At 64.0% G+C, this 134,388-nt stretch overlaps 7 protein-coding genes across 9 annotated transcripts; 4 read left to right on the top strand and 3 right to left on the bottom strand.

Moving 5' to 3' along the window:
• Positions 1–23,373: 23,373 nt before the first annotated feature.
• ZNF469 (zinc finger protein 469) lies at positions 23,374–33,908 on the top strand. Its single transcript, XM_004584236.2, has 2 exons — positions 23,374–23,439; positions 24,164–33,908. Exon 2 carries the CDS (start codon positions 24,329–24,331, stop codon positions 33,902–33,904), a length of 9,576 nt encoding a protein of 3,191 aa, XP_004584293.2. The 5' UTR covers positions 23,374–23,439; positions 24,164–24,328; the 3' UTR covers positions 33,905–33,908.
• A 4,786-nt stretch (positions 33,909–38,694) lies between these two features.
• On the top strand, positions 38,695–72,865 carry ZFPM1 (zinc finger protein, FOG family member 1). 2 transcript variants are annotated; one of them, XM_058674615.1, is made up of 10 exons: positions 38,695–38,957; positions 52,132–52,260; positions 53,959–54,081; positions 64,301–64,434; positions 68,631–68,733; positions 69,499–69,705; positions 70,426–70,656; positions 70,821–70,916; positions 70,994–71,122; positions 71,290–72,865. In XM_058674615.1, the coding sequence occupies exons 1-10, from the start codon at positions 38,918–38,920 to the stop codon at positions 72,816–72,818; spliced, it is 2,721 nt and encodes a 906-aa protein (XP_058530598.1). In that variant the 5' UTR covers positions 38,695–38,917; the 3' UTR covers positions 72,819–72,865. The 2 variants fall into 2 exon arrangements, with proteins under 2 accessions (XP_058530598.1, XP_058530599.1); XM_058674616.1 differs by lacking the exon at positions 52,132–52,260.
• Positions 72,866–78,229: 5,364 nt separating this feature from the next.
• On the top strand, positions 78,230–113,383 carry ZC3H18 (zinc finger CCCH-type containing 18). Of its 2 annotated transcripts, XM_058674182.1 has the most exons (19): positions 78,230–78,418; positions 83,008–83,558; positions 88,503–88,587; positions 89,091–89,159; positions 97,167–97,315; positions 97,493–97,585; positions 97,954–98,111; positions 100,413–100,530; positions 101,250–101,482; positions 108,247–108,438; positions 109,013–109,138; positions 110,132–110,236; positions 110,485–110,625; positions 110,884–110,943; positions 111,520–111,680; positions 111,773–111,969; positions 112,180–112,273; positions 112,479–112,575; positions 112,656–113,383. In XM_058674182.1, exons 2-19 carry the CDS (start codon positions 83,022–83,024, stop codon positions 112,849–112,851), a joined length of 2,811 nt encoding a protein of 936 aa, XP_058530165.1. In that variant the 5' UTR covers positions 78,230–78,418; positions 83,008–83,021; the 3' UTR covers positions 112,852–113,383. The 2 variants fall into 2 exon arrangements, with proteins under 2 accessions (XP_058530165.1, XP_058530166.1); XM_058674183.1 differs by lacking the exon at positions 89,091–89,159 and having other exon boundaries at positions 78,232–78,418.
• Positions 113,384–115,499: 2,116 nt separating this feature from the next.
• On the top strand, positions 115,500–116,483 carry IL17C (interleukin 17C). The gene is made up of 3 exons (XM_012926576.2): positions 115,500–115,650; positions 115,811–116,118; positions 116,204–116,483. The coding sequence occupies exons 1-3, from the start codon at positions 115,648–115,650 to the stop codon at positions 116,442–116,444; spliced, it is 552 nt and encodes a 183-aa protein (XP_012782030.2). The 5' UTR covers positions 115,500–115,647; the 3' UTR covers positions 116,445–116,483.
• Positions 116,484–117,514: 1,031 nt separating this feature from the next.
• LOC105941756 (cytochrome b-245 light chain) lies at positions 117,515–120,639 on the bottom strand. The gene is made up of 6 exons (XM_012926578.2): positions 120,548–120,639; positions 118,500–118,569; positions 118,344–118,418; positions 118,188–118,271; positions 118,012–118,093; positions 117,515–117,774 (listed from the first exon to the last, which is right to left on the bottom strand). Exons 1-6 carry the CDS (start codon positions 120,603–120,605, stop codon positions 117,565–117,567), a joined length of 579 nt encoding a protein of 192 aa, XP_012782032.2. The 5' UTR covers positions 120,606–120,639; the 3' UTR covers positions 117,515–117,564.
• Positions 120,640–121,145: 506 nt separating this feature from the next.
• MVD (mevalonate diphosphate decarboxylase) lies at positions 121,146–124,042 on the bottom strand. Its single transcript, XM_004584238.3, has 10 exons — positions 123,925–124,042; positions 123,517–123,587; positions 123,308–123,422; positions 123,028–123,174; positions 122,314–122,513; positions 122,110–122,184; positions 121,810–122,028; positions 121,611–121,726; positions 121,413–121,521; positions 121,146–121,283 (listed from the first exon to the last, which is right to left on the bottom strand). The coding sequence occupies exons 1-10, from the start codon at positions 123,992–123,994 to the stop codon at positions 121,197–121,199; spliced, it is 1,209 nt and encodes a 402-aa protein (XP_004584295.3). The 5' UTR covers positions 123,995–124,042; the 3' UTR covers positions 121,146–121,196.
• Positions 124,043–129,567: 5,525 nt separating this feature from the next.
• On the bottom strand, positions 129,568–132,760 carry SNAI3 (snail family transcriptional repressor 3). The gene is made up of 3 exons (XM_004584239.2): positions 132,603–132,760; positions 130,523–131,089; positions 129,568–129,827 (listed from the first exon to the last, which is right to left on the bottom strand). The coding sequence occupies exons 1-3, from the start codon at positions 132,676–132,678 to the stop codon at positions 129,646–129,648; spliced, it is 825 nt and encodes a 274-aa protein (XP_004584296.2). The 5' UTR covers positions 132,679–132,760; the 3' UTR covers positions 129,568–129,645.
• Positions 132,761–134,388: the final 1,628 nt, after the last annotated feature.

The following is a 134,388-nucleotide window of genomic DNA, read 5'->3' as shown; positions in this document are numbered from 1 at the left end:
CTTGCCCACCACACCAGGGGTTGGCGGAAGTCCCCAGTGCCCAGAGATGAAAGCATCTACCAGCCAGCTGAATTCCGGATGAGTATCCTGCCTCCGAATCACTAGAGGAAGTTCAATATTATTTTAGGATTGGACTCTGCATAATAGCCGGCGCGGGCAGAGAACAGCCCAGCAGTTATCTCAGACACAAACAAGTGGCTCCTGCATCTGACCTGAGCCTCTCCGCTGCCCAGGAGGGCGCTTGGCATGCGCAACCAAGCCTTGGGGTTGGGATCTGGAGCCAGGCACGGCCTCGACAGGACCGAGGCAGAGGCAAGAGGCCCCACGTGGGGGACTCCCCTGGGGCCCACGCATAGCCAATCCCACTCCAAGGAGAGACACAGCTCCCCTCCGCAGGTCTGGGAGGCTCTGACCTCGCCCGAGGGTCAGCACTGGGTCCTGAGCTAGGAGGAATGTGGCCCAGAAACAGGGCGGCTCTGAGCTCTGTAATCTGTCCCCTTCTGCTCTGGGGAAGTCAGGGAAGGCACTGCCACCTCCAGGGAGCTGGCTCCCCCCAGGAGTGAACCCCTCCCCACTGGCGCAGGACACTCAGCACAGACCTCTGGCCCTGGGCGTCTATGCCCCCCAGGGCCCATCTCTCCCGGTTCGTAGGACGGGAGCAGTCGTTTGGTGTTGGGAGGTCCCCTGTGGCCTCTGCCTGTGTCTCCATGGTAGAAATGGCCAAGTCAAAGCAGGACTCAGAGAGGCTCCGATCAGCCATGGCCCATGGCAGTGTGGCTTCAGGTAGTCTCTGCACCTCTCTGAGCTGGACCACTCACCTCCAGGCAGCCTCTCCTGGCAGTCCCCAAGCCACGCATGTTCTCAGGGCACTGTTCAGTGAGCAGTGTGGTCCTCAAGTGGATATGTGTGTACAGGAGGGGCAGGGAGCGGTCAGCCCCAGAGGTCCTGGCTGGCCCTGGGCCCAGGTGCAGGACACGATGGGTGCTGTCAGCATAGCCTGCTCCAGCCTGTGCTGGCTGCGCCACACTTGCCCCTGCAGTGTCGGCTGCTCCAGGCAGCAGGATTTCAACCATGTGGGCTTCAGCCGGTGCTTTTAACCACTTGGTGCTGGAAGTGGTGCCAACTACCAAGAGTGTGGAAATGAGCAAAACCCAGGATTGTCCCTGGAGGGGCACCGATCACACGTCATGCATCCCCACAAGGACATCCTCCATGGGGTCTCAGATGCAGCTCCATGGCACCGTTCTTCTCTGGTGGGCGTTTCCTTCCAACTCCGATGGCTCGAGCAGCATTGTGGCATGTTCCACCATGCTGAATGTCACCCCCATCAGCCATCAGAGGTGACAGACCTCCTGAGTGGAATGAGATGTCCTGCCTGTCGGAGGGGCTACTTGGGCAAGGCGAGAAAGCCAGGGACGGGGTGTCCACACACGCTCTCTGGTCAACCCGTGGACGGGATGTCGCATGCATGTTCCAGTCAGACTGTGGCCAGGGTGTCCACACAAACTCTCAAGTCAGCCCGTGGACAGGCTGTCCACACGCACGTTCGGGACAGCCTATGGACAGAGGGATGTCTGCAGATTCAACATTCCTAGTCCAAGCTCTTTCTCACTGTATGAACTGGAGTGCAAATGCCCTGCGCCACACACAGTGTCTGCCTGTTCCTGGTAATGTCAGCTCTGCGTCACACACGGTGTCTGCCTGTTTCTGGTGATGTCAGCCCTGCGTCACACACGGTGTCTGCCTGTTCCTGATGTCAGCAGTTTCTGTGTCTAACATGTCCTACCCTGTGATTCCATCCCCGCCAGCCTCACCATTGCTGTCTTTCTGTCCTGATGGCTATGGCCATCCACTGGCCAGTTACTCTCCATCACACTGGTCACCCTCATGGCATCGTCACAGCTACCACTCACTGTGGCAGCTTCTGTGTATTCCTCCGAGCGGGACCCAGCACTACAAGAAGCAGTGCAGGCTGCCAAGGTTCACATCTGGCAGGCACCCGCCTCCAGAGGCACCAGCACCCTTGCTCCCCGGTGTGTGGGGAGAGCGTGCGCATGGTGGTATTGTGGATGTGTGAGGAGGCAGGCACAGGTGGGATATAGAGAAGCAGCTCTGGATGGAAAGGGTGGTTGGTCAGCAGGGGAGGCAGTGGGGCTTGCAGGGGCTGCTCAGTGCCAGTTGCCCCCATCTATGCTCCACGTGGTGGTGCTCCCTGCCTGGCCTCAGCTTCTTCCACCATCCGAGGGGCGCTGTGGCAGCCACATGTGGCTGGGCACAAAGGGCTTCTTGGGCAGATTTTTTTTTTAAAGATTTATTTTTATTACAAAGTCAGATATACAGAAAGGAGGAGAGACAGAGAGGAAGATCTTCCATCCGATGATTCACTCCCCAAGTGAGCTGCAACGGGCCGGTGCGCGCCGATCCGATGCCGGGAACCTGGAACCTCTTCTGGGTCTCCCACACAGGTGCAGGGTCCCAAAGCATTGGGCCGTCCTCGACTGCTTTCCCAGGCCACAAGCAGGGAGCTGGATGGGAAGTGGAGCTGCCAGGATTAGAACCGGCGCCCATATGGAATCCTGGCGCGTTCAAGGCGAGGACTTTAGCCGCTAGGCCACGCCGCCAGGCCCTTGGGCAGATTTTGAAGGAGAAAATGGGGCTCAGATCAGAGAGAACGTTCCAGTCTGAGAAGGGGACACGGGACAGCTGGGCAAGGGAGCGGGGGCAGCCAGGCCCCCACGGGCACAGAGCATACTGTGTGGATGTCTGAGGCATGAAACACGTGGACACGGGGGCCTTCATCCCCGTGACACACACCCAGGCGTGGACACCATCATGCACACATGCCGCTGCCCAGGCGCCTACAGAAGGCACCAGGGAGCCAGTGACCGTGGGTCTCACAGGAGCCAGCACTGGCTGCAGTGGCTCCGTCAGCAGAGGGAGGGACTTTCTGGGTGGGAGAAGTGTCTGATGAGGGCAGCCTGCTGCAAGTCAGTGTGACCTATGTCAGGTGGGAGGAGATGGATGAACTCGGAGACAGTAACTGTGGCTTGGACTTAGCGGGGTAAGGCTGTGGGCTACTAGCCGGGCGAGCCCTTATCCGCCGGTGCTGGGAGCCCTGGGGGGACAGGCTGATGGAGTGGCATTTCAGAGCCATGGCTCTAGGCATCTCTCTGCCTGGTGGGATGCTGCGTGATCACTGGTCCTGTGTGATCACTGGCCCTGGGCCACGCCTGCAGCAGCTGCACAGCTGGCACTTCCCAGTAGCCCTGCGGTGCGGACATCAGCAGCCATGTGCAACCCGGGCCAGACTCAGGGCCCTGGGTGTGATGGTTCATGCACACTTGGACGTCTCATTGTCTCTGAGTGCACATGGGCAATGCTCAGAGCAACAGTCTGCATTGCTGGGCCCTGCGAGGCTTCATGACGTGCCACACCCGGTCCCCACAGGGCCCCATGATGTAGCATGCCCGGGCCCCAGGGCTGTGGACACAGCCAGGCAGACCCCTGGGGGGAGGTGGACGGTAACTTCTGCTGGACCATGTCTGCAATTCCTGGGACTTGGGGAAGTACAAGGAGGCACTGAGGGGGCACCTGTGTGTGGGGGTGAGGGGGTACAGGGAGGCACTGAGGGGGCACCTGTGTGTGTGGGGGTGAGGGGGTACGAGGAGGCACTGAGGGGCGACCTGTGTGTGGGGGTGAGGGGTACGAGGAGGCACTGAGGGGGCACCTGTGTGTGGGGGTGAGGGGGTACGAGGAGGCACTGAGGGGGGACTGTGTGGGGGTGAGGGGTACGAGGAGGCACTGAGGGGGGACCTGTGTGTGGGGGTGAGGGGGTACGAGGAGGCACTGAGGGGGCACCTGTGTGTGGGGTGAGGGGGTACGAGGAGGCACTGAGGGGGCACCCGTGTGTGTGGGGGTGAGGGGGTACGAGGAGGCACTGAGGGGGGACCTGTGTGTGGGGGTGAGGGGGTACAAGGAGGCACTGAGGGGGGACCTGTGTGTGTGGGGGTGAGGGGGTACAGGGAGGCACTGAGGGGCGACCTGTGTGTGGGGGTGAGGGGTACGAGGAGGCACTGAGGGGGCACCTGTGTGTGGGGGTGAGGGGGTACGAGGAGGCACTGAGGGGGGACTGTGTGGGGGTGAGGGGTACGAGGAGGCACTGAGGGGGCACCTGTGTGTGTGGGGGTGAGGGGGTACAAGGAGGCACTGAGGGGGGACCTGTGTGTGGGGGTGAGGGGTACGAGGAGGCACTGAGGGGGCACCTGTGTGTGGGGGTGAGGGGGTACGAGGAGGCACTGAGGGGGGACTGTGTGGGGGTGAGGGGTACGAGGAGGCACTGAGGGGGCACCTGTGTGTGGGGGTGAGGGGGTACAAGGAGGCACTGAGGGGGGACCTGTGTGTGGGGGTGAGGGGGTACGAGGAGGCACTGAGGGGGCACCTGTGTGTGGGGGTGAGGGGGTACGAGGAGGCACTGAGGGGGCACCTGTGTGTGGGGGTGAGGGGGTACGAGGAGGCACTGAGGGGGCACCTGTGTGTGGGGGTGAGGGGGTACGAGGAGGCACTGAGGGGGCACCTGTGTGTGGGGGTGAGGGGGTACAAGGAGGCACTGAGGGGGCACCTGTGTGTGTGGGGGTGAGGGGTACGAGGAGGCACTGAGGGGGGACCTGTGTGTGGGGGTGAGGGGGTACAAGGAGGCACTGAGGGGGCACCTGTGTGTGTGGGTGAGGGGGTACGAGGAGGCACTGAGGGGGCACCTGTGTGTGGGGGTGAGGGGGTACGAGGAAGCACTGAGGGGGGACCTGGGGGATGCATGGGCTCTCACTCCGTGCTCAGAGCACCCTGCCAAATTGTCCTGAGTCACTTTAGGAATGCAGGTGGGTAAGCTGAGGCACAGATTCCCAGGCCCTCTGCCCAGCGCCTGTCCCCGGACACGCACTGGCCATTTAGTACCAGGGGCAGGTGGTCAGTGTGGCCAGGTGCCAGATTAGTCCTTCGGACTGTGTTGGCATCTCTCTTCATCCATGTGCTCAGCAAACGAGAGCCCTCTGGGCTCCCTGCCCCGGCTCACGACCTCACAAAGCCGAGCCCAGCAGCCGGCTGAGCTGAGGGAGGACCCGTCGGCAGCCAGCTTCTGTGGGCGCGAGATCAGAGGGCAGAGAGATCCAGACTGCAGCGGCAGGTGGCAGGGCGGAAACTGGACCTCTCTCTGGTGTCACCGAGCGGGGCAGGAGGAGCTGGCTGCCACGGGGCTGGCCAGGGACACCGCTTGGACAGAGAGTGTTCCCAGGGAGCCCAAGCCACATTTTTTCGAGAAGAATGTTGGACGCCTCTGAGGCCAGGTATGCAAAAAGAAACCTGTGGACACGGAGGCATTCACGGCAGGCGGCGGGGCGTCTCCTTGGGCCCAGGTGCCGGGGAGAAGGGCTCTGCTGTTCGCACTGTGGCCTGGCTACAAGGGCCGCTTGTCCAAGCCCGCCACCATCACCCGCAGCGGCACAAAAACACACATCAATGTGCCCTTCACTCCAGCCAGGCCATCCTCGCCGGTGCCGGACAGATGCAAATTTGCAGTTGTGCCTTGGAGACGTAATTACAGGAAAAAAACACAAGGACAGTGGCGGTTTGCATCAAGGATGTCTGACCCCTCTCACGCAGCTGGGCCCGGTGCAGGGGGATGTCCAGGAGGGGCAGGCGGGGCCCAGCGCTCAAGGCCATGGTCTCTCTCCTCCCTGCCCCATGCCTGCCCTGGGCACTGCCCGGGACGCCTCCGCCCAGGCCCTCGCCCTGCAGCCTCCTGTGAAAGGGCCCATTCATGCGCCAGGCGCCTGGCTTGGGTTACGCTGCCTCTGTTTTCCTGTCCCGGAGGATTCCCACCGTGCACGGTGCAGGCCTGTGTGCGTGAGACGGTCGGGAGGGTTCCAGCTGAGGGCGCCTGCGGGTATGGTGGCTGCTCAGGGGTCCCCGCATGGTGGGGAGAAGGTGAAGGCAGCCCAGCCACACTTAGGCGTACGGCAGGGCTGGGGCTGGCACCAGCACACCAGGGACACGTCCCAGAGGCATAGGGCCTAGGCAATAAGGGGATGAAGAGTTCATTCAGTCACCCCAAAGCCCAGAAGGGCCCCCTGTTCCTCTGTGGAGTGGGAGGGGTCTCTGCTGGGGTCCTGGTGCAGCCGAGGGCTGACCATACTTGGAGACACAGCTGGGGCCTGGCCAGCACCTGCCAACCCCCCACACACCAGGAAGTCCTCAGGCCTTGGACCTTCAATGTCCCTACTACACATTCAGCTGCCCAGACGCCCAGGGTCCCTAGGTGCCACCAGGGATGGCAGACCAGGGCACCATGGCCTTCTGGGTAGTGAGTGCCACACCACCTCCAAACTCCAAGGGGCAGCCCAGCTCCACCTGGCACAGAGGGAAACTCAAAGTCGGTCACTTTCTAGACAGCTCCCAGCCATGGGCCCTGCAGCCGCTCTCCCCTGGCCCTGCCCTGGCTCCAGGAAGCAGGCAGCAGTGGAGGGTGCACGAGCAGTGGCCAGCACACGCTCTCCCTGGACTCTGTGTCCTCAGAGTGGGCACTGTGCAGCTCCAAGGGCTAAGCTGAGACATCCCTGTCCAAGGCCTCTGCCAGAGGGTGGCCCCACATCCAGGGAGGGGCGGGAGAGGCTGGGCCCTGGCTGGGCAGGAGGCTATGGGAAGTGGGGTTGTCAGTCAGAGCTGGGGCATTGTCCCCCACAAGGCTTAGTGCCCAGGCATCCTCCAGCCCCATCCCCACCTCAGGCCAAGGGCCACCTCTGGGGTGCACCCCTCACAGCTGTGCTCACGCAGACAGCTGGCCCTAGAGAGGTGGCCCGGTCTCCACCGGTCAGCCCTGGCAGCCAAGATAGCTAAGAAGTGAGGCCATGTCCTGGAGGTGGGGTGCTCAGGCCCCCATGTGGGCTGCAGTGAGGAGTCTGCTCTGTGGGCTGCAAGGGGCCGCTCTCTCCTGGACATGGAGATTGAGGGCCTTGTCAGGACAGAGAGAAGTCCTTGTCACTGGTCAGCTGAGAGGACCACAGTCATGATGGGCTGCTGGGAGGAGGAGCTCCCCTTGTGTGCTGCCACACAAGGTTGAGTCGCCCCAGGCTGGGGAGGTGTGCACACACACGTGTGTATTCCATGTGCGTGCACGCATGTGTGTATTCCCTGTGTGTGCACACACATGTGTGTTTTCCCTGTGTGCTGCCACACAAGGTTGAGTAGCCCCAGGCTGGGGAGGTGTGCACACACATGTGTGTGTATTCCCTGTGTGTGCAGACACGTGTGTATTCCCTGTGTGTGCGCACACGTGTGTGTATTCCCTGTGTGCTGCCACACAAGGTTGAGTCGCCCCAGGCTAGGGAGGTGTGCACACACACGTGTGTATTCCATGTGTGTGCACACACGTGTGTATTCCCTTGCGTGCACACACGTGTGTGTATTCCCTGTGTGCTGCCACACAAGGTTGAGTCGCCACAGGCTGGGGAGGTGTGCACACACATGTGTGTATTCCCTGTGCGTGCACACATATGTGTATTCCCTTGCATACACACGTGTGTGTTCCCTGTGCGTGCACACGTGTGTGTATTCCCCATACATGCACACACGTGTGTATTCCATGTGCGTACACACATGTGTGTTTCCCTGTGTGTACACACATGTGTATTCCATGTGCATGCACACACATGTGTGCTCACATGATTTACACTTGTTCATGAGCACATTCCCACATGCCCACACACAGTGGGCAGACCCCACACACACACACACACAGTGGGAAGACCCCCACACACAGTGGGCAGACCCCCCACACACACACACACACATGTGCTTGCATAGTGCAGTCACCGGCACCCAGGGCAGTTTCCATGTGTGTACGCATGCCCTCACATCCGCAGTCTTTGAGATGGAGGCTTTTTCTCCAGGGCAGGGGGTGGAAATGGGAACACGGGGCCCCACGCCTGAAAGCACAGGAAATCCAGATCCATGCCATGGGGCTTGCTGGCCGCTGCCAGCTTTGTGGCGAGGGAGCTCCCAGGCCCCTCTGACCCCTAAGGAGGCCATGGAAACGTGATGCGGGAGCTGGGGGCCTTGGGTGCTGGCTGGGGAGGGCGGGGGCGCGTCAGCCCGGGGGGACCCCAGTCGGCTGGCAGCAGCGCCTCTGCCGGCCTTTGCCCTGGCAGTAACTGCACACGGGGCTCCAGGAAGGAATGCCCAGGGGGCTGGGCCGGCCCTTTCACTGGTTTCTGTACCTCGCTTTACATGAGAAAGGTGCTGGAAAGGGGTGTGAAACCTGAACTTGTGAAGTTACAGTTCTGGAAAGACTGGCCCTGAAAGGACGCCCTGCACTTCTCAGGGCCGCTTCCTTCCCTGTGCGGGAGGAGACACCCAGACTGAGCCCCGGGACCCCACCTCCCCCGAGGCTGCACACTGGGCCTGGGCCAGCAGCCGGGGCACACCCGCCTGCGTGTCTGCAGGCAGAATCGTCGCCTTTCCCAAATAGGTGATCTTTCCAGGGGCCCGCAGGGTGAGGGCACCGATTTAGGGGCCCTAGCATCCATTGGGCCCTCCACTCCCGGCTGGGTCCCCACGCAGAGGGGATGCCGAGCAGCCCCCTGTCTTTCGCGGCCGGAGCACATCGGGGGCTGCGAAGCTGGAGCCGGTCGGCTGGGGCGAGAACCCTGGCAGCCGTTTGAGAAGCTGCGCTAAGCCGGCGCTTCCGTCTCCGCCGTGGCGTGGGGCAGCAGCGGCACGCGTGGCGGGGCGGAGGGTGGCGCTGGCCAGGGAGTGGGAGGGGAGCACCTTTCCCACTAGGGGCCCTGCGCGCGGCGATCCTGCCACGGAACACCTAGGAAAAGCGACGCTAAAAACAGCCGGGGGTGGGGAGCGGGGGAGGCGGGGACGGAGGGGGGCGGCGAAGTTTGTAACCGAAGCCGGCTCGGGCCTCCTGGGGCAGCCCCCGCGGGCTGCCGGCCGGCATCCGCCCGGCCTTCCCAGCGCCCAGCCCCGTGGCCGCGCGGCGCTGGCCGGGCGAGGGCTAGGCGTGCGCGGACCTGGCCAGGGCGGAGGCGCCCTCCTCTCCTCCCACCCCGCCCGGAGCGCAGCGCGCGGCTGGGGCTCGGTGCCCGCCGGGCGGGCGGCCCGGGCGGCCTGCGGTCGGGGATGAGGGCTGCGCCTCCGCGCCGCAGAGCGCTGGGGCTGCGCGGGCCGGGCGCCGCCGGCCCCGTGGACGTCCCGGGGGCTCGCGCGTGGCTGCCAACGCGGCGGAGTGGCCGGCGGAGGAGGAGGTGAGTGATGCGCGCGCGCACCACAGCCTGCGACAGGGCGAGCTGCACGGGCGGCGCCCGCCGGGATCCCGGGCTTGGGCGGGGGATCGGGGTGTCACCTGGCTGTGCGCGCCCCGCAGCCCCCCAGACTGTGGGCGCCCCTGCGTCCGGCCGGCCGGGAGCGGCACTGCCACGAGCTCCACCGGGCAGTTCCAAAGTGCCACCCAAGTGCGGGGCTGGGAGTGGAGGCCGGGGAATGCGGCTCCTGTGTCCTCGGTTCCCCAAGCCGGAGCTTCTGGACCTCAGCTCACTGGGCAGCTGCCGTGGCAGCATCTGGGGAGGTGGGGGAAGGGGGCTTTCTGCGCGGAGCTCAGGGACTGCGCACTGCCAGGCTAGTGCGAGGAGGCCACGCCACGCTCCCACCGATCCTCCCTGCTCCAACCAGCTCCTGACAGCAGGGGAATCTGGGTGGAGGGACCCGCGGGGCCGGCACCCCTCCTGGCAGCAGCCGGAAAGGGAAGCCAGTGGCACTACTGGGGACTTTGTCCCTGCCAGGGACGGCGAGAGGCTGGCCGAGGCTGAGGGCCTGGGCTGCCTGGGGTCTGGCGTTGGGCGGTGCTGGGGACCATGTAGAGACTGCCACGTGTTACTGTGTTTAATCCTCGCTCCCCAAAAGAGGCGGTTCCCCCTGGGCCTGATGGAGAGCTGGGGGTGCTGGTGGTGGCTGCTGCCGCCAGCAGGCGGTGGAGTCACAGGCACCCCCTCCGTGTCCTGCCCAGATGGCCCGTGGTCCCCTCCTGGGGCTGGCTGGCCCAAACTTGGCTGGTGTCCCCCCACCAACACTTTCCTGAAAATAAGTGTGATAAGCCTGCCAGCTGCTTGTGCCTGCTGCTTGGGGGCCATGCTGGGGCCAGAGGAGCTGCCTGGAGGGTGGCTGGGGCGGGGGACACGTATCCTGGTGCCCATGCCCAGCGGGCCTGGAAGGCCCAGACCAAGATATGGGACTTGCCCCAGACTGGGAGGAGGAGGAGGCCAGTAGGGGGGTGCAGGCTGACTTGAGAGGCCCCCTGCAGGGTCTCCACCCAGGAAGTGGAGACCTGGGGAACCCCACTTTGGGCTGCCCGCTCCTGTCTGGTGTGGGACCAATCCATCCCAGTGCCTCAGGGTCAAAGGGGACTTAGAGGTCATGAACTGCAGCCATGTCATCTTCTGCAGGCCCTATGCTGCTTAAATACCTCCCACAACGGGGGACTCACCCCATCACAGCTCATGAGAAAGCTGCCTGCCAGGCCTGCTGCCCATGTGCCTGGTCAGTGCTGGGCCGGTCAGCCAGGCACTGAGCTCCTGATGTAGCTGTGCTGCCTTAGAGGATCTGCCAGAGAGAGGAGGGTCCCCTCTGTGCCTCGGCACTGTCCTCCTGGGGAACCCCTTCCTTGTATCTGAGTGCCAGGGAGGCTTGGATGCAGAGCCCAGCCCTGCTTCCTTGTGGTGCCACAGCCAGCGGCGCCCATAGCTTCTGCAAGCCTGTGCCTGGAACAGGAGCTACCGCTTGGACAGGACCCCACACCTCTCTGGGGCTGTTTTCTCATTGGAAAAGTGGGGGCCCCAGGGATTCATGGGTCTGCTGATAACGCAGTGCCCATGGCACAGCCGGGCATGTGCGGGTGCAGTGGGGAGGGTTAGGTGCAGGTGCTTCAGACCCTGCAGGGGCAGAGGAGGGGTGGGAGGTACCAGCTGACAATAGAGGTGAAATAGGAACGGGGGTAGTGCCATGCACGGAGGTTGCCACTCTGCCCTCAAGGATGGCTGGTCTGCCTTGGCTCCAGTTCCCTCTGGAGGGGCCAGGCAGGGGAGGGAATGAGGCACCTTGGCAGCTGCTCACAGCACTGCCTGTGCAATCCCACCCACCTCCTGCCGGGACATCCACCAGAAGGACCCTGGTCCTCCCCAACAGGGCCACCTTCGTCACTGGGCTCCCACCTCCGCTCAGACCGCAGGCCCTTCCTGGAACCACAGCCCAGTCTCTGAGCTAGGCACAGCTGGACCTCAGTGCCCACCATGAGCAGCTACCCAGCCGCTGCTCCACGCTGCAACCGACTGCTGAGTGAGCCACACCTGTATGCTGGCAGAGCCAGTCCCTACCCTGGGGCGAGTGGGGAGGGCGCCTATGCTCCTGTGGTGGCCTCCACGGGCCTCTCCCCTCCCAGTCTCCCTGTCCAATTAACCACGGTGGCTGTGGCCGGTGTGACGGTCACTGTCCCCAGGGACTGCTGCCCCCAGTCTTGCACCTCAGTCCCACCGAGATGTTAGCTAGGTACCTGCCTGCCTTTCCCATGTGTGGAAGAACAGGTTGGCGCCATGGGTCAGGTTACCCTCTGCCCCGGGACACTGCCAGGTTACCACAGACCCAGGTAGCACTGTCCCAGGCCCTTGAGGCGGCCAGAGCCCAGCGGCAGCCCCCTGTGCATCTGTGTGAGCTGGATGTGGGCCGTCGGCCTTGTTCCTGGCGCTTCACAGGCAGCCTGTCACATGAGCGTGCCGGGAACTGCCCCCTTGTCCCAGAGCCGAACCTTCTGTCATTAACGACTTGGGATTCCCTCCTTCCCTATCAGGTGCTGCTGCCCATCCAGGCTGCCAGGGTCAACATCATTCCCACAGCCCGGGGAGAGGTGGCCCTGGGCAGCAGGGGGGCTGGGAGACCAAGTTCCCGCCTCCAGATGCTGCTCAAAGCTGCAGTCCCACCTCCTTGCCCATGGCCAGCGGCTGAGTCTCCTGCCACTCGGAATGGAGAAGGCCTATGCGCTTGATTCCCAGACTCAAAAACCAGGCCGCAGTGGCAGGCATCTGGGGGCGCACGCCCTGGCGGGGCCAGCCATGGGCTTTCTTGCCCACACGTTCTCTGACTCGCAGCAGTCAGCAAAGAGACACTGCTGTGGCTCTGGGGTGCAGGGCTCAACACACACCCCACTAAAGGGGGCCCTTCAGTTGAGGCCTGCCTGGTACAGCCTGTGCTTGGAGCCAGAGGGGACCGACACATTGCCACCTGCGGTGCTGTGACTGTGGGACTGAGTGCCACCATGAGGGACTGACTGCCCAGCAGGAGATGAGTAAGCTTGACCTGTGGCCAGTGCTCCCTCCCCTGCAGTCCCAGAAGGAGGCCATTCCAGCGCCACCATCCCAGCTCTACTGCACCATGTATCCGTGTATCCAGGCCCGGGCCTGCTCCCCAGCCAGGTCTCAGCCGGGAGCCAGACAAATCCACATTCATAACAGCGAGGCTTCTCCCGGTTGGGCACGGCTGTGGTGGAATGTGACTGTCAGCCACTCCGGGAAGGACCAAGGTGGCCGTGTGTAAACAGAGCCTGCCCCTGCATCCACTGGATGTAGCCACCACTTGGCACTGCCCTGGAAAGCTGCAACGTGGGCTCCGCTCCTGCAGCAGGGCCAGGGCAGGGCAGGGTCTGGGCAAGGTGGGGGCGGGGCCTGGGCAAGGCAGGGGCGGGGTCTGGGCAAGGCAGGGCGGGGCCAATGCAAGGCGGGGGTGGGACCAGGGCAGCCCCACCCTCCCAAGACTGGGTTTCCACCATTCAGACTGCCCCCGTGTGGGGATCTGAGATAGGTGGGCTCCCTTCCTGGAGCCATGACCAACGGTCCAGCATGCCAGGCACCCTCCACCAAGAGCTGGGCTCCTGCCAGGAACCCCGACCGAGCTATGCAGGAGGCCCATCCACACGGACAGCATTGGACACACTGATCTGTCTCTCAGCCTGTCCAGTGCGGCCTGACTCCCTGGGCACTGCTGGGCATAGGCTCCGCATTGACCCTGATCCTGGGTGGCCCTTGGGGCTTTACTCGGGTCCCATCCTGTCCTCTGTACACAGGGCCCCAGGCTTGCAGCTGCCGCCCCGAGCAGCCTGATCCGTGGCCCACAGGCTGAGGCCGGGCAGGCACGGCCCAGAGCAGGGCGCAGCGCTGCTGCCATGTGCTGGCGTCTGCGGTTGGATTTGTTATTCCAATGACCGTAGTCACCATTGAGCTCACTCTGCTGTGCCCATGGTGCCACACACATGCAGATCCAGCACCCTGCACACAGAAGGTGCTGGAAGACTGGGGCCTGAAGGAGGCTGAGGCAGCAGTGGGGTCACACGCGGAGCCCGAGAAGGATGGCCGTGGGACTTTCAGCCACTGGGCTGTGATGTGTCGCTGTGGAGCAGTGCGATGCAGCGTGAAGTCCCACAGCAGAGGACATGGTGTGATACGTAGCATAGTAGGAAACCGTATCTCAGAAAACGACAGATTGAAATGGAACACTACGGTGTGTGCACAGGTGCCTTACATGTTCTGGAAGCCATGCTGCCAGCAGGCCCAAAGGCAGGTGAGACACTGTGTGACGGGGCATGTCCAGAACAGCTTCAAGGCGAACAGGACAGCAAGTCAGTGAACAAGCCTAGATTCTCTCTGACACGCTGCCTGGGATGGCACAGGGGTCGTGCAAGCTCCCGGCAGCCGTGCTGGTCTCCGTGGCCCTGCCCTCCGTGTCGGTGGCTCAGCCCCTTGCCTGCGCACCTTCTGTGTGTGAATGTCCTGTACAACCCCCCACACAGCCCAGCCCCCACGCTTGAGCCTCGATTTCTCAGTCTCCTCCCTTCTCGGAGGTCTGGGTCCTAAGGGCAGGGCCTGGGGCCCTGGCTCAGCCTCACTGGGACCAGGCTTGTGGGAGGTGACCTGCACCTCCCTGTAGTCCTTGTCCTCATCGCAAGCCCAAAACTCTCACTGCCTCAGCTTCCTGGGTGGCACCTGTACGGTGACAACATCCGTGCTGTAGCCACACGCAGCTCACACTCCAGCCCCATCCAGCTCTCCTGGGAGACCCCTGGTCCTCCCATTGAGCCAGCTCTGACCTTGCGCATGCTCTAAGCAGGCTTGCCCTCACGGCAGTGCCCGGGCCCTCCCAGGCTTCCCCGTTTCCCCTCCCTCTGAGCATTTGCCATTCACACGCCCAGCCCTGGAGCACTGCCACCAAGCAGAGCCCCTGGGCCTCAGGGCATGGACGTGGGGACAGATTCAAGCATGGGAGGCTGGGCCAGCCTCTGCCGTCTCGTAAACCTCTGACCACAGGGCCTGGCAGGAAGGTGACCTTGCGGGTACCGCTTGCCAGTCTATAAATACACCAAGGGCCTCTCAGCGGAAGGGCAGCAACCATGCCTAGCAGCACGGTCACCGGCGGAAGGAGAGACAGGCCCCCTGCGGGTCAGCCCGGGCCCTTGCATCTGACCATTATCCAAGCACCCTCACGGCCTGCCCAGCATCAGGCAGCCACATTTAGCTCTGGGCAAGGCTCCCGTGCCATGCAGCCGGCTCTTCTTGGCTGTTGGCTCTGTGTTTATGCCAGATTGGTGCCTGGGGAATAATTAGAATCCCCAGAGGGGCTTGGTGGTGGTGACAACAGGTGCCTTCGGCTTCAGAGCTGTCTCAGGGAGAGCCAGGTGGGGCAGGCTGTGAGCAGTGCTAGGAGCGGCTTGGAGTTGGGCTGGCGGGGCAGCTGTGGCCTGGGACAGATTTCTCCATCTGTGCCCTGGCACCATGAGTCCCACCTGCAGGGTCAGTCTCAAAAAGTGCTTTGCAAGCTGCAGGCCGGGCTGTGTCTGGCAGCTGCCGTGGTCCCAACAGGAAGTGGACGCCTGTTCACACAGCTTCGGCATGTGCGTCCCCCACCAGGAGCTGCACAGGGCTCACGTCACACCCACACCCCCCTGCAGAACCGTGGCTGCCTACATGTGGTTCCACGTTCTCTTGTGGCCACATGGGACAGAGAAGCTGAGCAGTGCTGTATGTAGGTGAGAGGTGCAGGCTGCAATGCCTCCTGCTGCTCCCTGCCAAGACTCCCTCGTGGGCTCTCCTTGCCATCGCCCCACCTGGGCACCTTGGCCCGGCCCTATCTGTCTTTCTACCCGGTACTTCTTCTTACAAGGGTCCATGACTGGGCTCCAGGCTCCTGGGACACAGCCGGGAACCTCACTCTGGGCATCCCCACCCCTGCTACTTGTCAGCGCCAGGGATGGGGGAGGCACTGTGTGGGCAGCACAGAGTTGGGCACCATGCTGCTGGCCTCAGAGTGGGTCCTGGGTGTGTTCACAGCACCTGCATGTGTCCCTGGGAAGCTCGTTGCCCAAGGCCTGCAAAGCAGCTGGAGGGGAGGTTAGCTCCATCATGCAGATGAGAAGGGGCCTGCTGATAAACAGATGCTGACACCCCCATTCAGGCGTTTCAGGACCGCCCTGGCTGCCCGCAGGCCAGGCAGGAGCTCAGCCTAGGGCCCCTTGGAAGCCCTGCTGCCACTGTTTCAGGACCAAACACCTGGGACCGCACCCTGGCCAGGGGTTATAGCGACTCAGTGGCTCATCAGGCTGAGAAGCGCAGCATCAGCTACACACATGGGGCCCCAGGCAGGCCTTGCCCTCGCTCTGCTGCCATTGACCTGGGTGTGCACCCACCCTAAGCCCTTTCAGGGTGCCCGCCAGGCTAGTGCTGCCAGGAATCAGGCCTAAAGAGAAGCCACACTTCCCTGCCTGCCTTTGAGGTCCCGGGGGACCTCTGTCCACTAGTCCCATCTCCCGCTGGACGACCTAGAGCAGTGCATTTGACCAGAGAGGATGCCGGGCAGGGCATCAGCCAGTCCAGCTGCCCAGGCTCTGTCGGTGGGAAGAGAAGGCGTAACAGCCAACCCAGCAGGGCATCGGAGTAGGAGGTGTGCGGAGCCAGGGGCTGAAACCTCCTCAGGCCCCAGATACGGGAAGGAAGCGGGCAGGGAGCGGACGGAGACATTTGGAATCAGGCTGGCCAGACCAGGAGCACACCTTGGGCAGGCAGGTCATGCCCCCGAGGTTCCCCAGCTCTGTCACCTAGCTCTGTCCCCTGTCCCACCCAGCTGCGTGTCCACACAGGGTTCTGTTCTATGCTCTGGCCTGTGCTGTCGTGGTACAGGCAGGTGGCTAGTGTGGACTCCCCAGAGCCTGTGTCCTGTCAGTAGCAGCATGGAAACTCAGGTGTCTCGGGGCAGGGGTCCACTGGGCCTTGAGCCGCCTAAGGCTGCAGTGGTCAGCCCCCCTACAACAGGAACCGGTGCCTCCCACCCTCAGACCGGCTACTCTAGGCCACGTGGCGGGAGTCTCTGCCTGCGGGGGTCATCTTGAATGACAAGTGCCCGGTCATCCTACTCCATTGCACTCACAGGCGTCCCCAGTGTGCGTGACGGTTCCTCTGGGATCACTTAGGCTAGAAAACCAGCACGTTCCATGGCAATTCTTGGCCTAAGGCTGTCCCTCCATTACCTATCCTCGGCCCCAGGCATGGATGAGGCCTGTGCCACCCAGGGACACCCACTGGATCTACTCTCCCACCTCACGCTCTTCCAGGACCCAAAAGGAGACCAGTGGGACCTGGTGGCAGGGGCTGTCATGTACGGTGACATCACAGGCCTTGCTAACTACGCCCAAAGCAGCAAGAGGCAGGCAGCCCCAGTCCTGGCCACCCGGCCACAGGCTAGCCCTGGCAAAGCCCAGACCCAAGGTGGCACCGCCAGGAAGGGCTTAGCAGGCACAGGAAGTTGCCCTCTTCTGAGGCCCGGATGAGGGACTGCCGTGTGTCCCTGTGTCTACCGCCTGCCCATCCTGTGACCCAGGGACACCTCTGTGACAGTCCCATGCAAGGCCACTGCCCATGGGCATGCATGGGCAACTGTGCTCACAGGGTTCCTGAGGCGGGGGCAGCACAGACCCCTGGAGACATGACAGGCCAGGCTGGGGGTCACAGGCACGCTGAACCTGGTCCAGCCGGATAGGGTAGGGTCAGCCACCTCCAGGAGAGGGGGCCAGAAGGAGGAGGAAACTTGGGGCAGCCAATGTCCCCTGAGGACCCAAGCCCTGCTGACCACCCCCTGCCTCACCTGTGTCTCCACCGGGCAACTCTGGGCCGTTGGCATCTGGGTCTCGGGGTACCACCGTTTGGAAAGTCTGGAGAGGGTGATGGTGTGGCCACTTGGGTGGAGGCAGAGCTGCCCAGCCTCTGGGAAGTGCAGCCGAAGCCTGGGGTCTCCAGGCCCTAAGAAGAGGCCAGCCCAGACCCAATCGTGCCTGCTTGGCCCTGCCCCTACTCCGGTCCAAGCCGCCCACACTCCCTCTTGGCTGAGCTGCGGAAAAGCCCCTGACGCTGAGTAACTGGATGACTTCAGCGCCTGCGCCCCACCCCCAAGCGCCCCCATGTCCGAGCGCCTTGGCGGCCAGGGAGCACTAACGTGGCCACGCGCTGCTCCACACCCAGGGCTTTGAGGCAGAGAAATGAAAACCAGCTGAGATGTAGCCTGGAGGTTGTGGGAGCCAGGAACACGTTCACAGAGTTGGAGGGACCAGTCCGGAGCCCTAACCTCGAAGGCCCTAACCTCGAAGGCCCTGAAGTCATGCCCACACAGGCCCGGCCAAGCCCTCTGTGTCCCTGTGCAGATGAAAGGCCTACAGCCATGGTGGACAGGCTCCTGTGTGACTGGGATGACTCCACCCAGTGGGTCTATGGGGCCACGAGCCCCTCATAAAGATGGGGAAAGGGAAGGTTGGTGCCAGCTGTGCCCCCACTGTGGAGACCAGGGAGCCGCTCGCCTGCCCAGCATCAGTGCTCTCCCTTAGGTCAGGCAGGCACCCAGCTGCCCCTGCCACCCGTGCCCTTGGTGGCCAGGCCACTGGGGACTCTGGTTTCTGTTCTTGTCTGAACCATCAGGGGCAGCATCGTTTTGGTACCCTGCAGAGGGACTGGGAACTTCAAAACCCAAGGTGCTGGGCAGGAGACAGAGGGGCGTGGCCACTGGCATGAGATGTGGCCCTGGAGGAGTTGCAATGGGCTCTGCCGTGAGCATGCTCAGCAAGCACTAGCAAAGCACTTCCAGAACCTTCCAGAACCTTCTCCACGTTCCACCAGTCTTCCAGACCCACTTGGTCACTCTTGCTCATGCTTGCCTCTCAAGCCTCCCCTGCCCTCCCCACCTGGACCCATCTCACTCTGACCTCCTGCTGGATCTGAGTCCAGCCCCACATGCCTCCCCCAGGAACCTTCCCCCACCCCAGCCCCACATGCTGCCACACATCTGCACGGCTCCTCTCTGTCCCAGCCCTGGTATGGTCTCATGGTGCGCGACCCCCTCTCTGGGCCTCACCAGGCCCCTTGCCAAGGTAGAATTTTCCTGCTGCAGTAGGGTTTCCAGAACTCTCTAGAACTTTCCTGGGTGCAACAACCCTCTCTACTCCACAGAGGAGCCATGAGGTTTCAGATGACAGCTGACATTGTCCCGGCTGGAGCGCCTGGGTTGTCGGTCTTTGGCATAGGGTTCCAGCCACACTTGGTGTTTGCTGGCTGAGTGAATGGGAGAATGGCCTCCACAAGGCAGGCACAGAGCAGAGTGGTACCGCCAGGGAAACGCCAGCCACAGCTGCCCTAGGCGTGCTGCCTCTTGCTTTGCTCAAGTTCATTGCCAGAACTTCAAACCCTCCACGAGATGGTCATGGGAAAATGGGAGGACAGGCCAGGTCAGGAGGCTGGGCCCTCGCCCAGCATCCAGGCCAGGCCACACCCCTCAAATGACAGCCCGTGGTGGGCGGTGGGCTCAGCCACATGCAGAAATGGTCGATTACAAGCCTGCGCAGAGAGCCTGAGAAAGGGCCGTGGCCGCGGGTGGAGACCCGGCCGCCCCCTCTCTCTGTCTTGGGCGTTGTCTCCTTGTGGGAGGAGGGTGCACTTAGCTGAGTGGGTCCTGGCTGGCCTCAGAAGGAGGCCCACAGTGACCACCCGCCATGTGCACCTGCAGCCAGATGGAGGCAGGGCACGGGAGGCTTTGCAGATGTGGGTCCTTCCTGTCCCCCGTTGCCCCGGATGTGGGCTGTAGGTTCAGTGTCCCTCCCTGTGAGATGGGGTGATGAAGGTATGTCACAGTGCCAGCTGCAGTGTTGTCAGGAGGGTAGGGAGCCAGAGGGACATGTACCTGTTTCCTACAGCAGCCCAGGGGGCAGCCCCGGGCCCAGGGCAGTTCCTGGGGACGACAGGGAAAGTGTGGGGCTGGCTGGACAAGCCTGTGGCCGTAAGAAGAGGGGTATAGCCAAGGGGGTCAGAGCGAAGGGCCTCAGGCTGGCCCTGCAGCGTGTGAACAGCCAGGCTCTGTGGCCTTGGGTGAACACATGGCACGGGGTGACAGCCTCATTCCAGCCATCAATGGGCACGGCAGGTGCCTGCCACCTGAATGAGCTTTGGAGAAGTCACCTCCCTCCTCTGAGCTCGGTCCCCACTACCCCCACCTGAGTAATGTGGGAGCAACAGAGCAAGATCCTTTCTGGGGTCTCCAGAGGGGTAGCATTGCCCACCCCAGCCTGAACCCCCACTTCAGGAGACAGACTCTCTGCCTCGCCCTCCCCCAGACTCCACTCCCTGCCGGTTCACAGTGAGGCGTGCAGAGCCCTGACCAGAGAACAGTGCTGGGGACACCCCCCAGAGCAGTGACTCCCTCTGCAGGTGTCCACAGCTGCCCCAAGCCCAGCCCCCATGCCCACGTGGCGGCCTGCATGCCCTCCAAGGGCATCGTCTCATTTGTACACTGAGCTGGACGCTTCCTTCGGCTGGCAGCAGTAAGCACCTCCACGTGTCTGTGGGAGCCAGTCAGGGCCTCAGGAGGGTCCTGGGAGCTGGCAGCAGGTGCACCGCCCCTGGGATGACTCAGCAGGACTGTGGGAGCTGGCAGCCCCGCCTCCGCTAATCTCCAAAGAAGAATTAGGCTGGCTTCTAATTGACAAAGGAGCTGATGGGATTCTGAACCCCAGGATAGTAGGGGAGTAATTAGCGCGGCTACCAGACCTCCCAGGAAGCTCATTAAGCTTGTCACTCAGGAAGCAGCTCTTCCAGCCGCTGCTGAACACGCAGCAAGGCCCATTCTCAGGTGAGGTCTAGCCCCAGTGAGATGAGCGGCCTGTGAGTCCACCGGAGGTGAGCAGCTCTGGGGTTTCAGCACAGGGAAAATCAGGAGGTCGCAGCCCGCTGGCCGCCCCACCCCAGCCGGGTCACCTCTGGTGCGGCTGTTCTAGGGCCGGCTGGGTAGAGAGCAGACGGGCTCCCGCGCATCCATTGGGTTGAGACAAGAGCTGCTTCAGCAAGTGCCCTCAACACCCCCACACGGGTGGTTCTGGGGGCGGTCATGCTTGACTGCCTGACCCCAGGGGCCATCACCTCAGAACCCTTTGGAGCCAGGTCTGCAGCTGTGCTGGGCCAGGGCTAGCTGAGTGAGTCCCAGCGTGTCTCACCCCCAAGAGGCACCCTCTCGGCCTTGTGGGTCTAGCCGTAGGTCTGGCCTTGGGTCCTCAGCATGCTCACAGTGCCCCCCAATCTCAGTGTGTGACCTTGATGGACCAACCCCTCTCCAAGCCACCATTCCTGTTCGTGCAGTCCAAAGGTGCTCCAGGGACCCTCATTCTGGAATATTCCAAGGCAGAACTGCCCGGCAGGCTGAAGTAAGGAAAACGGTTTCCTGGTAGGCTTGTAGAAACAGGAGCCCTGCCGCTGTGGGCACCAGGACCACTCAGCTGCCACGTGAACCACCTAGCTGTCCCCCATGGGAGGTCTGGGGGTTCCCCGTGCCACTGTGAAACTGCTGGTGTCTGACGGCATCTGGCATATGCTGTGCTCCCAAGGGTACACAGCCACCCTCCGCTCAGCAGCTCCGGACAGTGCAGGTGCCGCTGTGGGGAGATGGGGAGCCTCTGCACCCAGTAGCAGTGAGGCTGATCCACCGGGCCCCCACTGTCTTCCACAGTACGTCAGGGTGGGTACGTGTTTGTTCCCTGTCCAGCACGGCACCTCAGCTGGTGTGCTAGAAGGTTCCATCCTGGCCTGAGGCTGTGAAGTGGCTGGGCAGGCTAGAGAAGGTAGCGTGGGTGCCAGCAGGGAAGACTGTAGGGGACGTTCCAGGAGGCGCCTGCATCGGGAGCGAGCTGTACCCTTGGGCATCAGTCTTCACGCACAGTGCAGCCGGCAAGCAGGTGGCCGGGGCGTGTGCCATACCCTTGCCAGCCGCCAACCGAGCCGGCAGACAGTGGTCATGCCTTTAGCAGGAACCCCGTCCCACCCCCCTGCTGCCACCTTAGCTGGTCTCTGCTCTGTACCCTATGAGGGTGGGACAGACACCTGTTTCAACCCAGCCCCCACCTTTCCCAAAAGTAATTAAGATAAATGTGGCTGATAATTTGTGCCTTCCGGGCTGTATCTCAGATATAATTCTACCTGTAGAGGTTTATCTGAGTGCTTGGTGACAGATAGTTTTTGAGCAGAGTGGCAACATTTGAAGCTCCAGGAAAGGGAAACGTACCTGGGCTGCATTCACCAAGCAGCTGGCAAGGCTGCAGCCCCAGGGCTCCGGCCGGCACATCCTTGGCAAGCATGCAGACTGGGGGCCTGGGTGGCGGCGGACAGCGCCCAGGGGACAGTGCCCAGGGCAGCGGCACCAGCAGAGAGGAGAGCCAGCAGCGCAGGCCTGAGTCAGTACCTGAGCAGACAGAGCTGGGCCCCAGGGCAGTACAGGTGCCCTCCCAGACAGCAGGGTGTCAGAGTGCAATGCTAGTCCAGGCTCTGCCCTCCAAGCTCATGGAGCGACCGTGGTCAACTGGGAGCCTCTTGGAACCTTGGCAGCACCTATTTCCTGGTTCCTGTTTGGGGCACAAGGCAAGGCAGGGCCCGTGTACCCCAAGCACTGTGGCTCCTTCCTCCCCCATGCTGGACCTGAGGGACCCACCACAAGGCTTAGGTGGAAGCCACATGGCCAGGAGGACCCTCCAGTCCCCCTGCTGGGCGGCCGCCAGGGGCCTACACCCCGAGTTCCCCTGCCCAGGACCCTGTCTGCCCCTCCAGCATGGTAAAAAGTGGACATCATGTCCCCGTGGTGGCAGGGCCACTCGGGCTGCATGCTCTGGGCAGCCACTAGGACACATTATCAACAACTGGGGCCAAATCAACACCCATACCTCCTAGAGGTCCTGACCAAGGAGAAGGCCCCCAGAAAGAGGCTGAGGGCTCCCTGGGTGCTGGTTGGCCTGAAATGGCCTCGGTGTGCTGGCCACAGTCTCCGGACCACACCCGTGTGGTCAAACTGTGATGGCCACCACACAGAGCCCAGCTTAGGCCCTGTGGCCAGGTGGCAGCAGAGCCAGGAGGGGAGCCCTTGTAGTCTTGGGAGAGGGTGGGAAGCTGGACACGGGGCAAGGGAGGTATCCAGGCGGAGGATGCTGAGGCAGGGGCTCCGAGGTAGACAGTGCAGGCCATGAGAGGGGCCAGGAAGAGGGCAGCAAGGGGGGTGCTCGCACCCCTGCCCCTCTGCTGGGTCTGTTGCCCGCTGTCTTAAATTACCTGAGCAGCGAGCCATGTTTGTGGCAGAAAAGGAGCCTCTGGGGGAGCTTGCTGGAGTGGGATCTGCGGGATTGGATCGCCCTACTTCAAAGGCACCCCTCTCCCTCGCTGAAACCCGCACCTCCTGGGGTCTTGGCCTAGAGCGAGCTGGAGGAGGGCCCAAGAACCAAGCCAACGCTGCCCCTGGCGAGCACCTTGGGGTGCTGCAGGCAAGCATGGGGCTGAGGAGAGCTGGGACCCACAGACCAGGCAGCCAGGCTGAGCGGGGCCTCCCTCCCCCACTCCCGCAGTGCTCACTCCCATCTGCAGCCAGCTGTGGGCGGAGCCTGGCCTGGGGTGAGAGAGAGGGCGTGACAGAGAGTGAAGGGTGAGGGACTGGGTAGTGGGTGGGCAGGGTCCTGGTGACCAGGAGTGAGGTGCCCTTTGGCACCTGAAGCAGGGAACAGCCGGCTCCCTGGAGCCCTGGCAGCTGTACGCAGAGGTGCCCCCTGAGCAGTGCTGTACCCCGCTGCTCCCTGGGAGGAATAGGGTGGGAGTGGCTGGGGTGGCCAGGCTACCTGCTGGCCTGTGCTACCATCCGCTCAGGGGCATGGGCTGCTTGCTGTCCTGAGCGGCGGCTCTGGCCCCGGCTATGCCAGCTCTGACCTGCTCCTTGTACTTCCTCTGCAGCCTCGAGGCCCTCCCTGCTTTGGAAGCCGTGCCCTGACCAGGCCCAGGGGCCCCTACTCCCCAGGTATGTAACAGGGAAGCTGGCACAGGGCTGGTGACCACTCCCTTGGCCCCAGGTGCCCCTGCACAGCTGTTTCCCGACCAACCTCCTCTAGGAGTCCTTTCTGGGGCCCCTGCTGGGCTGGGGGCCGAGCCCAAGCCCCACACAACTACCCCCTCAGTCTTTTGGCTGGGGGCTCCCAGCCCTGGCTGCCACCTCCCCATTGGAGAGGCCCTGGCTGCCGCCACTCCCAGGCCCACAGCCAGGCCCCTCCTGGGGAGGCCCACCGGCCACATGTCAGGGCCATGATGCCAGCGTGGGGACTATGCTCACTGCCGTGGAAAATGTTTCCCACAGTCCTAGCTCTGAGGCAGGGGGGCTCAGATGGAGGGAGGGCACCCCCTGGCACCACCCTGACTCTGCCAGGGAGGAGCAAGGACTGCATCCATGTGGAGCCCCTGGGCTGCCCCTGCCTGCAGACGAACAGGAGATGCTGGCAGCTGGGGCCAGAGTGAAGGCAAAGGTGGCATGGTTGGGAAGGAGCCAGGTACCCCTTCCTGTGTGTCTGAGGCCATCCTGTGTGATCCATGGTGAGACTGGCATGAGGCCACCCCCCTCCTGACAGGGGCTCCCGTGAGGGCCGCCCCAGCTGCCTCTGTCCCAGCCCTGCAGCCTGTTGGGGAGGCTCCTTGCCAGGGGGTGCCCCAATGCCTGCAGCCCCTCATTCATGGCTGTCCTTGCCTTGCAGGTCCCCGTCCAGACCCTGAAGACAGGCTCTCCTGGGCTCCCCCAAGGGTGACGATGGCCACCCAGCCCACACACCAAGGCGTCCCTCAGACCACTGCACCCTCCTAGCGCCCAGGTCAGAGGGGCCATGCCTGGGGAGCAACCCTGCAAAGCGCCACCCCCAGCCATGACCAGAGACCTGCTGTCCTGCCACGCTGCTGGCTGCCTGGGACGCCCCTTCAGGCTCCCCCGCGAGGACCCTGCCACGGCCAGCAGGACCCAAGCTGGGGAGCTAGAGCCCAAGGGGCTGCCCCAGAGACCCCAGACCCTGGGTAGCCCCCTCGGGAAAGGGGATAGCCCTCAGGTCCCACCAAAGAGGAGCCACTGCCAGGCTCACATGCAGCCAGTGGGTAAGGTAGACCGCAGCCCCCCACAGCCCTACAGCTTGGACGAGAGCCAGGAGGGCCCCCAGCCTGAGGCCCCCCAGGGCCCAGGACCCGGGGCACCACTCAGACCCAACCCTGAAGTCCTGACCTTCTCACGGTGCTGCCAGGAGAGCACCCTGGCCTTTACCTCGCCCAACGCCCCCCCAGGGCCCCCAGGCCTGCAGGCACCCCAGAGCCGCAGCACCAGCCCCGGCCAGCCGGCCTCCTACCCCAACTTCCAGGTCAGCCAGGCCAACCCCTGGCCTCCTGTTGCTGACAGCAACTTCCCAGGTGCTAATTTTGGGGTCCCCCCTTCAGAGCGGGAGACCTTTCTGGAAAGCAGCAAGCCTGGCAGCCCCGGGCCAGTCCCCTTCCCCTACCCCACAGACACTGCTAGGCGCGAGTACAGCAACGGGGCACCTGTGTTCCCCTTCCAGCCACAGGGACTGTGGCCGCAGGAGGCCGTGGGCTCTAGCCCAGCCTACACTCTGCCTTGCTACCCACCCAGCAACCTGCGGGCTGTACTCTCCCCACCTGGTGCTGCTCACGGGACCCAAGGCCCCTTCCCTGAGGGCTTGCACAAGAGCCTGACCAAGGTGCTTCCCGAAAGACCCTCCTCAGCTCACAATACTCTGGGGAGCCCCAGGAGACCCCCGGAGCCCCGGCCCCAGGGCCACCTTCTAGGGCAGGCATACAGGGCCGGCAGCGTGGGCACCAGCCCAGGGCCTCTGCATGGTGAGCTGGCTGTCTCAGGACCCCCACCTGCCACACTACCCCAGCTGTGGGACTCCCCCACAGGCCCTTACCCCACACCCACCCTGGCTCCCCCTGCCACAGCCAGGAGCACCCTCTTCAAAGGTCAGCCAGGCTCAGGCCAGGGGCTCTGCCTTCCCCAGAGCCCCTCCATGCCCTGGTCCCAGCCACTCCCGACCCCCAGCACCAGCCCCCACCAGCTGGAGGTGCTAAGCCGGCTGCCATTCCCTGGGGTGGGGCCCAAGTGGCAAGGGGGCAGCCAGGACACTCCAGGCACTGTGGGCCAGACGCCAGGGCCTGGGGAGAAGCTGGTGGGCGGCTCCCCAGGGCTGTTCACCTACAGCAGGCCCAAGGACCCGGGGGCCCAGCCCCTGTTCTTTGGGGGGACTCAGCCCCAGGTTTCTCCCTGCGGGACTCCCAGCCTGCCCCCACCCAGGGTGGTGGGAGCGTCTCCCGCTGAGTCCCCCCTGCCCTCACCGGCCACCCAGACAGCTGGCAGCAGTACTTGCTCCTCCCTGTCACCACCGTCCAGCAGCCCAGCCAACCCCAGCTCAGAGGAGGGCCAGCTTCCCGCGCCCCTGGGGCCCTTGGCTTTCTTCCACCCCCACCCCCAGGAAACCAGCAGCCCCTTCCTGCCGCCGGAGCCCTCCCACCCCCTGACCACCCAGTACCAAGCGGAGCCAGCCAAGGCCTTCTCCTTCGCCATGGACGGGCTGGGGGCTGAGGGCCCGTTCCCCCAGGGGCCGCCTCCCTACGCTGCCCACCACTTCCCATTGAGCAGTGCCAGCCTGGACCAGCTGGATGTGCTGCTCACCTGCAAACAGTGTGACCGCAACTACAGCAGCCTGGCCACCTTCCTGGCCCACCGGCCATTCTGCAGCCTCCCCCCGGCCAGGGCCAAGGACAGCCCCCAGCCGGCCCCAGGACTCCACGCACCCACAGGTGCCCCCAAAGCACCCACTGACATGCACACGGGCTCCTCACCCCATGCCAAGGCCATTCCCTTCTTGCTACCCGGGGGGACGCAGGCCAGTGGCCGGGAGGACCCCCTCCAGGCCAGCTTCCTACCCAGTCCGGCCGCCACCCCCTTCCCCCTTCCTGGCCCGGAGCTGGACCTGCAGGACGAGGACAAGCTGGACAGCCTCATCACTGAGGCGCTCAACGGCATGGGGTACCAGTCGGACACCCCTGACATTGACAGCACCTTCATCGATGTTTTTGCCGACGAGGAGCCTTCAGGCCCCAGAGGGGTGGGCGCCGGGCACGCCCCGAAGTCCCAGGTGGGGGTGACAACAGAACACAGAGCCCAGCCCCCACTCACGGCCACGGATGCCCCTTGTCCCAGGGACAGGGGCCACCCACCCCCAAACAGGCCCAAAACCCGCTCCCTGGGCCTGGAGCCCACAGAGGTCTTGGCCTCTGGCCTGGTCAGGCCGCACAGAAGAGGAAAGCAGCTTCGGCTGTTCCGGAAAGACACGGGCACAGCTGGCGGGGCCACAGGGGACGCCCGCCAACGGCCGAGGAGGAGGCGGAAGATCCACAGGGCTGTACGGTCCCCAGCTCACCCCCACGACCTCAGGGCTCAGGCCCCCAAGAGCCACGCAACTCCAGAGACCAGGAGCTCCGGACGCCTCCGCCTGCCCCCCGGGAGGGACTCGAAGCGCAAGGCCCATGGCAGCGGCTGGAGCAAGGGGCTCATGCGCAAGGTGACACAGCAGAGGAGCGGGCGACAGCGGCAGCCCAGCTGCGCAGCCCAGCAGTCGGACAAAGAACAGCCGCTGAATGGCTCCGGCCTCAGGGGCCGGCCCCTCTCCCGGCGAGGCCCCAGGAGGAAGGGTGGAGACCTGGCGAAGGGTGCCAGCGAGGGTGGGGAGCCGCAGAAACCCAAGGCTGTGCAGCGGGAAGAGGGTCCCAGGACTCACAGCCCCCCACAAAGCCCAGAGGATCAAGACGCCCACTGCTGCACCCCGCAAGTTCCCACCGACCCCAGGACCACCACCCCTGACGAGCCCCTGGAGGCCGAGAGGCCTGAAATTGTCCAGGGGCCGCCTCCTGACACCACAGATTTCGGAGAGAGGCTTCCTCACCCTGCAGCCCCGGAGATGAAGAGCAGCCCCAGACCCCCAGACCCAGAGCAGCCAGTGACCCAGGGCAGTCCTCGGCCACCGGCCCCTGCCTCCCAGGACACAGGCAACACCCCTGCTCAGGGGCTCCCTACGGCCACGCCCAGCAACTCCAACCCTGGCTGTGACCATGCACATCAGACCACAGGCTCCGTGGGGACTCCGGGTGACCACCCAAGGCCCCCAACCGACAGCAGCCTCCTCAGTGAGCTGTGGCCAGCACCCCAGGACCGGGCCAGCTGCTTCCCGGAAGAGTCGTGTTCCGCCCCCCTGACAAACACTGGAGCCTGCGAGCCAGAACTGGCCCAGGAGCCGCCTTGCGCAGGTGCCGCGGACCTAAGCAGCCCCAAGTCACCGCTGACCTTGGAGTCCACTTCACTCTTTCCAGAGTTGGCCCTGGATGGATTCGACTCCCTGCCAATCTACAGCAGCCTTTGTGCCCACAGGGACCCACAGCCAGAAGAGCCCCCAATGGGCCCGCTGCGCCACCACCCACTCCTGCTGCTGTGTGATACCCTGCCCAACCAGCTTCCTGACCTCGTGGCGGGAAAGGCCCCCAGCCCGCCTCCAGGGCCCAGCAGGGACAGTGAGCCCAGTGCAGGCAGCCTGTCAGAAGACGAGCTAGAAATCAGGCGTCTCGTGTCTGAGCTGGAGAGCCAGCTGCAGCATGGCCAGGGCCCACACACGGACCCCAGCCAGCCGGGGGCAGCCCTGGGCCCCAGGCAACCCTCCCCAGGGGCCCCCTGCCAGGCCAGGTCATCCCAAGAGGGCACACCCTTGGCTGCTGACAGCCCGGGCCCTGGGGAAGGGGCTCTCGGGAGCCCCCCAGTGTGGCCCTGTGCGGCCCAAGCGATGCTTGCACCCGACACCCGCACAGACCTGGCTTCTGAGGCTCCAGTCAGTCCGCCAGGAGCCAGCTGTAATTCACAGCGAAGAACCAGGGTCTGCCTGCAGGAGCCCCTGCCCGATGCCAGCCCCGGCCATGAACTCTTACTGTCCCCAGACACCAGGCCACAAAAGAACAATGACAGCATGCGGCTTCCTCCCAGGACAGAATGCACCCTGGGGCCCAGAGAGGCCGATGTCGGCCCCGGCCTGCAAGGGCTTCACAGTCCCGCTGCCCACCTGGCCTCTGAGGGCAGTCTGGATGCCCTCTCGCCTCCTGGTCCCAGCCACACTGGTGCCACCCCAGGACGCTCAGCAGGCAAAATCCAAAGGCCCCAGGACACACGGCTCCTGCACCTGAGGACAGAGGAACCTGGCCTTGAGGGCGACCAGTCCCTGACCACTGCCCCCCAGGGCAAAGAAACTGGGTCTGTCCCCGAGCCCAGCCCTGCCTGTGAGCCCAGCACCAGCCCTGGTGGGTCGCCCTGGGACCCAGCCTCCAGCACTTTCCAGGGGGCCAGCACAACTGGGAGCAAAGACTGCATCTGGAAATCGCAGAGGCTGTCCCCTGCTGACCAGCACAGCCCACCATGTGGGAACGGCTCCGAGCAAGGAGGGGCCAGTGTGGCAGGTGAGAGTGTGGCCCGGAGCCCCACCCAGGAATCCCTGGATGCAGTGCAGGTGGCGATGGCCCCTGTAGCAGCCGGGCACTGGCCAGGGCCAAAGGCTGATGGACACCCTAGCCAGCATCCCTCAGGTCCCTGGGAGACCCCAGAGAGGCCAGATTGCCCCATCAACAGCAGTGTTGACCCTGTAACAGCACTGGCTGGGCCTGCTGGGGCCATTGGCAGGGGGAGCAGGGCAGTAGCCCAGCTGCGGGACGAGCTGTGGGCCACCCCAAACCCCACTTCCCCTGGTGGAGATTCCTTGGTGCCAGTCTCGTCAGCAGCTCACACTCAGAACCAGCCTCAAGACAGAAGTCCAGGCCAGGCAGCCAGCCTGGGGCCCTGCATCCAGCTTCTGGGGACCCGGAAGAGCCCAGCCTGGGCCGCCTGCAGCCTTGAGTGCCTGGACCAGGAGCGCTCGGTGCCCACAGGCGAGCTGGCCAACCCCCAGCGCCTGCCAGCCTTCTGTGCCCAGGCACCTCTGGCAGGGGACAGCTGCGTCCAAGCCCCCACGCCCACCGAAGCTTCCCCACCTCTGGCAGCTAGCCCATGTGGCCCCCTCTTAGAGCACAGTGGTCCCCTGCATTTCCCCAGGGACCCGAGCCCTGCCTATGGCAGGGACAGTCCACAAGGCAGCACACTAAGCATGCCTGAGGACTCCAGGCAAGCCCCGCCAGGAGGCTCTCCTCCACCAGGGGGCACCGCCTCCCCCAGAGTGCCCCTCAAGGCCGCCCGCCTGCCCAGCACACCCACCAGCCACGAGGCAGAGGCAGACAGTGGAGTCCTGCCGCACCCCCAACCCAAGGGAACACCCATGGGTCCCTGCCCAGGCCTCCAAAGTGATGCCCCCTGCCACGGCCACAGCGAGGCCCGGAGTGTGGTGGCAGAGCCCACCTATCCCACCTACCGGGAAGGGGAAGCCAGAGCTGGCAGCGAGGGGCCATGCTTGCCCGTGGCTGTGGGCCTGGGCAACTCTTCCAGCAGCCCCACTGGTGACTGTACACCCAAGTCTCCCCAACGCCAGGGAAAGCTCCCCCACCAGAAAACCCGGAGGGGCAGGCAGAGGCCCCACAGTTTTAAGAGAGAAGCCAAGGCCCTGGATGAGAGCCCATGGAGTGACCAGACCCTGGAGACAGAGGCGGGGGCCGTGACCTGCTCAGCCTGCCAGGCCACCTTCCGCTCAGGGCCAGCTCTGAGCCGGCACAGAGCCAGGAAGCACAGACTACCCTCGACAGCTACATCCCAGCTGGAGCCAGCAGCCCAGGAGGGCCGGCACCCCGGGAGGAAAAGCCGCAAGGTGCCCATGAAGGTGGACCCAAGCCACACGGCGGGGCAGCCCGGCGCCCAGCACTCCCCAGTTCCTGGGATGTCGATGGTGGTGGCCAGGCATGGGTCAGGGGGCCTTGAGACAGCAGGCCTTCCCCCGAACCAGCAACCGCAGTCCCCAGGCCTGACAGAGCAAGGAGCAGACGCAACAACTTTGACTTCAAAGCCCACAGGACCGAACAAACCAGGCAGGGACAAGTGTTCCCCCAAACAGGTGGAGAAAAGGAAAAAGGGGGGCCAGGGCCAAGGCCGAGAGTCCAGGGACCCACCTGCCAGCCGCCAGGGCGCCTGGAAGAGAAGTGCCAGGAAGCCGATCCAGAGACGGCCCCGGGGCCGGAGCGCTCCTCCCGTCTTGGCCGTGGGCACAGCTTCAGACAGGTGCGACTGGAGCCAGTCTGCTGCAAGTGCCAGGGACACGGCCTCTGCAGGCCACTGTCCTTCCCCAGAGGGACAGCAGGAGACCAGTGTGGGGCCTGGGGTGACAGAGGACATGGCAGGGACAGGTCCAGGGGTTCCGCACACAGAGGGAATACACACAGTGAGATCGCCAGGTGGTGGGCGGAGCCGGGCCAGGAGGACCCAGCAGACCTCCCCTGAGCCCCAGGGAGCCTCTGCCAAGGGGCTCAGGGCACTGGGCATGGGCCCCCAGCCCGCAGCAGAAAGCCCCGGCTGCCTCCAGGACAGTCCAGAAGCCCAGGAGAAGCAACAGGGGTCCGGGGGTGACCCCCACCTGGGACCCGGGAAGCCTGGCAGCCTGTGGGACGACGAGGACTCCTTTGCCCAGCTCTTCCCCATGGGCGGCCGCCGTGCTTGGAAGAAGACCCGCCGGGTCTATGGCAAGCGCCTGGAGAAGGCCAGTCAGCAGCTGCAGCCAAGCAGCGTGGTGGAGCCAGAAGGCGTCATGCCGCCATGCGTCCGTCTGCCCACAGACCTCACTGACTCTGATTCCGGCTCCCTCTGCCTCGCCCAAGAGGACTTGTGGGATGACGAAGCCCCGGGGCTGGCTGGCTCCTTCCTGCTGGACAGTGTCGGTACAGAGTCCTGGAACCCTGGCCTCGGCCTGTGGGCTGCAGAGCCCGATGCGGACGCCCACAGCATGGAAAACAATGCATTTGAAGCCATCCCGGAGCTGCACATGGTTCCTGTGGCCTGGCGCAGCTCCGTGCTGCAGGTCCCCACTGAGGAGTTATCCTCCCAGCCCGGGGCCGCAAGCCCAGGGCCCCCCAGCCTCGAGAGGGAGTGCTGGGACCCCGAGCCTCCTGGCAATGCCAGCCTGCCGCCACCACCACTGCAGGCCCTGGACTTCCTGATGCTGAGCAACCCGCTCCAGTCGCAAGACCCGTGTGCCCCAGTGCCCTGTGAGGACACTGCGGGTCCCCAGGGCAGGAGTCCGGTGGAGCCCAAGGCCGCAGCAAATTCCGCAGAGCCGCTGCCCAGCCCAAGGACCATGGCAGAAGAGACTCTGGGGACAGGCGGGGAGCGGCCTGCCAAGGGCACGCATGCCTCCTACAAGTGCAAGGTCTGCTTCCAGCGCTTCCACGGCCTGCGTGCGCTGGATCTGCACCGCTTGGCCCACAGCCCCGCGCCGCCCCCAACCTGCTACATGTGCGTGGAGCGCAGGTTTGGCTCGCGGCAGCTACTGCGTGAGCATCTTCAGGAGAAGCACGGGCAGGGCAGGGCAGGGCCGTGGGTCTGCGGCATGTGCCTGAAGGAGGTGGCCGGCGTCTGGATGTACAACGAGCATCTGCGTGAGCATGCCATGCGCTTCGCGCGCCAGGGTCGGGCGAGGGGGGCCCTGGGGGACCGCGCTGTCACGCGCCTCCTCCACAGCCTGGCGGGCCGCCGCAGGGCCAGACCCCAGGGGAGTGAGCGCGCCGCAGAACCGCCTGCGGTGCCAGAGGACGCTGGCAGGGAAGAGACGCCAGGCGAGAGGCCGTGGTCCCAGGCGCGCGCAGATGCCTCGAACGCACACGGCGTCCCGGCGGCCTTCAGGAATCCCGCCCCGGCCGGGAAGGCCCCTAGGACGGGCACAGAGCGGCTTCCGCAGGCCGCGCCCTGCAGGGACCCCTCCCGCGACTGCCACCACTGCGGGAAGCGGTTCCCCAAGCCTTTCAAGCTGCAGCGTCACCTGGCGGTGCACAGCCCGCAGCGCGTCTACCTGTGCCCGCGGTGCCCACATGTCTACCCCGAGCCGCGCCAGCTGCGCGCCCACCTGGGCGAGGCGCACGGCCAGCCCGCGGCCAGCGAGCCGCAGCACACGCCGCTGTACACCTGCGAGCTGTGCGCCGACGTCCTGCAGGTCATCAAGCGGTGCTTCGTCTGCAGCTCCTGCAACTACACCTTTGCCAAGAAGGAGCAGTTGGAACGCCACGTGGACAAGCATCTGAGACTGGGCCAACAGCCCATCGCCCTGCGCCGCGTGAGGCGGCCTGGGCTCCCCGAGGGCGCACCGGCCCGCAAACGGCGCAAGGTGCCGCGGCCCGAGGGCGCGGACAGACCCCCTTCCCTGGGCGGCCCTACCCCAAGTGAGGGGGTCCTCCCAGTCCAGGGAAGGCCCAAGCCCCCAGTAGTGCCAGTGGAGCCCCTACCTGCTCTACCCGGACCCTCACCTGGTGGCCCTGAACCAGACCACCGAGGTTCAGAGCGGTCTGAGGGCGTGGCCTCCCCCGTTGGTCAGGAGGAGTCTGTGCCCCTGCCGGACACAGAGGAGAACAGGGCTCCTCGTGTGTTCTCAGGGAAACGCAGGGCCGTGGGCACTCGTGGCCAGTGTGCTCCTGGGCACTCTCCAGCACGCCCCTCTCCGCCCCAAAAGGAGCAGCAGACAGCCATGGACCTCCCAGGGCCGGAGGCCGGCATGGAGCCCCCGCACAGGAGCAGGGCCACCAAGCCTGGGGGCTGTCGCAGTTTACCAAAGGATGGGCCAGTGACGCCCACCCCCAGCAAGGTGCCCAGGTTCCCAGGACATCCAAGCAAGGCTGTGGGGCTCCCGGCACCCCAAGAACTGGCCCAGGGCACAGAGGGCAGAGAGAAGTTCCCCTCCCCCAAAGACAAGCTCGGCCCCAGCTCCCGGGGCAGTGCAGGCCCTCGCCCAGGCCTCAAGGCGGGGGGTGGGAGCCAGCCCCAGCCTTCCAGTGGGCAACTTCAGAGTGAGACAGCCAGCACCCCAGGCAAGCCTAACAGTCCAGGCCAGATCCCTGCGCTGGACACCTTCTCCTCTACCTCCGCCGGAGCCGAGGGGCCCCGAGGGGACAAGGGAGAGAAGAAGCGGAAGAGCCAGGCGCCAGAGCTGAGCTGGGGCACCACAGGCCCTGAGAAACCGCCGCGGGCGCCTCGCAAGCAGGCGGCCCCCAGCCGCTTGCTTCCCCTCAAGCCCAGCCCTGGCGGCCAGAGCGGCCACTTGCACAGCAGGGGGAGACTGGGCAAGGTCGGGCCCCCGCTCAGGAGGGCCAGGGCCGTCCTCAGGGCTGCACCCACCGAGCCCCGGCAGCCTCGGACGGCTGCCTCCCAGAGTGACCTCCTCAGCCAGCTCTTTGGCCAGAGAACAACAAACTTTAAGATCCCCTTGAAGAGGGACCCCGGCGAGTGAGGTGCGCGCCTCTTGGGGGAGCGGGCCAGACTGAGATGTCCTCCACTGGGCCGGGGCAGGCTGGGGACCCCGGAGAGCCGGTCCTGCCCCAGCCCCGTGGGCGCTGTGCCACGTGGGGATCAGACATCTCGCAGTGCGGCTGTTCCTGCACAATGGAGAACTCATCTCTCAGAAGGGTCATTTCTGAGCCAGATGTCCCCCTCCAGCCCCAACCACGCTACCTGCATGGGCAGCACCCCTTGGTCCTGGCAGTCCAGGGCCCCCTCCGGACCCTGTGAGGGTGCCCCTGGGCCAGCCCTGCCCCCTCCGGCCTCCAAGGCCATCCTCTGAATCTGGTGCTACTTCCGAGTCTTAATGTGAATACAGGCTTCTGGGAAGGGGGGGTTGGTTGCTGTTGTTTTTGACCTGGGGGCTGATTGGGAAAAGGGCAGTGGGGTCCAGGAGGGAGGCCCCAGGAAGCACTGCCATGGCCAGACTCAGTCTGGCTGCCCTAGGGGGCAGGGCTGTGGGGGTGCTGCCCCATGGCAGCCGGGTGCCCACAGGCTACGGGGTCTCCAGTCTAATGGAGCAGGGACAAAGTCCCATGTGATCTGAGTTGTCCTGCCTCGGGATTCTCAAGTGCCATGTTCAAGTCCGAGTCTGTCTTTTCGAGGTTTTGGGAAGAGACTGGCCCCCACCCCGTCTCCCTGGAAGGCTCGTGTGTCTGAGGTGGGCTCTGGGTCGTACTGTAAAACTCAGCCAACTCCTCTTCTCAAATACACACCCACTATTTTCTCAGAAGACACTACCTGTGTGCCCTCTGTCCACCCTCCCCCGAGCCCCGGGGCCTGGTTCTCGGGGTGTCACCTGTAGAACTGCCGTGTGCCACACACCGGAGCCAGGGTGCTGTGCATGTCCCAGCTACACATGATGGTGGCTCAACTGGGGTCCCATCTCCAACAGGCACCCCTGTTTACAGGCAGGAAACCCAGACCTGAGCAGAGAGGCCCTTGCACACTGCACCTTGCCCCGGTGACCCCTGTGGCTCGGTCGCCCAGTAGGGATGGTCGCCTCCAAACGCCCCAGGCCTCCACGGGGGAGGGGGACCCCAGGGAGCAGAGCTGGGAGGGATGAACTGTCAGGAAGCAGCTCGGCGGTGTGGGTGCAGGGGACCAGGCGAGCCTCCCTGGGGCCCAGAGTGTGCCGCTGCAGGCCAAGGGAGGGCTGCCCGGCCTGCGCATGGAGAGTGGGGGTGTGAGCAGGCACACTGTGTTGGTTCCTTCCTGGTAACAAAGCTCGCGGGGCCTCACCCCTTGGTGTGGATCTCCTCCCTCAGGCCTCTGTGCCCACCCTACACGTGCCTGTCCATGCTGTCCCCTCACCTTCCCCCAGGTGTCTGCCATGTCCAGGGTAGGCTCTGGTAGGTTTCCAGGTGCACACCTATGCACCCAGTATGTCTGCGCGACCCGCGGCGAGGATGGCCCCTGCCTGACCACTAGATGGCAGCATTCGCCCAGCCAGGGCACACCCTGTCCGCAAGGATGTGGGGTGGCAGTGGCCACTACACTCCCCGGTGTGCAGCCCCCTACATTCACCCGTGCACAGCTGCCCACGCTGACCATTGCGCAGTCCCCGGGGCCATCCACACACCAACGCGGGCACACACATGCACTTACATCAAGGCCTCAGCCACACTGGGTGTCACCCACATACAACACACATGCTCAGCCCGGGATGTGTGTGATAAGCCAGGTCTTGGGTACCTGGGGTATGACGGCTCCCCATGCAGGCTTCCTTGAGGGATGTAGGGAGAGTCGGACAGGGCCGGGACGTCTGGGTCACCGTGGGCAGTCATGAGGTGTTCGCCAATGGTCCCTTAATGCAGCTATGGGCACGGAGGCCTGAGGATGACCTGTGCTGCGAGTGGTGGGGGTGACTGTGGTCCCAGGGTAGCCGTCGCCTTGCCCACCAGCCGGGCTCCCAAGGCCAAGCCCCTTTTCTGCAGTACAGCGTCTGTGGTGCCCCTCTGCATGTCAGCTCAGCACCCGGACACCATCCATTCCAGGCCTGCCTCGCCAGGCCAGCTTTGGTTTCCCTGGATGCCACACGGGTTCCAGGGGAGGGGACTTCCGTGAGATCCACTGAGGCCTATGGCCTGTGATGTGGACAAGGGCCCCTCGGCCATAGCCTCTAGGCTTGCTGTAACCTCCCAGTCATCTCCAGCCATCTGACAACACCCCACCCCCGCACCCCATGGTTTAGAGGGCCTAGAGCCCTCACCCCACAGCCCTGGCAGGCGTAGCATTGGTGCAGTGTGGGGCGCCCCCTCAGAGCTGGGCTGCTGCCAGTTTGGGCAGCTTCTGTGGCAGAGCTGCACCCAGCACCCCCTCCCATGATGGCCAAGGGACCAAACTTAAAGCTGAGAGGCAACTGTCTGGCCACGTGCCATTTCCGCCTTGACCACACTCGTGGCCTCCGAGAGGGCAGGTGGCTTCAGGAGGGGGAGTAAGACAGACTGCAGGACCAAGCCTGAGCCCAGTGCTTTGCAGGGCCAGGCCATCTGGCAGCGGATGGACACAAACTGAGCACGGGGGAGCCTCCGGCATTTCCCAGCCCCCTCGCTGCCCCCGTCTGTGAGCTCCCTTGCAGGGGCACTGGGCCCGCCTGCGTGGCTTCCACCCCGAGTTAATTCTTGTTGACATCCCTGCCGCCCGGTGACCTGCTGGTGGGGTCACACGCTGCTCATTATCCCCTCAGAAACAGGAAGTTAATTAAGCCCTTGGTGGAGCCCTCACTGACAAGTGTCAGCAAAGGCCCCGGCTCCCGGCTCTGCTGCCTAGCGGCCCCAGGGCTGCAGTGACTGGCAGCTGCGGGCAGGCTCTGGGGGCGACCAGCGGAGTCCTTCCAGGCCGGACAGCGGGAGGGCAGCGTGCTCCCCATGGCCCAGCTCAGCACTTAGCCATGCAGCAGGACAGAGCTGGACAGGCCACCAGCAGCTTGAGACACCCCTACTGGCTTCAGTCTGCAGCAGAGGACTGTCTGGGCAGGGGACGCAATCAGGGTGACAAGTGACCAAGATGGGATTCGGAGTGGACTGATAGGCATGCTGGGGTGGGGGGAGTGCCTGCAGAGGCCAGGGTGGCCTCACCAGGTCTGTAGGCCTTGTGCCCACAGCGCAGTCCTGCGGCTCTGCACTAGCTGTCTTCTTTTCCTGGAAGAACACTGTCTTTGTGAGAGTGAGCGAGTGAGCGAGCGAGAGTGTCTGGTTCATTCCCCAGGTGGCTGTAACAGCTAGAAGCCTGAGCTCCATCTGGGTCCCCCCATGGGTGCAGGGACCCAACTGCCTGGCCATCACTCCCAGGTCCATTACCAGAGAGCTGGATGGGCAGTGGAGGAACTGGGACTCGAACCTGTGCCCATACGGAATGCGGGTCCCCATCCTGCTATTCTTGGTGCATGGACTGTCTGCCCACCAAGTATGCAGCCGGTCCTGGGCAACAGGCCGCTGGGTGACCCAGGCGTCATGGTGCCCTCGGCCCCTCCTGTGGCTCAGACAGACATCAGTCAGCAATGACAGTTCCAGATGGCGTGGCCAGCAGGTGCACAGGGTGAGCGATGGCCAGCTGCAGGGGTCAGGGCCTTCCTCTGCTTCCCACAAGCCTGGTGGGGACAGACATGCTCGAGGGACAGATACTGAAGGAATCGGTGGCACGCAGTGGACAGCAGGGCAGCTGCAGTGTCGGACGCGGGGTTGGTGGCAGCTCTGGGACCCCAGGAACAAGGGCACCCCTCTGCTGGGGGAGGAAAGACCCAGGCCTTCGTGGTCACCGGACAGATGGACACGTCTCCGCTGCCTGGCCAGAGCCTGCTCCGCACCCCGCAGCCTCCTGGCAGGTGTCGGGGAGCTGCGGGGCCGTGGCTCCCTAGGCCCCGGGACGGAGGGGCGGAGCTGCGGGACCCACTAGGGCGCCCGGTGCCAGCCAGGCCTGAGGAAAGGCTGAGACTGGAGGCCTGAGGAGCTCGGCGTGGGCGGGGCCACGAGAGGGGCGGGGCGGAGGAGCTCAGCATGGGCGGGGCCTGCGGAGAAGCTCGGCGTGGGCGGGGCCACAGGAGGGGAGGGGCGGAGGGGGAGGTCGGCGTGGGCGGGGCCACAGGAGGGGAGGGGCGGAGTAGGGAGCTCGGCGTGGGCGGGGCCGGGGAGGCCTGGGGCCTTGTGGAGGCTCAGAGTGGGCGGGGCAGCGGAAGGGGCGGGGCGCCGTGGGGGAGGGCGCTTGATGGGCAGGGCCCAAGAACGGGTAGCGGTGGGGGAGGAGCCGGATAAGGAAGGCGGAACCGGAAGGGGTGGTGCCAGAGCGTGAGGGCCGATCCACCGGGGGCGGGGCCAGGGCGCTGAGGGTCGGACGGGATCCCGGAGGCCAGCTCGTAGCCTCGGCGGGAATGGCGCGTGGAGGGTGGAGCCAGAGAGGGGAGACGCCCCGCCAGGTCAAGGGCCGGGCCAGAGTTGGAAGAGGTAAAGTCTGGTGGGGGCGGGGTCTAGCTGGGAGACCTCCGCCGGGCGGGGCGCGAGGACCGGCTGGGGGCGGGGCCTGGCTGAGAGCCGGGGGCGGGGCCGGGAAACCGGGGGCGGGGCTGGCTGGGAGAGTCTCGGCCGGGCTGGGGCGGGGCCTGTGCCGGGGGCGGGGCCTTGCCGGGGCGGGGCTGGCTGGGAGAGCCTCGGCCGGACTGGGGCGGGGCCTTGCCGGGGGCGGGGCCTTGCCGGGGCGGGCCCGGGCTGGGGGCGGGGCCAGAGCCGGCGGCCACAGACGCGCGGGCGCTCCTGCCTGGTCCGCTGTCGCCGTGGCCGCGGCCGCCGGCTCTGCCGCTGGGCGCCAGCAGGCTCCGTGGAGAAGAGCCGAGGACCGGCCGGCCTGCCGACAGCCTCGCCCGCGGAGGGCGCAGCCCGGGGCCGGGGGCATGAGCCGCCCCGCGGCCGCCCCGCCGCCGCCGCCCGCTCGGGGCTAGAGGCGGCCTCGGGAGGCGCGCGGCGCCGGAGACATGTCCAGGAGGAAACAGAGCAACCCCCGGCAGATCAAGCGTGAGTCCGCGGCTCGGCCCCGGGGGCGGGGGCGGCGCGGGGCCGGCCCGCACCGCGACGGTGCGCGATAGCGCGGCCCGGATCCGGCTCCGATAAACTTTAAAATATTCCGCTCTGCGCGGCTCGGCCCGATAAGATCGCTCCGTCGGGACGGGCAGAAATTGTGATCGTATCTGGCGCGCTCGGCTCTCCCAGCCTTTGTGTCCGCAGGGGGGCCCGGGGGCCTCGGCGAGGTCCTCCCGCCCAGGGTCCCCCCCGAGTCCGCCAGAGTTTGCCGCGGGCCCCGCGGAGGCCACCCCGTGCCAGGGCGCCCTGCCCTCGGGGGCGCTGCCCCGCGCCAGGACAACTTCGCGCCTCCTGGGCGGGGACCTGGGCGCGGGGCTCCCTCCTGCACCTGGGCACTACCCCGGAGCCCGCGCCCACTGCGCCGGGGGTGGCCGCGCAGGGCTGAGGCCGGCGCCCGGGTTCCCTTGGGCGCTCCTCGGTAGGACCTGCGCTCCCAAAGTCGCCGCGAGTCCCGAAGCACCCCGAGTCCGGAGGGCCGGGCTTCTCTGATTTCTGTCCCCTCCTCCCCTGGGCGCCTCTGTCCGGGTCTGTTCTCGTGCGTCTGGGCCGATGAGAAATGCAGATAAGGCGGGCAGGGAGATCGCAGGTTGGGAACGGATCGCCAGAGCCGATAAAGCCGTGGGGCGGGGCCGGTCGCCGAGCTGCTGGCGCTGGGGACGGGGAGGGGAGGGGACCAGGACCCTCCCTGCGCGCGGCCCGGGGCGCCTCCTCCCCGGCAGATCCCGACGCGTTAAGATGCCAGCGCTGATTGTCACCCGGCGCCGCCGCCGCTCTCTACCCTGGCTGCTGCGCCCTGCGGGGCCTCACCTGCGACCCGCCGCCCCCCGCACCCCCGTCCAGGCCGGGCGCAGCTGCCCGCGCCTCCTGCGCCTTTTGTTCTGCGCGCAGATAGATGTGCCGTGCTGATAAGGCGCCAGCGATGGAGGTGGTGATAGGCGCTTCCATTTATTAACTTCAAACGTGGGAGCAGGGTGAGGCAAGGCGGGAGCGCGGCCTTGGCCGGCCAGATGGCTGGCACGACAGGCTGCCGGCCCAGCAGGGTGCAGCCCGGACCCCAGCGCCCCCAGCCCGCTGGCCCTTCCTCCCTCCCAGTCGATGTGAGCTCAGATAAGCACAGGCCAGTCCGCCTGCCCGATGGCGATCGCCAAGAGTGATAAGCTGCCTTATCTGTGTCCAGCAGGCCCAGCAGGGTTGGAGGCAACAAGGTGAGGGGATGGGGGTGCTTGGCCCTGGCCAGGCGAGGCGGGAAATAGCATAGGGAGGAAGCTCCCCCCACCCCAACACTCTGAGTTGCCAAGAAGTTGGCCCTCCCCCTGCCTGGGGTGGTACAGTCTGTCAAAATGAAAGAAAACTGACTTTGGCTGGCCAGGAAGGGGGGAGGGCAGGACACCGCTGATCCTGGTGGATGTCTGCCCCCGGTCACCTGGGGCAGGACAGGGCGTCCTTCCCACCGGGTCCTGGGTCCTGGGCCAGCATCAGTTGTGACCTACTTGGAGTTTTCTTGAAGGAAAACAACCAGCGCCCAAGGTGGCTTGCCTGGGCAGCTGCCATGGGTATGCTGGGCTCTGCAGGCAGGGCCCGGCTGGGGGTCTCTGTGCACCCCTTCGCTCGCTCACAGGGGAGGGAGGCTCAGGCAGGGAGCCTCGGGCACGAAACACTGCCCAGAGAACTGCAGACCACACTGGGGAGGTGAGGGCTGGAGAGTGAGGGGGGACTTAGTTTGCCTATCTGTGAAATGGGTTTGCAAGTCTGCCAGGGCTGTATGGAGCTCAGGGCCTCCTGGACGGGGCTTCCGGGGGGCACCCAGGGACTTGCCGGCCCCTCCCGTCCTGCCATAGCAGCCGCTGCCTCCGAGAGGAAGGTGTTTTTCACACATTCTCAGAGTTTGATTAAACAAATTATTGGTAGCCACAGGATGACTAATTCAGCTGAGCATCAAAGGTAGCCACCGGCTCCCAGCAGCCCACCACCCACCCAGCGGGCCCAGGGCAGGCATCCCTGCTCTGTTCCCAGACCCTGGGCAGCACCTGGCTGTGGCCATTACTGCCCACCCCAGCCTCAGGCCCACCAGCACCCCCTCCTGGGGGGTCACTGCCGTGCCCAGGGAAGTGGAGCTGCTCTCCCAAGAAGGGACGCAGCGTCTATGGAGTGGAGGCTTCTGGCCTCAGCGCTCAGGTCTCCACATCTGTGAAATGGGCCTTTGCGTATGTAGACCCCCTGGGGTCTCTCCACAGCCCCATTCTCCTTGCTGACTGCCTCCCTTCCCAACCCCAGGGCCATCCCTTGGCTGGCCAGCCCCTCCCTGGGGCACCAGGCCCTCGGGGAGTTAAATGGGTCAGTTGGGGAAGAAAGGAGGAGGCAATGCAATGCCATTAATTGTGCCCCTTATCTGCTGTTTCTATGCCAACCAGCCGTCCGGGCTTGGCGGGCTGGTGAATAATACTCCCAACGCTCTATCTGTGGCCCACAGGCCTCCTCTGGGAGGCATCGCCCACCCTGAGGCTCCTGTCCCCACTTCGCAGAGCCCACTGCCGAGGCCTTAGTCACACTGCGGCCATTCTTCCGGCGTCTCAGGCCACAGGGAGTCCGGGTGGGGGGCCCCGGGAGCCAGGAGAGCTCCCCCAGCCCGAGGGTGGGGCTTCACAGCCTCTGCTGTCCTCAGCCGCCTGTGGCCTCCCTGTGGGGTGTGTGCTGCCCCACCAGGTGGCCCTCAGCCACACAGGCTTGGACCCTAACTGCCGCTTAGCGGCCGCGGGTCTGTGGGCAGCAGCCAGGAGAGTGGTAAGGAGAGTGGGGTCACCCAGGGAGCAGGTCAGGTGTGCCAGGCCCTCCCTCTGCCCCAGTGTGCCTGGGTGGCCGGGACCAAGTCCTGCTTGTGGCTGAGGCAGTAGTAGTGGGCCCCTCAGGGGACTCAGTGCCCTGGACTCATAACCCCGGGGAAGGTGGCGGGCTCAGTCCAGCCCCTGGCATCCCGGGGCCCTTCCTCTTCTGGGGAGGGGCTGACAGGTGCCTGCTGCCAGTGGACCTGGGCTCTGGGTGACGAGCTGTCCCAACCCCCGTGGGTGTTGTCGTGGACCAGGATGTGGGGGCAAGGCTACAAGGCCCCAGGACTCCTGTTCCCAGCGGGTCCCCCACACTTGGAGCCCGAGAGTTCCAGGCTGAGCTGGAGACCACCGAGGCAGGCAGTGGCTGCTGCAGGCCAGAGCAGGCCCCTGCAGCCTGGCCTGGTTCCCAAGGCCCTAGGCACATGGCTCCAGTGGCTCATGTGCCATTGAGGCCGGCCAGTTAGCAACAGTTCATCCTGGGCCCTGTGTCAGGTGCTGAGTCCAGAGGAGGCCTCGGGAGCCACTGACTGCCTCGTGGGTGCTTGGCCGAACCCTAGCATGGATCTTCACCACTGCCCCTTCCTTGGGCCCTCCTGGGTGGCTTCCTGCCTGTGCCAGCCTGTCCTAAGACTGCATGCACTGGCCCCGCCACACACACCACCATCACCTTCCCTGCCCTGGGACTCTGTTTACCAGGGTTGCCGAGTTGCTGAGGTCCACCCGAGCTGAGGCTGGGCCGTCCTGGGCAGCATCTGCTCCGCCCTGTCCACCAGCTCTGCTGGCAGCCCAGCCTCCCCACCCCCGGCAGCCGCAGCTCTAGACAGCTGTACACCCCCCACCGCCCCTAGCCGGGGCAGGAATGTGGCTGCCGACCTTGGCAGATAGGCAGGCCCCTCCCCTCTGTCTGCCTCCCCAGGCTGACCGGCTGTGGCCTCCCAGGGCCTGGGCTTCCTACCTCTGCAGTGGCCAGCAAGCAGGCGGCGACACTTGGGAGCCCCGAGATGGCCAGGGCCGAGAGGTGCACGCCTCAGGATCCGCCCTGCTCATAGCCGTCGCCCCTTCCTGGTCCTGTTGTCAGACTCTCAACATGGCCATGGGGAGGGGCTGCCAGCCCAGGCCCGACACAGGCCTCCCCCGGCCATTTGCTCGCTGCGAAACTGAGCCATGGTGCAGCCCTTGCCCGGTGGCAGGGATGGAGACCTCTGTGGGCACAGCCTGTGGCGTTTGACACGGTCGGGAGGACAGAGGGCCATCCCCCCAGCTTTCCTCACTGCACAGCCCTCTGCTCCCTGTGGAGCTCTGGGCCCTGGGCGCTGACCCTTGGCCTCACTTGGGGCTTCCCCCAGCTGCCCCCCACAGTGCTGGCCACTGCGACCGACCGTGTCCTCACACCTCTGGGAAGTTCTGAGGGTGGCTGTGAGCCTGGTGAACTGAAGGGTGAGGACCAGGCGTTTGGCTGCCATGGGGCTGTGTGACCACAGGCGAGTCCACGGGCAGAGTTGGCTGCAGAGCCCTGTGGCTGTGGGGTCCTCACGTGAGCCCCCAGTCCTGCAGTCCCTAGAGCATGTTAGCTCCTCCTCCCAAGGGCAAGGAGCCACACCCTGCCACCTGCCTGTCCACTTCCTGGGCCTCAGTTTCCCCTCCTGAGCATTCTGCCCTGTCCCTCCTGGCGCTGTCTCCGGGCCAGGCCTCTGGCAGGCGCGGGTTTCAGCTCCTGTGATAACTCGGAAAGTTGAACTGGCCCCATTACTGCGCTCAGATGGTTGGCGAGATACGGCCTTGATAATGGAGGAGATGCCAGCGTCGTGGTGGCCGCTGGCCCAGCCTCCCGCCCATTAACATTCCCCACCAGGATTCCTCCCGCTATCTCCTCCACTTCCACTCCTCCCGCAGATAAGAATGGAAATTCTGACTTCATAGCTCACTGATTAAAGTGTCTGGATTTCTCGATAATACACAGATAAATTATGTTTTTGAAAAAGAAGGTGGGGAGGAAGGCGGGGAGGAGGGGGCCCCAGAGGGGCGCCTCGGCTGCCTCTCGCGGCCCAGGGACTGGCTCTGTCAAGGCCTCCGCGTGGGGCCGTGTCCAGGGCCAGGCTGGGAGGCCCTGGCACCACATGCCCCAGAGAAGCCATGGACTCAGCTGCTGCTGTTGGGGGCCAGCTCTCCTGCGGGGGTGGGCGGTGGCTGAGGCCAGGAGCATGGACCCCGCTGACTGCACATTGAGAAAATGCAGGGCTCAGCGCAGGGGCCACAGCTGTGTCGTCCCTGGGTACCCGTGACCCGGCTCTGCTGGCTCGAGTCCTGGCTCCTTGGCTTCTGGTCCAGCTTCCTGCTGATGCGCTGAGTGGCAGTGGTAACGGCGCTGGACCATGGCGAGAGCCAGTGGAGGCCCTGGTTTTGTCCTGGCCCAGCCCTGGCTGCTGCAGGCCATCTGGCCAGCGGACCAGCAGATGGAACATCCGTCTGTCCTCTCTCCTGTCTTGCAGATGCACACAACTGCTCTAGCAACACAGAGAACGCAAACCCCAGGGCAGGAAGTTGCGTGCCAGGGTTGCTCTGGTACCCTGAGTGGGACCTGGCTGTACTGCAGTGAGGGATGCGGCAGAGCCACTGGCCGCCAGCTGGCCAGAGAAGGAGCAGCCAGGGTACTGGCTGCCGTGTGCCATTCGGCCCCAGGTGGGCCTTGGGTACCATCGCGTGTCTGTCTGGATAAAGCCGCCTCCTTGAGCTGATCCGAGATGTGGCGCTGATGGCGTGATGGTGGCGATTAGGGCCTGCCTGTGGCTAATCCTCCCACTGACGGACAGCTCTGCTGCTACAGGGTAGGGGCGGAGCCTTCTGAGAGGCCCCAGCCGGCCAGGGGTCTGTGCTGCCTGCGGCTCTGTGAGCTTCCCCTTCTGGATGGAGGAGATTCCCCAGGACCCTTGGGTTGGGGCCAAGCATGGAGCAGAGCTGCAGCCCTGGGAGGGGCACCTGTGGCCTTGTTGCTCTTGGGGACACTTGAAGCTCCCCAGGGACCCACACGCTTGAATGCAGCTCAGAGGTCAGGGATCCTGGGGTTTCCAAGCTCGGGGGGGTGGGACTGGGGTCTGTTCTGCCTTGTGTCCCCACGGGTGCTCCAGGGCTCACCCTGGGATCGGCCCCTTGCACAGTGCCTGGGTCTCCCCGGTGGAGGGTGTGGAGTGAGCAGGGAGCCCCGAGCAGCCACCCATCCTTGGGCTGTCTCCAGCCCCTGACTGTGCCCACCCTCAGGAGAGAGGCCTGGGCTCATGTCCTAGCCCCCGAGCCCCCAGCACGTGACCCTGCAGTCCGGGTCGAGCGGTGGACGAGGTGGAACCAGGAGCTCCGGCTGTGGGGACTGACCCTGCAGCCCTTTCTGGCCGGGCCGTGGGAGAGGTGGGTGGGGCCTTGCTCTGTGTCTGGCACTGGGGGGGTTGCACTCCGCCCTTCCTCGGCTCGGGAAGGAGGGGAGAAAAGGGAACGGTGATAAAGAGGCCGAGAGACGCCGCGCGCGGCGGCCGAGCGCTATCGCCCATATCTATCTGCCTGCTCGCTCAGCTCGGCTTGCCCTTATCTCACCCCACCAAAATGCCAGGGACACGCACGGCACGCCCACGGGCCCCTGCCTCTCCCAGGGGTGGCTGCTGCGTAGCTGCAGTTGGGGCCTACCCCCAAGGTGGGCACAGCTCTGTCCTCGCTGCCAGGCTGTGCCCCTCGTGAGCCCCTTGCTCTGCCTAGGTCTCAGTCGCCCTCCACGCATGGAGCAGGGTCCAGGGTTCCCCTGTGGTGTGGCTTCCAGAACCCTGGGACAGAATGGGGACTCTGCACTGGGGCTCCCACCACAGCCCGAGGCTCCCCACCACCGAACCCCACAAGCAGAGGTGCTTCTAGACATGTAAGCGGAAGACGAAAGTCTGGGCTGAGACCTGAGGGGTGGGGAGGGGGCCACAGGCCAGCCCCAGCCCCACCCATGCCACAGGGTAAGGATAGCGCCTACAGTGTGAGGGTCCCTGAGGGTGGAAGGGGCGCCCTCCAGCTGCACAGCTGCGGATCCCAGCTCTGTGGGCATGGGGGCAGTGCCTCCACGGAGGCTCTGAGGCTTGCAGTGGAGGGGAAACCCACCCTGCTGGGCTGCCCCTGGGCTGGGAGTTCCTGTCTGCCCAGGGTCAGGAAGCTGGGCTGCCCCAGGTGGGCACTGCCCCATCTGCCAGCTGTCCTGAGCTCCCTGGACCTGCCAGGAGCCGAGTGGGGAGACGATGGACGTGAGGGAAGAGTCCTGCCCGTGACGCCTCTGTCCCCTGTGAATGGCCAGTCCACTCGGCAGTGAACCAGCTGAGGGAAGGGCCTCTCTCTCTGGCTACCTTTCAAATGAATGAATGAATGAATTGTTGGAAGTATGAAGTGGGTCCCCAGCACCTGGGACCAGGGTTGGCTCTAGCCCGGCACTTCCAGGCCCCGAGGTGAGTCCTCAGTGGCTCTGGTTCTTGCTGGAGGGGTCGAGGCCACCGGGCCTCTGCCCACCACTCTCTGCCCTGGGTCTCCTAGGTGTCCGTGGCAGGGCGGGGGTGACTAGGGCTTTGGATGCTGGGAGGGGGGCAGGGGACAGGACTGGGCCATAGAGAATAGGGCACTGGCCTCTGTGGCCCACCTGGGCCACTGAGGGGGAGCAGAGGGCCTGGCAGGCAGGTTTCTTCCTGGGCACGACCCAGCACTCCCAGGGAAGCAACTTCAGTCTCCATCCACCCTGAGACTTGGCCAGGTGGGGGTTAAGAGGGCCTAACTAGGCCTCCCCAGGACCCCAGGCCCGAGGACATGGCAGCAAGCATGAAGGGGCATATGCAGTCAGCATCCTATGACCATGTGTGAACCTTGATGTGAGCTGACACGCGTGTGACATCTCCATGTCTGTGATAGCCTTGGTGTGAGCTAATACACACGTGTGAGGACTCCATGTCTGTACGATAGCTTTGGTGTAAGCTGACACGTGTGTGAAGTCTATGTCTGTATGAGCTGACACGTGTGAAGTCTCTGAGTTGACACGTGTGTGAAGTCTGTGTGAGCTGACACGTGTGAAGTCTGTGTGAGCTGACACGTGTGTGAAGTCTGTGTGAGCTAACACATGTGTGAAGTCTCTGAGCTGACACGTGTGTGAAGTCTCTATGTGTGAGCTGACATGTGTGAAGTCTATGTCTGTGTGAGCCGACATGTGTGAAGTCTCTGTGTGAGCTCTATGTCTATGTGAACTGACATGTGTATACTGTCTGTCCACTTTGTGCAGTACAGAGTCAGTGAGTGTCCTTAGCACAGAGTGTGGGGTGACTGTCACCATGTTGCATCTCTGGAGCCTTCAGCCTTCCCCACTGGTCCTGAAGCCTTGCCAACCCAACCTAGTAGAGCAGGGTCGGGCGCAAGCCCTGCTCCTGTCTGACGCAGGAGATGCTGAGGGACGGACCCAAGGGCCACTGCTTATTTCTGTCTCTGATGCAAGGGTCCCCAGAGCTGGTCCAGCTGGCAGGCGCCTGGGCCTCCCTCTGTAACGTGGGATGAAGGGGCAGTCCCCTCCCATAGATAGCGGAGCCTGGAGCCCGCCCCTTCCAGGCAGCCCCTGCCTGGGACCAGCCTTAGCTTCGTTGCCCATCTGGGGAGAGGATGGCTCAGGGCCCTCAGGGCCCACTCACATGGCTCCTCCATGGCCTCGCCTGCTCCCATGTGTGGCCCCTCTGTGGGCCTCCCCCCAGCCCCAGGAGCCCTGTAATCGGCTCTCATGTCATCTGTCAGCCAAGAGTGACCTGGCCCGGAGATGGCGCCAACCCCAGAACTGATAACTACAAGCCCCACGTGATGAATGCGGCGTGAGCTCAGCACCTGAAACCCATCTCCGCGGCAGCATGGCTTTCCCAGGCCTCCCCTGCGGCCTTGCCCTGACCGGGCCCTGCCACTGGGGACTGGGACCCTAGCCTGGAGAAGCTATACAGGTCCCATTTGTGTGCTTGGGGGTCCTCATGTCCTGTGAGTGATTGGTGGTGCCGTACCCTCCTGTCCCCCAGCCCAGCTGCCTGTGCTTTCCCTGCCTTGGGCCTCAGCTGTAGCATCAGGCTGCCTCCTCTGAGGAGTCTTGGGCTCTGGGCAGGGGCTACCTCTTAGGAGCTCTCGCCACCCAGTCCAGGCCAGATGCACAGGCCAAGGCCAGGTTAGGTCCCCTACCAGCCCTGCATCCGGGAATATTTGCGGGGACAACAACCACCACAGGGCCCGACCAGCTCAGGCCAAGCACCTAGGGAGGCCTCCAGAGGTCTTCCTAGAGCTTCCTGCCTCAGGACCCCATCTATAAGACGGCAGGTTGTGGGAGCTGTCCAGGGAAAGGCCACAGTACCTTCTCCTGCCCCTCCCACCCTGGGAAGCCCCTGCACCTGCCAGAAGCCTGCTGTGGCCACGGGCTGCAGGCCGCTGAGCCTTCCGTGGAGCAGAGGCCTGACCACAGCGGGGAGGGAGGACATGCCCCCAGGTGTGGGATGCTGCGGGCCACCCATCAGGCTCCTCTGGGGGCTCCTTGGGCACAGGACTGTCTTGGGGCCATACTGAGTCCCCTCCCCTCTGACCACTCCCACTGGACTGTCCCACTTAAGGTGCGCCTGGGCCTCACCGAGCACCTCCGTGCGCAGCCAGCACTACCTTGGGCCCGAGTATGCAAACCCCCAGACCCCACGTGCCAAGAGATGGGCATGCTGGCAGGGGAAGGGTCTGAGGAGAGAGTAGCCCAGGCAGAGGTGGCAGGATAGCGAGTGAGGAGGGTGAGGAGGGGCACAGGGCAGCAGCCCCAGTGCTGTGTGTGGGTGGCAGGCTTCCTGCAGGCTGCGTCGGAGCTGTCCCCTCTGTCGGCTGAGGAGGACTGCACGGGGCTGCCCCCACCTCCAGCTCACGACCGCAGCCTTGCTGTGCTCCTTTGGGCCTCCCACACTCATGCCGTTAGCAGCCTGTGTCCTGCTTGTGGGAGCGTTCCGAAACGGGCTTGGAGAGGGGGTCTGAGAGGGCACAGGGCGCCGGGGCCCATGGGCCCTGCTGGGTCAACCCAGGAAGTGCCGTGGGCTGGGAAGGTCAGGTTTGGTCGTGCTCAGTGGTGGGCTGGGGGCGTGTGTACTGTCACAGCTGTTTCTGCTGCCTCCACGTGTTGGGATGGATGTTTTGTCTGGAAAGTTCCAAGGCCCAGGCTCCAAAGACCCTGGGTGTCTTCTGGTCACCTGCCTTGGCATCCCCTACATCCTCGCAGGTCCCCAGTCAGCAGCTGTCCTGACCAGGGCTGGCAGGGAACAGGGGGGCAGAGTGCTGGCAGGCTGTGCCCAGGGAGTTACAGGTCCTTGCTGGATGTGTGCATAAAGAATGCCTCTCTCATGCTAAGGGCTGAGGCCTACAGGGAGCAGGTGCGTGGGGCTGGGGGCCAGTCTCCCTCAGGGCTTCATGCCTCCTGTGGTCAGCGTCTCCTGGGAAGGGCCTTGGAAAGCATCCAGGTCCAGGACCCAGCACAGCCTCTGATGCCCAGCAGCCCAGAAGTCAGGCTTAAGCCCTGGGCCTGCCAGGGCTGTAGCCACATGCAGGAGGGCAGAGCCATGCCCACAGCCTATCTGCACTGAGACCCGGGCTGGTGGGAAGGCCAGACTCTGTTGCTATTTTGTGTCCTTTATCAGGGCCTTATCTGGCTGCTGCTGCCACCCAGGGGCCAGGGGCTCCCTGCAGCCCCACCCCATGCCTACGGCCTTCTGCCAGCAGCAAGGGCCTCTCCCCCACTTTTGTGGGTGTGACTAGCTGTGCCCAGCACCCACCACACCATCAGCAGCAGGGCCCTAGCTCTGGATAAGCCAACGCCAGGAAATGGGGCCTGGGGGAACCTCCTCACTCCCGCATGGTTCCTGCAGGCCTCTTCCTCCCGGAAGTCTCCCTCCCACTTCCGACCAGTGTCAGGGCGCATGAGCGAGCAAATGGATGGAAAAACAGGATCCAGACGAGGCTGAACCTGAGGTCCAGGTGGCCCAGGGAGCCCCGCCTCTGTCTGGGGTTTGTTTTTATCTGTTTTGGGGTTTATTTTATTTATTCAAAACCAGAGTTAAGGAGTGAGAGACAGAGATCTTCCATCTGCTGGTTTACTCCCCAGATGGCTGCAGTGGCCAGAGCTGGGCTGGCCCAAAGCCGAGCACTTCACCCTCATCTCCCACAGGGTCCTGGAGCCACCCTCCTGCCTTCCCAGGCTGGATGGGGACTGGAGCAGCCGGGCCTCGAGCCAAGACCGTGTGGGATTGCTGCAGGCGGCAGCTGCACCCAGCTACACCACATGCAAGTGACAGCCTCATGTCCAGGAGCGCGTGCAGTCACCCTCTCCACACCCGCAGGCCCACTGGGGCAGTGCCACTGTGGGGCCACAGTTATGGGCACGGGCAAGGAGCAGAGGCCAGTGGCCGCTCAGAGCTTCCCTGTGCAATTCAGTTTAAAGCATGGAAAAAGGGAGTTGATGAAATTCGCTATCAGCACTGAGCCAATATGCAAAATATCTCACCCCCAATCAAATAGCTGTTATGTTTCCATTTCCATCTCTGCGTTGGCTTAATGAGCAAGGGGCTGCAGGCATGCAGGCGTCTGCCACTCGTGATAACCGGGGGCTCCAGGCACTGTGGGGGCTGCAGCCGGCTCCGCCCCAGCCGCAGTGGTCCCAGGCTGGCCCCTGGATGTCCACAGGCAGGTGCATGGCCTTGGGCGGCTCCGACCGCATTGGCCCTGCGGGTGAAGAGCCACTGTTGCACCCCACGGCATCAGCTGGGTCCCCTGCCTTATCCATGAAGTGGATGTGGCTGGGCCTGGCCTCCGCCTGCACCCTCCCACAGCTGGTGACAGCCACTGCGTCCCCACTCCCACTGCGTACCTTCAGCTGCCAGTCCACCCTCTGGGCTGTGACGGGATGCAGGGAGGACATGTGTGCCCAGTGTAGGGCGCCTACACAGTGTTGGTGATTTCATAACGGCACATGCTAGACCCTGCCAGGGCTCTAGGCGAAGAGGGTCCCCAGCGAGACTCAGGGTGTCTGAGGTCGTGGAGGCCAGGCTAGCCTTCTGGCAGTGCCCAGCGTGGTGCTGCGTGGCAGTCGTCTCTGCATGGTCAGTTTGTCACTTAGCGCCACACCATGCAGTCTGAATTAGCAGCTGCGGCAGGAACGGTGTGGGGCAGCCACACTCCCCAGGCTCTCCTTGTCTCAGCTTTGCTCAGCTTTGTTCTTCCCCGGTGGGAGCTTGGCTCTCCCAGGTGTCTTCTGTGTCTCAGCCAGGCTGCAGCGTCCATGAAGGCCTGTGGTCTTGTGCCCATTCCCCAGGGCAGGCCACTGAGGCCCTCGGTCCCACCGCAGCAGGTATTCCTAGCTCTCAGTGGATTGAGGAAGACTTGGGAGCTTCCAAAAGGACACAGGCAGATGGGCTGGCTCCCTAGGGCCCAGTAGGGCTGACCCCTCTGGTCATGGCCTCCTGCCCTTGGGGGAATGAGGACCAGGGGCTGGGGCCTTTTCTCTGCTGCTGCCTGTGGGAAAGGCTCAGCCCCTTGGGGACCGTGGGCCCTAGGTATCCCGGGCCCAGGGCTGGGCTGGACACAGCCAAAAGCGATGTGTCCAAAACCCAGGACCCCGTGTGGTCCACTAGAGCCTCTGCCTACACCCTCCCTCTGTGGCTGGCACTGCCAGCTCCTGCTCTTGGCACCTGCTGGGTGGGACTCCCTTCAGCCCCACCCCAACTACCTCCTAGTGCCTAGTGCTGTCCCCAGCCGCCCCTCTTGGCCTCCAGCAGCCCACAGCTATCCTCAGCCTGTCTCCGCATCAGGCGCATGTGGGTGGCCCTGTTGTGGTGGACTTGGGCTGCCCCTGCCTTCTGGAAGCAGGCTGTGCCCCTCCCCCATGCTCCAAGCCCAGGCTGAGACTAGACCCCGGCTCTGGGATCTCCAGGGAGTGGGCTTGGCAGGGCACCGCCACTTCCACCTCTGGGACATTCTGATGTCACCTTGGGGTCCTCCCTTCAGGGCCTCCCTGCAGCCCCCAGTGTGGGTCAGGTGCTGGTTTCCGGGTGCCTGCTGGGGTACATGCGACACACAGCAGAGCATGGCAACGTCTGCCCCAGGGCTAAGTCCGGCAGGTGGCAGAAGCCCAGCGTCCGGCACCCCTGTGCTGCCATCCCCACAGGGAAGGGCTGGGTCCCGGGCCCGGGCTGGCATTGAGAGGCAGGGCTCCTCACGGGTTACCCCTGCTGTATCCGCAGGTTCCCTCGGAGACATGGAGACCTCAGAGGAAACCCAGGCCATGGACACCAGCCTCACAGAACATGACACCACACAGCCAGAGCCCTCGGGCCTGGGTGAGCCCCAGCCTCCAAGCCCCCCCAGAGCAGGTGAGTTGGGTGGAGGCCACATGCCAACCACAGCCATGCAGGGTCTACTTCACCAGTCGTGCGCTAACCACCCCAGGGGGCCAGTGGGGGCCTGCTCCCCAGGGGCTGTGGCAGCAGCTCCAGAGAGGAGCACAGCCTCCATGAACAAGGCAGCCCCGGGAACCGTGCCCTCCTGCCTGTTTAATGCCTGTGAGAGGGGTCCAGTGAGGTGTCCCCTCAGGCAGGAACTACGAAGGTGCTAGTCAGAGCAGGGTGGCAGTCCAAAGAGGTCTGGTGTCCTGCCCAGAGCTACACAGCTGTGCCAGGGTGGAGCCCCAGCTGCCCTGGGCACTTGTACCCTCTGAGGGACAGAGCTGGGTGACAGCCCAGAGAGGCCTGGTGACCTGCCCAGAGCTGCACAGCCACCAGGGTGGAACCCCAGCTGCCCTGGGCACTTGTACCCTCTGAGGGACAGAACGGGACGCCCCAGCTTCACCCCAGGAGACCTGTTCAGGCTAGCTCCTGTGGGCACAGCTGTGCCCCAGGCCCCTGCAGGAGGGGCCAAGACCCTCCCCACTGTCTCCCCTTTCTCTGCTCCCACGCCTGCCCAGCTCCTGTGCACACACACTAACTCCCGCAGAGCGCAGGGGGCTGGCCGAAGGATGGACAGATGGGGTGGCACATGGGGCCTCCAGGTCGGCCATAGGTGGCATGGGCATGTGCAGAGGCCCTGGGGTGGAATGGAGGGTGGTCGGATTGGAGACAGAGAGAGGAGGACAGGGAGGGGCTGAGGACATCTGGGGGTGGCGGGGGGAGACCTAGACCGTCTTTGGCCCCAGCAAGAGGCACCCCCACCCTGGCACTTGCTGTCCAGGTATCAGGGTGCCTGCAGAGCCTCTCAGCCCTGCCCAGCGGTGGCCCCTGCTGCGACTCCACACTTGGCCCAGTGGCCCTCGGCCTCCGTGTCTCAGTCTGTGGAGTGGGTCACTGTCCCCGTCCACCATTGCCTCTGACCACCAGTACCACAGGGGCCAGGACCGCAGAGGGCAGGTGGCTGCGATGGACTTTGAGCTGCTGGCTTCCTGGGGAGTCAGGCTGCTTATCTGATGTGGGAGCTGGGGCTGCTGGGGCGGGGGTGGGACCCACAGCCAGGGCTGCACCTGGCACAGCCACAGCGATAGCACGATGGGCGTGATAAGGCTGCGCGGTGCGATCGGCCAGTGAGGCCGGACCCATGTGGCTCCCCACGGTGGCTGGAGCGCCATGCCAGCCACTTTGATTTATAGCCAAAAATAATAGGACTTTTATACCATGCGATTGATTTATTTGATGTTAATCACAGCTCTTATCTTGGTATTAATAATCTGCTGGGTGCGTGACGTCACGGAGGGGCTCTGCCGGGCGCGCATCGATTGGGGGCCCGCACTGGTTATCAGCCCAGCCGGGAAGCAAACATGCCCTTTGGGCCACCGTGGGGAGCGGGCGATTGCAGGCCCCCAGCTGCCGACTGCAACAGCGCTGGTGCCCGCTGGCCTGGGCGTGCCCAGGGCCCTGCACTCCTCCGGCTGCTGGGAGTAGCTGGAGACACCACTGTGGGCGGTCAGTGAGGGGCGAGGGTTTGCAAAGGCCCCTATGCCTTCCATCCCAGAGGGCCGGGAAGGGGCACCCTCCCAGCCAGGGGGTCTCGGCAAGGCAGTGATGCTGTCTTCCTCCCTGCAGACGCAGCTCTGTCCCCACCACCAGCGCCCCCCACGTCCCCAGGAGCCCCCAAGGAGGAGATGGAGGGGCCCGAGCCAGAGGCCACATCCCCGACAGAGAGCAGCAACTCCTGGACAGGGCCAGGTAACCACATGGGCAGGGCCAAGTCCCCAGCGGCTGGAAGAGGCCGCTATGCCAGGCACGTGGGTCTGAGCCAGATCGCGGGGAGCGGGCACGCGTGTGTGATGTTCTTGTGGCAGCACCAAGCGGAACCCCGGGAGTGGTGGCAGTGTGTGATGGCCACGCTCTGCCAGGAGGAGGGGACGGGGCGGGGACGGGGGTGCACACGGAGCCTCTGGGCTATCTTACCTAGCCACCCCAGTGCTGGGGCTTGTGCTTGGGTCCGCTGGTGGGCAGGTGAGAACCCAAGACAGGAGTCGGGGGGCTGCTCCAAGCATCTGTGGGCAGTGTCATGCAGTGCCACCCTTCTAAGGTGGCAGCTCTGACCTCAGGTCCCCATATGGGTGGAGACTCCAGGCAGCTCTTTCTGGGGGCCAAGTCATACTCTGCCCTTGGTGAGGTACCCTGCCTCCCCACGGCCAAAGTGCAGGTGTCAGGAAGCCGCAGGCTGGGGACTGACCACCCAGTGTCCCTGTGTGGAGCCCTGGGTTCCTGGAGCAGGGTGGGAAGGCGGTGAGTGGTGCCCACAGCAGGTGGGGGCACATGGGGGGGATGTGCAGTGCCCTCCTCAGCCTGGGTGGTCTAAGGCCAGGACAGTGACCCCTGGAAGCCCAGGGTCCACTCCCAGCCTCTGAGACATGGGCAGTGGCCACCTAGGACCCTCCTAGGCCCCAGGAAGGGACTTGAATATGTGGGCAGCAGCTTCCGCCCAGAGTTGCAGGCCTGTGGCCAATGGGCCAGAGGACACTGGCCACATAGCCACTGTTGCAGGCTGAGCAGTCTCCCCCGGAGGTCAGCACAGCAGCCACCCAGCACAGGTGAGAGGGGGAAGGAGAGAGAGGACCCACGTGAGCCGCTGCTGGGCCCAGAGGCCAAGGCCTGGCTGAGCCGCAATCGGATGGGGGCTGGAACTTTCCGGGGGCTGGGCGCAGCCCCGCCGATAGAGGCTCCTGTGTGGTGGGCAGTGCAGGCGATAAGCCCGCGGCCACCCGCCTCGGCGGCCACCCACCCTGGTGGCCACTACCTATCACACCCACACAGGCCACGCTTATCGTCAGATTCCTTATCTGCAGGGCCGCTGCGCGCTGGTGGGTACCAGGGCCAGTCCCGGTGGGCTGCAGCCCCTTCCCTGCAGGTCCCAGCTCTATTCCTAAGGGGCTCTGTGGCTGCCCACCTCCCTCCTGCCACTCTTGGCTCTCCCTTCTGTCTCCATCTCTCTCTCTCTTTCTCCTTCTCTCTTTCTCTCTCTGAGCTAGTTTCCTTATCTCTGGGCCCAGCTCCCCTCCTCCTCAGCGTGGGAATGGCCACAGGCCCTACCGGACAGTACCTGGCCTTCCTCTGCTGGGAGCAGGGGAAGGGGGCCGGAGGGTGGGACCCAACTGCCCAGGAGGACACAGACCCCAGGAAGCGCCACGCAGCAACAAATGGCAGGCAGCCTCCCAGGCCCCCAAGTCACCTGCCTGATGCCCACTGCCCTGCCCTCAGCGTCCCCGAGGGTCTCAGGCCGTGTCCTCCAGTAGAGACGCTGTTACCCTGCCCAGAGGCTCCACCTGGTCTTGGAGTGGGAGTGCAGGTGGAGTGGTTCCCACACATCACCTGCCCGGGAGAGGCCACTGTCCACTGTGGGACCTCAGGCCTGGAGGCTCTGAGTGGGAGCCAGGACCCAGCTGAGCTGTGACCCCAAGCCCTGCAGTGGCCTCTAGGGGACGTGAGGGTAACAGCTAGAGCCAAGGACCCCCTGGGTCCTACTGCTGCACCTGAGACCTGAAGGAGGCCTCTGGCTTTGGAGGTGGGGGGATGGGGCTGACCCCTGGAGGGGTGGGACTGACCTCAGAGGGCGGGGCTGCCCCATGGAGGGGCGGGGTTTATCTAAGAGTGGGGCGGGGCTGACCCATGGAGGGGCGGGGTTGACCTAAGAGGGGCGGGGCTGACCCACAGAGGAGCAGAAGGTCCTTGTCCCTTTTGCAGCCTAGCTGGGCAGTGGCTGTTGGGGACTTCCCTGGTGTCCCAGTGTCCCCTTCTGTCCCCCCACTTCAGGTCAGGGGAAAGACGGTGTCTCGGGAGACACAGCTCCCGTCTGACTTTGGGGTCCGCAAGGCCCAGCGATTGTCTACCCAGAGGCTGCCATGGCCCTCAACCCACCTGGCTGGGTCAGGAGGATGGAGGCCAACGCAGCAAGAGGTGGTGTGGGGTCCCTGTCCCTGGGGCCTTGGCTGGGCTCAGGGCGCAGCCCACACCTGCCCAGGCTGTGGCTCGCTGAATCACCCCCTCCCCACCCTTGCCAGTACCATCTCTGCTGCAGGCGAGGGCGAGCCTGCTGTGTGGAGTGAATGGGACAGGAACCCTTCCTGGCATAGGGTACGCTGGCACGGAAGGAGGCACCTCCACCAGGGTGTCTGCTGCACTCAGTGTTGGGGTGAGTGCAACTTCCTGGCAGGGCTTCCCAGGGAAGGGGAGCAAGTGAGAAGACAGCTGTGGGGCTCACGGATGTGGAGTGCTGCGTCCACCGGCCCGACTCTCCCCCCGGCCTGGTGCTGCACTGTGTGTCTGGGGGTGCTGGTGTCAGCTCCGCACTCACACGGGGAGCCCTTCAGGATGAGGCTTTGCAGGGCTGTGAGGGTCGTGGGGCCTGCTCGGGCTAACCCCGGCCTGGGGCCCTGTCCTCAAGTCCCCAGAAAGGCTGCTTGGGAGCTAATGGGGCTCCTGGGGGGGCTCAGAGTAAAAGGCCTACAGGGAGGACTCAGCGCCTCAGGGGCGGGGGCAGGAGGCAGCCAAGGGCAGTGGGGGGGTGCTGCCCCTCCCTGGCGCGGTTCTGGCAGGACCCCCCAGTCTGGGAGCTGGCCATCTGGCCTCTGCTCCGTGACTGAGCCGGCCCACGTTATTGCGCCCAGGGCGGTAGGATGGGCTGTCCTGGAGCTGTCTTGATGGCCACAGGGTGATGGGCCAATATGCGACCTCCCTCTCCCCACATCGTGGCCTGCGTGGGTGGGAAATCAGTCCGGGATTTCGCGTTATCACAGGGCTGGCCGACGGGGCAGCCCCCGGTCTATTTGTGTTAGATTAACAGTCGGGAGGGGGTGCTGGTGGATGACGAGGTCAGCCTGGGGGCAGCTCGGGCCTGGGCCTGGGCTGGCCGCCCCCCACCCCCACCCCCACCCCAGGCATGGAGCCAGCGTGCATGGAGTACCTGCCAGGGCCGCCACAGGTCTGTGTCACTCTCAGACTGTCCTCCCAAGAGAGCCTGTGGACAGAGCCCTGTGGTGGGAGGGGGTGTTGGTGCAGGGCTTCCCTGGGCGGCCCCCATGCTGTGCTCAGCAGCCCATCGCCCCAGCAGTTTGGCCTCTGGCCTGCCTCTGACCATGCCTCCCACCGAGGCCCTTGGACCTCGGGGCCACCAGCCGCAGGAGAGCCTACACCATCTCATCCCCTGCCCTGGGCCTGCCAACAATGCCTGTTTCCAGACCCAGATGCCCCCAGCCTCAAGAAAATGTCCGGATCAGTAGGGCCTGCGCCCAAGCCTCAGCCCCTGCTGTTGTCTGGGTCGATCGCGTGGGTCCTAGGCTCAGGCCCCCTCCCCAGCTGGGGCTGGACGTGGTGTGGGCAGAAGGCAGCGGGGCAGCGGGGCACCCGTCAGGTCCTCTGGCCTGCTGGCGGGTGGGGGCCCAGGCTGGCCGCCGGCCACACGCTCCCCACTGACCTCACCACCTTCCGGGAGCAGCCATCTGCGGCCAGGGTGGCTAATCAAGCCACTTCCTCCTCCACCCTCCCACCCTTCCTGCCCAGCCGGCCGGCCTCCCCCTCTCCCCACAGCCTGGCTGCCTGTGCCTGCCAGCACCCCCACCTGGGGAGCCGTGGAGACAAGCCCACAAGCCTCCCTCCTGGCCCTTGGTCTTTTAACCTCTGACATGTGTCTGAGGCACCTAGGGCAAGGCGGGCAGGATGTGCCACCCGGGACTCACTGGTATCACTACTGCCCCTCTCACCGAAGCCCTGGCCGAGTCTGAGTGGACTGGGCACCCTGCACCCTGTAGCTCCCTCCGTCTCCCCTTCTGGGGGGAGGTGGGCGTGGCGCCCCACCTGGTGGAGGGGGAGCTGCATCCCGAGCCATCCTCCCCCTGCCTGCTGCCCAGCTGTCACAGGGACAGCCCCAGCGGCCTGAGGAGCCCCGCCCTGCCACACGCCCGCACCAGCTCCCGTGTCTTTATTTATTTATTACTCCTCTATCCGTGCACAACTTTTTATTTCCTTGCTGCGTTTTTCCATTTCGGCGGCCATGGACGTGGCCGATAAGATCGGTCCCCAGAGATGGGACAAAGGGGCCGCTCAGCGCGAGGGCTGGTCATATCCTGAGCCCACGAGGGCCAAGCAGGGCCGGGATGCAGCAGATGTTATCACGCCTGGTCTGCCCTGCACAGGGATGCCCAGTGCCCAGTGAGCAGCATGGCTGCCAGGGCCTGTCCCTGCCACTCCCAGGTATCCTGTCAGACCAGGCCTGTCGGCCGTAGTGGAATCATCCCTCCTGGCCCACCACGCGGTCCCAGCTGACTGGCAGCACCCACACTGGGCCACAGGCGGACCAAGTGGCCCTGGTCCTGGGGAAAGATTTGTGTGGGGGGTCACGCAGGGTGGGCAGGAGGGTTCTCTGTCCTGTAGGTCAGAGCTGGAAGGAGTTCTATAGGAGCAAAGATGTGACTGTACAGGGGCACATTGCATGCACATGCCCCCTGGTGCCAAGTCGGGGGCACACCCAGCCCTGTGCCCTGGTGGCTCTGCTGATGTTTCTCCAGGCTCTCATAGGTGTCCTGGGCCATGCAGTCCCATTGGCAGACAGGGCAGGGTGTGGGGACCCAGCACCTTGGGACACGGAGCCTGGCCAGGGTGTGGGGACCCAGCACCTTGGGACACAGAACCTGGCCAGGGGTGTGGGGACCCAGCACCCCGGGACACAGAACCTGGCCAGGGGTGTGGGGACCCAGCACCCCGGGACACGGAGCCTGGCCAGGGGTGTGGGGGCCCAGCACATTGGGACACAAAGCCTGGCCAGGGGTGTGGGGACCCAGCACCTTGGGACACAAAGCCTGGCCAGGGGTGTGGGGACCCAGCACCTTGGGACACGGAGCCTGGCCAGGGGTGTGGGGACCCAGCACCTTGGGACACGGAGCCTGGCCAGGGGTGTGGGGACCCAGCACCCCGGGACACGGAGCCTGACCAGGGGTGTGGGGACCCAGCACCTTGGGACACGGAGCCTGGCCAGGGGTGTGGGGACCCAGCACCTTGGGACACGGAGCCTGGCCAGGGGTGTGGGGACCCAGCACCTTGGGACACGGAGCCTGGCCAGGTGTGTAGGGACCCAGCACCTTGGGACAGAGCCTGGCCAGGGGTGTGGGGACCCAGCACATTGGGACACGGAGCCTGGCTGGGGTTTGGGAACCCAGCACCTTGGGACACGGAGCCTGGCCAGGGGTGTGGGGACCCAGCACCTTGAGACACAGAGCCTGGCTGGGGGTTGGGAACCCAGCACCTTGGGACACGGAGCCTGGTCAGGGGTGTGGGGACCCGGCACCCCAGGACAGAGCCTGGCCAGGACCCAGCACTGGAGCGGTCATCTTGGCCCTCAGTGTCCTCGTACATGCCTGGCCTGGTCTCTGTCTGGACAGGGGAAGCAGGTACTGCTCATGTTATACGGAGCCACTCTTGATTTCCTGGCAGGAAGAGGAAGGGGTGCTGAGACCCTGCCTTCAGGGCCTTCCCTCAGCCAGGCTGGCCCCTGAGGTTGGGGGGCCCCATGAGATCCGTGCGCCACCAGCAGCACTGGTACACAGGACCCTCTCCAAGCTGCAGGAGATCCAGTGCCCAGGAACCAGCTGCCTGGAGAGGCTGCGCTTAGCCGCACACCCTGTGGAACGTGTTCCCATGCTAGGTCCTGGGGTGCTGGGAACTCGGGGTTGCCTCCCCCAGGGTTCAGCACACCCTGCCCAGCCCCTGCCCAGCCAGCATGCCTGCCTTTAGGTCAGGGAGGCCCCAGGACCCATCCAGGAGCACTGCGCCCCACCCTCCCAGGCAGTCCCAGGGCTGCCATTAGCCGGGGCAGGGTTCAGGCCGATAAAGACAGGCTGTTGTTTTGTGTCAAAAAATCAATAATACAGCGATGTTCCCGGCGATAGGGAAAGGAGTTCGCAGTGGCCAGCTGGCGGGGCGGAGCCTGTGGTGTCAGACCCCAGCCAAGCACCCCCTAGGCCACAGGGGAGCCCCAGCCTTGGCACCCCCGGCCTTCGCATGTCTTCAGGGGGCTGGGGGGCTGGCTGCAGCCCAGGTTCTCATGTCTATTGTGGCCCAAGGGACACAGCCCTGGAAAGCGGTCAGTGCTCTGAGGACAGTAAGCAAGACGCTGTGGGGTTCCCCAGGCCCCAGAGCAGCACCCACACCAGCGCCTACCGTGGGCACCGTGGGGCGGCACTTGCTGTCCCAGATCACTCTGTCAGAGTCCCTTCTGCTGCCAGCTCTTGGGAATGGCAATGTGCCCAGTGGGCACGCGTGTGAGGTGATTGCCGCAACAGGTGTTATGGTCAGACTGGGTCCCCATGGGTGCTCGGGCAGGTGCAGCCAGCCTCCCAAGTGTGTGTCCCAGAGGAGACCTCAGCAGAGATGGTTCTGGAGCCACAAGCCATTGACAGTGAGGGCCCGGGGAACAGATGTAGGACACCTGCGCTAAGCCAGGCGGGGAGAGGAACCCCGTAGGCAGGAGGCTGGGGGACAGTGCTGGGGTGCAGGCAGGCAGGCCACCCAGGGCCCTCGGCAAGGGGCAGGATGGTCACAGTAGGCAGCAGACCGGGGGACAGAGCCAGGCTGCAGCGCAGGCAGGCAGGCAGGGGGACTGTGCCGCGGTACAGCACAGGCAGGCAGGCGTGCCAGCCTCCTGGGGCCCTCAGTCAGGGGCAGGACAGTCATAGGAGAGTTCTGGAGAATACCTGCTTTTGGCTTCCTGTCTTGATGTGACCACTCTGTGAAGCAGTACAGTGGGGACGAAGGGGTCCAGCTCCTCCCAGCACCCAGTTCAGAGGTCAGGCCTGCTCATGTCCTCACATCACATGTGCGTCCCAGTTCCTGGCCCCTCCATCCTGGTCCTGGTGACCATCGGGGACTCCTGTCTGAGTGGGAGAGGCAGGGAAAGGTGATTGCAAGCACACGCTGGGAGCTCACTACAAAGCAGGAGGGACAGGCTGCTCCTCCTAAGCTGGGGTTTGGCCAAGTCCAGAGTTCACGGACAAGAGCCAGAGGTGGATCCTGGCTAGCCGCGTCGTCGGGGAGCTGCCGACCCTCCAGGGGCCTGGGTGTGCATGTCGGCGCGCATGTTAGGGGCAGCCGGTCTCAGGTCCATGCACCCACCAGCCGGGCCTGCCTGCCTCTGGCCATGCCCAGACTTCTGGAACCCCAGCTGGGGCTCCCCTCCCCCTGGTCCCTTTTTCTTTCCCTTTTTGTGACTTTTATCAAAGGCAAACAGCATGATCCCAAGATAGGGCCGCTCCAAGCAGAGCCAGGCCCAGCTGGTCTGAGAGTCACGGGGTGGGGCGGAGTGATGGACCGATTAGATAAGGGGGCGCTGGGGTGGCACGGGGTGAGGAGTGGGCACCCACTTGCCGCCCACAGACCACAGCCCTTGACCAGGGGTGCAGGTGCAGGGCTGTCCTGCAGCACCCCCAGCCCATTACTCAGATGGGGACAGAGGCCTTGAGACTCCGCGGGCTGGCTGCACCCCGTTCTCTCTCAGCACTGCCCAGAGGTCAGGGGTCACCTGACACAGATCTCTGCTGTCCAAGGCCAGCCTGCAGGCCTGTGGGCTCTGCGACCCAGGTGGGCTCTTGAAGTCCTCCTCCTGTCTGCTCCTCTGGTTCCTCCAGCAGGATGGGATCGGGGAGTGGGGAGGCCTGAGGAAAGTGAGGGCTTGTCAGCCAACTCAGGAAGACCAGTCTTGGGTGGATGGTGAGATAGGGTGATTGGAAAGGCAGTTACCAAGAAAAGGAGAGAGATCTTCCATGTGCTGGCTCACTCCCCAAATGGCCATGAAGGCCAGAGCTGAGCTGACCCGAAGCCAGGACCTCTTCCGGGTCTCCCACACAGGTGAAGGGTCGCAAGGCTCTGGGCCGTCCTCCACTGCTTCTGCAGGTCACAGGCAGGGAGCTGCAGGGAAGTGGAGCATCCGGGATTAGAACCGGCGCCCACATGGATTACTGTGCTGCAGGTGGAGATTGGCTTGTTATGCCCCAAGGACAGTCAAACCCCTCTGCTTTGGAGAGGGGCTTTGGTGACCCTGTTGGAATGGGGAGCTTGGGCCCAGCGCAGTAGCTAAAGTCCTCACCTTGCACACACTAGGATCCCATATGGGCGCCGGTTCGTGTCCCAGCAGCTCCACTTCCCATCCTGCTCCCTGCTGTGGCCTGGGAAAGCAGGGGAGGACGGCCCAAGGCCTTGGGACCCTGCACCCGTGTGGGAGACCCGGAAGAGGCTCCTGGCTCCTGGCTCCTGGCTTTGGGTCAGCGCAGCTCTGGCCATTGCAGCAACTTGAAGAGTGAATCAACAGATGGAAGATCTTCCTCTCTTTCTCTCCTCCTCTCTGTGTATCTGACTTGCCAATAAAAAATAAATAAATTAATTTTTTAAAAGAAAGGGGAACTGGAGAGATCCCTGAGGCAGGGGGCTGTGAGGGGCATGAGGTCAGGCGGGCCACACCTCTGCTGGCCACACAGGCCCCCGTGCAGGGACTGAAGGCAGAGAAGCAGGCAAGGAGTCCCAGACGCTGCTCTGCTGCCAGGCACCTGTCCCAGCGCAGCCAGGCTCCCCTGTGGGTGGCACAGCCCGCTCCTGTTGCACCTGGGAGCTCTGAGATGGCTGTGAGCATTCTGAGTGTCCAGCCCGCAGGGACAGGGACCCTGAGCCAGGGAGTGGTTGTCAGGATGGCCTCGCCTCCCGGGTCCCCTGGTCTTCCTGTCCCTGGCCAGCCCCAAGGAGTGGGCACTGCCCTGAAGCACGGGCCATGGCCTTTATCAGTGGCCAAGCCCCTCTCTGGCACTGCACGATACCCAGGGGACAGAGTGGCTGCCGGGGAAATGCCAGCCACAGGCTTATCTGGGAGGCTCGGTTCTGGCCGCGAGAGCCGATTAGGGTGCAGGGGCCGTTTGCATCGTGTGGTAGGCGGCCCAGCCCCTCCCCTTCCGCTTGCCCAGGGAGGGAAAGGCAGGGGCGGGTGGGGCAGCAAGGCAGCGTCTGGACAGGGCTCTGAGCCCAGGCCACTGCTGGGCGTCAGGAAGTGGGGGACCCTGGGATCCCCTGACCTGGGCCCTGTGGGCTCCTGTGCTGCCTGGAGCTTCCTGACCCCCCCCGGCCCCACCCACCTTCAAAGGGGTTTGGAAGAGTTGATGACCGGAGCACAGGGCAAGAGCAGCCAGCCTGGGGCCCCACAGCCAAGAGTGCACGTCCCCTAGGGCCAGCTGTCACTCACCAGGCCCCTCCCGTCCCCAGTGAAGGGACACCCAGCTGGAATTCAGGAGCAGGGGGGTCAGGGACAGCCAGGACCCTGGGATCCTGGCCGTGGCCGAGGGCGGCCTCGCAGTGTGGCCATGGCTGGGCTGCTGCCGTCTTATCTGCCCTGGGGAGGACAAGGCCCGTGTGTTTGTGTGCTATCTCCACCATTAGGGTGCCTATCTGATCATTGAGCCCATGAAGGCCATGGTCAGACCACGTGGGGCCTCTGTGGTCCTGGGGGGTGTGGACCAGCCTGCAGGAGAGTGACCACAGGCAGCCACACTGTCCTAGAAGAGGGACAGGTGATGGGCAGGGGTGTAGAGTGGGCACCCACAGGAAGCCCCCTGCAGCCTGCTGAGGCCTACCTGACTCACCCAGCACCCACCTCGGCCTGCGTCTGCCTGTGACTCCTCTCTCGGGGCTGGGGCCTCTGCTGCTGGGTTTCAAGCCCACCCAATGCAGGATGCCCCCCACATAAGACCCCCTCAAACTGCTCCCCTGCATGGTATCAGGTGGGGGTAGCCGTGCGGCTTTTGCTGGCCCTTAACAGACTGCAGCCTGTCAAGGGCCATCGTGAGCACTGGCCTCCTGGGGCCTGGGGCGCCACATGTGGGCTGGGTTCTTGTGTGGGCCTCACTTCCCCTTCCCATGTCTCTCTCCACAGATGAACTGGAGTCAGTGCTGTGCAGTGGGCAGCAGCAGGTGCGGGCCCGGGATGGCCTCACCCGAGGCCTGGCCTGGGGTCCGTTCCAGGGGAGCATCAAAGCCATGGCCTCGTCCCCCAGGCAGGCAGAGCTGGTAAGGAGCCCCCTGCCCGCCCACGGATGTAGGCCACAGCCCAATGGGACGGGGCGCTGGGGGCCCAGGAAGGGCTTTCCGGGAAAGGGGGTGCTTGGAGGAGATGCAGGGAAGGTGGGAGCCACGAGAACAGGGACACCCCACTGGGCTCTGGGAAAGTCTCAGGGTGTTCCTGTGCAGCAAGCAGCCCGCACCTGCCACCCCCGCCCCCATGCTCACCGTGGGCACCTGGGCCATGAGGGTCTGGCACAGCGGGAAGGACCTGGGGAGGGGTGCGTGCCAGAGATGTCACATGGCTGTGGTCACCAAGTAGCCTCAGGGGGTGGGGTGGCCACGGCTCAGGCCTGCTTCGTGTCCTTTGGTGGCTCAGCCCCGGCTGCAGGAGGCTGAGGCCTCGAGCCTGGGGGAAGGCAGCTGGAGCACTCTGGCCACAAGGCCCTGGGACCTGAGCCCACGGCTGTCACCCCAGCTGCCTGCGTGCAGAAGTACGGGCTCAGCTGAGGGCACGAAGGCACCCAGTGGGCTCAGCAGCTTTGGGCCATCTCTTCACCATATGCTCAGCCCCTGGGCCTCCTCTTCCTCAGCCGTGGGGACCTCAATGGATGCAGTGGGCTCTGAGGACCCCTGTGAGGGGGTGGCAGGGTGACCGCTCGCTGGTCCATGCCGGGCAGGTAGCTGTGGTCTGCAGGGATCACCGTCCCTGTCCCTGGAGGGGTGTAGGCAGCCATGGCTCCAGGATGAGGAGTACCTGGACTCCCAGCATGTGTAAGGACAAGGCCACAGCGGGGGTGACGGAGCTGGGGGGGTCTCATTGCACTAGAGGCCTCTTGGGGGCCCATTTGAGGTGGGGAAAAGTGAGGCTTCAGGTGACCTGCCCATCTGTGCACCCCAAGGCCCCCTGATTCAGGGAGAGCCCTGCGCCTGGCCTGCCCACACAGCCCACACGCCCGCCTCCTCGCGGGGGGCTCATCTCCCCTGCCCCCACCCTATCTCGCAGCATTAAATCCTGATTAACCCTTATCTTCCTCAGGGCGCTATCTCCGCCCTGGCGCCAGGTGTCCAGACACCCCGCATGATGGATTCCTTCCCGATGCTTCATTTCTTGTCCAAATATTTTTGCTAACGTTGCAGCAGCCCCTTATCGAGCTCAGCTGACGGCTCCCAGGTCTCTCCCTCCCAGGCTCCCTCGCCACATCGCGGCCTGCCCCCCACTGTCCTCTCGCCGCCAGCCTGGGGCTCACTTCCCTCGGGAGGGAAGCGGAAGGAAGGGGCTGGTGCAGCTCAGATGCAGGGCCCCTCCCCCGGCTGCTGGGAGGACAGGCTGTGCCGGGCACGCACCCTGTACCCCTGACATGGCCCAAAGATCCAGAAAGGTAGCCAGCCAGGGACTGGGGTGCAGTCTGGCCTCCACGAACTGCCCACCAACCCAAGATCCCTAGAGCCAGCCAGGCTCACAGCTGGGGCAGACAGCCCTCATGGTGGCTGGGCGGCCTCAGTGAGGCCCAGCCTGCACTCAGATCCATGCAGATCCCCAGCTCTTGGCAACCTGGCAGCAGCTGGGGCCAGAACCACCCTCCTCACCCCCACACTGGTGCCAGGGTCCATGGCCTTTGCAGATGCTGGCTGAGTGGAGGCTCTCCCCAAGTGCCCTTCTGTGTGTGAGGGGTCCATTCTAGGCACCCATGGACACCTGGCCCCTGCTCCCTGCTGGTGTGGCCCTTCAGGGCCATGAGCCTTGAGGCAAGGGCCCCAGCTGGGCCCTGGAGTGGCACCAGGCAAGCACGCCTTGCTGGGCAGGTCCCTGGCTCCCCTCATCGGCCTCTGCTGGACTCCACCTGCCCCTTCCCTGCTCTCTAGAGGCTGCTCCTCATGCAGGATGGTCTCATCTGAGGCCCCTACCTCACCCACGAGCTCCCTCCCTGAATGCGGCTGTGCCCATGGCTCCAAGTGGACGCCTGTGGAGGCTGCTCCTCATGCAGGATGGTCTCATCTGAGGCCCCTACCTCACCCACGAGCTCCCTCCCTGAATGTGGCCGTGCCCATGGCTCCAAGTGGACGCCTGTGGAGGCTGCTCCTCATGCAGGATGGTCTCATCTGAGGCCCCTACCTCACCCACGAGCTCCCTCCCTGAATGCGGCCGTGCCCATGGCTCCAAGTGGACGCCTGTGGAGGCTGCCGCTTGCTGCTCCACAAGACTGTCATTCTGGCTCGACTGAGGCAGCAAGCTGAGGGGTGGGCACCCAGCCTGCCCGCAGCTCAGTGGGCACCCAGCCTGCCTGCAGCTCAGTGTCGCTGCCTGCAGCTCAGTGGGCACCCAGCCTGCCTGCAGCTCAGTGGGCACCCAGCCTGCCCGCAGCTCAGTAGGCACCCAGCCTGCCTGCAGCTCAGTGTCGCTGCCTGCAGCAGCAGGGTGGGAGGCTAGGATCCTTCCTGTGACTTGAAAGCCCCAGGCTAGGAAAGCGCTGGGCAGCCTCTCCGCACCCTGGCCAACCTGCACCCCACCGCTGGCTCCCTCCCTTGCCTGGAGACCAGAGGTGGGCAGCTGGGACCCAGTGAGCCTGAGGGCACAGCTGGCAAGGCTGCCCAGATCCCGTCACCCACTGGGTCGAGTACTTCCCTCACACAGGGCTATGGCTTCCCCTTAGCCCTGCCCTCGCCCTCCTCTGGGTTCCCCAGCTGCCCCTGAGGACCATCTGACGTGGGGTGCACAGCCGCCCAGGGCCCATGGCCCTCCTCCAGGCTCTGGGAGATGGGAGGTACCAGAGGCCGCAGTACACACGGCCAGGGAACCATGGGCGCCTTGTCAGGCCGGGAGGCCCAGGCAGCCACTGGCTCCCTGGACGGGCTGGACCAGGCCACCCCCGAGGGCCCCGCACTGCACAGCAAGGCTGGGAACGCCCTAGCTGAGCTGCCGCAGCGGATGCTCAGATGGGGTTTCCGATGGTTATCGGCCGGGTGCGGTCAGCCAGGCACGGCCAGACACTGACCCTTTTGTCGGAGAAACAAGGAGTGCTCTCAGATCCACCCCAGGAGGCTGAGTGGCTATTCGCTCTCCTGGGCAGGGGCTCTAGGCGTGCCCACCCTGGCCAGGTGCCCAGCAATGGAGATCTTGGCTGGCGGTGCCCCCGCATAGAGGAATAGGCACCCATGGGGGACGTCAAGTGGACATGGGCTTCCTGCCCGTGGCTGACCCTACAACGGAGGGGCCAGGAGGCCACTGCGACTGTGCCCTCCTGCTGCAGCATCTCTGACCCCCCTCACCCTGCCTGGGGCATCCAGGGGCCTGGCACTGGGGCCTCCTTGCTGGGGGAGCGGGGAGACGCACGTCCACACCGCCTGCACCGCCCGCAGTTTATCGAGCCGCGAACACACTGCTTGTGGGAGTGATAAGCCCGAGCCGGCTGGGAGCCTGTCACTCGCAGTTTGAGGTTAGAAATAATGGGACGAATAATTAGATCTCATATCGTCCTGCAGCCGTGTGGGATCCGGCACAGCAATTTTCTCACCCTCCCCCACTCATTAATATTCATTAGTGACTCGGGAGGCACCCTGCCCTGACGCCCAAGGGTCCTGGCTGGCGAGGGGGAGCAGGGTGCCTTCCCAGCCAGGGCAGGAGTTCCAGAGGAGCCACCTTGGCCATGATGCGGGCTGCCCAGCCTCGCTCTTACCTGTCCCCGATCCCAGCCATCCTCCCTGCTCCCTGCTTGCCCTAAGAGACGGTGGTCAGAGACTGTGTAGAGGAGGGGCGGGCACGCCCAAGGCCATGTCCCAGTGATGGCCATGGCCATGTACAACAAGCGCTGCCCACAGTGGGCAGTGGAGAGGCCACCGTGTAGCTGAAGTCAGGATGGACAGACTGGACCAGGGCTGCCCCAGGCCTCAGCCTCACCTCCCCCTCCCTGCCCCACTCCCTAGGGACAGGACCAACAGCAGACGGGTAGGTGGGGGACCAGGGCCCAAGAGTATAGGAAACCAGGCAGGCTGAGCACAGCGTGGGCCCCGCCTCCTCCCTGCTTCAGTTTCTCCTGGGTGTGATACTGCCCATCTAGTGGCTTGCAGAAGCCACAGGAGTGAGGCAGCCCTGCCCCCTGCCAGCCAGCAGGGAGCCCCCCGTCAGGGTGGGTGGAGGTATCCTGCTCTAGTTCCCAGAGCCCTGCAGGCTCCTCCATTCTGACCGCCCCGTCCTGTGTCTCCAGGACCGAGCCCTGCCCCTACTGGTGGTGGACGAGACCTGCTGGCTAAAGATGCTGCCCCAAGCCCTGACACAGGCTGAAGCCAACTGTGAGATCTCCAGGAAGGGTTGGTGTCCAGCGGTGGCATTCTGGGAAGGGGCAGAGACCTTGGGCTGGCCCTTACAAGGAAACTAGCATGGCGGGGACACCAGGGCCACACCGTTGTTAATCCCTGCTGTGACTGGGCACGTCCTGGCTCTGCCCCCAGGGCTCACACCAGGTTCTGCCCAGCCTGCCCACCTGCCTCCTCCTGGAAGTGGCAGCAGTGGAAGCAGAACTGGGGTCTTCCGACTCCTGCCCTCGGGCCAGAACGTTCCAAAATGAGCGCCCTTGCTGCTGTCAGGAGCGGAAAACGGGATAGGCACCTGAGCTTTCTTACCCAAGGGTGCCCCCCCGAGTGCAGAGGTCCTGGCACACAGGATCAGCTGTGGTTGACACTGCCAGCCGGATTCAGCCAGTCAGCACTGGCCTTCTCATGGGGGTCCATTCATGTGTTGACCACCTGGGAAGGATGGGGTCCCCCCAGGGGGTCCCAGGGTAGCTCGTCCCCAAGGCCCAGGTGCCTTTGCCTGCCCGGCACGCTCAGGCTAGTCCAGGCCCCTAGCCCAGCAGGCCTCAGCCGCCCTGGCTTCCACTGTCTGAGACTGCCCTCTGCAGGTCTCGACTGGCACAGCCACGCCTGGCAACCAAGCAGCTGGTCCCCCACCTGCCCAGTGTCCCGCCTTTCCTGAGAAGCCGGTGGCTGTGCTGGGGACCCTCGCAGGACAGGCAGGTGGCCAAGCAGGGAGCCAGGGCTGTCAGCACCAGCTCCCAGACAGCCGTGTCCTTGCAGATGAAGGCCTCTGGTGCCGGGTCACCAAGCCAGTGCCTGTGGGCGGACTCCTGAGTGTGTTCCTGGTGGACGAGCCCGGCAGTGTACCCAGCGAGCCTGTGAAGGAGCCGGCAGAGCCCACATGCCCAGCCCCTGCCAACAGCGACATCCGGCTGCTGCCCCAGCAGGCAGGCATGGCGTCCATCCTCGCCACGGCGGTGGTCAATAGTGAGTAGCCGGCCCTGGGCTCAGGCGGTCAGTGCAGCAGCACGGGTCGGGGCCGGCCCTGGGTGTAGCCCAGGAGACATGTGAGGGCAGCCCTGGTGAGGAAGCAGAGGGCCGACAGAGTCGGGTGCTCAGCCCAGACCCTTGCAGGTGGCAGCCCTGGGAACTTGCCCAGATGCAGCTGCCACCCCACAGAGGGTCAGGGCTCTTGGAGTCCTGGCTGGCCCAGGAGGTCCCCTTGGCGACCGCTGGGTCGGGCAGACGGTGTGGCCAGGGCTAGTGGGGCTATCTCTGGAAAGAGCCAGCCCAGCCCTGCCCCTGGGGTGCTGCAGCAGAGCCTTGGGGTCAGCCAGTGGGCTGAGGCTGGCTGGATCGCCCAGCTGTGAATGCCCCCCCACAGGAGCCCTGTGCTGCCATGTTGTCAGGTCCTGGGTGTCCTGGGACACTGGCCGCACTGCAGGTGCAGAGTCAGGGCCCCAAGTAATGGGGAAGGGCGTGGTACGGTGCAAAGGAGCTAGGGGGACATTCGGGCTGGAGACAGGGTCTCCGGCTGGTCCCCAGGCCCCCCAGGGGTCTTGAGGGCCAGGGATGACATTCCCTCAGGGGCTGCCTCCCCAGGGCGTCTGGCAGCTGACAGGCAGGGGACTTCCCTGTGACCCCATTCCATGTGCTGGGTCACACTGGCTCCCCCAGCGTCTCCCTATCCCTGCCTCCTGCCCCCAGAGGACGTCTTCCCCTGCAAGGACTGTGGCATCTGGTACCGGAGCGAACGCAACTTGCAGGCCCACCTGCTCTACTACTGCGCCAGCCGCCAGGGCAGTGGCTCCCCGGCCACGGCTGCCGCCGAGAAGCCCAAAGAGCCGTACCCCAATGAGCGCATCTGCCCCTTCCCGCAGTGCCGCAAGAGCTGCCCCAGTGCCAGCTCGCTGGAGATCCACCTGCGCAGCCACAGCGGTGAGCGCCCTGCTGGGGGGACCTGCTGCCGAGCCCCCTCATCCCCCCTGCTGCCAAGCCCCCCCAGCCCTGCGTGCCGCCCCTCACCCCCCCTGCTGGGGGGACCTGCTGCCGAGCCCACCCACCCCTGCCTGTCCCCTCACCCCTCACCCTGTGTCCCCCAGGAGAGCGTCCTTTTGTGTGCCTCATCTGCCTGTCGGCCTTCACCACCAAAGCCAACTGCGAGCGCCACCTCAAGGTGCACACGGACTCCCTGAGCGGTAGGTGGGCTGCAGGGCAGGGTGGGGGGCTGGCGTCCTGTGGCCCCAGGGCCCTGACATGGCAATGTGGCCCCCAGGTGTGTGTCACAGCTGCGGCTTCATCTCCACCACGAGGGACATCCTGTACAGCCATCTGGTGACCAGCCACATGGTGTGCCAGCCGGGTTCCAAGGGGGAGGTCTACCTGCCTGGGGGAGGCCACGCAGGTGAGTGCTGGGAGGAGGGGCCTGTGCGGGGCTGAGCCCCAGGGCCTGCCTGACCTGAGGTGCACCCTGGGCTCCTTCAGACAGCCTGGCCAGCTCCCAGCAGCACGCGGCCCTTCATGTGCCCCTGGCCTCCCCGGACCGGGCCCTGACACCCACCTCATCTCCAGGGATGGACCGGAAGGCTCTGGTGGAGGCCACCAATGGAGAAGCCAAGGGGGAGCCGCAGAACGGGGGCAGTGAGCCCCCAGCGGTCCCCAAGACCATCAAGCCAGAGGCCGCTGAGGAGCCCGAGGCAGCCCAGGAGCCCGAGGCAGTGCGCGCCCCCGGGGAGCCTGCAACCCAGACCCCATCACGGACACCGTCCCCGCCCAGCCCTGCCCCGGCCCGAGTGAAGGCTGAGCTGTCCAGCCCCACGCCCGGCTCCAGCCCGGTGCCCAGCGAGCTGGGCCTGGCCGGGGCACTCTTCCTGCCACAGTACGTGCTGGGGCCAGATGCGGGGGCGCCCCCCGGCCCCACGGCCCCGCAGGCCTCGGAGATCTTGGCTAAGATGTCTGAGCTGGTGCACGGGCGACTGCAGACGGGGGCGGCGGGGGCGGCGGCCCTGCTGGCGGGCACACCCAAGGGCGCCACGTGCTTTGAGTGCGACATCACCTTCAACAGCCTCAGCAACTTCCTAGTGCACAAGCGCCTGTACTGCTCCGGCCGCCGCGCGCCCGAGGAACCCCCGGCGGGGCGCAGGCCCAAGGCGCCTCCCATGGCGCCCCCCGAGCCCGATGCGCCGCGCTCCCCGCCTGGCCCCGGGGCGCGCGAGGACGAGGCAGGCGGTGCCGCCACGCCCGAGGCCGACACAGCCGGCCGGGGCAGCGAGGGCAGCCAGAGCCCGGGCAGCTCGGTGGACGAGGCGGACGACGACCCCAGCCGCACACTGTGCGAGGCCTGCAACATCCGCTTCAGCCGCCACGAGACCTACACGGTGCACAAGCGCTACTACTGCGCCTCGCGCCACGACCCGCCGCCGCGCCGACCGCCCGCGCCCCCCGCCGCCCCCGCGCGCACGCGCCGGCGCCGCAAGCTGCACGAGCTGCAGGCGCCCGGGGGCCCTGAGCCCGAGCCGCCCGCCTCGCCGCCCGCGCCCGCCGCCGACGGCCCCATCGACCTGAGCAAGAAGCCGCGACGCCGGTCCCCGGACGCGCCCGCGCCCGGTCTGTCCGCGCTGGCCGACTACCACGAGTGCACCGCCTGCCGCGTGAGCTTCCACAGCCTGGACGCCTACCTGGCACACAAGCAGTACTCCTGTCCCGCGCCGCGGCCCGCGCCCGAGCCACCCTCCGTCGCCTGCCCCTACTGCCCCCCAAACGGCCTCGGCCGGGACGACCTCATCGAGCACTTCCGCCTGGCGCACGGGCTGCTGGTGGGCAAGCCCGCGGCCGGCCTGGGGCCCGAAGCCCGGACGCCGGCCCACCGCGGCCCCCAGGACGGCCCCGAGCCCCGCGCGGCCAGCAGCAGCCCCCGGCCGGCCGCGCCGCTGTCCCCCGGCGCGCCCCCGGCCCCCGCGGACAAGGGCGCCGCGCCGCCCGTGCCCAATGGCAACCCCCGCTACTGCCGCTTGTGTAACATCCGGTTCAGCAGCCTGTCCACCTTCATAGCACACAAGAAGTACTACTGCTCCTCGCACGCCGCCGAGCATGTGAAGTGACCCCGTGCGGCTGCCACGTCCACAGGAGTGCGTGCAGCGAGGCGGCTGGTGGGAGCTGCTAGGGAGGCTGAGGCGGGGCGGACAGGGACCCTGCGGCAGTGGCTCGCACTGGCTCTGAGATCTGTGCCAGCCCAGCCGAGGTTGTGTCCTGGCCACTCTGCCGCCAGGTGGTTGTGGACACCCTGCGGCCCCCTGTCTCCTGGAGAATAAACACCCTTGCAACCCCACGGCCCAGCTGTGCCTACCCTCCCTGGACAGCTCATGTGCCTAGGCCACCGCTCCTGGCGGGGCAGCAGGATGCTTCTGGGCCTGCCTCTCTAAAGGCCCAATGGGGAAGCAGGTGTTTGGAGGGGGGAACCAGGGCAGGTGGCCACCCACGGCCTCTCCCCCAACATGCCCAGGTGGAGGGCTGTGGCAGGAAGTCCCAGCTGCCCCACATGCCTGCGTGCTCTCTCCACACACCTCGGCTTCCACGCGTGCCACGTGTGGACGCAGGACACCTCAAACCCTCAGCTCAGCTTGGTGACCGGGAACAGCCCCGGCCTGGGCTCTGGTTCTCCAAGTGGCTCCAGGGTTCTGCCTGAGGTTCATTAAGGATCCTGCAGGCCCCAACCCTTCTGTGCGCTGCAAAGCATCCCGTGGACCCCACACCCCTTCCCTACCCTGCACATCCCTGGGCGATGGCCACACTGTCCAGCCGAGAGCCCCTGGGACCCACTTGGCCAACACCCCATCCACCAGATGACCTGTCCTCCTGCCTCAGTCCAGCTCCTGGCCCGTCCATGTAGTCCCACCCACCACATGTTCTGCCCATATCACTCCTGTAGCCAGCTCACAGGTCCTGCGGCCCTGCCTGGCCCACTCGTGGAATCCCCTCAAGACCAGCCCCCAAAGCCACACCCCTGGTCTGGGTTCTCTCCCCAGAGCTGGGTGGGCTTCCCACAGACTGCTGGCCACGCTCTGTTGCACTCGCACATAACTGTTGCTGGCAGAAGGGAGTCCAACCCCATGGGCTGTAACTGGACATTTTAGGGCTGGCCCACAGGCTTGGTCAGGGCAGCCTCCTGCCCCAGACCCTTGCAGACCCAGCTGGCCTGTGTCTTCTCCCGCAGCCATGGTCCCGGGGCACTCGGGCCAGAGGAGCTGGGGGGGACAGCAGTGGGCAGTGGAGTCCCAGGGCAGCAGTGGTGTATGAATGCAGCCAGCCAGGGCACCCCAGTGCTGGCCTCACCGGGCCTGTACGGCTCAGCGGCCCAAATTCTGCCTGAGAAAGAGGAAGACCGTTCCCCGTCTGCCCTTCGGGGCTCAGAGCAGCACAAACCTGCCCTGGACGTCGGGCAGGAGGGCCGAGGTGAGTGGTCTCCCAGGTGGACCGCACAAGGTGACCGGTAGGCCCAAGCCTTGGACAGGTGGGACACACACGTGTCCCAGGGAGGACTAGCCACAGCACCTGTGGGTGGGCAGCTGCAGATCTGTGTGGGATGTGGGGCCCACGACTCCCAGAGCCAAGTGTGTTTCCAGCCACCATGCTGGCCTTCACCCACAATTCTGCTGAACACCGAGTTTGGTGCCCTGAAGGGCTGAAGAATGTTCTAGAAGAATGTTCTAGAAGAATGTGGCAGTTGGGGGAAGCATGCAGGAGGAGTGGCTCCCGAGGTGCCCAGGAAGTGACTGACTCTCCATCAGGCCCCATGTTGCCTCCCTGGCACAGCCTGGCTGCCTGCCAGTGGCTGCCAGTATCAGCAAGGGCACGACCTGGTGGCCATGCTGCTGACCTGGACAGGGCCACGCCTAGTTTGTGGTCACATGGCCCCCCATCCCCAGTGTGGGGAACCAGGCCACTTCCATACCAGCCCTGCCTCCACTTCCTGTTCCTGGCTCCGTAATCAGTGCTGTACTTCTTCCTCCGCAGGAGGTTCCTGGAGATCCCTCCCACCCACACGTGTGCCCTCCCCTGCCACCTGCATCTCCTCCAAGGCCACAAGGGCACACGGGGAGCTCTGACTGATGTCAAGGCTGGCTCAGGGCAGGTTTCCAGAGGCTTCAATTTCCCTTGGCTGGTGGCCCCCTGTGTGCCTGGCTGACCAGGGCCCAGTGCTGTCAGCTGGCCCGTGAGGGTCGCCTCCACAGGCTCTGCCATCAGGCCCTGGGGGCTGTTGGGGCCCCTTCCCAGGCACCTCCACATCCCTGCATCGCTGTGCACACCTCCTACCCTGCAAGGTCAGGAGCCTCTGGGCTGACTCCACATGGCAGACGGCTCAGCCTGTTGAGACCCAGGAAAAACCCTGGTATGGGATGTGCAGTCCCAGCTCCCACTGGGGGGCTCACCTGTGGAGAACAGCCTGGTTTGAGTCCCCTGCCGACCCCTGCACCTTCCACCCCATGGGCCCCACACTCCCAGGCCCACAGCAAGTGGAGTGCCCACGTCTATAGGTGCCTGGTGAGGAGCAGCTGTGGCTGTGATCCAGGAGTCCTGCTCACTGGATGCTGGAAGCCAGGCCTCCTGGGGGAAGCGGGATGTGGGTTCCCTCTGCATGTCCACCCTGAACTCGCCCTCAGACCCAGGCTCCTAAGGCAGGGGGAGCCATGTCCATGGCTTGAGTGACCGCTCCAGCAGACCCCGTTGAGTGGCTAACATGGGTGCCTGCCTCCCCGTGAAGGCACCGCTGTGGCATCCAGCGGTTCCCTGTGTGGGGCTCCGTCCACCCTGGCCCCGGGGCAGCTGCGAGTGCAGAAAGCAATGGGGCGGATGAGGGCTGTAGAGTGGCCAGTGCCTGCTGGGAGGCAGGGTTAGCAGACGGGTATGAGAGCTCCAACAGCCGTGCCCGCTAGCTGGCTGAGGGGGGTTTGTCCATGGTGCTGACGGGACCTGCACGTCCCAAGATGCCTCCCATGGTGCGGGCAGTTCCCCCAGGCTTGCGTATAGTGTGCTGACAGTGGAGACCTGGGGTAGGTGGGCAGATCTGGTGAACTCCAGGCGTGTCACAAACAAGTGGCTCTCCCAGCCAGCACCCTGTGCCCCCTGCATCCAGGACCAACACCCATCCCTGCCACCTGTCACAGCTCACACGAGGCCCAGGCTTCAAGAGGAGAAAACGGCATCGGGACAGGTAGCAGTGCTCAACACCAGCTGCGTGCAGACCTCGTTCTGCTGCCGCCAGTGGATCTGGGTACAGCTTTAAGGATACCCAGGGAGCGGGCTCCAACTGTGGTCCCCCCGGGCTCTGCGGACGTGAGCTGGTGCCTGCTGCCGTGGGAGCTGCCGGTTCTGGACTTCCACGCTAGAAGGGCAGCCCCTTCATTCAGCACAGGAAAGCAATTGCCATGGGGGACACAGGGCTTCCATCCAGCCAGGGCAGTGGCCATTCCCAGCATGCTATGTTGAGGTGGCACCGGGAACAGAACGGGAGCTGTCACAACCAGGACATTTTTTTTAATAATTGTTTTAAAGATTCATTTATTTTTATTGGAAAGGCAGATATACAGGGAGGAGGAGAGACAGAGAGGAAGATCTTCCGTCCGATGATTCACTCCTCAAGGGGCCGCAATAGCCAGTGCTGCACTGATCCGAAGCCAAGAGCCAGGAACTTCTTTCCAGGTCTCGCACGTGGGTGCAGGGTCCCAAGGCTTTGGGCCGTCCTCAACTGCTTTTCCAGGCCACAGGCAGGGAGCTGGATGGGAAGAGGGGCTGCCAGGGTTAGAACTGGCGCCCATATGGGATCCCGGCGCATTCAAGGCGAGGACCTTAATCACTATGCTATCGTGCCAGGCCCAACCAGGAACTTTTTAAAGGGGAAAAAAAATTATTGGGGGCCTGGCCCGATAGCGTAGTGGTTAAAAAGTCTCACCTTGAACACACAAGGATCCCATATGGGCGCCAGTTCTAATCCCAGCGGCCCCACTTCCCATCCAGTTCCCTGCTTGTGGCCTGGGAAAGCAGTCGAGGACAGCCTAAAGCCCCCTGCATCTGTGTGGGAGACCCGGAAGAGGCCCCTGGCGCTGGACCAGCCGAACTCTGGCTACTTCGGTCATTTGGGGCATGGAAGAATCCTCTCTGTAACTGGGCCTTTCAAACAGAGGAAACAGCTCTGAACAGCAGCGGCAACCCCGAGGGCTCGGTTTTCAAGGCACAGGGCTCTCCCCGCCATCCACGACGGCCTTTAGTCCCCAGACGTGCCAGGTCGTCATGGCTCAGGGCAGGAAGAGCCGCAACCCGTCAGGTCCCCAGACCCAGCTCAGCCACCCTTCACGGCTGGACGTCCATCCCAGCTACCTTGTCTCCATGCTGAGGGAGCGTGCCACAGGCCTCAGTGGCCCTCAACATGAGTGAAGAGACTGCTGGGACGCTGTCCGAGGCTCCTCTGGGGAGGGAGAGCTGGTCCCCAAGGCTTTGTCCTGCATTCTGTCTGCTCAGGCCACCCTCGCAGTGGACGGCAGAGAACCTGCACTTGCCCTTGGGGTTGACACAGCACAGGCATCCCAATGCCAGGTCCGGACTCACAGGCTGTCCCCCGACACCTGGGCAACCCGTGCCCTGCTCCTCTAGGCCTGGCTGCCCGTTGTTCGTAATCAGTCACTTGGCCTTTCCTGACCCAAAGAGTCAGCCACATCTAAGAACATGCTCTCGTGTGCTCTTGTGAAGCCGGCTGGACTTGTGGCCAGCCCGCCAGCTCCGGCCCCTCTGCGCTGGGTCACACACAGGCTGTTTCGGTGGGTCCTTTGCAAGGTCCCCTCCCGTGGGGTGTCCCTGTCTGCCCACCTCTGACCAAGGGTCTCCAGGGGGCACCCCAGGCTGCACCAGGTGCCCAGTCTTCGCCACAGGGGAAGCTGCCAAGTCCCGAGGTGAGCCTCCTGGAACCAGTGCTATGTGCCATTTTTCCTTGGAGGCACAGCAGCGTCCTCTTCACTGTCTCCAGGCAGCGGGCAGTCAGCGGGTGCTGATGCTTCTCTTGCAGGCTCCCGTTCCGAGGGCGACCCTGCAGCATACCCTCTGCACCCCACAGCGTCCCCTCTGCACCCTTGCAGCATGCCCGCTGCACCCCACAGCGACCCCTCTGCACCTCAGCAGCACCCCAATGCGTCCCCCTTGCACCCTTGCAGCATGCCCCCGCAGCACTCCCACAGCATCCCCGCTGCACCCCTGCAGCATCCCCTCTGAACCTCCCAAAGTCTCCTCTGCACCCCCCAACGTCTCCTCTGCACCCCCGCAGCATCCCCGCAGCACCCCGCGCCGCGCCCGTTCCCTGGCCGTGCAGCTCTGCGCAGGCGCCGTCCGGGAGCGCAGCCTCGGGCTCGGGTTCCACCCCCAGAGGGGCGGGGCGTCTGGTGGCGCCTGCGCAGTGGCGGGGCTGGATGGGAGCGCTCCGCGCGGGCGGGGCCGGAAGGAAGCGGTCGCGGGGGCGGGGCGGCAGAGGGAAGCCCGCCGGCCTGCCGGACGGCGGTCGCGGCCTGATGACGTCGCACAATGGCCGTCCTCCGCGGGTAGTGGAGCCCGTTTGTTCCTCCCGCGCCTGCCCGACAGCCGGAGCCTGTGAGAAGCGGAAGGGCCGAGGAGCGTCCTGTCCGCGGCGCCGTGGCCTCCTCCCCGCCCTCGCGCTGAGGTGAGTGGCGGGCGGCCGGGAAGTGGGGGTCGGGGCGGAGCGGGTCGGGCCCCGCCGCGCTGCGAGCGCGCCCGCCGCTGTCGTTTCTCTTCCGGGCCACTCGCGCGGCGGCTGCTGGCGGCGTCCGCCGGACGGGGGGAGCTCGGGGTGCTCTGGGATCCCGGGGGGCGGAGGAGCTCGGGGTGCTCTGGGATCCCAGGGGACCGGAGGAGCTCGGAGTGCTCTGGGATCCCGGGGGTTGGGGGAGCTCGGGGTGCTCTGGGATCCCGGGGGACAGCTGGAGGAGCTCCGGGTGCTCTGGGATCCCGGGGACAGCTGGGGGAGCTCGGGGTGCTCTGGGATCCTGGGGGGCCGGGGGCACTCGGGGTGCTCTGGGTGCTCTGGGATCCTGGGGGTTGGGGGGCCGTGGGTACTCGGGGTGCTCTGGGATCCCGGGGGCTCAGGGTGTAGGGAGCTCAGAGGTCTGCGGAAGCTTGCAGGAGGCTCATGGTGCGGGGAGCTAGGAGTTCAGGAGGAGCTCATGGGACCGGGGAGCTGCTGGTGCGGGGGGAGCTCAGGGGTTCCAGGAGTGTCGGGAGCTCGGGGATCCCATGGGTGCGGGGTACCAGGGGATCGGGCGGCTCGGGGGCCTCAGGTGTTGGGGTTCGGTGGAGCCAGGGCTGTGCCCGCGGGGCCCCTCACAGCGGGCGCCCGGGGTGTCTTGAGCTATCGTGGAAACTTGACTTTTCCTGCCACAGGTTGCTTTAAGTCCGCCTTGTTTAGCAAGCGTGGGTCACCCTCCCACGTGGAGGACCACCGCGGGGCTTGGGCAGTGCTGTGTGGGTGTGGAGGGCCCTGGAGTCCCCTCTCTTGCTGCACAGAGGAGACCCTGACTGGCCCATCACACTGTGGAAAAAGCTCTCGGCACACTGCACAGCCTCCGTGGGTCCCTTGGCGAGATGCCACCCTCTGGTGTGCATGCAGGGGCTGTCCCAGGCCGAATGCTTGGCCAGGACCTGTCCGGGCTTGGGTAGCACCAGGGAGCTGTCCACAGGCTCCACTCCCTCTGTGGGCGCTTGTCTGACCTAACCCCAATCCCAGCCCGGCACGGCAGTGACTCCGGAAGCCTGCTGGGTGCAGTGGGCATGTGGGTCCAAGGCCAAAGGCAGCGTGACCAGGGGACCCTGTGGGTCACAGCTTACACCTGGGTGGCGTGACTTTCCCGCCGGGTACCTACATGGAGCACACAGCAGGAATCTGCTGGGCTGATCTGTCCGTGGAGCCCAATGCCCTCAGTGGCACCTTGGACATGCCATGGTGTTTCATTCTCTTGGGGTGTGGTTTTCTCTGGCAGGTGTCCCCTGTGGACAGCGTGCACAGTGAGCCGCAGGAGACTGCATGGACAAGGTAGCATCTAGTCAGCAGAGCCCAGGGGGCTTCAGGCTCAGAGTCAGTGCCGTGTGGGGGCAGACATGCCCAGTAAACCGAGCTGGGAGTCCACAGTGCAGGCGGCCCTGGGCTTGTTGGGGGGGATGCGTGCTCTCCAAGGTCTGGGGTCCCCAGAGGGCCCAGGGGCAGAGGCCCGGTCCCCAGGCCTCACTGGGGAGCGCCGAGTTGACTGCACTCTGAGGGTGAGGAAGCTCCCTCCATCAGACGGAAGAGGCGTGTGGGCCTCGTGGGTTCTTTGTCCCTGCCACCCCGTGCTGTCCTCTTGGCATGGTCCCTGTGCCTCGGGAGGATTTCTGGGTTGAGCTGTCGTTAGTATGACTGGTGTTTGGGCTTGAGACAAGTGGAGCGCCGTAGATGACAGGTGTCCCGTGCCGACTCCCTGAAGTCATCCGGACCTTAGAGGTAGCAGATCAGATGGTCAGCCTTCCTGTGTGTAGGAAAAGTGGGAAGGCTGGGAAGCAGTGTGGAATGAGAGAGGGAGACAGGGACAACAGGGATGCTCCCTCGGTCCCCTGAAGGCCAGGCTGCTTGTGGGCTGTGGGTGGCTTGGTGGCGGGGGAGTGGCCGCTCGGGAGCGGCTGTGGGTGGCTTGGTGGCGGGGGAGCGGCCGCCCGGGAGCGGCTGTGGGTGGCTTGGTGGCGGGGGAGTGGCGGCCCGATTACTGCTGAGTGCTGCAGGAGACCCAGAGGGCTCTCCGGAGGAGCTGCGTGGCCGGGCTCTCCGGAGGCTTTCGGAGGTAGAAGCCTGTCTTGGCTCCTGCTACTTGGACTTCCTTGGTCGTGCTGTGTCTCACCAAGTCTGAAAGTGCACCTGCTCTGCGCCTCAGTAGGAAGCCGAGACCTGGCACACTGGTGGAGCTTCTGGCATCCTCTGCCCGGGTGCCCGTGTGGACATGGCCTGTGCTGTTCACCGGCCTGCTGGCGGTAGGCAGACATTTCAAGTTGGGCTCTTTTTACTCCGTGTCTTTCCAGACTGCGAGAGACGTGTTGGTGGTAGGTCCTTGCCAAGGTAGAGGAAGCAGTGTGGTCAGCAGAGGGCAGCAGCTGCAGGCTGCCTGTCCACGTGGTGCCAGGCCCAGGGAGGGGCAGTTGTAAGTTGGCTTAGGGACACTGTGGTGTCTGACAGTTGACTCACTTGAGAGAACTTTGTTTCTGGGGTTGCTGTTAGCTGGGAGGTGAGACCAGGAGCTTGCAAAGGTCACGCCCCTGGACTCTGCAAGTGGTTCAGGTGAGGGCCTTCCTGTGGGCGTTGGGGTGGCAGGGCCCAGGGCCTTCCTGTGGGCGCTGGGGTGGCAGGGCCCAGGGCCTTCCTGTGGGCGTTGGGGTGGCAGGGCCCAGGGCCTTCCTGTGGGCGCTGGGGTGGCAGGGCCCAGGGCCTTCCTGTGGGCGCTGGGGTGGCAGGGCCCAGGGCCTTCGTGGAGATTCGCAGACAGTGCCGTGTGGGGCACCGCTCTGCCAGCAGGCACTCGGTGTTTCATTCTTGTCGGACCAGCGGACAGGTGCTCCTACGCCCCTGTTTTTTTGTGTGAACGGTGGGTGTCCTGGGGCTACTTCCTGCAGGCCCCTGATAGCACTGCCTGGACGTGGGGAGTGTGGGCAGTCAGCTCAAAGTCGTTTCTGGCAGTCTCAGGGGTGACTTTAAAGTGATTCTTCCAGATACCCCGATGTCAGAGCAGGCTTTGGTCCTGGGGAGGCAGGGGGTTGAGGACAGAGGCCCGGGACCTGGCCGGTTGCTGACTCCTGGCTTTAGGCAGCCTGGGCTGTGCAGACACCGGAGCCAGCAAATGGAAAACCTTTCTATTCCCGTCTCTGTCTGCCTTTCAAATAAAATGCAAATAAGCAATAAATACAGCTGTGTGCATGCTTTGGCCAGATGAGCTGTCCCTCCGCCCAGTGCCTTACGGACTCTGCCATCCCTCAGCTAGAGGGCATTGGGTGGTTTGTAAGTTGCTGTTATTCCCAACCTCCTGAAGTGATGAGGCTTTTGATTTTGTTTTTGCTTTTTATTGGAAAGGCAGATTCACAGAGACGGAAAGATACAGAGAAAGGTTTTCTGTCCGCTGGCTCACTCCCAGTTGGCTATAATGGCCAAAGCTGACCTGATCTGAAGCTAGGAGCCGCTCTCGGGTCTCCCACCCAGATGCAGGGTCCCGAGGCCTTGGGCTGTCCTCCTCTGCTTTCCCAGGCCACAGGCAGGGAGCTGGATGGGAACCAGTACCCAATGGGATGCTGGCACTTGCAAGTGGAAGATGAGCCTGTTGAGCCACCATGCTGGCCCTGAAGTGTCTGGTTCTAATGTGTACTCAATTAGGGTGGCTTGTGCTCATGTCCTGCCTGCTGATGCTGCCTCTGCCAGGCCTTTAAAAGTGTGAACCTGGGAGGCGTGTCTGTCATTTGCACACACACACACACACACACACACGCGCGTGTGAGGCGTAAAAACTGCAGAGAACTTGTACCTAGAACACACGTCTAGCCTCACCCTGAGGGGATCTTGGGATGACTAACGTGACTGTGACCCTGTGCAGTACGTCCATGATGGGCTGTGGTGTAGGGCATTTTAGTCTGCCAGAACGTACGTTGGGCGGGCCCTGGTCCTGTTTGCTGGCCAGCCCCAGCAGAGGGACTCTGTTTACCCAGAGACTGTTTGGGGGTGTCTGCTCACCTCACCCACGGGGCCTGTGAGGCTCAGAGACGAGCAAACACTTGCCTTACTCCATCTGGGCTCATAAGAAGAGACGGGCCCCTCGGGGAGCCGCCGCCTGTGTGCTTAGGTGCTGTCGCTGTCGCTGCCGGGGCAGTCACGCTTCTGCTGGGCAGGTGTGCGGGCACCCACATGGGCACAGGACTGCCGGGAGGTCTTGAAGCTGTGCTGGCAGAGACCGCAGGGCCCCCTTGGAAATGGGCAGACTGTAACAGGAAGGAGCTCCAGACTGGGAGTCCCCTGAGCTGGCTGGGCTTTCAGCTGCCGCCCAGGCCCTGGGGTGGGTTTCCCCACTTCCTGAGGAGCTGCTGCCTGCATACCACGTCCTACTGCTCACCGGTCGGCCCCGTGCACAGCACCTGGAGGAGGGAGGGCAGGGCCACCGTGGCCGCGTGAGTGGGCAGAGGGCCAGAACCTGCTGTCCACACTGCTGACCCTCTGGCTGTGTCCTCTTGCAGAACCGCGGGTCCCGATGGATGTGGCCGAGAGCCCTGAGCGGGGTGCTCGCTCTCCCGAGGGTGACGAGGAGCAGCAGGGGCTCTCCGACGATGACATTCTCAGGGGAAGCGGGTCCGATCAGGATGCGGACGGGGCCGGGGAGGACGAGGAGCGGGCAGCCGGGGCGCCGGGCCCAGAGGAGGACCCCTCTGACGAGGAGGATGGAGCGAGTGAGGCCAAGTCTCAGGACCAGGACTCGGAGGGCAATGCCTTGAGCAGAGGCCCCGCACACTCCCCTTGTGAGGGCGAGGGGGAGGATGGGGAAGAAGAGCGGACGAGCGACCTCAGGGACGAGGCCTCGTCGGTCACCAGGGAGCTGGACGAGCACGAGCTGGACTACGACGAGGAGGTGCCCGAGGAGCCGGAGAAGGAGTCCGAGAGGGCTGCCGCCGAGGAGGAGGAGGAGGGGAAAGCGGGGGCCCCAGAGGCAGCCGGCCCAGAGCCCCCGGAGGCCGGCGCAGACAAGAGGAAGGGGCAGGATGACGGCGAGATCGATGACGGGGAGATTGAGGTGAGTGTGCGAGCCCTGACGGGGTGCCCACGGGCAGGGTGGACCCCTCGAGGCTGGCAGGCTTTGCTGCGGGCTCAGCGCGAGGGCCCTGGGTGTTCGGTACAGGGGTCCATGGGCAGGGCCGGCCCCCTCGTGGCTGCAGGCTCGGCCCCCGTGCTCTTGGGTCCCAGGCTTCAGGTACATCTTTGTGGACTGTATACCAGGCTGGAGTCCTCAAGGAGGGGCAGTCAGTTGGTTCTGGAGATGGCAAAGAGCCGGAACAGTTCCTTCTCGTTTGGTCTGTTGTTGGCACCTTCCACTGTGTGCTATGAGACTGGACCCAAGCCTCGGGATCAAGCGGAGCTGTGAGGCAGGGCGCGCCCTCCTGGGGCTGGGGCCATGGCCTGGGCATTGAGGAGACCCCATGCCAGGTGCCAAGCTTCTCCACAGTTGCTTCTGTGGGAAGGACTTGGTGTGGTGTAGGGGCACAGTGGGGATGCTGCCCAGCGATGTTTTCCAGAGTTGTTGCACGAGTTGGGGGCGGCAGGTGGAAGGGTGCTGGGCTCTCTGCTCTCCAAGGGAGAGTGTCATGGAGGCGGGGGCAGGGGGTCCCCTCAGCCTGGGGGGATGGCAGCTGCTGTGACCCAGGTCCTCTGGGCTGTGTGCTGCTCTCACAGCCTCCACTGTCCATTCATTTCAAGATCCATTTATTTTTATCTGAAAGGCAGTTAGAGAAGGAGAGAGGTCTTCCGTCCTCTGACTTACTCCTCAGATGGCTGCAGGGCTGGAGCTGAGCTGCTCGGGAATTAGGGGCCAGGAATGCTTTGGCTGCTGCCATGCTCTGCTGCTTCCTCAGTCACTAGCAGGGAGCTGGATGGGATGTGGAGCAGTGTTGTGAGGTGCTGCCTGCAGACGGGGGCTTTACCCGCTGCGCCGCAGTGCCGGCCCCTTGCTGTGCTGTCTGCTCTCGGTGGCTGTGCACAGGGTTGCTGCTCGGTGCGCAGGGACAGAGCTCCGTAGGGTGTGGGCACACGGAGAGGCCAGTGAGGGAGGCAGTCAGCACGGCTCATGCCTGTGCTCGTGCCAGGGTCACCCATGGGAGAGCCCAGGCCTCCACAGGGGCTGGCTCTGCTGCTCCTGTGACCTGAGGCCTGGGCAGGGCCATCAGATGGGGGTGAGGGGTACTTCAAGGGCCGTGCCCTGCACTGCAGCATAGGCGGTGGGTGTGAGCCCAGCGGACCCTCCATAGCTCCCTTGGTCTTGCTTTGCTGCCTGCCCCCCGAAATGGGAGTGTGAACTGCATACCCACTTCAGCTCTGCTGCCCACTGCCATCTGCTCGGTGCTGTGGGACAGCAGCCCTTGACCTGCTGGCAGTGGGGGCGCCCTAAATGTGCAGCCATCCCCCATGAGAGCACCCTGACGTCAGCCCGCCGCCATGTGCTGCCTCGTCCTCTTGGCTGGCTCGGCTGCCCACCTTAGCGCCCTCATCAAAGTCGCATACTCTTCAGGCGGACTTTCCGCCATCCCACCCTCAAGACGAAGGCCTGTGTGGCCGGAGACCTTCACCCAGGGGCCCAGCTCGCAGGCAGCGTCCCTCTGGGGCTGCGAGCACATGGGTTCAGCCTGCTGGACCAGACATGTTCTGGTTGAGCGCCCTAGGGTGAGGTGCTGTGCCTTGGGGTCTCCACTGGAGGGCTGTTAGTATCCAGACTCTGCAGGGACCCAGCCTGGAGGATGAGCCGGCACAGGACCCCTCTAACCCTGCTCAGCCTCCTGCTCTGCAGACCTGCTCCTAGCTGGGGCTCTGCTGCTCACCCTCAGGGCCAGGTCACTCCCGATGGAGTCCAAGCACGGTGCCCTGCTGCCCAGTGGCTGCCGCACCGCATTGAGGCCATGCTGTTGGGGGCGCTCCCCCATTGCTCCGTGAGGAGGAAGGTTCCCGTGGTGAGGTCTGCCCTCTGGCCTGATGCCCCGCCCTTCCCTGGACTCCCTGCCCCTCAGATGCCCTTAGTGTTTCGGCCTCAGATGGACTGGGCTTCGGTTGCAGCTCGTCTGATGATGCAGTGAGCCCTGAGTTAAGGCCAGGGCTCCTAGCACAGCTGGCCCTTCACAGAAGCCCAGGAGGCGCTGCTCGCCATGCGTCTGGGGGAGCCCATGTGACCCTGACGAAGGACCACGGGTCATGTGCGCCCATGCACGTGGCCATGAGCAGGAAGCCCAGCCCTGCCTTGGGGCTGCTGAGGTCCGGTGCTCCCGCCCTGCCCAGGTGGCTACTCAGTGCTCCCACAGGGGCACCGTGGACAGGCTGCTGCCCTGACCGTGACATTCATACACACGTCTGTTTTGCAGTCCTTGCTCCTCACGGTTTATGCAAGGTGTGGTGTGTGGGTATCCTGGGGGCTGTATCTATCTGATTTATTTACATTTTTATTGAAAAGGTGGAGCCCGGCGCAATAGCGTAGTAGTTAAAGCACTCGCCTTGCATGCTCAGCATCCCATATGGGCGCCGGTTCTAATCCTGTGGCTCCTCTTCCCATTAAGCTCCCTGCTTGTGGCCTAGGAAAGCAGTTGAGGACGGCCCAAAGCCTTGGGACCCTGCACCCGCATGGGAGACCCGGAAGAGCTCCTGGCTTCGGGTTGGCTCAGCTCAGCTCCAGCCTTTGCGGCGCTTGGGGAGTAAACCATCAGACAGAAGATCTTCCTCTCTGTCTCTCCTCTTCTGTATATCTGCCTTTCCAATAAAAATAAATAAATCTTAAAAGAAAAAAAGAAAGAAAAGGAAAGGTAGGGAGAGAGATCTTCCATTCTCTGGTTCAGTCTGTACCCAGGACAGCTGGGGCTGAGCCGAGCCGAAGCCAGCAGCTCCATCCGGGTCTTCTCGATGGGTGCAGCAGCCCAGAATGTGGGCCGTCCTGGCTGCTCTCCAGGACATCAGCAGGGAGCAGCCGGATGCTGGTGTTGCAGAGCGTGTGCCACAGCCCCAGCCCCCCGTTAGCTCTGTAACTGAAAGGCCATGCCCCCCGTTTGTGGATGTGTGGGGCTGTTGGGTGCCCCTGGGAGTCGCCAGGTCTCTGATCTGTGGTCGTGTGGGCCTCTGTCCTGAGATGCCGCTTTGCTCCCCAGCTCGGCTCCCAGGGGGCAGGTAAGGTGGAGTCTGTCTGTCTGTCTTTCTTTCTTTTGTTTTTTGAAGATTTGTTTTTTTCCATTGGAAAGGCAGATTTTATGGAGAAAAGGAAACAAAGATCTTCTATTTGCTGATTCACTCCCCAGTGGTCACAACAGCTGAGCTGAGCTGATCCAAAGCCGGGAACCCCCTCCAGGTCTCCCACGCGGGTGCAGGGTCCCAAGGCTCCGGGACGTCCTCGACTGCTTTCCCAGGCCACAGGCAGGGAGCTGGACAGGAGGCAGGGCAGCTGGGACGGGAACTGTGCCGTCATGGGATCCCGATCATGCAAGGCAAGGATTTAGCCACTGGGCTACCATGTCAGGCCCTGGAACTTATCAAATACAGTTTTGGTTTTTTTGCTTTGTAGGGAAACGTGTGCCCCTGAGCTGGTGCAGAAAGCACGTGGCAGGGAAGCACACTCCCTGTTTGTGTCCGGAGGGAATGCTTCTGTGGGCCCAGCATGGGGACTCGGGCTGAATCCTCACACCGTACCGCTAGGATCCCATATGGGCACAGTTCATGTTCCCGCTGCTCCACTTCCATCCAGCTCCCTGCCTGTGGCCTGGGAAAGCATCTGAGGACGGCCCAAAGCCTTGGAACCCTGTACCCGCGTGGGAGACCTGGGAGAATCTCCTGGTTTCAAGTTATCTCAGCTCCAGTCATTGTGGCCACTTGGGGAGTGAACTGGTGGATGGAAGATCTTTGTCTCTCCTTCTCTTTGCAAGTCTGCCTTTCCAGTCGGAATAGACAGTAACTCTAAACTGCTCTGCTGACTGTTTCAGGATACTCGTATTAGACACGCACTGTGTGTATGTGAAAGGCTGAGTTCCTGAGCGAAGGAGAGCCAGGACATGTGTTCACTCACTCCAGACAGGGCGGGCCTGGCCACGGCCGGGACTTGCCCTGTGGGTGCACCTTCTGCTCTCCTGGCGCATCAGCCAGGAGCAGGAGCGGGATTTGAACCGTTGCCCAGATGGGAAGATAGCTATTCTACAGCACCAGCTCGCTATAAAATACCTTTTAATAACCAGATATTTTCAAGGAAGAATTCTTGTGGTGCCCACACCCAAGATTGGTCACGAGTGGGCAGACACAGTCCTCTGCCGGGGGGTGTGGTGTGCAGACCCATCGTGTAGGGAGCTCAGGGGAGGCTGTCTCAAAGAAGGGGACTTGGGCCTTCACCCAGAAACCGGAATACCGCAAGTGAGCTGGGCGTTGACGAGGAGGCTTTGCCTGACCTGGTGTGGGTGGGACCGTGAGGAAAATACGGAGTGGGTGGTGTCACTACTAGGGGCGAGACTGGGCAGGGATTTGGCTGAGTTAGTGTTCAGGAGATGGACACGGGGGCTTCAGATGGCCCCTGAGGCCTTGGCCCTTAGGCCCTGTGTGTGGAGGTGCCCGTGTGGGTCACGGGCTGTGTGTGGGTGTATGTGTGTGTGGGTGTGTGGAGGTGCCTGTGTGGGTCACGGGCTGTGTGTGTGTGTGGAGGTGCCTGTATGGGTCACGGGCTGTGTGTGGGTGTATGTGTGTGTGGGTGTGTGGAGGTGCCTGTATGGGTCACGGGCTGTGTGTGGGTGTATGTGTGTATGGGTGTGTGGAGGTGCCTGTGTGGGTCACGGGCTGTGTGTGGGTGTGGAGGTGCCTGTGTGGGTCACGGGCTGTGTGTGGGTGTGTGGAGGTGCCTGTGTGGGTCACGGGCTGTGTGTGGCAGGTCTCTCACCTTGTTCTGTTCCTCCTGGTGGTGCCCGCAGTGCCCGGCATGGCTGCGTCTCTTGCTAAAGCCACTTTCCCTTTGCAGGACGATGACTTGGAGGAAGGGGAAGTGAAGGACCCAAGTGACAGGAAGGTGAGGCCTCGCCCCACCTGCCGATTCTTCATGAAAGGTAACTGTGCTGTGTCCCCTGCTTGTCCTTCCTGGGCTCTGTGCTGTGCAGGGCTGCCCTGGCGGGCAGGTCGAGGGCTCAGGCAGCTCCTGGCTTAGCACGTTGGCCCTTCTGCTGGCTGCTCCGTGGAGAGGATGAGGAGCCAGGCAGCCTGGTGCCGACAGCAGTGGAGGGGAGCACGCTGGGCCTGTGGGGGCTGCCCGCCCAGGGCCAGGGCCAGGGCCAGGAGGGCGCCATCCTGCAGGTGGCAGTTTGGCCTGTCCTGTTTGAGGTGACAGACTGGCAAGGCCCCGTGGCTGACGCGATCCTGGCTCCTGGTGTCATCTCCCACATTCAGATGTAGCCGTGGACAGGACAGCCTGCGGGGCTGGTCTCAAGTGCGACAGTGGGGCACACGTCTTGGACAGCGTGGCCCTCAGATGAGCTCTGCCACCCAGGTGGCGGTCGCCGGGCCCTGGTGTGCCGCCCTGAGCTCACACACGCTCCCTGTACTTCTCTTACAGATGAGGCAGCACTGCCCATCCTTCCTGCACCACTGTCAAATTCCATCCCCTTCCGAGGCCAGGTGAAAGGTACAAACGCCCTGCGCGCACTCCCTGGTGCCTTCAGCCCCTCCAGAGGCCACACTGGGTTCTCCTGGATCCAGACCCCGGCTGGGCAGCCAGGAAGGACAGAGCGGCTTGAGGGACAGGGTACCCCAGTGCCTCAGGATGTCAGGGGCTGGGACTTGGGGCCTGAACACCCCTGCCCTGAGGGCTGGCTTCTCAGGATGTGAGTCCCATGTGAGTGTGCTGGGCCCACTGTGCGACTGCCTGCATCGAGCCCCCGCGGGGTGCGGCTAGGGCAGTGGACCTGGGGCTGGCACGCAGGTGTTGCCTCAAGGCCGCCGAGGTGTGTGCAGGGCTGTCCTAGAAAGCAGACGGCACCCATCGTTTAGGACGTGCGGTTTTGCAGTTGTCAGACTCTGAACTGAAGCAGAACGCGTCACGTTGGCGTGTGAACGTGTAGCAGCTTCGGGTGACAGTGATTGGGAGAAGCCCACCTCTGTGTCTGCAGTCATCCCACAGGCACTGCTCACGGGCAGAACTGGCTCTGGCGGTGGGGGCCATAGTGTCCACTGTGGGAGTGCCACACCGGGAGCCTGGGACTTGCACTGCCTGGCCTGGGACAGCAGCAGTGCAAATACAGGGATGAACCCAGCGTAAGAGCTGCAGAAATCCGCAAGTTTCTGGGTGGACAGTAAATGCCCTGGCCGTTGGACCGGGCTGGGTAAGGGCTGGTCTGGGTCCGAGCCCACAAGGGGGAGGAGGAGCAACCTTGCTTGCGGCTTCCTTGGGCACGGTCAGTGCTGTGGCCGGATGTCCCCTCCCTCGTGCCGTTTGGTCCGTAGGGGGTCTCCTCCATGGGTGCAGGGCCCCAAGCCTTTGGATCATCGGCCACTGCTTTCCCAAGTGCTTCAACAGGGAGCTGCGTGGGAGGTGGGGCAGCTGGGGCTTGAAATGGCAATCACACGGGGTGCCAGCCTTGCCGGGGAAAGCCGAGTGCTGGGCCACAAGCCTGGCCCCTGGTCATATGTAGAATATGTTATATATTATATTATATATAATGGGTTTTTAAAATTAATTTATTTTCATTGCAAAGTCAGATATATAGAGGGGAGAAGAGACAGAGAGGAAGATCTTCCATCTGATGATTCACTCCCCAAGTAACTGCAACAACCAGAGCTGAGCCGATCTGAAGCCAGGAGCCAGGAGCTCTTCTGGGTCTCCCACACGGGTACAGGGTCCCAAGACTTTGGGCCGTCCTTGACTGCCTTTCCAGGCCACAGGCAGGAAGCTGGATGGGAAGTGGGGCTGCCGGGATTAGAACCAGTGCCCATACGGGATCTCAGCGCTTTCAAGGTGAGGACTTTAGCCACCAGGACACTGCACCAGGCCCAGCTATTTATTTTTTAAATAAACTTTGTTTTTTACTTAGGTTGAAAAGCTGAGTTATGGTGGTAGGGGTGACAGAAGGAGAGAAATTGTCTACCCACGTTCACCCCCAGCTGTGCTAGACCAAAGCCAGGAGCCCGTGGCCTGGAGCTTCTCTGGTCTCCCCCGTGAGTGCAGAGCCACGAGCACCTGGGCACCCTCTGCTGCCCTCCCGGGCGCCTTGGTCGGGGAGCTGACTAGGAAGTGGGCGTTGGCACGCCTGGTGCTGTGCGTGGCCGTTTTGTCTCCTCTTTCTGTTCATCCACAAAGGACTGGCAGTGTTTTGTTGAAGCTGTGTGCCCGTGGGGCTCCGAGGCCTCCCTCTGAACAGCACTGGCCTCGTTTCTGCTCCTGTATCACCTGACCGATGCACATGATGAGGGGCTGTGGTCCTGGACCGTAGTGGCGCCCTGGTGGCCGGGTGCAGTGAGCTGCAGCTTCGTCCTGGCTGGCTCCTGGCTCTGGCTTTGACTCGCTCCAGCCATTTCAGAAGGGTGTGAGCAGGAGACATTGCCTTTCACTGAATGTCTTAAACAGTCTTACCATCTTGGGACTGGAGCAATAGCCTAGTGGCTAAAATCCTTGCCTTGCATGAACCAGGACCCCATGTGGGTGCCAGTTCGTGTCCTGGCTGCCCCACTTCCCATTGAACTCCCTGCCTGTGGCCTGGGAATGCAGTGGAGGACAGCCTAAAGCCTTGGGACCCTGCACCCACATGGGAGACCCGGAAGAGGCTCCTGGCTTGGGATCAGCTCGGGTCTGGGCATTGTGACCACTGGGGAGTGGCCAATGGATGGAAGATCTTTCCATCTCTCCTTCTCTCTGTCAGTCTGACTTTACAGTAAGAATAAATAAATCTAAAAAAAACCTCAGCATCTTAGCCATGTTGTTACATTCCAAACAAAATAAACTTGAGATGCAGCGAGATGTTGGAGGAGAGTGCCATCTGCTCAGGTGGCCTGCGGGGCCCGGAATTCCATCCGGGTTCCCCAAGGATTGGAGCGTCATCTGCTGCTTCCCAAGGTGTGTGTCTGCGGGAAGCGGAGATGGGAGTGGAGTGGAGCTTGACTGCAGGCACTGCGATGGAGGTGAGGGAGTCCCGGGGCCTCCCTGTCTCAGCGTGTTCACGTGTGGTGCAGCGGGCCAGGGCCGGCACCCACCCCCAGGGCTTCCACTGTAGAGCTTCCCGCCCTGGTCTCCTGAGAGTGAAAGCAGGCAGTGGGTACTGTGTGTCTTCAGCATGGCCTCCTCCAGGTTCCTCAGTGGTAGCTCCAGCAGGACCTGCCTCTTGGTGCCCGGTGCTGGTCAGTCCCTCCTCTGCTGGCATCCTCTGTTGGCGCTGGGGCTGCTGCCCCCTGCTGGCCGCGTGGTGACGCGGGCTGCTCCAGCTGAAGGCTGGTGTTCCCTGAGACCTGCCTGTGTGAAGGCCCACAGTGTCCCTCCCTGCCCAGCACTGCTCCCCGTGTCAGGGTGGGCACCCCGAGGGTGTGCGGGTGCTGTCAGGGATGCTGCTTGACCACTGGTGTGTTTTCCTTGTGTTTGAGTCCCTGGGCCTCCAGTTGTAGAGCAGCCACACTGTCTCATTTCAAATGTTACATTTGGGTGCAGTTTTTTTTTTTTTTTTTTTTTAAGATTTATTTCATTTTTTTATTGCAAAGTTATATATACAGAGAGGAAGATCCTCCATCCGATGATTCACTGCCCAAGTGAGCACAAGAGCTGGAGCTGTGCCAATCTGAAGCCAGAAGCCAGGAGCTTCTTCTGGGTCTCCCACATGGGTGCAGGTTCCCAAGGCTTTAGACTGTCCTCCATTGCTTTCCCAGGCCACAAGCAAGGAGCTGGATGGGAAGTGGAGCTGCTGGGATTAGAACCAGTGCCCATATGGAATCCTGGTGTGTTCAAGGCAAGGACTTTATATCACGCCGGGCCCAGTTCAGTGATTTTTTTCTTAAAAATAAATGTCGCTGGCCCGGCGGCGTGGCCTAGCGGCTAAAGTCCTCGCCTTGAACGCCCCGGGATCCCATATGGGTGCCCAATGCCTTGCGACCCTGCACCCGCGTGGGAGACCCGGAAGAGGTTCCTGGTTCCTGGCTTCGGATCGGCGCAGCACTGGCCGTTGCGGCTCACTTGGGGAGTGAATCATCGGACGGAAGATCTTCCTCTCTGTCTCTCCTCTCTGTATATCTGACTTTGTAATAAAATAAATAAATCTTTAAGAAAAAAAATGTCGCGCCCGGTGCAGTGGCCTAGCGGCTAAAGTCCTCGCCTTGAACGCCCCGGGATCCCATATGGGCGCCGGTTCTGATCCCGGCAGCTCCACTTCCCATCCAGCTCCCTGCTTGTGGCCTGGGAAAGCAGTCGAGGACGGCCCAATGCCTTGGGACCCTGCACCCGCGTGGGAGACCTGGAAGAGGTTCCTGGTTCCCTGCTTCGGATCCGCGCAGCACTGGCTGTTGCGGTTACTTGGGGAGTGAATCATCAGACAGAAGATCTTCCTCTCTGTCTCTCCTCCTCTGTATATCTGACTTTGTAATAAAATAAATAAATCTTTAAAAAAATAGATAAATAAATAAAAATAAATGTCCCGGGCCCAGCGCAGTGGGACATTTTCCCACAGCCCCATTGTCCAGGCGCACCTCTGTGCAAGCTGTCTGCAGGGGCCGTTTGCCCTTGAGCAGGCCGGGGGTGGTGCCCTTCTCACCCTGGGCCCAGGTTGCTCTTTGGGAGCTGGCAGCCCTCTTCGGGTGGCTGGGCACCCCAACGCTCGGGTGTAGGCACGTTTGAGCAGTGTTCAGAGCCTCACCAGGGTAGCCCATGTGCCCCAGGGGTGCCAAGTTTTAGGTCCTGGCTGGGTTGCCAGGCGCCCCCTGGTAATGTAGCAGACAGTGGCTCAAGTGGGTGAGAGCTGAAAGCCACGTGTGAGGCAGGCTGGTTTCCGGCTTCAGCATAGCCCATCCCAGCTGTGCGGACGTGGAGGTGGGAGGTAATTGCCTCCCAGTGTCTGTCTCCATGTGTTTCAGAAAATCAGATTAGGGTTGGCGTCGGGGCATAGCATGCTAAAGGCTCTGCCTGTGGTGCCAGCATGGCGCTGGTTCATGTCCCAGCTGCTCCACTTCCCATCCAACTCCCTCCTTGTGGGAAAGCAGCAGAGGATGCCGCAAAGCCTTGGGACCCCTGTGGCTACAAAGAGAGACCTGAAGGAGACTCCAGGCTCCTGGCTCCTGGCTTCAGACCAGCCTGGCTCCTGCCATTGCGGCCAGTTGAGGGGAGAGCAGGTAGATGCAGGCTCTCTCTGTCTCCTTCTTCCTCAGCAGCTCTGCCTTTGGATTAAAAGAGAAGAAAAGAATTAAGACAACAGGCTTTACAAACCTGCCCGGGAGCAGCTGGTGGCTGAGCATGTGTGGGTTCACTTCCGGCTCGGCTCCTGACTCCACATCCTGGGAGACCCCGATGTACTTCCTACCTCCTGCTTTGGCCTGGCCATTCTCTAGTGGCTTGGGGAAATGATTTTTGTTAATTTTATTTGAAAAGCAGAAAGATGAGAGGTCTTTCATTTGCTGGTTCACTCCCAAATGAACCCAACAGAGAGGACTGGCCAGGAGCCGGGGGTAGGGGGGGCAGGACTGGCCAAGAACCTGGGGTAGAGGGGAATAGGACTGGCCAGGAACCGGGGGTAGAGGGGGACAGGACTGGCCAGGAGCCGGGGGTAGGGGGGGACAGGACTGGCCAGGAGCCGGGGGCAGGGTAGGGGGCAAGGTAGGGTGCAGGAGCCGGGGGCAGGGTAGGGACAGGGCTGGCCAGGAGCCGGGGGTAGAGGGGGACAGGACTGGCCAAGAACCTGGGGTAGAGGGGAATAGGACTGGCCAGGAACCGGGGGTAGAGGGGGACAGGACTGGCCAGGAGCCGGGGGTAGGGGGGGACAGGGCTGGCCAGGAGCCGGGGGTGGGGGGGACAGGACTGGCCAGGAGCCGGGGGTAGAGGGGGACAGGACTGGCCAGGAGCCGGGGGTAGAGGGTAGGGGGCAAGGTAGGGTGCAGGAGCCGGGGGCAGGGTAGGGGCAGGGCTGGCCAGGAGCCGGGGGTAAGGGGGGACAGGACTGGCCAAGAACCTGGGGTAGAGGGGGGACAGGGCTGGCCAGGAGCCGGGGGTAGGGGGGACAGGACTGGCCAGAAGCCGGGGGTGGGGGGGATAGGGCTGGCCAGGAGCCGGGGTAGAGGGGGACAGGACTGGCCAGGAGCTGGGGGTGGGGGGAGACAGGGCTGGCCAGGAGCCGGGGGTAGGGGGGAACAGGACTGGCCAGGAGCCGGGGGTAGGGGGGAACAGGACTGGCCAGGAGCCGGGGGTAGGGGGGGACAGGGCTGGCCAGGAGCCGGGGGTGGGGGGGGACAGGACTGGCCAGGAGCCGGGGGTAGGGGGGGACAGGACTGGCCAGGAGCCGGAGGGTAGGGGGGGACAGGGCTGGCCAGGAGCCGGGGGTAGAGGGGAAAAGGACTGGCCAGGAGCCGGGGGTGGGGGGGGCCAGGACTGGCCAGGAGCCGGGGGTAGAGGGGAACAGGACTGGCCAGGAGCCAGGGGTGGGGGGGGACAGGGCTGGCCAGGAACCGGGGGTAGGGGGGAACAGGACTGGCCAGGAGCCGGGGGCAGGGTAGGGGGCAGGGTAGGGGCAGGTGCTGCATTACGGGATGCAGGCTTCCTAGATGCTCACTTAGCCGCCGTCCCGAACACCCTTCCCGAGGGCAGCACCTGGGCACTGGTGGTATGCAGGGTAAGGCCTCACCCACCAGCAGTGGAGGGCAAAGTCTACTTGTCTGCCCACCTTTCTGCACCTGCCTTTCGCCTGTGCAGACAAGTGGTACAAGATGTTTTGGACAGTAGATTCATGTCTAATGTTTGTAGTGTTGTGAAATCTGTAAATGCTGAAGAACACCACTTCCCCACCAAGTGTCTCTCTACTTCAGGTTCGGATGGCAGAGAAGTGGTGCTGTTGTCAACCCCTAGCCGTCAGGTGGCTGGGGAGGCTGTGGCGGCTTTTCAGTGAATATGGCAGGGATGTGTGGGTGAGCGTGGGCAGTCGGCAGCCCTTGGCGCCTTGAGCTGTACTGTGCGATTGTGAGGTTCCGGGGTGAACCCGTGGAACCCCACATGCGTTTTCCTGTGAGGTTGTGTATTTGGGTGTTTTTTTTAAATTATTTTTTAATAACCTTACTTAGTTGATTAGGGTACAAAGGGTCAAGGGCTACAGGGTGAAAGTGGGTAATACCATTTAAGTGTTTGAAGTAATTTTTAATATTTTAATTTAGATCAGTATGCTGTTGTATTCAGTTGCCAGCTAAGTATTCATGATGTTGTAAGGTGAAGTTGTCGGCTGTGAGACCATTGTCTGCGTAGTTTACATCGGGCAGGGGGGAGGTGCTTCGTCAGCAGGAAGGTTCGAGTAGGATGGCATGGTTGGAAGCCGGAGCATCAGAGCGTTTTGAAATGATTTAAAATTTGCACATTAGACTGCAGGAAAATGCTCCTCGAAGCCACTGAAGTGCTGTGTCAGTCTGACTGTGCACTGCATGTGCCTCGTATTGGCTATTCAGACATTAAATGTCTAAAACAGCGGAATTTGGGGTCAGGCGTTTATGCAGCTGCTCCTAATGCTCGCATCCCAGTGGTTGAGTCCCGGCTGCTCCACCTGCTTACTCGTTGTTCGGCCTAAGTGCTGGGCCAAGTGTGACAGGCCCACATGGAAGCCTCGAGCTCCTGGGCTGATTACGCGCCGCAGTCGCCCGTGTCCCTGCCGGAGCTGGGGTGTTGCCACGAGGCCCGTGCCAGGGAGAGTGAGGCCCACTGGGAGAAGCTCGGGGTCAGGTGCTCCACATTTCAGTTCTGCTTTCCAAATGCTTGCACCAGCTACCCGTTATTGGGCATTCCTAATCCCATGGTTCAACATTCAGACCTTTATTTGAAAGAGAGACAGAGCTTGCATCCACAGGTTCGGTTCCCACATGGCCACCATAGCTGGGCTGGGCCAGGCACCTGGACCTCTGCCGTCTGAGGGGGCCCAGGTGTCAGAGCAGCCAGGAGCTGAGTCAGGCGTCTGGTTTGTAGCCCCGTTGCCCAGCGGCTTCATTGCTGACCCATCCGGGGATCCCAGGCCGAGGGTCATGTTGGCGCTGGAAGATTCTATCTCATGGCATTGGGCATTCTGAGTTTTCGGCTTAGGGACACATGACCTGGAGGTGTGTTCTCTGCATCGGAACATTTGAAATGTCTGCTGCTAGGCTCGCGAAAGGGGCCTGGGAGCCACTGTGTTCCTGCACGGGGCCAGAGTGAGGTCCAGGAGCTGCCCTGGTCGCCACTCGTGTCCACGGCAGGCCGTGGGCCTTGGTTGTGTGGAGGACATGTTCAGGCCTCACTTGCAGAGTAACTGAGAAGGCCGTGTGCCCTGTGGCCCCGGTGTCCCCTGGCCAAGCCAGCTTCTCGGACCGTCAAGCCCTGCCCACCTGCATGGCCTCACGCGGGGCGCTGGGGCCAGCTGTCCGGCTGGGCCTCTCCAGGCATGGGCACAGCCCAGGCTGGTCCCGGGCACCCTTTCTGACCTGACTTTTGTCTCTCCAGGGAACTGTACCTGGGGAGTGAACTGTAGGTTTATACACCCTGGCGTGAATGACAAGGGCAACTACTCCCTGCTCACCAAAGCCGAGCCCTTCCCGCCCAACGGTGCTCCGCCTCTCGGACCTCACCCGCTCATGCCCGCCAACCCTTGGGTGCGTGAACACCTCTGCTGCTGCTGCCGACAGGGCGGGCCTCGGGCGGGCGGACAGGAGGCCTTGGGCCTGCGGAGGGGCCTCCACCATCTGCTGTCCTGGGGGACGCTGCTGCCCTCAGCTGGCGCCTGGGGCAGTAGTTGGTGTGCACAGCCCTTGCCTTCTCATTTGTAATAGGGCGGGCCCGCAGTGGAGGAGATACTGCCGCCGCCCCCTCCCGAGCCCCCGACAGAGAGTGCCTGGGAGCGAGGACTGCGGCACGCCAAGGAGGTGAGGGCACTCAGCTGGGCACCCGCACGGCGGGTGGGGCCAAAAGCAGCTGTACACGCGGGTTCCTGGTGCGGCTCTGAGCTCTGCAGGAGCCGGGAGCAGAGATGGACAGGCCGTGCTGCCCAGGGGCAGGGTCACCCCGTAACCCCTTCAGCGGCTCCGCTCACTGCCTGTCCCGCATGGCGCCTGGTGCCCTGCTCACTTGGCTTGCCTCGTGGGAGGTGAGCAGTTGACCCTCCTGCGCCCTCCGTTCAGCCGCCTCCAGGCCCACCTTCCTCACCACAAACGGGCAGGGAGGCCTTTGGGCTCCTGCTGGTCCCGTCACGTGTCCTAGCTTGACACTCACTTGTTTCTTCTCACGATGGCAGGTGTTAAAAAAGGCAACCATTCGGAAGGAACAAGAACCTGATTTTGAAGAAAAGCGGTTTACAGTGACCATTGGCGAGGACGAGCGGGAGTTTGACAAAGAAAACGAAGTCTTCCGAGATTGGAATGCTCGCGTGCCTAGGGACGTCAGAGACCCCGCGTAAGGCGTGGCCCTGTCCCCATCTCGGTGTGTCAGAGACCCTGCATAGGGTGTGGCCCTGTCCCTGACTCGGTGTGTCAGATACCCCGTGTAGGGTGTGGCCCTGTCCCCATCTCTGTGTAGAGGGTGGGGCGACCAGGGGCCTGAGAAGTCCCTGGACTGTTCTGAGGCTGGCTAGGCTTCCTCCAGCGCCACCTGCTCCCGCTACGTCCCAGGGACTGGAGGGCGCGACCCTGCCCTTGCTCTGAGGTCAGGAGCTGGGAACCATGGGAGGTGTATTGCTGCTGTCCTGACTGGCTACTGTGTGGCCTGTCGCGAATGTCTGTTGGTTCTCCTCCCAGCGTGGGGAAGCATGGGGGTTGGAGATGGAAGTCCAGCCCTGGAGCCTGTGTGGCCTGCAGAGCACGGTTGCTTGCCCTCTGCCGGGGCTCAGTGCAGCTGGCCAAGGGCCCGGTGGAGACCTGGCTGCTGTTGCACGTTGTGTTGCCATTAGCACGTCATCTGCACTGGGGTTCCGGCAAAAGGAACAGTTGAGAATGCGGGAAAACGCACCGGCAGAGCTGGAGTTGGAGGGCTTGGTGCCTTGGTTCCAGCTCTGGTGCCCGCGCAGTGCGGGCTCTGTGCCTTGGTTCCAGCTCTGGTGCCCGCGCGGTGCGGGCTCTGTGCCTTGGTTCCAGCTCTGGTGCCCGCGCGATGCGGGCTCTGTGCCTTGGTTCCAGCTCTGGTGCCCGCGGAGTGCGGGCTCTGTGCCCCGGCCCCTCAGTCCCAGCTGTCTTCCTGCAGATAGTGGAAGGAGGCACCTGGGACCCACACCTGCAGTGGCTGAGACAATCTGGTGGTCCCCACAGTCCATAGACAGTCACACTCTGGGAAGACTGAATAGAAAGTTCCAGAAAGGAAATTTTCAGTTGTTTTGTTACATTGCACTCTTAGTTATAAGGTGAACTTTCTTGTGGGTCCAGGAGCACAGGGAGTGATAGCTCCCCTGGGGCCAGTCCTTAGGAGGCAGCCTGGACCCTCTGGGAGCACCTCCCTGACAGGTCAGGGCTGAATTTGGGATAGCTTGCATATCTTCTGGTGGGGGGGAGGGGTGCGCCTGGTCCAGGTGTATGGATTCAGAGCCAGGCCTGAGCCTGGTGGTGCCATGAGGGCCTCTGGTGGCACATGGCGTGGTGGTGCACCGGGCAGCGTGGCTTCCTCTGAGGTGTGGGGAACAATCCTGAGCGGCTCTTCTTGGAGGTGTCTGAGAGTCCCAGCAGAGTGCCTGTCCACGCAGTCACTGTGTGTGGGAAAATGGCTTTAGGACCTTTGGGTAGATCCTCGCCCCCCACCTCTGGTCCCCTGGCAGGGACACCGGCAGGTGTCGCCTCTTGGGTGGGTTTGGTGGTGGCCTCAGCTGCAGAGGCAGGGCCCAGCGCTTGTGTGCCAGGCCCCCTGCCTGCCAAGTGCTGGCATGAGCACTGGGATGGGGTCACCTGGGAACAACAGGGAGCTGGGCCCTGGACCACAGAGAATGGATCCAGCCAGCTGTGAGCAGTGAGGCTGTGCAGAGTTCTCTGTGGGAGCTGCTGGTGGCTGGACAGACGACCTGCAGGGGCGGCTTGGCAGGAAACAGGACCACGAGGCCCGCGGGGGCGGCTTGGCAGGGGACAGGACCACAGGCCTGTGGGAGCTGGCAGCGTCCCAGGTGCTGAATTCTAAGCCTCCCGCACCCTTGGCCAGGCCACTTGCGCTGCTGATAGATATTCCCACTGTGCTCCTGGGAGCCGCTCTGCCTTGACCTCCAACCCTGGACCCCACATGTAGGAAGTGGCTGGGCTGTCTGCAGCTGGTGGGGTGTGAGGGGCAGCTGGGACCCCTGGTCTGGGGCGGCTGCAGCTGTAGGGTGTCCTCTCAAGTTCTCCCCCCGGCAGGTCCTCCACTGGAGCCTTCTTCAGCACCATTGGCTCTGCCTGACAGGTCACTGCCAGGACATGGCTGGTTTCCCGCCCACTTTTCTAGAGCTTTCGGCGCAGTCACACACGCGGGCGTTGGCTTCTTGTCTGGGTGCCTTGCGCCAGCCCTGCACGGTGCACCAGGAAGAGCTGGCTTCACTTTGGAATCTGCGTCATTTGTCACGATGCACGTTGTCCCCAAGCATTGGGAAGGCCCAGCCGAGGGGTACTGGGATTTTGCCGGGGACACTGTCTTTCGTGTGATGTTCTTCTTGGGCCTGTTGCTGTGAGGTGTCCTGGCGGACTTTGAGGCTGCTGGTGGCTTCTGTTGGCGCGGTCTGGAGTGGTAAGAAGCTCTGTTTTTCAGAATGGAACCCTACGCGGATCCCTACTATGACTACGAGGTCGAGCGGTTCTGGCGAGGCGGGCAGTACGAGAACTTCCGGGTGCAGTACACAGAGGCGGAGCCCTACCACAGCTACCGCGTAAGTCAGCCTTGGGCCTCCTTACGGGGGCCTAGCTCAGTCCCCCGAGGAACACGTGGGGGCTGCCCGGAGCCTTCGCTCACAGGCGAGCTGACGCCAGCGCAAGGCTGCAGTGGTGCCGGCCATAGCATGCACTCTTGAGCCTGCAGGAGCCGTGGCTGCCATGTGGCTCCCAAGCAGCCCCGGTGTACAGGGGAGTCCCTCAGAGACCTCCAGCCCTTGGCCCAACATGGCGTACCTCTCCCCACAGAGCAGCTTCCTCCTTGAGACGGGGCCACAGGGTCCTTGAGCCTGTGTTCACCTGCTCCCTGCAGGGCAGGGCAGGAGGAAGGCCACCGAACCTTGTGTCCCTGTGTCCCCCTGACCTGTTGGGTGCAGTGCTAGGATTCTGTTCTGTGCTGAGCGTAGAACAGGAGGGTAAGAGCAGATGGGCTCAGATGGGCTGCGGGGCTGTCGTGGAAGGTGGCAGTGGCTTTGTGGACCCCTGCAGGTGCCATGCCTGTGGGGGCATACTGGTTAGCACCAGGGCAGGCTGGGATTGGTTGGCTCTGCTCTGTGCAGCTGGAGCTCCAAGGTCAGCGGCCATGGGGACTGGGCTGCGGTCGTGGGACTCATCCGCCTTTTACCACTGCTCTCGGGGGGACTGGACGAGTCTGCCCCTCCGTGCGTCGGCTCCCCGTGTGGGGTTACAATGAGTGTATGTTTGGCTTTTTAACAAGGAAAGGGAGAGAGACCGAGAGCGTGAGAACAGGCAGCGCGAGCGGGAACGCGAGCGGGAGCGGGAGCGGCGGCAGCGGGAGCGGGAGCGGGAGCGGGAGCGGGACAAGGAGCGGCAGCGGCGGAAGGAGGAGTGGGAGCGCGAGCGGGCCAAGCGGGAGGAGAAGGACCGGCGCGACCGCGACCGCGACAAGGAGCGTGAGAGGCCGAAGCCCCGCTCCCCGCAGCCCCCCAGGTAGGTGCTCCACGGGGTGCCCTCACCTGAGCACCCCTGCCCCCGGCGTGCGCGCCGGAGCCCAGGTGACCCCTGGGACGTCCCAGGGTCTCCCGAACCCTTGCGTAGCGGGTGCTCAGCAGGTCCTGGGGAACCAAGTTCTGTGTGTACAACTGTGTCCCCTGCAGTACGCCAGCTGCAAGTGTGCATGGGTGCCCTGGGATAGTAGCAGTTCCTCGTGAGCAGCACTGCTGTCCCCCCAAAGGGGACCTCAGCACCCAGAGCTGCACACGCTGGCAGTGTGCTGGAGGCAGGACTGCCGACGGAGATCTTCCATCTGCTGCTCCAATCCCCACTGGGCAGGAGTGGCTGGAGACGGACAGGCCCACCTCCACCTGCGTCCCCGTGAGGGTGGCAGCCAGAGCTTGAGCCAGTGACCTGGTGTGGGCTCCTGATGTGGAGGGCGGCTTGCTCAGCCGCGCCCGTGCTGGCCCTGGTGCCAGCGCCTCTGACCCGGCGATTCCAAGGTGCGTCGGATGGTGGCGTGCACACCTCGCTCTTCTGGAAGGCTGGATGATGGGCTCTTGTTTGCATCTCTCCACTCATCCTTCTCTTGATTTTTGTTTCTTTATTTAAAATTTTTATTTGCAATGCAGAGAGGCAGTGCATTAGTTCATTTCCTGGTGCCGCAGGCAGCCAGGGCTGGGCCTGCCGGAGCCTGGGGCTCCCTTGGGGGAGGACCCTGAGGACGTGCGGTTGTCTCCTGCTGCCCAGGGTGCGTAGGAGTGAGGCTGACATCGGAGAGGGAGCCAAGCTCACGCTGGCCTCCCCTGCCAGGTGGCTACCCCACTTCGCGTTCCCGCCGACCCGCGCACCGTCCCGGCCAGCCTCGGGCTGGGAGCCACAGAGGTGCCGAGCGTGTTTGAGCATCTGAGTGTCAGCTCTGGGTAGATGTCTCTTTAGGTCCTGGACACATGCTTTAGTTTGGAGGTCTGTTTAAATTCTTCCTCAGATATCTAATTTCCAAATAGGATTTCTCATTCTGCAGGGTACTGTTTCATTTTCTTGGTGACAGCCTCAGAACCTAGAATTTCAGTTCACTTTTTCATTGCTTTGCCTGTGCTTGGGCCCTTCCCAACGGAAGGCCGGAGGCACTGGATCTGAGTCCGCTGAGGACGATCTGGGGAACATGGGTGGGCTTCTGTTTATTTTTTCAGTTTATTTGATTCTTTGAAAGGCAGAGAAAATGAGGCTTCTGTCTGCCATTCTGCACGGATGGCCGCAACAGCTGGGCCTGGGCCAGGCTAAGCCGGGAGCCAGGGCTCATCTGGGCTTCATGTGTGGGCACAGATGCCCAGCTGCCAGCATCATCGCCACTCATCCCGAGTCTGGCCGGAGCCGAAATGAGACACAGCTCCTTGGTGGTGTGTAACGCCTGGGCCGACGCGGCAGTGGTCCCCACAGGCAGTCCTCAGCCCGTGCCCTCGTTGGGGTCCTGGGGAGCACTGGTGGCCCCCACAGGCGGTCCTCGGCCCGTGCCCTCGTGGGGGTCCTGGGGAGCACTGGTGGCCCCCACAGGCGGTCCTCGGCCCGTGCCCTCGTGGGGTCCTGGGGAGCACTGGTGGCCCCCACAGGCAGTCCTCTGCCCGTGCCCTCGTGGGGGTCCTGGGGAGCACTGGTGGCCCCCACAGGCGGTCCTCCCTCCAGCTCACTCCCCCCACCCCCTTGCAGGTTTGTGTCCTCCCCTCCCCCTTTCCTTTTAGGAATTGCTTCTTTGAAAGGCAGAGCAACAGAAGCGAGCACACTTCCACCCTCTGGTTCGCTTTCCAGATGGCTGCCAAAGCCAAGCTCGAGCCAGGAGCTTTAGCTGGGTCCCTGCTGTGGGTGCTAGGGCCCAGCCCTTTAGCCCTCCCCCACTGCCTCCCCAGGCCTGCACCTTGCAGAACAGCAGTGTAGCAATTACATGGAGAGGAGGGGAACAGATGTGCATCCACTGGTTCACTCCTCCCTGGCTGCAGCCGCCGCGGCTGGCCCTGTCCAATGCCAGGAGCTTCTTCCAGGCCTCGAATGTGGGCGCAGGGGCCAAGCACGTGGGCCGTCTGCCCCTGCTTTTTTCACACTGTTGGCAGGGAGCTGGATTGGAAGTGGAGCAGCCAGGACTTGAACCTATCTCCCAGGAGGCTTGGGGAGGGTGGGGGATGTCCCTTCACTGGCCTGGACCCAAAGCCTTGTGGGAACATGGGTGCTCCCCTGACTTGGCCTGAGTGGACAGGGCCTCCCTCCCCACTGTGGCTGACCTGGTGTCCTCCCCCCAGGCTCACTGGGCTGCACTTCACTGGCGTCCCTAACTCCTCACTGCCACCCAGGTACTGGGCCCATGTGCTGCAGGCACTGCCCCATTGCAGGACACATGGGTGGCCTAGCCTGCCTCATCTGGTCTGGGTGTGTTAGCAGACAGTGGTCAGTGAGGTGGCAGGATGTGATGGGGCACAGTGTCTGTCGGGTGGATGGGCATCTCGCCAGCTCGGTGGCATGGTCTGACCTAGGGAACACCTGGCCAGCCAGCTGGGCAGCTCGGGAAGAGCTGACATGGGGTCCACCTCCCACCCCATCCTCTTCCCTCCCCTCTGCTGGGAAGCATGCCAGCGAGGCTTCCCTGCTTGGGGCTCAGGCTGGGACCCAGGTCAGTGCAAGGCAGACAGGCTCCTGGGGCACCCCCTGGTGGCTGCCCCCCACACAGGGTGATTGCTAACTCCCAGAGGCCTGTGGCTTGCTCAGTGTGACACCCTGCAACAGCCCCCTTGAGAATGTAGCCTCTCCCCCAGTCCGTCTGGCGTCATCCCTTGGCTGTGACGCAGCGGCCTGGAGCACTCCTAGGAGCCGGGGCTGGGCAGGGAACGAAACCTGCCAGTGCCCCAGGAAGTTGAGCTTTGGCTTCCCTTCCTCCTCCTCTTTGGTTGCTGTGTGTGAGGGGTAGAGAGAGCATCTCCTCTGCTCGCTGCCTCCCTGGCGCCTGCAGACCTCTGTCTGCTTCGCAGCGCCCTGGAACTCTGCCTTTCACATTATGTTTCTTTGTTTGGAAGGCAGAATTACCAAGAGATCTTCCATCCACTGGTTCGCTCCCCAGCTAGCCGTAACAGCCGGGGCCGAGTCAAAGCCGGGAGCTCCCTCCAGACCTCGCACAGGGTCTCAGGGCTCCCAGGGCTTGGGCTGACTGCTACCTCCCCAGGCCTTAGCAGGGAGCTGGATCAGAGGTGCAGCCAGGCCTTGAGCTGTCTGTAATGTCAGTGCTATGCCCAGTGCACAGCCTTGGCCCCTAAGATAAACAAATCTTTTCTTTTTTTGTAAGATGTATTTATTTTTATTGCAAGGTAAGGTACACATAGAGAGGAGAGACAGAGAGGAAGATCTGTCCAATGATTCACTCCCCAAGTGACTGCAACGGCCAGAGCTGAGCCAATCCGGAGCCAGGAGCCAGGAGCCTCTTCTGGGTCTCCCATACGGGTGCAGGGTCCCAAGGCTTTGGGCCGTCCTTGACTGCCTACCCTGGCCACAAGCAGGGAGCTGGATGGGAAGTGGGGCCGCTGGGATTAGAACCAGCGCCCATATGGGATCCTGGCTCGTTCAAGGCGAGGACTTGAACCGCTAGGCCACCGCGGCGGGCCTGATAAATAAATCCTTTAATATGTTTTTATTGAAGAAATCTGGTATCTGAAGGCGTCAGGTAAATGTGTGTGTGGCTGAGCCTGTGCGCGGCTCACGTCCTCCGCAGACATTAAGAGGAGGGAGCATCTGGGTGGGGCCTTGTCCCCGGACACTGCACAGGCGTGCGGGGGGAGGGTGCTGAAGGGCAGGACCCTGGCCCGCGTGTGGGGCCTTGTGCCCGGACACTGCACAGGCGTGCGGGGGGAGGGTGCTGAAGGGCAGGACCCTGGCCCGTGTGTGGTAGTTCAAGTGCATGTGAGAGTCTGGTGAGGTGATGGCTTCACCCCCACATTGCGGTGCTGTCCCTCAGTGGCAGCTCAGGATGCAGAGGGCGGGGGTCTTGCTCGGGATTGGGTGACGTCGCCTCCCAGCCTGCATGATTGCTGCCTCCACAGGCACAGAGGGAGGACCAGGCAGTGTGGGGCTTGGGTGGGATGGTCACGTGGTGCTGTGGGATTTCCACTCCTGGGGAACAGGGTTTGTTTAGCCACCAGGCCTATGGGATTGGGAGCTTTGTGGGTGTGACCAGGAAGGGATGAGAGCACGCATGTGTGCCCAGCGTGCCAGGCCTGGCTGCCCACAGACAGCCCTGTCAAGCTGCTGGGGCGAGCCGCGGGCACAGGCGGCTGCTTGGCGCGCCCAGGTGCTCAGTTGGAGGCAGTGCGCTGCTTGTTCACAGGTTTGTTCCAGATCTGACCTGTGGACTCTAGTTCCTTTCCCTCTCTGGGCGTTTTCGTCTTTTGGTTCTAGAAGGGCGTTGCATTGTCTTTGTCGTCTCTGAGCCTGAACTTGGCAGCCTTTCAGGTTGGAGTTTCCAGGCCTAGTGGCACTTCCTTGCACTGCTCAGAGCCAGGGAGACGTGAGTCGGGGTGCCTGCGGCTGACCTCAGGGCCTGCCTGCGGCCTTGAACAAGGGGAGTACTTGCAGAACTGTATGTGTCTGTGCGGAAGTCACTTGGTTGGCCAGAGGTTCCTGGGAAGGTTTTCCGTCTGCCTACGAGTGTTCGCCAGTTCCAGGTCTGGCGTTGCCCACCTGGGGCAGGTCCTCCTGGCCGTGTCTCCTGCAGTGCTCGGGGAGCAAGCTGTGGGCCCCCGTGGTGGTGCAACAAGCGACCGGTATGTTCGGTTTTCGTCTGCCTATCGTGTTTTCCTGGGTCTGTTGGTGAGGGACAGGAGTGGCTAGCCCTGGGGCAGCCAGGGCCTGGTGGCACCCACCACAGGCTGTCCCTGCATAGATTCGAGTCTCACTCAGAACACTTGCCGTAATGGACGTGGGACTTTGTGGGACTTTGTCAAGAATAGATGAAGAGGGCCCGGTGGCGTGGCCTAGCGGCTTAAGTCCTCGCCTTGAAAGCCCCCAGATCCCATATGGGCGCCGGTTCTAATCCCGGCAGCTCCACTTCCCATCCAGCTCCCTGCCTGTGGCCTGGGAAAGCAGTTGAGGACGGCCCAATGCTTTGGGACCCTGCACCCGCGTGGGAGACCTGGAAGAGGTTCCTGGCTCCTGGCTCCAGATCGGCACAGCATTGGCCGTTGTGCTCACTTGGGGAGTGAATCATCGGACGGAAGATCTTCCTCTCTATCTCTTCTCCTCTCTGTATATCTGACTTTGTAATAATAATAAATAAATCTTAAAAAAAAAAAAAAGAATAATGAGGAAGAAGCCGTGAGAGTGCTGACTTGACCCAGCTGCCCTCTAAGCACCAGGAGGGCAGTGGAGTGTGAGCCGAGTGCTTTGGGGTGCGAGCAAGAACACAGCAGACAAGTTTAGGGTGTACTAAGCAGACTTTATTAACCAAGCTTAGTGATAACAGGGCCCGCTAGAAATTAGCAAATGACACGTCCTTTTGGCAGTCCAGTCTGAATTGAAACCCTGAGAGGAACAAGTGGTCATCACCCTCAAGTCCGTCCATTAAGCTGAAGACCTGTGTCCCGCTTCCCCAGCAACAGAAGTTATCCTGAGACATGCAGCGAACAGCCTGGGGCACACTTAGAAAGCTGCAGACACTCACCTGTCCCTGACTTCTCTGCCCACATTCCACTACTGCTAGGCCTCCCCTCTCCTGGAGCTCCTGAAAGTACACACATTAGAGATACTAGCATCTTAGCATTCACATCTTCGCTGTCCTGCCCAAGCAGTGCAGAGGGTGAGGACTACAGACACACAGGGGCCGTGCTCAGGGGCTCCCTGTCCTCAGAGTCTGTGCGGGAAGCCAGAGAACAAGCAGGGGCTGGAGAGGCCAAGAGTCGGAGTGCCACAGTGACTGGAGCACAGGACCAAGAGAGCGAGCCCCTCCCTGTCCTGGGCCTTTGTGGGGGCTCGTGAGGGGCGTGGTTACGCAACAATGCGATGCCGCCTCCTCGCAGGTTCCACTGACAATGACCGAGCGTGACAGGTGGACAGGAGGGACCAAGTAACGGGGGGACGCTGCAGTGTGTGTGCCTAGGACCACAAATGAGTGTTTGAACCCTGCCCCCGCGGGGGAGACCCTGGGAGCTGTGGCGCCTGGCTCCAGTCTGGCCCAGCCCCCACGTTTGGACCACAGGCAGAGTGGGGCAGCAGGTGGAGGGAGCACTCTCTGTCTCTACCTCTTTCTCTTCTGTCACTCTACCTTTCACATCACTTTTTTAAAAGTTATTTACTTTTAATTTGAAAGGCAGAGTTATAAAAAAAGAGAGAGCTTCCATCCCAGGTTGGCTCTTGACTCCAGAGACCACGCCTGGCTTCAGGGAGGTCCGGCACGCTGGGCAGCCCATCAGCCACAGTCCTCACAGCAGAGGTGCAAGGCATGGGCTCGTACATTCAGAAACTTGCCGTTACACTTGAAAACAAGAAATCATGGCTGCTTCTCTGGTTCCATCGAGCTGTGTTCTGCATCCCTGCACTGGACACAGAGCGGGAGCCGCCTCTGTCCGCATCCCTCCGGGAGCCGTCCCGCAGTCAGGCTGGCTCCCTCACAGGGAGGCACTGAGGCTGAGGCCATCTGGGGGGGTAGAACTGCTTGTCTTGCTGAGGGGTGTGTGAGTGAAGTGCTTGGTATCTTTGGGTACCCCTTGCCCACCCCACCCCTCTGGTTGCAGCCGGCCAGCTGAGCCACCCAGGAAGGAAGCTGCGGCCCCTGGGCCCCAGGTGAAGCGGGCGGACGAATGGAAGGACCCTTGGCGCCGGTCCAAGTCCCCCAAGAAGAAGCTCGGGGTGTCGGTGTCCCCTAGCCGCGCCCGGAGGCGGCGGAAAACATCGGCCTCATCCGCCTCTGCTTCCAACTCTTCCAGGTGAGGATCCGGCTCAGGTCAGGGCTGGGGCAGCCTGGGGGCAGCTGGGCAGGGAGTGTGGGGCCATCACTCAGCTGTGCCACTCGCCTGGCCCCCTGAGAACAGGCCTCTGGTGGCTGCCCACAGGGTGTGGGTCTGGGTGAGCCCTGCCCTGCCCAGTAGGGGGTGAGGGTGGGTCTGGGTGAGCCCTGCCGTGCCCAGCAGGGAGTGAGGGTGGGTCTGGGTGGACTCTACTGTGCCCAGTAGCGAGTGAGGGTGGGTCTGGGTGGACTCTACTGTGCCCAGTGGGGGGTGAGGGTGTGTCTGGGTGAGCCCTGCCATGCCCAGCAGGGCGTGAGGGTGTGTATGAAGTCACGGCTTTCACAGTCGTGCGGATGGACACGGTTAGCACACGGGCATACATGCCCAGTTGAGTGCCACATCAGCCAATGACCCAGAGCTCCCCATTCCTCCTGGCTGGAGTAGTTGGGGTACAACCTGACTTCACATGTCCAGAGGGGTCACACGGGAGCTTGTGCTGTCCAGGGCTCGAGGGTCCTCCCCCAGACTTCCATTCAGCTCCTTGCCCTTCCAGGTCGTCTTCACGGTCTTCGTCCTATTCCGGCTCGGGCTCGTCGCGCTCCCGCTCCCGCTCCTCCTCCTACAGCTCCTACTCCAGCCGCTCTTCCAGACACAGTTCCTTCTCGGGCAGCCGCTCCAGGTGCGTCCCGGGGCCTGGCTAGGCCGGGCAGCAGGTGCGGCCTGGACAATCTGCTAGGTGTTTGTCTTCCTTCCAGAGACAAGTAGGAACCCCAGAGTTGTCACTCATAGCTAGCAGAGGCTCCTGAAATGGAGCCCAGGTGGAAGGGGGTGAGCCAGCCATTGTTCCCCCCGGGACCAGAGGATTTCTGAGGAAGCCCAGCCAGGGCCTGCCTCACTTCGCAGGGCGAGGAGACTGAGGGCGTGTCGGGGGCCGCTCACCCTCTACAGTGCACCCTGGGTGTGTCATCTGCGTCACTAGCCAGAGGCCACATGTGTGCACACACTGCCCAGTGGCATCACAGGCGTCCTTCCTGGACCAGGACACAGCTGTGAACAGATTCCTGGGCTACAGCGACGGGCATCTGAGTGCAGGAGGTGCCAGTCTGACTCTCTGCCCGGGCACTCCTACTCTTCGCTGGAGGCCAGCGGCAGCTTTCCTTCCGCAGCGGGGGTGGGTGCTGGGCCTGCTAGGTCCCTTACTGCAAGAGGCGCCTGCCTTATGTGGCAGTTCTGTGAGGCACATTCTGGGCCTGGAGATGATCCCTGACTGGACCCGGCAGCACCCAGGGTGCTCCCAGTGAAGCAGGCTGCCCTGGAGCCACATCCCGACCCTGCTGCCTCACCCAGCCCTTGGCATCTGCCCTGCCAACGCCCGAGTGCCTGTGGAGCTGGTCAGAACCTGCTGTGACGCATCCGCAGGCCAGCGAGGCTTGTGCTGTCACCTTTGGGCTCTGATACCCCACATACCCCAAGCCACTCTGCCCCATGACCTGGGACCCTGCTGCTTCCAGCTCTCCCTCTCTGAGCACGCCCAGGAAGTGACAGCCCTCCACAGCCAGGTTTCCCTGGGAGGCAAGTGTGGGTCGTTGCACACTCTGGCGGCGCAGGCTGCTCCAGCCCTGGCGGGAAGGAGGGTGCCAAGTGCTTGACTCACACTTCTCTTGGTCCCCAGGTCGCGGTCTTTCTCGTCGTCCCCATCCCCGTCCCCAACTCCATCCCCACACAGGCCTTCTGTCAGAGCCAAGGGGGAGCCCGCCCTACCTCCTGGGAGAGCAGGGTAAGTTCGCGCTGTGGCTTCTTGCAGCTCGCGGGCTCCTTGGGCGGCCCTGCACGTGGGTCCTGAGTTCCTCGCACGAACAGATGATTCCCTCACAAGAGCCAGGACTAGGCAAAGTCCCTGTGCTGGGACCCTGGAAAACCTGCCAGGGTCAGGCCTGGAGTGCTGGGCCCAGGCCCCTACAGTCCCTGAGTGAGTGTCGGCTGGGCCCCCTGGTCCCTAAGTGAGGGCCACCTCTCGCCTTACAGAGAGAAGTCTGTGAAGAAGCCGGCCTCAGCCCCTGCTGCACCACAGGCCACCAAAACCACTGCTCTTGCCCCTGAGCCCAGCAAGGGAGACCCCCGGGAAGTAAGGAGGAAGGAGCGACAAGCCAGGACTCCCCCCAGGAGGTGAGCAGGCTGCCCCAGCTTCCCCCGGAACCACCACGAGCAGGTGGTGATGCCAGTCCGGTCCGCTGGCCTCGATTGGAAGGACAGCCCAGGCTGAGCAGTGGGCGCCTGCAAGCCCAGCTGCTGTGGCCGGCCCCTCCCTTCGCTTGGCGTTGGCCCCAGTCGGTGTCCCCCTGAGACAAGGCAGAGCCCCAGCTGGGCCCCCGGCAGCCGTGCGGGCCCGCTGCAGCCACACTGAGGGTTGTTCTTGCATTGCAGGCGGACTCTGAGTGGCAGTGGCAGTGGCTCCAGCTACAGCGGTTCCAGCTCCCGGTCCAGGTCATTCCCCAGCTCCCCACTGCCCACAGGCAGGCATCCCAGTGGCTGCTGTGAGCCAAGGGCTCTGCCATGACTCATGTGGGGCACTCAGCCCTGAGAGTGCCCCGAGGGAGCTGGCCCTGCTGCCCTGTCCATGCACACCTGGCTGGGGAAGTTGGCCAGCCCTTCTGGGAGGGCTCCTGACAGCCAGCTGCTCCCTCTCCAAGGGGCTGGTCTGGGAATCCAGCGGAAATGGCCATCTGTCCTCCTTTTCCGTGCAGTGCTGTGTGCTGGCAGGGGCGCACCCATCACACAGCCACGCTGTGCACTTGCAGTCCCTAAGACGCCGTCCACCTCCCACAGGGTGGGCTGTCGCTGGGCTTCTGCTCTGTACCACGGCCAAGTCAGAGCTCAGCCCTGTTGGCACATAAGCCAGCTGTGGCCTTCGGGCTCAGATAAGAGAACGGGGGTCCCTTCCCAGAGTCCCCAAAAACTGCCCAGGCCCTGAACCCAGAGTGGGCCCAGGCACCCAGGACCCCCCGCCCCCCGCCCCCCGCAGCCAGGGGCAACACCTCATGTGCAGGTGTGTGTGTTCAGGTCTCTGAGTGTGAGCAGTGTGTCCTCTGTGTCAAGCGCCACCTCCAGCAGCAGCTCCGTGCACAGTGTGGACTCAGAGGACATGTATGCGGACCTGGCCAGCCCCGTGTCCTCGGCCAGCTCGAGGTCCCCAACCCCAGCCCAGACCAAGAAGGAGAAAGGTATGTGTCCCTGTGCTTGGGCCTCTGCTCGGCGTAGGCTTTGCCATGAGGGCGCATGCGGACAGCCACGCCTGAGCCCGTGTCCTCGGCAGGAAAGTCCAAGCGAGAGGACGCGGCTAAGGAAGACAAGCGGAAGAAGGACTCCACCCAGCCGGCCAAGTCCACCAGAGCCCCGGCCGGGGGCAAGGCCTCCCAGGCGTCCACGGCGCCCCAGCAGGCGGCCCCAGGGCAGTGTGCACAAGGCGCCTTCGTGGCCCACAAGGAGATTAAACTAACTCTGCTGAACAAGGTGAGGCCTGCTGTCCCAGCACTGGGTCCACCAGTTCCTCCAGAGCTTCCTCAGAGCTCAGGGCAGGAGACGGTGTGAAGTCCTCATCCCAGGGCGCTGGCAGGAGGGTGGCCCTGTGGGCACTGCAGGCCTAGGGTAGCCAAGGGCAGGCGCCAGTGCGGGCAGAGGGCCCTGGGCCAGCCGTGCACCTTCATGTCAGTCTTGTCCTAGGCGGCTGACAGAGGGAGCAGGAAGCGCTATGAGCCGTCAGACAAGGAGCGGCAGAGTCCTCCGGCCAAGCGGGCAAACCTGTCCCCAGAGCGAGGTGAGCCCCAGGCCCCCAGGTACTGTGGGGTGGTGTCACTTCAGGGCCTGACTGCCCCCCGCCAGGGTGGCTCGCACTGACCCTGGTTCCTGTGCAAGCCCTTGGGTCTGATACGGCCACGAACTCCACGTCCAGACCCGCTGTCGTGGGCAAAAACCCTGATGGGTGCTGAGAGCCGCTGGCCCTCACATGGCCCTGTCACCAGGTGCTCGGGACCGCAAGTCGGGCGGCCGGCCGGGCTCCCCGAAGGCTGAGCGGCAGAGGGGCCAGAATGCGAGAGCGCCTGCGGCCCCTGCAGACAGGTGAGTCCCCCTCTCCACAGGGGAACCCCAGGTGGCCTTGCAGAGGGGGCTGTCGGGGCTCATGCTGCACCTGCCCCTAGGAAGCGCCAGCTGTCGCCGCAGTCTAAGAGCTCCAGCAAGGTGACCAGCGTGCCTGGCAGGGCCTCGGAGGCTGGCGCAGGCAGCAAGTCGGGCAAGGCCAGCACATTGTCGCGGCGCGAGGAGCTCCTGAAGCAGCTGAAGGCGGTGGAGGACGCCATTGCGCGGAAACGCGCCAAGATCCCCGGGAAGGTGTAGGCCGCCGGCCTGGGTCTGCAGCTGCACCTTACTGTGGCTGCAATTCTTTTTAAAATTTAAAAAAAAGAAAAGAAAAAGGGTTTCTCAGCTGGAAAGAGGCCACACATGAGATGCAGATGAGGCCAAGTCCTGGCCCCCTTCCAGATAGACCTGGTCCCCCGGGCAGGAGGCTCAGATTTTATGTAAAGTACACACCCTGTCGCAGCCCAGCCGCCACAGCCGCCCTCTGCCCCGCCCCAGGCAGGCCAAGCGGCAGCGGTGTGAACCCCAGATTCTCCTAGAACCACTGGCCTCTCCCCTTCTCCCTGTCCCAGGATCAGAAATATATATATATATATATATATATATTCTTGACTAAATTCTGGCTGGGAGACATTTTCTGTCTTTTATTTTAAGCATCAAATTGTTTTAGTTGATTTAAAAAGAAAAAAATTACAGAAAAGACTTACAAAAAAACAGGCCAAGGATGTCGTTGGGGTGTCAAATGTGGAGGGTCTTTTTTGAGGGTTCTCCTAAAATAAAATATTTTGATAAGCAGCTGCGTGGTGACGCTGTGACTGCCTGGCTGCGCCGAGTGGTCCCCTCCACCCTGGTCCCCAGCTGCACCCCAAGTCCTTCAGAGCTCCCAGGGAGAAGGGGCCACGCTACCACCCTCTAGCCATGGCTCAGGCTGCCCAAGGAGGGGTACCATTTCCTCTCAAAACAACTTCTTGTTAAGGCCCCAGGATGCAGCCTGTGCCCAGTCAGGCATGGTGGGGAGTCCTCTGGGCCAGGGGCTGGTGCTGGGGTGCCCCACGCTCACTCTCTGCCTACAGCGCTGGCATCCCTTACGGTTGTATCCTGACTGCTTCCATCCAGCTCCCTGTGTCAGAGACCTGAACAAGCTTCCTGGCGCCATCTTCTCATCAGCTCAGGTCTGGACGTTGGTTCACTCCCCAAGTGGCCGCAACGGCCAGAGCTGAGCCAATCCAAAGCCAGGAGCCAGAAGCTCTTCCGGGTCTCCCACACGGGTGTAGGGTTCCAAGGCTTTGGGCTGTGCTTGACTGCTTTCCCAGGCCACAAGCAGGAAGCTGGATGGGAAGTGGGGCAGCTGGGATGTCTGTGTTTTAGATAATAGGGCCATTGCACTGGCCCCCTAAAGTAAATACACAAAAACTCTTCCAGGCCAAGAGTAGCAGGTGCACTGGGGACCAGCATGGCTGTGAGCGGGTTTCTGCAGGTCTGACCCCAGCTCGGTCACAGCCCCTCCTGGGCTGGAGGCGACTGAGCCAACAGCAACCCACACCTTGGGGCCTTGGAAGGCAGTTGGGGTGGGGGCCATCAGGCCGGTGCCAGCTGGTGAGGCGGGGCCAGGGCCTCCGCACTGCTGCTTCCTCGTCGGGTTTCCATTCTTGCCCAAGCTGGGACTTCTGCGTTTGCCTCAGCGCCCGTGGGAGACTGACCCACCCTATGTCTGCTGGCCTCTTCCCGCCTACACTCCCTGGTCGCCAGGTGCCGGGACAGCGCTGTGGACGATGGGCGAGACTGGGCAACACCAGGAGCTTCGCAACTTGCTAGCGGCCCTGTGCGCTGCACACCCACACCCTTGCTCTGCGACCCCACCCCTGTCCGCACTGGCATGACCACCTCAGGCTGGGGGGGTCTGGGGGGACACCCTCTACAAAGGAGGCTAGGACTGTGCTTCCCATCTGGGGTGACCCTGCTCTGTGGGGCTGGGGGTGCGGGACAGACCCTCAGGTCTTACTGGGTCATGCTCCACTCTGCTCACCAACTAGGAGGGCCCTGGGAGGGACTTGTGCCCCCAGCACTGGGTGGGGGCATCCTGGCCTGCCTGCCTCAGGCCAAGCACCCACCTGTCCGAGGCGTCTGCAGGCCAGGGCTCCATCCCCACAGGGATCTGGGCAGTGGTCTGTGCCCTGCAGAAGTGCGTGGACCTGACTCCTCCCCAATCCTCACCCCTGCAAGACCGCAAGAGGAACCCAAGGCAGGTAAGCAAGCCCCTGTGCTGAGGGGGTAGCCAGCCCACCACAGGCTTGTGGGCTTCCCCAGTCAAGCCCCCGGGCAGGGTCTGCTCTGAGGCCCCGAAGCAGAGGAGTTGATGTGCAGGTTTAGCACCTGCCAGCGGGAGCATGGCCAGCTGCTCTCCTCTCTTCCCCTCAGCCTCTCTTGCCTCCATCCTGCACATCCAGGCTCCCCAGGCCAGCTGGCTGCCTCCATCCCACAGGAAAGGCACAACAGGGGCAAGCCCTGCACCCAGCCCTGAAGCTGCTGCGTCCCCTGCAGGCCTACCAAGCCCCCATCCCACCCAGGCAGGCAGCAGCATAGCTCTAGCTGTTGGGTCCCCAATGTCCATGTGGGAGACCCAGAGGAGCCCCTGGCTCCTGCTTAAACAAAAAGAAACAGTAATGGGGTGCAGAGCTGAGGACCCCAAGTCCCCACCCACACCTGCCTTGGCCTCACCCAGGCATGCAAGCACCTTGTCTTAATCAGCTTGGATAGCTAGAGCCAGCCTTGACCGCTGCAGCAGCAGGGAGTAGGGTCCCCCCACACCGGGGAGCGTCATGGACAGGCCACTGTGGGACGCCCCAACGGGTGCTGGGTGGGGGTGCCCAGGGCGGGAGACCGAGGGGCAGAAGGAAGCGCTCCAGGCTGGGCACTTCCCAAGGGGAAACGGTCGGGTTTTCCCCAGGTGTGGCCCAGGTATAAAGGCCGGCTGCAGCCAGGTTGGCCACCAGCTGCTCGCTGGGACCACTGCCAGGAGTCAGGTGCCCGACAAGTGCTGCCGCGGCCGCCAGAATGGTGAGCCCCACCCCAGCCCTTGATCCAAAAGTGGGGGCTGGAGGGAGGGACAGCTGGGTCATGCTCCACTGGGCACTGGGCCTCCGCGTCCCCTCCTGCCAACAAGACAGGCTGGAAAGGGGAGCGAGGACCCCCTGATGGTGCCCCCCACCTTTCCCAGATCCTCACTGGCTTCCTGCTTCTGGCCTGGCTGCCCCTCTGGGGGGCTGCCCACACCCACAGTCGACGGGCCCTGCGCTGCTACTCAGCCAAAGAACTGCTGTCCAATCAGGTGCCCCCACACCTGCTGGCTCAGAGTGCCAGGTGGGAGCAGGCCTTGCCCGTGGCACTGGTGCCCAGCCTGGAGGCAGCAGGCCAGCGGAGGCACCAGGAGGGACTCCAGGCCACCAGCCAGTGCCCGGTGCTGCGGTCTGAGGAGGTGTTGGAGGCAGAGACCCACCAGCGCTCCATCTCACCCTGGAGATACCGGTGAGGGTCGCAGCAAGGCCTCTGCTGGCCGGGCTGGGGGGAGGGGAGGAGGGGCCCAGGAACCTCACGGCCATGTCCCCCACAGCGTGGACACGGACGAGAGCCGCTACCCCCAGAAGCTGGCCTTCGCCGAGTGCCTGTGCCGGGGCTGCATCAACGCCAGGACGGGCCGCGAGACCCCGGCGCTCAACTCGGTGCAGCTGCACCAGAGCCTGCTGGTGCTGCGCCGCCAGCCCTGCCCTCGCCGCGGGGCCTTCGCCTTCCAGGCCGAGTTCATCCGCGTGCCGGTCGGCTGCACCTGCGTGCTGCCCAGGTCCGTGCGGTGACGGTGGCCGGGCCCACCCTCCTATTTATGTCTATTTATTGGTTATTTATAGCTCCATGGGGCCTTCCCTCGGCAGTTGGTGCTGTGAGCCCGCCTGTTGTCACGAGTAAACACATCGACACTTTGGTCGAGTGCAGCACTGTGGCCCGTGCTTTGGCTCGCCTCCCCAGCCCAGGTGCTGGTCGGCATTGAGGGGCGGGCCGTGAGGCGCACAGGTGTGGCCCTCAGCTCCCAGCACACCTCACACGCCCCGCGGATGGCCGCTCCTCCCGCCGCAGCAGCACCTCAGTCGGCCGGCCCATGTCCACCTCAGCGGTGGATTCTGGATATTCTGCCAGGCCATGGGCCACCAGGACGGCCCTGCCCATGCCTGCGGTCAGCAGGCAGCCTGCAACTGCTGCCCCCGGCCCCCACTGAAGAACGGTTGCCTGGACCCTGCCTGGTGAGCAGTGGTGGCTCACCCCAGGCGTCTCAAGAGGAAGGAGTCAGGGAGGGCTTGCTGGAGGAAGCAGCATTTGCTGAGTACCTGGGAGGACTCAGTTCCACACGTGCTGAAGAGCTCCCATCGAGTGACAGCACTGAGGACAGAGCAACAAACCCGGGACCGGGCGGAGCCCTGGATGTCAGACAGCGGAGGGCAGCGGAGCCAGAGCCAGGTCAGTGAGGCCACGAGGTGGCCGGGCAGGGGTGGCAGCTGGGGGCTGCTGATGCAGAGGCGCAGGGCCACTGAGGAGGTTCAACGCGGACCTGTGGGGGCTGTGTGTTGGCCCGGGTGGGCAGCAGGTCGGCCACAGGTGAGAGCCATTTCAGTGGCTGGACAGGTGAAGCCAGTGGCCGCTCAGCTAGGCCCAGGAGCACGCTCGGCTGAGGCTGGGAGAGGGGGGCACCATAGCGCGGGGGGGAGCCTTGGTAGCCGCCAGCAGAGCCAGGCTCCCTTCTTGAGCACCTTGGGGGTCTGGGTGAGGGGCCAGTGGGAAGGCTCTGGCTTGCCGGCTTGCAGGAGGGAGCAGGTCGGGGGCTGCGGCAGCCCTGTCCCCAGGAAGCCCCACACATAGACAAGACACGTGGGCGTTCACTGTGTTTATTGCAGCACATGGCCTCCCTGGGCTCAGAGAGGACGGTCATGCCACCTCATCCGTCACAGGGATAGGGTTGACCTGAGGGCCGCCTGGGGGGGACCCCGCCACATCTTCCTCCGTGGGCTTCCTGCGGGCCTCGGCGGGAGGCCGAGGAGGGGGGTTGCTGGGTGGCTGCTTGATGGTGCCCCCCATCTGGGGCCGCTCCTTGGACCGGGGCTCGATGGGGGTCCACTGCTCACCACGAACTGCCGCCTGGGGACACAGGGGGGCTGGCTGGACCCTGCCTGCCTGGGAGCCCGACCTTCCCACCTTGAAGTGCTCACACCCCGAACCGCAGGACCTGGCTCCCCATGGCCTGGGAGGCCGCAGCGGCACCTGCCGCTAGTGTGAGACCAGCTCTGGCCTGGCCTGGCCCTGCCCTGGGAAAGGTGGATGAACACTTGCTCCCGGCCGTGCGCCACGTGGGAGGGCTCGGGGACCCCCACTCACCAGCAGGTAGATGATGCTGGCGATGACGAGGCAGGCGGTGCCCAGGATGGTGGAGAGCAGGAAACCGGCAGGCACCGACAGCCTGGGGGAGGGCCCAGTGCAGTTACCAGTTACGGCCTGCTCATGCCTGGCCCCGGGAGCTGCCGGACTCGCCCAGGGCCCACCGCCCCACTCACGCGAGGTGCAGGGCGGCACGGAAGTAGTAGTTCCTGGTGAGGGGCCCGAGGAGCTTGAGCACGGCGGTCAGGTACCTCTGTCCGCTGCAGGGAGGGCACAGGCTCAGCCGCTGGGCCGCCCAGCCAGGGTCGCGCAGGGCGAGGGGGCACACTCACCAGCGCTCCATGGTGGAGCCCTTCGCCCTCCGGCCGCGCGGGTACTCCAGCAGGCACACGAGTGCGCCGGCTGCGCTGTGCCCTGGGTTAAGGAAACGCGCAGGGGTGCCCAGCCCCGCCCGCACAGCACCCCAATCGCCTTCTGTGGAAGGATACATGGAGTAGGCGCCGAAGTACCACTGGGTGAAGCGGCCAGCGGTGGCCACAATGCCCCCGGTGATGAGAACTGTGGGTGGGTAGGTGCGGGTGAGCAGTGCCCCGGGCGTGCCCTCTCTTCTGCCCCACACTGGCTTTCCCCCACAACATCCCGAGTGGTCAGCCCCCTCTCTCTCCCTGGGCACCCGAGGCTCCACTGCCGACCCAGCTCCCTGCTAATGGCCGGGGGAATGCCCCAGCGCTTGGGCCCTTGTGCCCATGTGGGGGACCTTCCGGCATCCGCCTGGCCCCGGCCTTTGGCTGTGGAGCCATCCCGAGAACTAACCAGCAGAGGGGAGCGCCCTCCTGGAAGCTTAGCCTGGTCAGCCCCCTCTGCGTGGCCCGGCCCCACCCACAGCTTACTCCCTGCCCTCCACCAGGGGCGCAGTGCCCAGGCTGGGCTGTGTAGGGTGCCCACTGGTTTGCGGAGGCGACCAGGGGCGAATCCGGAGCATGTGCTGCCAGCTCCCGCGGGGTTGCACCATCTGCCGCCCGTGTTCCGCCCATTGGCTTGTCTGCATGAGTGTTCCCCGTGACCCAGAAGCCATAGTTGGCGTTGTGGCCTAGTGCGTGAAGCTGCTGCCTGTCACACCAGCATCCCATACGGTGCCAGTTGGAGTCCCTGCAGTTCCACTCCTGCCTGCTTCCCTACTGATGACCTGGGAAGACAGGGGAGGAGTTTGGCCCAGGTGCTTGGGCACCTGCACCCATGTGGGAGGCCAGAGGAGGCTCCTGGCTGGGATGCCTGAGAGTGAGAGTGAACCAGCTCTCCCCTGTGGATGGGGGGGCCCAAGCGCTGGAGCCATCACTGCACCTCCTGGGCAGGCGCTGGCAGAAGCCAGAACTGACAGGCTCTGGGTTGGTCCATGGCTTCCCAGGAGAAGGCCCCCTGCCCCCCCTACCCGTGTCTCCCAGGCCAGAGCCCCCACCTCTGCAGATGCTCTGGGCATGATGTTGCACCCAGCTTCCTGCTGGCAGCTCAGCCACAGCTGCGTTCTAGACCCCACTACGTGAGCTCCTGAGCCCTCCGACCCCACACTGGCCAGGGCCCAGCTGAACATTAACTCTGCCGTCTGTCCCTGTGGGCACTGCGGGAAGGCAGGGTGCTTCCTCCTGTGGTCACCCAGGGCAGCTGACTCATCTCCAGGGCGTAAGGTCATCTTCCGGGGCCTCCGTTGGTGCCGGGGTGGACACCACTCGGACACTCCCTGCTTGTGCAGGCAGCAGTGAGAGGCAGGGTGGGGCTCACGTCCCTGGTAGGGGACAGAGGCTGCCAAGCCCAGGCTGGGACTCAGTGATGCCAGAGAGCTGGTGGCAGGGCACCGCAGGGGGTCACTGTGCTGCTGGGGTGGGCAGGAGCCGAGAGTGGCTGGATGCGGGCTGTTCCTACTGCCATGTGCTGCGTCCCACTGCCCACTCAGGGACCACTCCGGCAGGGCCTGCATCCCCGGGGATGCACAGCTACCTGCTCTAATGGAGGCTGGGACCCCAAGGCCCTCCACTTCCTGGGGCGGCTGGGAGGGAAGCGGAAGTTGCAACTGCGTGAGGCAGGCAGGTGGCAGTCCCACGGGGCCCCTGTGCTCCCCGCCATGCTGCTGGTCTTCGGGAGTCAGGGCAGTCCCCACCAAGCTCTCCCCAGCTGGCTCCTTCCCACCCGACACCCTGCGCCTCTGGCAGTGCCCCAGAGCACCCTGCAGAGCCACTGACGTGGGCCACCCTCCCCCACCCAGGCTTGCACACCCAGGGCTGAGCCCCCTCCACCACACCAGGGGGAGGGGGTTGTGTCCCCTCCCCACTGCGCACCCCCGAGGGAGCCCAGCCCGGTCCTGCGCCCACCCACCCCTGCTCTCTCCCACCAGCGGGGCTGGGGCTTTCCCAGCGACCCGGAAACCATCGGGGCCCAGAGGCGCTTCCTCCTCCTCCTCCTCCTCCTCCTCCTCCGCCGGGCCTTGTAGGGCGTCCGCGCCTCGGGTGCCGGCCCCTGCCCACCCCACTGGGCGCGCACTCACTCAGGCCGGACGCTAGCGCCTGCTCGTTGGCCCACATGGCCCACTCGATCTGCCCCATCGCGCTCCGCACTCGCACCCGCTCTCTCGCCCCGGCTCTGTGAGGCCCCGTCCGCCCCGAGGCCCCGTCCGCCCCGCCTCAGCCCGCCCCTCCGCCCCGCCCCCGGCCGGCCTCCATCCAGGCAAGCTGCTGCTGTCCCCACCCCCACCCAGGCGGAGCTTGCCTGTGCCCCTGGACAGGACAGGGACCAGGGGCCTAACCCTAACCCTGGCTGCAGGCAGGGTAGTCCCCGGGGCCTGGACACACCCCACCCCTGGGTGAGGCAGGAGGCCGGGCCGGGTCCACGTCTGGCACAGTCCCCTCCCCAGGGGCCATAGCTCCTACATCCCCCCTCCCTTCTCCCCTGGGCCCAGAGGCAGGCAGGAGAAGGCGCTCACACAGGACCAAGGACAGAGTGCGAGCAGGCGAGCGGCAGTTGTCCTGGTTTATTCCCGTCAGTCACCACAGCTGCCCTGAGCCCACTGGGCCTTCGGGGAGCACCGCAGCACGCACACGGGGGCTGGCGGTCAGGGTGGCCCCACTGCCAGGCTAGCCAGGCCAAGCCAGGAGCCTCGAGTCCCAGTGAGGCCACTCTCCTCCGGAGTGCGGGAGTCAAGCGGCTGACCTTGACCTTAGCAGGCCGTCGGGGCCCAGGAGGTGAGCCTTGGGGTCATCCAGGACTTGGGGCCCAGGCCCCACCTGAAAGAGACCCAGTCGTGGGTGATTGTTGTAGGCCGAGCAGGTGGGTTAACATGGGGGGCCTTCCTCCTGCCCACAGCCCAGTCTGTCACACGAGATGGGATGCGGGGCAGAGCCGTCCCACCTCACCTGGGTGGAAATGATGTACTTGACCCCGCCAGGGATGGGCTCCAGGGCCAGGGCGGTCTTCAACTCGTCTGGGAGGGACACAGGCGCCACCGGCAGCCCCTTCAGAAACCTGGGAGACGGGAAGCTGCGAGTGCGGGCCCTGCCAGGTCCCCTGGCCTTTGGGGGCCTGATGGCCTGGCACAGGACGGGCCCACTCACTTGTCTCCGTTGGCCTCGGGCGGGAAGCTGTGCCTCACAGCAGCCACAAACTCAGCCACAGTGTCCTCCAGCGTGAAGATGACAGCGTTGGGGCCAGCATCAAACGTGTATGCCACCTGGAGGTCAAGGCGGATGCCCCAGTTGCCCAGCAGGGCCCGGGGCTGGGGGCGGGCGGGAGCTTGCATGTGGCCTGACTCACCTTGGTCTGCCCGTGGTGGGCGTTGAAGCGGTGCACCAGGTGGATGATGCGCCTGGAGGTGTCGTTGAGGTAGGAGATGGGCGGGAAGGTGTCAAGGCACGTGGCGTGGAATTGGTTACTGTCCTTCATGGTGAGCTGGGCGAAGCCCTGGAAGTCACGCTCCAGGATGCAGCGGCCCATCTCCCGCAAGCGCGTGGGGACCACTGCCTCGGCCCGGAACTGCAAGGACAGGTTCCCTGGCTGGGCTGCCCGGAGAGGCGCGGCCTGTTGCACGGGGCCGCCCCTCCCGGCCGTGCGTACCTTGAGCAGGGCACTGGTCTCCACGCTGGTCTGCATGCCCGCCGTGCTGCCCATCAGCTTCCTGTCTGCACTCACCTGTCCCAAGAACACAGAGCTGGGCCACCCACTGCTAAGCAGCCCACCCCAGCCCACACCCCGGGAGCTGCCCTGTATGCTCTGGGACGGGCAGGGGCCCCGGCCAGCCTCCCAGTCCACTCCACTCACCACCAGAATGAGCACTCGCAGCTGGGGCCAGTGGGACTCCGGGGCCACAGGCTGTGCCACACTGTCCTTGCCATCAGCCCGCGTCCCCATCTGCCACTCCACGAAGCCCCCGTGCAGGCTCCGGCAGGCGCTGCCTGAGCCCCGGCGAGCCACTTCTGAGAGGTCGCCATCCACCCCATAGGCCCGGGCCAGCGTGTAAGCTGCAAGCATGGGGATGGTGGACAGCGAGTGAGGGCAACTCCACGGGGACATACCCCCAGGCTCTGGGCCGCGCTGGCCTCCGAGGTGGCACTGCCCCCTGGGCATCTCTCCAAGGCACATGTCCTGACGCGAAGGGCCAGATGCTCACAGCCCAAGAGGCCGTGCGGGACAGGAACCCAAGCAACAGGGGGTTTGAGTGGTGGGAGGAGAGGGAAGCAGGGCCCAGGGCTAAGGGCCCACAAGCAGGCTTGCTGCCCCCGGAGTTGTCACCTTAGCCTGGCCCACACCCCGCTTTGCCAAGGGCAGTTCAGGGTCAGCCATGGAGTCCCCGGCTGGACAAAGGCCAGGTGAGCCTGACTGGCCGAGAGGACAGGGCTGACCCCTGAGGACACCCTCAGAGCCTGGGGCAGCTGTGCAGAGGAGGTTTCCAAGTCTGACAGGCCCAGGGGCCTGCATGCAGGAGGATGTGGCAGGCAGCACGGGTCCCATACGCCCGCCAGCTGGGGTACCCACCGAGGCAGGCATAGCCCGCCGCCGAGGAGGCCAGGCCCGCAGCCGTGGGGAAGTTGTTTTCTGACGCGACGTGCACCTTGTAGCTCAGGCTTGGAGGCAACGATTCCCCGTCCTGCGTGCTCCTCCGCTTGCGGGCCAGACGGCGGACTGTGGGCCAGGGAAAGAGTCGGGTGGTGCCCTGGCCGAGCTCAGCTGACGCCACCCCTACTCAGGAGATCTTGGCGTGCAGGGGGGGCGGGCGCGGTGCACGCTGCCCCCACGGAGGGACACTTCGACTCACTCTCCTGCAGGCAGGCCTGGAGCCGCGGCTGCCTCACGTCCTGCTCCTGGCCGTTCAGCCAGACCCGGTCCTCGGAGAAGTCCTTGCTGATGGCGGCCGTCGTGGTCGTCTTGAGCTGGGAGAAAGCACAGGGCCACCTCAGGGCCCCTGGCCGAGCCGGCGGCTGACCACACAGCCTCGCCAGAGTATGGAAGGCCGTGCACACCCACCTGGTCCTGGTGCAGGGTGACGCTCAGGGACGAGTTGATCGGAAGGACCAGCTCCTCATCTCGCTTGCCCCCTGCAGCGGACACCGCAGGCCAGTGGGTGTCCTCGGCCTCACCGGGAGCCCCAGGCCGGTCCCAGGCGGGCTGCGCCTCTGCCCTGGCCCGCCCAGCCGGCCCCGCGTCCCTGCCAGGTGAGCCAGCGGGCCCCGGACGAGCAGCGGGAGGTGCAGCCAGCCCGGCCCTGGCCGCGGTCCCGGGCAAACGAGGCACAAGCAGGCGGAGGTCCCGGCGTGCCCGCCCGGTGACCAGGCTCAACAGGGACGCGGCCACGGTGGACCCCCGCCCCGGGCCCTCCCAGGACCACCGGGTGACCGTGGTGCGCGGTGCCCGACCCCCGGCCGCGGCACTCACAGTACTTGATGACGGCGATGTTGACCGGGGCGCTGCAGGTCACGACCACCGGGGGCTCGGCCGAGGCCATGTCCGCGTGCCCAGCGCGCCCGGCTTGGCGACCGTGGGCGCCGACGGACCGCCCGCCTGCCACGCGATTGGCCCACGCGCACCCGGCGGTTCACGCGGCGCCTAGTCAGCACCGAGCCAGACCCACGCTTCACCTCTCAGCCAATGAGCGGGATCGAACGATAGGCTGCCGAGCTGAGCCCGCCCCTTGTCGCGGGGACGATCTGCGCAGGCGCGAGGGACGGAGGTCTGCGAGGCGGGGCCGGCGTGCTTCCGGGGCGGGGTCTGCGAGGCGGGGCTGGCGTGCTTCCGGGGCGGGGTCTGCGAGGCGGGGCTGGCGGGCTTCCGGGCCGCGGGGTCGCGTGGTCGCGTGGTCGCGGGCGGCGGAGGGGCGCTGGGTTTCGCGACCCCGGTCTCTGGCCCCGTCCAGGGCGCGGGGGTCGCGGGCGCTGCCGGCCGGGGAGGGCGTGCAGGCGTCGGGGCCCGGGACAGCGTGTCTGCGCTCTGACTGGTGTGCGCTCCCGGCCCCACCAAGGTGTCACCCCCGGGGGGCTTCCGCGGGTCTGCAGTGCTCGACGAGTTTTTAAGCATGAATTGTTCCCAAGACGGAGTTGCGGAGAACGAAGCCCTCCCCGTGCTGGCCTTCGGTGCAGGGCCTCGCCTCCGTCATCGGGTGTCGGGGTTCTCCTGGGCCCCCTGAGCGGAAGAGGGCCCCGTCCCAGCATGGGGGGCGCCGGGGGGCGTGGGAGGTGAGGGCCGAGGCCGCCGTGTGCAAGAGGGGCAAGGGAGGGCCCGCGTGGGGGGTCTGCACCTGAAGGGCCCGCGTGGGGGGTCTGCACCTGAAGGGCCCGCGTGGGGGGTTCTGCACATGAAGGGCCCGCGTGGGGGGATCTGTGCGGCCCGTGTGGGGTGGGGGACCTCGCAGGGACGGGTCCAGAGCGTCAGAGAGGCCTAACAGGGAACCAGGCACCCCAAGTCCAGCGGGGCCTTGTCTCAGGGGAGGCCAGGGAGGGGTGTCATGGCAGGACGCTCCGGCCTGGGTCCCGGACTCAGCAGCCCCAGCCCTTGGGCCCAACGCAGCCACCAGCAGCCACATAGCGTAGCTCGTGTCCCTGTCCCAGCCTGGGGCTCTGTGGCTGCATCTTCCACTGGGTCCCTCCAGTCGGGCCTCAGAGGCCGACAAGAGAAATGTGGGACCATGTCATGGGCACACAGGATGGCCCGAGGCTGGGACACAGCGAGGGCCATGGGAGCGAGGCAAGGCCTCCGGGTGGCGATATGAGAGTGTTCCTGGTGGCTGTTGCCTCTCTGCTCCCCGCTGAGGCCTAGCCCCTCCAGGCTGCCTGGACACACAGTCCAGGGGGCAGCGCTGGTCCTACAGGCCACCACCTTAGCAGTCCGGGCTGGCCGGCCCTGCCTCTCCTAGCTGCCGGGGGAACGTTCCAGCAGGAGGCAGGATCCCGGCGTGCCACAGGCCCAGAGCCAAGGTGGTGCCTGGGATGCCACTCCGGGCCTCACCAGACCTGAGGCAGCAGCGGGGAGGCCCTGAACTGCTGGCCACCACAACTCCAGCCCCAGAGCTTCGCCGCCATTTAGGCCAGGAGCCAGCAGGTGGCAGCACGCTCCCTCTTCCGTCACTCTCTGGATTTGCTACTCCGTTTTGAGTTTTTAAGTTATCCAGGTGCTTACTAGTGGTCTATAGTTTGTGGTTTGTAGCGTGCACGCGTGTCACAATGGCCGTGGCCTGCGGGCTGTGAAGTCCTCTGATAGCGCCACCAGGGTCTGTGCTGAACCACCGGGCCCAGAGCCATGGCCACCACGCTGTCCGTGACTCCCGGGAGCTGGTAGGGACGGAAGGTGTGAGGCTGGCCATGGCCAGGTGCGGGCGTGAGAGCCTGCAGCCCTGATGCGGGGGTCCCTAGGCGGGCGGGAGGGGTGAGCTCCAGGTCCGGACTGCAGGAGCCATGCAGTGTGATGGGGTGTCCAGCAGTGTCAGCATGAGGCTTTATAGTTGAAAGGTTATTTTTATTATTTGTCTTAAAGGCAGAGTTACATGAAGACAGGAGACATAGAGGAAAGTTCTTCGTCTGCTGGTTCACCTGGCCCCAACAGCCGGCTAGACTGGGCCCAAGCCAGGAGCTCCAGCTGGGTCGGCCTCGTGGGTACAGGGCCCAAACCGTTGAGCTATCCTCCTCTGCTTTCCCAGGCCTTTAGCAGGGACCTGGATGGGATGCTCCAGCAGTGCCCATGTGGGATGCTGGCTCTGGCACCAGCCCCAGGTGTGGACGCTGAGCATATGGGAGAGCGAGCTTACGGCCTCTTCCCGCTCTTCCTGAGGCCTGCCCTGGGCCAGTCTGCCCTGCTGTGTGTGCCCGATGGGCTGCAGTGGGAGGAGCCCACCACAGGTGTGTGATGGCCCGTGCTGAGGTGTTTGGCCAAGGGATTGGGTCCTTGGCTGTGGGGCACCGTGCCAGGGAGGGATGGAGGAGTTGGAGGTCTGGCCCTGGGTGGGGGGAGGGAGCTGGTACGCAGTGGGGGTAGGGAGGCAATGCCCACCCCCAGGGCGGGGTCTCAGGAGGAACCCCCACAGGGACAGTGGACACTTGCCTGGCTGGGGTTATGGCCGCACAGGCAGAGCGGACCCTGGGGACCAGCTCACCCTGGGGAACAGTGGTGGGCCGTGAGGGCCAGGCCAGAGCTTCTGCAGTGGTTCAAGGGTTGTTTGTTTTAGTTTAAGGTTTGTTTTTTATTTTGTTTTTAGTTGAAAGGCAGGGAGAGACCAAAGGATCTTTCATTTCCTGGCTCGCTCCCCATGAGGCTGCAGTGGCCAGGGCTGTGTTAGGCTGAGGGCAAGAGCCAGGCGCTTCTCAGGGCCCCTCACACGGACGCAGGTCCAAGGCCTTGGGCCGTCCCCCGCTGCTTTCCCAGGCCACAGCAGAAGGGCTGGATGGGAAGTGGACCTGCTGGGTGGAGACGCCCATCAGCCAGCACCCGCAAGGCAAGAAGCAGCAGAGGGGCTGGCGCGGTGGTGGCAACCAGCATCCCACGTCGTTACTAGTTCAAGTCCTGGCTGCTCCACTTCTGATCCAGCTGCCTGCTTGTGGCCCGGGAAAGCAGCAGAGGACGGCCCAAGTCCTTGGGACCTGCATTCACGTGGGAGACCCAGCTGGAGCTCCTGGCTCTGGCTGGTGCAGGCATTTAGGGAATGACCAAAAGATGTAAGTCCTGGCTCTAACTTTTTCAAAATAAAAAAGAGCAATGAGCTACGGGAGTGGTGGCCTGGGGTGGTGGGCTAAGGGGGTGGTTGTCTGGGGTGGTGGGCTAAGGGGGTGGTTGTCTGGGGTGGTGGGCTAAGGGGGTGGTGGCCTGGGGTGGTGGGCTAAGGAAGTGGTGGCCTGGGGTGGTGGGCTAAGGGAGTGGTGGCCTGGGGTGGTGGGCTACTGCTGGGTGTGGCTGCTGCGAGTGGGCGGCCCACGTCTCCTGGAGGGTCCTGAGCTCAGAAGCCGCAGCCTCATGGCAGACTGCAGCACCCACAGGGCGAGGGAGGCAGGGACGGGGCCGCCCAGGCTCTGAGCTCAGCCACACGGGCAGGCACCCACACTATATGTAGTAAGCAGGGGGCAATTTTCAAACACCTGCAGAACCCCAGGATGCCCTGTGCCACAGTAGTATTTATAGATTCATTCTGGACAGGGTGGCGGGCCTCAGGCTGCTGGCCTCGGAGAGCCACATTGGCCCTCACACATCTGTCCCCAGGAGGCCTGGCTGCATGTCATTGGCCCGTGGAGGACGCCCGGCCTCCCAGGAACAGCCTGCATCCTCCCTGCGTAGCTACCTGGGATGGCGTTCCTGTGGCCAGCTCTCGGGGTTTCTCTATCCTGGGCCTTATGCCAGGGGTCCTTCAGGGAGAGGTGCCCAGGTCCCCACCTGTGACAGTGCCCCTGTGGCCAGCTCCCGAGGTTCCTCTGCCCAGGGCCTCATGCCCTCGTGCCAGGGGAACTTTGAGGGAGAGGTGCCCAGGTCCCCACCGTTCCTGATTCCACTGGAACTGGTAGAAAGTTCCAGAAATCCAGCCTCAAGTATGTGCATAAGCAGGCAGCCGGGGCAAGGTGGGCCAGCCGGGCATCCCTGTTGCATCCAGCCCCCACAGGTGCCCTGCCCTGCGCCAGCCCTGGACAGAGGGGCAGTTTCCATGGGCAGTCACACAGGGAGACAGACTGCTATTTCTGGCGTGTGAAATTCCCTTCCCTGGGCCCGACAGGTGCAGCTGCCCCATTTAGCGCCCATGGCCCAGGAATAGAACACAATTTACAATGCAGCTTCTAGAGGCACCTGATGCTCTGAGAGGTGCCCAGGCCCTGAGCCTGCCATGGGGCGCCTGGACACCAGGCCTGGCAGCAACTCCTGGCTCTGGCCAGGATGAACTCCCAACGTACTCTGATCATGCAGCAGGGTGGTGGTTAAGGCGTCCCCTGGGAACTGGTCAGCCACCCCCACAGGGCTGGGAGGCGCTGCTGCACACACAGCTTGTTCTCGGGGACCTTGGATGCCTGGTCCCCCCAGCACCCCAGGTGTGACCTCACTTGGGCAGGGCTGTCTGCCAGTGGCCCCTCACCCAGCAACAGTGGCGTCTTCCCAAGGGAGAGGCCGGGTTGGGCTAGGCTGTTGACTCTGTAAGGCTCACGGGGACACCTGCCCCAGGGCATCCCCAACTGTGTAGCCAGCCCAGCCCTGAGGTGGCAGCTCAGTGAGGACTCCCGGGTCCCACAGGCTGAGCCTGGCCCCTGTGAGCCCAGGGACGCATGGCAAGAAAGGCGCAGAGCCATGGTCCCTGCAGCTCTGGGCCTGGGCTGGAGCTAAGGTGGAGCTGCTGGCCATGGGCAGCCCTCCTATGGGAGGAGCAGGTGTCCGCCACCACCTCGCTCCCCGAGAGCCTCAGCTGGACCCCTGTGTCCTGGCCTGGACGTTGCCCTCCAGGGTGGAGCAGAAGATAGGACTCCTTGGGAGGAGGTGGCTGGCTGCCTGGAGAGGCCCCCCGAACTGGACAGCCAGGCAGGACACTGGGCTGGCTGCAAGGGCATGGCCTGTGAGAGCAGGCCAAGGTTAGGGTCATTCGATCCCACGCAGATGCCCCCAGCCTGGGAGAAGAAGCACTCGGGGCCAAGGCCAAGCCAAGGCCTGCCGCCTCAGAGCCACTGGGTCGCCTGGCCCATGTGCTCTCTTCTCTGGTTCTCCCACAGCCCGTCCCCACCCCGACCCTGAGGGCTGCCACACCAGTATGTTCTTGGGGCTCACTGCGCTGTGGGCAGGGGCTGGGCAAGACTCAAGTTCATAGAGTGCCTATGGGCAGGGGCAGGTGGAGACTTTATTACCCAGGATCCTCAAGTCGAAGCAGACACAGACGGGGCCCCTACCCACAGGCCAAGCGAGGCAGGTGGCTGTGTCCTACAGGGCCATGGGATGGCTGCTGGCCAGGGGGCAGGGGGCAGCCCCATCTCTGTGCCAGCGCTGCAGCAGGAACTGCCATGAGCACAACCCAGGGCTGAGCCCTGAGATATCAGGACCTGAGACACCAGCAGCTGAGAGCAGGTCTGTGGTCTGGCCCAGGCCTCAGCAGGGTGGGCGGAGGTGGGCAGGCAGAGGGGTGGCCCCCCTCCACCCTGCCTGTGTGACTCAGGGGCCAGGGTGGCAGCCAGCGTCTGTGTGCCGAACCAGGAGGGACATGCGGGAGAAGGCCTTGGTGCAGCCTGGGCAGCGGTACCTCTTGGTGTCCGAGTGCGTCTGCAGGTGCGCTCGGAGGTTGGAGCGGTCAGCAAAGGCCCGGCTACAGTGAGGGCAGGCGTAGGGCTTCTCACCTGGGAGGGAGGCAGGCAGCTGCAGGCGAGGGGTCCCCAGCCCTGCCCTGAGCGTTCTCTGCCCTGCCTGAGGGAGACTCTTAGGGCCAAAGGCAAAGGCAGTGCTGTCCTTTGCCCAGCGTCCATTCAGGTCTGGACACGAGCAGCCCTGGGGTTGGTGGCCAGCAGTCCCTGCTCTCTGGACACCACACTGAGACACCATGAACAGCCACCTTGCACTCCTGGGCTACAGGGAAGGAAAGAACCTCCGTGGGGCCTGGGAGTGGCTCCCGCAGCCTCTGCCCTGTGGGCACTCGGGAGCCTCCCGCCCCATCCATCCCTACCCCCTGCTGCGAGTGTCTGTCCTGACCTCCTCTGCCCTATACTGAGCAGTCGGCCCCACCCCTGCTTTGTCTGCCCCACACCCAGAAGGCTGGCTTCCCTTTGCCCAGATCCAGAGTCCCTGCCTTTGGCCCACTCTAGGCCAACTGCCAGGCCAGACTGCCTCAGGCAGGGGAAGCCATGGGCTATAAGCAGACCAGTGCTTGGTCTGGCTTTTGCGTGTGTCCCCCGAAAGAAGTCCAGGTCCCAGCCCCTGTTACTCGGCTCCCTGCTGTGCTGACCCACACTGGTGCCCTGACCTACGCGGTCCAGGAGCTGGGAGAGGTGGGCAGGGGCCTCCCGCAGAACTCCCAAGGGTACCTGGCTGGCCGTACCCGTGTGGGTGCGCAGGTGGCCCTGCAGCAGCCAGGGCCTGGAGAAGGCCTTGCCGCAGGTGGCGCACACGCAGGGCAGTGTGTGGGTACGGAGGTGCATCTTGAGGGCGCCCAGACTGCCGTACTCCTTGCCGCAGAACTGGCAGGCGAAAGCGCGTGCCGCCTGCAGGTGGCACTGTAGCTGCTGGTGCCTGGCCAGCCCAGCCAGCGTGTGGTAGGGCCGGTGGCAGTGGACACACTCCAGGCTCCGGGGCACTCGGGGCTGTTTGTCTGGGGCCCTGTCCCCACCGGGGCCTGAGATCGGGGGCCACCGTGTGGGCAGGGCCAGCACAGAGGGCAGGTTGAGGTGGTTCAGGCTGTCTTTGAGGGGGGCCCCAGGGGCCCGGCCAGCCCGAGGGTCCCCCCTGCCCGTATGCAGCATGTCTGGCTCAGCAGCACGCGGAGCTTCCTGGTGGTGCAGGGCAAGGCAGGGCCGGGGAGGGTCAGCCGGCGTGCAGGGGGGCTCCTGGGCTGGAGGCGAGAAGGGGCCCACTGGCTCCCCACAGGCCATGCAGGCGCCGGCAGCTTCTGAAAGGCAGCAGGGAGAGTTCAGAGGTGAGATGGGGCCCCTCTTGGTGCCCCTGGTTTTGCACTGGCTCCTGGCTGCCGGGAGCCAAGGGAGCCAGCTGGGCAGCCCCTCCGATGACCCCGTTCCCCCACCCCAGCACCTGGCAGGCCCACGCACCTGGAGTCAGATCTCTTGCAGCAAGTGCTGCCTCCCTCAGCTAATTAGCCTGCAGTCAGCCCCGAGTCACTCCTGCAGCGTCCCCGAGGCGGGATGCGGGGTGCCAGCTCAGCCGGCGAGGAGCCTCTGGGAGCTGCAGGCACGCCCCAAGCGCCAAGTCGGCTCGCAACAGTGGGGCAGAATGAGGGGCAGGGTGTCCAGGGTGAGCCCTGGCCCCACCCTCCTCACCTCCCTGCCCCCCTCCAACTTTCTGAGCATAAAATCAGGGGGTCAGATGGGCGTGGGGGACACTGGCCTCCCACGTTGAGCACACTCTGTGTGAGTGCCCGAGTGGAACCCTCTACCCGTGTGCTTGTGGGCATCATGGACGGGGGCCCCGATGGAGCTCCTGGCTTCAGCCTGGCCCAGACCCGGCTGCTGTGGCCACCCAGGGAGTGGAGGACCAGACCTCTCCCACCCCCGGCTCACCTGCCTGGGGAATTAAGTAATATTTTTAAAACGAGCATCAGGATTTCTGTCCTCCCAGCACGGGGACATGAGAAGCAAGGCCCAAGAGAGGCCTGGACAGGCGGGAGGGGGTGTGCTGCCTGTTCCCACCCCCACCTGTCCACAGGGAAGGTCACCTTCTCTGTGAATTCAGCCCCACCCCTGGTCGCACAGCAAGCTCTTGTCTGTGGGTTTCAGGCTGTCCCAGAATGGGGCCTGAGGCCCCTCCCCACAGGTTCTGGGGCTGGGGCCCCACTGACCCATGCAGGGTGGGCTGGGCTGTGAGGGCCCCCGTGTGACCATGTGACTTGGCAGTGGCCACTGTGTGGGGCACAGGGGCTAGGCCAGGTTGGGGGGGGGTCCTGGATGACCTCTCTTCTGGCTCCAGCAGTCCCCCAGGGCGACTACACCCAGGTAGCTACAGAGCCAGCGTGCCAGTGGGGCGGGTGGGCTCCCATCTGAAGGGATAGGTCCCTGTGTACAGCTTTTCCTGGACAGGGTCTCTATACCACAAGCAGGCTTCTGGGACCAGCGGAAGTGCCAGGGAGGTACAGGAGGAGCCTGTCCGGCCCCTGGGCTGGGGATCCTGTGCTGTCCACCCCAGTGCCCTGGCGCCACTCCCATGCCTCCTGCCCAGGCTGCCACAGTGGGGTAGGCTCAGGCGCCACAGAGGGAAGCTTGGGGAACTGAGGGCTTTTCCAGGCCGGGGGTACCCCCGCTGCCACAAGCAGGGCCAAGGTGGCCCCCTGAACAGACAGGGGAGTCACTGGGTCAAGGGGCATCCCTCCTACCTGGGGACAGGTGTCTCTTGAGCGCCCTGGTCCTTGCCCCACCCTCCAGTCCCGCAGGGTTGCTCCGGGCAGCCCCTACCTCTCTGTATCTCCAGCTGCCCGTAGTTGGGGACCCTGTGGCCGGAGTGCGTCTTCACCAGGAAGGAGCGCGGCATGGTGCCCCCGGCCTGGTCCCACTGCGAGTGCCCGGTGCCTGCGGGCAGGTGCGGGCAGGGTCAGGCGCATTAGCATAGCGCGTGCCTCTGCCAATCAGCAACCGGCGCGCACGGGGCGGGGCCGCGGGCGCCACGCCCAAGACAGGTGCGCGGGCTGGCCTCCCCGCCGGACTTCCCTGGCGCGCGCCCCTAGTCACGCACTGACCGCTTGGCGGGGCCGCCCCTCACGCTGGATTAAAAAGGCAAGCAGGCAGCCGGGTCCTCCCTGGCCGGGCGGCCCCTCAGGACCAACCAACCCCCAAGCGTTGCCAGGCAGACCCTGAAACCCACCGAAGGTGACCAGGCCGCCCCTCTGGACAGAGTGCAGGCAGGAGTGGCCCAGCCCAGGACCTCCAGAAAGCTCCGTGGGAGAAACAAGGGACCCTCTTCAGAGGGTGATCTGGGCATGGCTACTCCCCATCTCCAGTGCCCGGAGAGCAGGGGCAGCGTGTGTGGCCGGTCGGGCCTTCTGGGGTCACCACCATGGCCAGCAGGGCAGTTTTGGTGGGGACGGCTGCCCTCTGGGCCTGTAGCTGCCAGCTGTGAATGGCCCCGGGGCCGCACCTTCGCCCAGCTCCAGAGGAGGGGGTGGTGTGATGGCAGCCCACACTGCAGCCAGTGTCAGCCACTGGGAGCCCCAAGGTGTGTCTCAGACCCCAGAAGCCCCTTCTGCACCTGTTCCTCCTGGGAGAGGCCTATTTATAGTCACTCTTCCACCGCCCTGCATGGCGGCCTGCGGCACAGGACCTGCCCTCTACCCCGGCCATGGCCCTCTGCTATTAGGTGCCCGGCTAGTGAGGTTTACAGTTGACACATACACCTTCTCTGTGGGTTGCTTCCTGAGCACATGTATGTGTGAGCTGGACCCCATGCCCTGGGACACTCCACGCTCCCAAGGGCTCGAGGGGGGCTCAGAGGCTGGCCCTGGGAGCAGCTGTGAGTGGGTGTGTCCCAGCTTGGGGCACCCCGTGGCCACCCGTTCACCTCATGTTCCCATTGCCTGATTTCCAACACCTGCTTGGGCCGATGGTGCATGTGGCCAGTTGTCTGAGCAGTCCATGGCTGCTCACACTTGGGGTACAACTGTGCACCCTAAACCTTGCCTCCACCTTGTTGGGGGCCATGGATGGCTTCGCTGTCAGCCACCCTCAGACACGCGTCCTTGACACCTCCTTAGATGTGAATTTGAGCCTCGTTTTGCAGTCCTTGCTGGGGGTGGCAGTGGCAACCACCAGGTCACCTCGAGGGACTCACGAGCTTCGGCCTGAGGACAAGCCCACCCTGTCTGTCCAGTCAGCCCCGGGGCAGTGGGCTCTGGGGGTTCCCTGCAAGCGAGTGACCTCAGGCTTGGGCCTGAATTCTCAGCTTTTCTCACCCTCCACACAGGAGGCTGACCCTGGTGGACCTGTACCCAGGACGGTCCGGGCCAGGGTCTTGGGCGCCGCCTCTCCCAGGCCCTGACTGCCTAGTAGCTGGCTGTTTCCTGGGGACCTGGCCTGGGCCCAGGGTCAGGTCTCTGTCCTCCAGGCAGCCCTCCGACTCCCTCCTAACGGGCTTGGTCAGGTCTCTGGTGACCTGAAGGGGAACTCAGGAGAATGCTGCTACAGAGCACAGCAGCTCAGTCTTGGGGTACCATGTAGACTTGCACATGGCTGCTCTGGCCACCGCGGT

This window comes from Ochotona princeps, chromosome 16 (assembly GCF_030435755.1).
Source record: "Ochotona princeps isolate mOchPri1 chromosome 16, mOchPri1.hap1, whole genome shotgun sequence".
Classification (NCBI taxonomy): Eukaryota; Metazoa; Chordata; class Mammalia; order Lagomorpha; family Ochotonidae; genus Ochotona; species Ochotona princeps.
This window is presented reverse-complemented; position numbering and strand designations above follow the sequence as displayed.

Excerpts from the sequence above, each read along its gene's own strand:
- MVD (XM_004584238.3), bottom strand. The coding sequence starts at position 123,994 with ATGGCCTCGGCCGAGCCCCCGGTGGTCGTGACCTGCAGCGCCCCGGTC. Across the intron at positions 122,185-122,313 it reads TGCGAGTGCTCATTCTGGTG|GTGAGTGCAGACAGGAAGCT; the intron begins GTGAGTGGAGTG and ends TTCTTGGGACAG. Across the intron at positions 121,522-121,610 it reads CCCGAGGCCAACGGAGACAA|GTTTCTGAAGGGGCTGCCGG; the intron begins GTGAGTGGGCCC and ends CCCGTCTCCCAG.
- ZFPM1 (XM_058674615.1), top strand. The coding sequence starts at position 38,918 with ATGTCCAGGAGGAAACAGAGCAACCCCCGGCAGATCAAGC. Across the intron at positions 68,734-69,498 it reads CTGTGAGATCTCCAGGAAGG|ATGAAGGCCTCTGGTGCCGG; the intron begins GTTGGTGTCCAG and ends GTGTCCTTGCAG. Across the intron at positions 70,917-70,993 it reads GCACACGGACTCCCTGAGCG|GTGTGTGTCACAGCTGCGGC; the intron begins GTAGGTGGGCTG and ends TGTGGCCCCCAG.
- ZC3H18 (XM_058674182.1), top strand. The coding sequence starts at position 83,022 with ATGGATGTGGCCGAGAGCCCTGAGCGGGGTGCTCGCTCTCCCGAGGGT. Across the intron at positions 110,944-111,519 it reads GGTTCCAGCTCCCGGTCCAG|GTCTCTGAGTGTGAGCAGTG; the intron begins GTCATTCCCCAG and ends GTGTGTGTTCAG. Across the intron at positions 112,576-112,655 it reads CCTGCGGCCCCTGCAGACAG|GAAGCGCCAGCTGTCGCCGC; the intron begins GTGAGTCCCCCT and ends ACCTGCCCCTAG.
- SNAI3 (XM_004584239.2), bottom strand. The coding sequence starts at position 132,678 with ATGCCGCGCTCCTTCCTGGTGAAGACGCACTCCGGCCACAGGGTCCCC. Across the intron at positions 131,090-132,602 it reads GCAGCTGGAGATACAGAGAG|AAGCTGCCGGCGCCTGCATG; the intron begins GTAGGGGCTGCC and ends GCTGCCTTTCAG. Across the intron at positions 129,828-130,522 it reads CCACCTGCGCACCCACACGG|GTGAGAAGCCCTACGCCTGC; the intron begins GTACGGCCAGCC and ends CCTCCCTCCCAG.
- LOC105941756 (XM_012926578.2), bottom strand. The coding sequence starts at position 120,605 with ATGGGGCAGATCGAGTGGGCCATGTGGGCCAACGAGCAGGCGCTAGCG. Across the intron at positions 118,419-118,499 it reads TACTTCGGCGCCTACTCCAT|CGCAGCCGGCGCACTCGTGT; the intron begins GTATCCTTCCAC and ends CCCAGGGCACAG. Across the intron at positions 117,775-118,011 it reads CCAGCATCATCTACCTGCTG|GCGGCAGTTCGTGGTGAGCA; the intron begins GTGAGTGGGGGT and ends CTGTGTCCCCAG.
- IL17C (XM_012926576.2), top strand. Across the intron at positions 116,119-116,203 it reads ATCTCACCCTGGAGATACCG|CGTGGACACGGACGAGAGCC; the intron begins GTGAGGGTCGCA and ends TGTCCCCCACAG.
- ZNF469 (XM_004584236.2), top strand. The coding sequence starts at position 24,329 with ATGACCAGAGACCTGCTGTCCTGCCACGCTGCTGGCTGCCTGGGACGC.